A 127,276-nucleotide genomic window follows, 5' to 3' on the forward strand; every position below is an offset into this window, starting at 1 on the left:
ATATCTTTTTTCCACGAAATCATAAAAATATGTATGTCTTCATTCTTGAACATTTTCTTTCAAATACTTATTTATGGGTTGAATTAAAATAATTAAATATTAAACTGTTTGTTTTCAAATTTATATTATTTAAGCTAAATTGCACAAAATCTACTTGTGGTTTCATGAAATTGCGTCAAATCCCTTATACTTCTAAAATTACGTCAAACTCTCTCGTGATTTCATAAACTCTGCATCTAACCCCCTTGGCGATCCTTATTTAACGGTATTTGACCTAAATGTGTCCAAACTGTGAATAAATTTTAGAATATCAATTTTTAAACCTCTAACATTATAAATATATTCATTTTTCTTATATTTAGCCTCAAAAAATAGTAAATATACTAAAAAAGAGTTATTTTTCTCGAGTTTTAAGAATTTATTTTTACTATTTTTTAGGCTAAATATAAGAAAAATAAATATATTTGTAATTTTAGGGGTTTAGAAATTGAGATTCTAATATTTATGAGCAGTTTGGCCGCATTTAGGTTAAATACCGTTAAATAAGGACCGCAGATAGGGTTATACATAGAGTTTATAAAACCACGAAAAAGTTTAAGTCAATTTTAGAAGTATTAGAGATTTGGCGCAATTTCATTAAACCACAAGTGAATTTTGTGCAATTTAACCTATTTTTAAAATTAACTTCATCCTTTTTAGATATAGCATATTCATTGAACAAGCAGATGTTTGTTTCCTAAATAAGACTTTCTGAATTAGAAAATATAATAGAAATACTTAAATTTAATAAAATTGAACTTATTTAATTATTGTTTTTAACAAAAAATTTTACATTTATAAAATTTTGGACTTGATTTTACTATTTTAATTTTATTTTTTCTAAAAAATATCAAATCAAACATTTTTTTATTATATTAAAATAAAATTTAATTTTATATTCAAAATATTAAATTAATATATATTTATACCTAAAGGTCAATATATGTTTTCGGGTCATGTTCCTGTCGGGTTGAACTTTAGGTGTAAAAAAAATGTCAACTCGAATCCAAAATTTAACCCAAAACCCTAGACCCGAATACGACATGCTCAAATAGGTTATCCAATAACATTTCAAACAATGAAGAAATAACAAATAAAATTGCACAAAAATCGTAAATTCAATTGAACATAAGATATACTTATCCGGTTCAAGTGATGCAAAAGCCTCCCTCTAGAAGGTATCGACCCGGATTTATCTATTACTCCCTCCGTCCCACAATGAAAGTCTTGATTACTGTAGACAGGAGAATTTAGGATAAATATAATTAGTAAATAATTAAAAATATATTAGTGAAAATAATTAACTTATAATATAAATTATTATAGATTAAGATTAAGATTAAGATAACTAATTAGTTTAATTAAAATTAAAAAATATTAAATTAAAAAAATTAAAATGAGATTAAAATGCATAATCATTTTTCAAAAAATAAAAATGACATAAAATGTGAGACGAAAGGAAGGGAGTATAATTAAGGAAGACTTTCATAAAATTCATTCAATCTATAAACAAAAAGCACTTTAATGAGCAAAATAATCCAATGATTATCAAATATTGTGGTGAAGTCCTATTCAATGCCGCTTTTACAAGGCCTCAAATCTCATGTTCTTCATCTGCTTCTTTAGATGTTTCAATGGCAACAACTCCGCCCTCGTTGCACAAACTTTCTGTGAACTAAATTCTAGGATTACGTCAATAAGATTAAATCAACACTCATTGTTTCTACCTAAAAAAAAATCTCTTAACCTTAGAAATATTGTTCGATTGAAACTCACTTCAAAACCCACCAAAATGAATGAAAATCACTTCACGATTTCCCCAATTAATATAAGGTTTTTATCCTTTTTATCCCACAAGAATACACCAAAAATCACCCAAAACAAAGAAAAAACTTAGCTAAAAAATACAAAGAGTCATGTCATGGCTTTCTTTAAATGAAAAAAAAAAAAAAAAAAATGATCTTTCTTTCACATAGTCACACTCTTTCTATATATCTAATCAACAAATGAAAGTCATATGCTTAAAAAGTAAAAGTGTGTATGTATATACACAGGCACAAACGACAATAATTCCACTAATTAACAGGAGTTTCAAATACAAAATATTCCTAAAATCACCAAGAATCAATAGAAAGAAATATATATATATATAAAAAAAAATAGATTGAGTTTTTTTAGGTGATTTCAAAACAAACACGCTCTTGTTCCTAATTGAAATCAATGGCAACAATTAATCTAATTTTTGCGAAGAAAGCGATGACTTGTTCATTCTTGATCTTGGACTTGTTCTCTCACGGCACCCACTCTACATTCATTCATATTTATATATACATATATATAATATAACCTAGTTTTTTTTTTTTTTTTGTTTAATCTTAGACTTGATAATTGGACATAACTTCAAGTAACAAAATAATAAAGTCAAAAATAATTTAGTATCTTATACGTACACTTGGTAAGTATAAATTTAATTTTTGCAAGGACTTTAATAAATATTATATTTTAATAATTGTTGATGATAGTTTTGATATATAAAAGGACTATTTTATTCATATGATACGAAAAATTGTTGTGAAAATATTGATATGAATAAGTATAAATGTGAGGGTAATGTATAGCATGGTCTATATTCATTAGAAATGAGAAATGGATAATTTGTATTTGGATAACAAGAAATAATAAAATGTATACTTATCAAGTAGACGGAATAAATATAAATTAATGAGTCAATACTTTTACTTCCTACAAATTATATTTACAATACTTCACCTACAAAAATATACATGAAGCTAAGGTGAAATTTTCGCGAACTATGAAAACAATCCAACTAAAAAAGAATAAGAACTTGGTTAGTAGAAAAACATGGTCAAATGAAGAGAGAAATGGCTCAAGTTTTAGGTTTCGGTATTATTTTGAGACAATTTAAAGTTAATTTTATTATATAAGTTTAGTTGACTTTAATATATTGAGAAAATAAGGACAAAAACGAGAAAACAAATAAAAAAAGTACGGAACATAATGTTGTTAAATATAATAATAAATGATTAGTGAGATTTTTTCCGGAATAGAAAAAATTATTTCGAGAAAAAGAAAAAATGTTTCGTCTAGTAACAAAATTTGCTACGGATGACTATATAATAAAAAATAAACAAATTCAATGTAAAGCCACTCCACCTATCACCAATTGGTTTTAAGTTGGATGTCCGAATTCCTTTTTAACATGATATCAGAGTTATGGTGCCCGTATTGAGTTTGGATCCTGTATAGATTTTCAAGATTATTATCTCGAGGAAGTGTAGGGCCACTCAACATATCACCAATTGGTTTTAGGTTGGATGCCCGAATCACTTCTTAACACTCAAAGACACCATTCGCTCACAAGATATATTATGTCACAATAATGCCTCTAGTTAGGATACTTTATCATCAAAGATAAAATAATTTTCATTTTTACAACATAAATAGTAGTCCAATAAAACGGAAGGAGAGCATAAATGCATTGGAAATAATAAATATTACAGAAAAAAACACAGAGTGGATTAGATGTTGAATTAAGAAATTCAGTGATGCTGAATTTGATCTACATCATTAATTAATTAAATTATTTAATGAATTAAAATAATTAAATTAAAATGAAGAATTTGAATCAATTTCAACTTATGTTGAATTGTTTATCACTTCAGTATTTGATCCAAAGCCGAAAAAATATATATATATATATATGTATATATATGTTGCATAATAGCAAATGAGACACTTTGAATGGAAGGATGAAGGGAAGAATACGACTTTTTTGTTTTAATGTATAGAAATAAAAATATGTGACACATATTTATAAAATAGCAAATAAAATTATGAATGTCATAATGAAATTATCACATTATGGTCAAAACATAACCTATAATATTATGATCATATGGTAACATTCATATTCAAATTTAATTTAAATTAACTTAGAATAGATAAGTGGATTATCTATTAAGTATTCATTAAGTTTAATTCTTATAGATTAATTTAGATTGTAGATCAATATTTAATTAAGTAAAGTCTAATTTTATTTCGTCAAACTCCAAAATGCAAGCTCATGACCATGATCCAACTTAGCCCGTGTTCAAGACAAAGTCAAGTATGTTCAAGCTAGTTCGAAGTTTAATTTATTTACGGTGTCTTTGTTCGGGGGTTTGGATTTTAAGTTGGGATTTGACTAGTAAGAATTTTAAATTTGAATAGTTGTATGATATGATATAAATAGGTACTGATATGATGTTTTGAATGTAAAAATAATTTTTAGTATAATATAAAAAATAAAAAATAAGTGTTTGATTTGATTTTTTGGGGAAAAAAAATTGGATGAATAGTGCATTTGAGAGAAAATCCCCCAAACAAACACACCCTAGGCTTTCTTGTGTGTTTTGAGTTTTTTTCGTCTCTTTTCAAAATATGTTATTTTAGAATTTTTTAATTTGATTTTGGTTTGAATGGTCGTTTGAATGTGATCTTTTATAAAAAATATATATATATATTTATACTGAATCATAAAAACTTTAAAAATTGCTATACTCAACAATTATTTCAACTAAAAAAATATTTTTTTTCTATTTCATATAATTTGTTCATACTTTCTGTTTCAATCTGTTCCACATAATTTGTCAGTTTTTTTCTATTTCGGTCCGTGGGTTCCACGTAATTTGTCCATTTTTTCTATTTCGGTCCGTCCCGCATAATTTGTTCTTTTTTTAAAAAAAAATATATATATATAATTATATACTTTAATCATATTTTAAAATTCATCATTTATTATTTTTTATATTAATTAAACTATTTAGTCATCTTAATTTATAATTATATTAATCTGGATGGAAGGAGTTGTATTTATTTTCTTTACATTTTTCCTTTTTTTTATTATTTCACAATTCACAATAAAAGATACATTTTTAAAAAACAAAATATTATAAAATATTAAATAATTAAATTTCAAATCCAAAACACACAATAAGTTCAAACTGAAGACACCATCATTTATTTTTATTTTTTATTTTTTTATTTTTATATAAAAAGAACACCCCATGTAATTATATTTAGTTATTCTTTATTATATTCAAATGGCTAGATGTTATAAAAACCAGAAACAAGGACTGGAACAAAAATAATGATAATAAAAAGCTAGAAAAAATGAAAGGAACCATTTCTTATCAGTCCCAAAATTGTACTATGATGGAAAATAATATCACCCAATTATTGATTTATTTCATCCAACTATCCTCAATAATCGAAATCTGACTGTCTGCCACACATGGTTCGCCTAGTGTGACTTTCCCGTCGAGCCTGATTTGTAGGGTATTAGGTTCGATCGGGGGTTTACTCAGTGCACACTTTCGGATAACGGCTGCGGTTCTCACGTCATCAAAAAAAAAAAAAAAAAAAAAAATTACATAAAAAAAAAATACATAAATTTATCGTGACAATTGTGGTTTTGATAGAACTATTAATAATCTAGAGAAGTAAAAATAATAAAATGAACAGTTTGGGAGATGAGATCAATGTGACGACAAGTAAAATATTGTCCCTACAGAAATCCCATCAAATCAAACGTACGTATAATATTTTTTTCAATTTAAATTGCACATATGGACAACTATTTTAAATTTAATTCGAAATAGAACTAAAAAAATAATCGTGTTGAACTGCCATTTTTGTCATTTTCTTAATCAGAAGAAGTATATATATATATTTTTTTTTTTAAAAAAAAAAACATAATAAATAAATAAATAAATATTTAATTGGATAATATATAACCATCACCTCACATCTTATATTATTAGAATAGTTATAATAATTATCATTATTATAATATTGATGTGGGGATACTCAAATCATTCTAGAATTATTGGAATAATCACTGTTTTGCTATATATATACACAACTTGACCTCATAACTATTTTTGAATATTTATTTTAGCTTTGTTTACTTTATTTTGAATATTAAATTTTCACATTATGTAACCTATTACAAAAATAAATATATAAATTTATAATATATTATTTTCGATATTTATATTTTATACAAAACACTCTTTGTTTATTTTGAGTTTTTTTTTTTTTTTTGTATATTTTATATTATTCAAACTCATATGTTATGAAAGGGTTTTTGTTTTGTATTTGATTTTTAGTTTTTCACTACTCAAATTCTATGATTTTAAATAAAATATATATTTTTCTCTTATAAAATTAATTCAAATAAAAAAACTCAAACCTAAATACAAAGCAAATAAAAATGTTCTAAATTTTTTGTTGGTTTGGAAATAGTAAATGTTAGGCATAAAAGTTTGATGCGATATAAGTAAACGTTGGATGAGAGTTTTGAATAAAAAAAATGACTTTTTTGATATAATATTTTTAAATAAAACATAGGTGTTGAATATAATATAATTCAAGGACATAAAATTTTAATCAATAATGTCAAAAAATATTTGGAATATGTAAACAAAACAACCTCAACTTCTCCCTAAAATACATTGTATCTAACATTCATTTTTATTACAAATACTCTATCCGTTCGCCAGTCATATTTACATTTTGCGTCAATTTACTTAAAATTAAAAATATCCTTATATTTGTATAAATTTTTTTTATATATATAGAAATGTTCTTCTATTAGTATTATAAAAAATTAATGAAAGTATTTTTGTAATTTTTTATTAATTTGTACGACGTTTTGATATAATAATTAATATTCAAATAGCAACACGCAAAAAATAAATGGAACCCTTAAAACGGGAGGGAGGTAATATTACAACATTCAATAATTATTTTACTTTAAACTAAAATAATAAATTTATATATGTATATATATCCAAGTTATGGTTCTAGAAATTTATTATTAGGACTCTAACAAAGATATTTATTCCATGCATGAGTTGGTGTGTCCTAATAATTGTGTAGGGGCACCCCCTCACCCCACCTCTATAATATATAATATATACATAGTCTTCATTTTTTAAAATATATATAGTCTTGGTTTCTTAGACACATTAACCACTTGAAAAAAGACAAAAGGGAAACTAAGCATGAATGTTGACATCAACTTTGTTAAAAAGAAACAAGATGTATGTGTTAGGACAAATAGGCTTTTGGTTGTCATGAAAATGCATTCTTATTTTTTTATTGGTTTTTAAAGAAATCCTTTTTTGCTGGCATATATATGTGATATATATATATATATATATAATTATTGAACAATATATAATTAATATATACTTGTATGATATAATTCATTGTGTGCTCATTTTGTGTTTTTGAATGTAGGATCTTTTTTATATTAAGTATGCAAAATCATTTTGTACGAGTGCGTATACACTACAAAAAAAATATCAATTTTATAACAAAGTTTTTTTTTATCTCTAAATCTCCTTTTTCCGTTACTAAAGACATTAGAGACGGAATTAGAGAAGAAATTGCGTTAACTACACACACTTTAGGAACGGAATTCCGTTACTAATATACAATTTTTTTGTAGTGATATATATTTTATTTTTAAGCAATATTTATCGAGAATCATATTATAAAAAATATTGAATTAGCATGTTGCTTGTTTAACTACAAATTTAAAATAGTTGAATAAATTTTATACTGTGTATGATCTTACACGTCAAAATTCATTTGTTTTTATTTATCCTTAACAAATAAATATTTTTATGGATATTAAAGACTCTGTTTTTCTATAAAATTAATTTAAGTTATTTATAAATGAATAAATATAATTTTTTATTTGTTTTATTTATTTTTTATTTACAAGTATATATTTTACTAAAATATAATATTAAAAATATTTAAAAATACATATTTTAAATTTCTATTAATCATAATTATTAATTTATATTTTTAAAATATTAATAACACTATTCTTATAAAAAATAATAATATACTATTAAAATTTAATATTAATAACTTACTAATTTATATTAATTAAATAATCATGCACAGAATAAATAAATCATTTGTATAGATAAGCCTTATTATTACTCTCTCTGTCCCAGATACAGTGTCTGCTACATTATAAATAATGTATTTTAGGAAGGGTATAATTAGTATATAATTAAGAATATATTAGTGAAAATAATTATCCTATATTATAAATAATTATAATTAAGATTAAGATAACTAATTAGTTTAATTAAAATTAAAAAACTAAAATAAAAAAATTTAAAATGAGATTAAAGTGTGTAATCATTTTCCAAAAAATGAAAGTGACATGGTATGTGGGATGGACAGAAACAGCAATATAGATATGATATCTGGGACAGATGGAGTATTATTATTATTATAATTAGGTTCAGTGTAAGGACATATCACATCAGCTATGAGACTAGGTCAAATTGATTGATACAAAAGAAATTAAAAGTTAGAAAAGAATTTGTAACAAGAAATACTCCCTCCGTTCCATTCCATGAAATATTGGTGTATTACGGTGGACACGAGAATTTTGGTAAAATATAATTAGTAAGTAATTAAGAAGTATATTAGTAAAAAAATTATTATTTAGTAAAAAATAATTATAGATTAAGATTAAGATAACTAATTAATTTAATTAAAATAAAAAAAATTATAAAATTTAAAATGCGATTAAAGTGCATAATTATATTTTCAAAAATAAAAAAGACAAATTAGTGGAACGAACAAAAATAAAAAATAAGAATAAATTACGTGGAATGGATTATTTGTAAGAGAAATATATGGGAATTGAATAGTATTTGTCCGTCTGTTGACAGCTTATAGTGAAAGTGATATGTGCCGCTCTCGCTCTGCCCTTAAATAAATGACCAGACGACTTATGACTCTCTCTCCAACACACTCATTAATTAAATTAAATAATAAATTAACTTTAATGACGACCTAACCCAGCTTCTCATTCATTTGCTTAAATGATTGGTCGCCTCTCTCTCCCTCTCTCTTTTTATCTAGCCGCCTTTTAATAGTGTGTTTGTTTGGGAGATTTTTTAAAATTTTTATTATTTATAAAAAAAAAAAAAAAATTATTTTAAAAAAATATCAAATTAAATAATTATTTTTTTATATTCTTTCGGTTTTATAATAAAGTATTCATTTCTCTTTTTAGTAACTATACTATCTACCTAACGTTACAAATATCCTTATAATTTACAATATATTACACAAATGTCATTACCTTTGTATTACACATACTAATAAGGTTATTTTAGTCATTTCTATTTTGTTCTTACTAAATCTCAATATAATAATAATATTTCTAAAAACTACGTGTAAAAAATAAATGAATATCTAGTTATAGAACGGATGGAGTATTATATTAAAAATTAATTTTTAATTTACAGGGTATTAGATTCGGTCGGAAGTTTACTCTGTGTGCACGCTTCTTCGTATCTAATACTTTCTTCGGTTGAAAGAGTTAAAATTTTTATTTCATTATATTTAATATTAAAAATATTTTTATAATTTAAATTTTTTTTATACAAATATTATTGTATCCTAATAAAAATATATTTATTTTAATTTATATTTATATTTTGATATAATAATTAATATTTAAATATAATTATGAAAAAATTAAATATAACTCTTTTAATAAAAAGAAAAAGTGTATAAAAAATATCATAAACTAAAATTATTAAAAAACACAGCATGTATTTCATTTCAAGGGGCTTGAAAAGAAGAGAATGAATAGGGTAAGATAAGTTTTCAGTAATGTGAGAATATAAGTATTGTTGGTGTTTTTTTGGGTGTGTTTATTTGGGCGATTTGATTTGTTTTTCATTATTTACAATTTTTTTTTTTTTTTTATTTTGAGTGTCCCATTCAATTACTATTCCATTCGTTTCAAAAGTATAATTTTACTGCATTGTGCACGAGATTTAAGAAATATTATATTGGTAATTGGTAAAAAGTAAAGATAAATGACTTTTTTGCCCCTGTAAGTATATTAGTGTAAAAAGTAGTGGCAATTGTGTAATAATAATGAAAAAATAAGGATAGTTTACGGTGATATGATTATTTATAGAAATTAGACTATTATTTTGGATCGAACAAAAATGATAAACAAGTCTATTGTATTGAGACCGATAAAATAATGATGAAATATTATTCTTTATGAAAGACAAAACTTAACAAATTCATTAATAATTAAATCTCAATTAATTCAAATAAATCTATTTAAGATGTTTTTGTTTGATTTTTTTTTTTTTTTTTTTGAGTATTTTTATGTTAGTATGTAATAATATTTTATATTAAAATATTGACTTTTTATGTGTGTAAAATATATAGGGTAAACTGTTTTTTTAATTTCCGTAACTAAATCCCTTTATTATTTTAGTCTCGTAAATGGAGCCTATCACAAACTAGTCTAATAAGTGAAAAATTTTCGTTGTTTTAGTCTTCCGGTGCCGGAGACGTCCGCGTGGCTCGCCGAAGGCCATGTGTTCACCAGGTCAGCGACACCCGCCGGACACGTGGATTTTATTTTTTTATTTTTTTAATTTTTAATTTTATTTGCCTTTTTTTAATTTTTTTTATTTGGTCCAATTAAAAAAATAAAAAATAAATAAATAAATAAAATCCACGTGTCCGCCAAGTGTCGTTGATCTGGCGGACACGTGGCCTCCGGCGAACCACGCGGGCGTCTCCATCGCTGGAGGATTAAAACAACGAAAATTTTCTACTTATGAGACTAATTTGCGATAAACTCCACTTACGGAACTAAAATGATAAAAGTGTCCGATTACAAGACTAAAAAAACAGTTTACCCAAATATATATTATATATTATGTTAATGTGTGTTATATTGTATTTTTTATAATATTAATTGTGAAACATACTAGAAGTATTTTGTTGGGTGAACACATAAAAAAAAATTTTACTCATAATTTTTTCAACAATTTATTTTTAATTAGAGGTAAAAGAAAACTATCGAGTTTTTCTAAATATCATGCATATCATATTGGAAAGATACCAAAAATTTCAAACTTTTGACTAATTAAAAATTTTGAAACGATATGATATTATACTCAATTTTAAAATAGTAAATGATGTTTTATAAAATAAACAATTTATTTTTATTGAGAGTCATTCGAAATTGAATATCAATATTAAAAAAATTATAATAATAATAAAAGAAAAAAAAAGAAAACAATCAAACAAAAGTTTAAATTCTCTAGTTCAAATAAAAATATATATATATATATATATTCTCATTTTTCTATTCAAACGCACAAGTGTTTGCAAATTTATACATATTATTTTTTATTTTACAATTCAATATATTATTAATTATTTTATTAATGTATAAAAAATATTTCATGTAAATTTTAGTAAAAAAATCAGGGTAAAACTGTAAAAAAAAATCATATGTGAATTTACGAAATTGCACTGAATTTTCCGTACTTCCAAAATTTCCTTAAATTTCCTCATAATTTTATAAACTATGCGTCTAATCTTTTAATTTCAGCCGTTCTTATTGGTCTACATGCGTTCAAACTGCGAATAAATTTTAAATTTCTATTTTTAAACTCTGAAATTACAAATATATTAGTTCTTCTTATATTTAGCCTCAAGAAACAATAATAAAAAAAAATTCTAAAATCAGAAAAAAGTAAATATTGTATGTTTATATTGTTATTTGAGATTAAATATAAGAAGAATTAGTATATATGTGATTTTAATAGTTTAAAAATGGAAAAACGAATTCACAGTTTGAATACGTGTATGTCAAAATATCGTTAAATAAGAACAACGGATGGAATTAAACGCAGTTTTGGAAGTATAAAGAATTTGACGGCTTTTTATTATTAAACACAAAATGCTTGAATTTATATATTGTGATGGCCATAGTTGACATATTGGTTTTCGTATAGGATAGCCACTAATTTATAATATACCTTTTAGAATTAAATAAATAAAGGCATACAACTTGAAGTGAACTAAATAAAATAGTATTTTCTTAAAGTTAATTTTATTTTTTAGTTTTAGTTTGTTTAAATGATAATTTCATTTTATGTGAAAATATGTTGAAACTTTGGGCACAAATTTTAATATGGATACTACTTTTAATTATTTTTTTATTTTTTATAGTAAATAAATTTATAAAACGTAGTGTCATATTTTACTAAAGAAAAAGAAACCAAAATATTTTTAGATGACGGACCAGTGATAGATAAAGTAATTTGAATATAATATATTGTAAAAAGAAATAATATATATTTTAAAATAATTAAAATTAAATTTCGAATGAACACAATTATATTTAATTTTGTATTTTAATTTTGATTTTTGGTTCAATGAATTAAAGATGATATTTTGTCAAATAACAAAATATATAAATTTTTTTGGATCATTATATTTAATATTAAAAATATTTGTATATTTATATAATTTATTCCCTTTATATTATTGCATTTGTATTATAAGAAACTAATATGATATTTTTTATTTTTTTTGTTTAAGTAGTTATTAAAATGAGATATTTTATATTTTAGCTTCAAGTTTTGATTGATTCGATATGTGTATTTTAATTTTTTTTTAATGAAGCTATTTAAATAATACTGTATCTAACAAAAATGGTTTGCTTCAATTGTTCTTTTTTTATTTATTAAATATGAGAATATATTAAGGGTGTATTTTTATTTTTTTTTTAAGTTTAAGAAAAATTGTTTTGAATTTAATATTAAAATAATATTCATTATAATATTTCATAAGAGAAAAAAAATGTATTTTTTTAAAAGAAATAAATACATAATCTAAATAATAAAATTTGAGTATTTTTATTCTAATCGAATCTCAACTTATTAGTTGAATTTGTTTGTCCGCCGTAGATTTGGTCACAGTGATATCTTTTACTTTCTTGAAAATGAAAAGTTAAAACACAAAAATAACATGTATTTTTCGTGAGTCAAACAAGATGAGGGCTGCATTAGTTGAACAATAATTTTCAGTTTATCAAAATCAAGAATCAAGATATCAATATTTAAATAAATAAATAAATAAATTATGGCCATCTTAATCTTCTTGATTTCACAGCAGTGCAGTGCAGTGCACACGATTGCACGTCTTCTCTCACTACTACTACTACTACTACTACTACTACTACTACTACTTTCTCTCTCTTAAAAAAAACAATGAATGTGAAGCCAGCCATCCATTAATCCAGAAAGAAACCGTTGCTGATAATCGATAAAACCAACCCTTCTCCTCAAATTCAATTCAATGGTAACAATTAATATTTGGAGACGACAATATTGTAATAATAGAATAGATATCTGAAATCTCACTTGCCTTCCTTCTTCATTGGTTTCTCAATAGAATAGATATAGAATACTCTCTCTTTACTCTTTTTCTTTTTTATTCTTTTGCAGTGCCCCAGCCCAGCCAAGCCAAGCCTTGTAATATTCATTCTGGTCTGGATTCCCTTCCAAGTGCCAACCTTTCCTTATCAGCTTTCTGGTTATTTGCATTTGCACCACGTCTCTACCTTTTTTCTTAATTTCTCTGGGAGGGAGGTTGTTGACCTGCTTCTGCTGCTGCTTTGAAACACATTTAGGTAAATACATACATACATATTTACACTCTACCTCTATATACAATAATAAAATAATAATAATAATACTATCCATTTTCTTGGTGTGGGAGTATATTTATTTGTAATGTGTGTCAGGGGTATGTGCTTTCTTGAACTTTCTTTACTGGAGTAGGTTCTTTCGTTTCGGTTTCGTGTAATGCTGAAATTCTTGAATTCTTTGTGAGAGACTGTGATGGATCTTGAAACAGGGGTGGGTTATCAGAGCCAAGTTCATAAGGTGAGAAATTCAAAGGCTTCGATTCGATTCCATTCGATTAGGGTTTGTAAAAATTTGAAAATTGGATTTGTTGGTTTTGCAGAAGGAATGTTGGCGGACAATTTTCACGTTGGCTTATCAGAGCTTGGGGGTTGTCTATGGCGATTTGAGCACCTCCCCATTGTATGTTTACAAGAACACTTTCGCAGAAGACATCAAGCACTCTGATACGAATGAGGAGATTTATGGGGTTTTGTCGCTTGTGTTCTGGACTCTCACCTTAGTCCCTCTTCTCAAGTATGTCTTCGTTGTTCTTAGAGCAGATGACAATGGCGAAGGGGGCACATTCGCCCTCTATTCCCTCCTCTGCAGACACGCCAGAGTCAACTCCTTGCCCAGTTGCCAGCTGGCCGACGAGGATTTATCCAGTTACAAAACCTCCACCATACCTCCTGCAAATGGCGGTGCCTCCTCCAGGCTCAAATCCATTCTGGAAAAGCATCAAGTTCTGCAGAGATTCCTTCTCCTCTTGGCCTTGCTCGGCGCTTGTATGGTCATTGGCGATGGGATTCTCACCCCGGCCATCTCCGGTACCCTACCCTACCCTATTAAAGAAATTAAAAAAATTCAACTCATTCATGGCTGTTTCTATTTTTGCAGTGTTTTCTGCAGTTTCGGGCGTGGAGCTTGCGATGGAGAAGGAGCATCACAAATGTAAGTGATTTGAGGAATTAGGGATTTGATTTGATTGATCCATTTGATTGGTTGTTAATGAAGGGATGATCTGAATGTTGGGCAGACGTGGAAGTGCCGGTGGCGTGCGTGATACTAATGGCGTTGTTTGCTGTTCAGCACTACGGCACCCACAGGCTGGGATTCCTGTTCGCGCCGGTGGTCTTGACATGGCTCCTCTGCATCAGCGCTATCGGCGTCTACAACATCTTCCATTGGGATCCCCATGTCTACCGAGCTCTATCCCCTCTTTACATCTACAGATTCCTCAGAAAAACTCAGAGGGAAGGCTGGATGTCGTTGGGAGGAATCTTGCTCTGCATTACAGGTTTGTTTAGGTTAAGATTAAGATATGTCGACTTACTGCTTACTAATAATAGTTTTAGTTGTAGTTGTAGTAGTGTTGTTCTTACCAACATTATTCTATTTCTGCAACACAACACAGGCTTGCTTTGCTTCATTCTATTTTCCAGGTTCCGAAGCAATGTTTGCTGATCTCGGCCACTTCTCACAGTTGTCTATTAAGGTAGGATAACTCTGCTCTGTTGTTCTACTCGTTTCGCCATTGTTATTAATTTATGCGACTTATTACACATTTATTACATTCAGGTAGCGTTCACGGCCGTAGTTTATCCGGCGCTGATCCTCGCGTACATGGGCCAGGCTGCCTATCTTTCTCAGCACCACAATTTCGAAACCGACTACAATGTCGGATTTTACGTCTCTGTACCCAGTCAGTACTTGCTCGCTCTTCTCGGAATGTTTTAGAGCATTTCGTAAAACATAATAATGTTGTTTCTTCTTTCAGAAAAATTGAGATGGCCGGTGATGGTGATCGCAATCCTCGCCGCAGTCGTAGGAAGTCAAGCCGTGATCACGGGGACTTTCTCCATCATCAAGCAATGCTCGGCCCTCGGCTGCTTCCCGCGCATCAAAATTGTCCACACCTCGTCTAAATACCACGGCCAGATATACATCCCGGAGATCAACTGGGCTCTCATGATCCTCTGCTTATCTGTCCTTCTCGGTTTCAGAGACACCAGACGCCTCGGCAATGCCTCCGGTAATTCATCTATATAAACATTTCTAACAAGAAACAATATCTATCTATATATATATGTTAAATGACTTGATTGTGTTTGTGCATTTAGGTCTCGCCGTAATAACGGTGATGCTGGTGACGACATGTCTAATGTCGCTCGTGATGGTTGTGTGCTGGCGCCAGAACATAATCCTCGCGATCCTCTTCGTTGTGTTCTTTGGGGCAATCGAAGCGATGTATTTCTCAGCATCCCTGATCAAATTTCTCGAAGGCGCGTGGGTTCCCGTTGCTCTCTCGCTAACGTTCATGATGGTTATGTGCATTTGGCACTATGGGACCGTCAAGACCTACGAGTTCGATGTCCAAAACAAGGTCTCCGTCGACTGGCTCCTCGGACTCGGCCCCAGCCTCGGCATTGTGCGCGTCCGCGGCATCGGTCTCATACACACCGACCTCGTGACGGGAATACCCGCAATCTTCTCCCACTTCGTCACCAATCTCCCCGCCTTCCACCAAGTCCTCGTCTTCCTCTGCGTCAAGTCGGTCCCCGTCCCGCACGTCAGGCACGACGAGCGCTTCCTCGTCGGCCACATCGGGCCGCGGGAGTACCGCATATACCGATGCATCGTCCGCTACGGCTACCGCGACGCGCACAAGGACGATCTCCAATTCGAGAACGATTTGGTGTGCAGCATCGCCGAGTTCATACGGACCGAGGTGAACTGCGTCGATCGCAGCGGCCTGTCGCCGCAGAGCGAGGAAATGTTTGTTGTCGGGACGCCGTCGACCCATGCAGATGGGATTAAGGTGTGCAACGAGGACGGGATGAATCCGGACGCCCCTAGCACATCGGAAATACGGTCTCCAGCAGCGGCGGCGCGGAAACGGGTGCGGTTTGTGATCCCGGAGAAGGCGGAGATGGAGAAGGGGAAGAAGGAGGAGCTCCGGGAGCTGATGGAGGCACGTGAGGCGGGCGTGGCGTACATGTTGGGGCACTCGTATGTTAGGGCGAAGCAAGGGTCGAGCTTGGTGAAGAAAGTGGTCATCGATTTTGGGTATGATTTTTTGAGGAGGAATTGCAGGTCTCCGTCCTATGCTTGGACTCTGCCTCACGCTTCCACTCTTGAAGTGGGGATGGTGTACAGTATATAATAGTACATACTTACTATCGTATAAATATATATATATAATGTAGACTAGGCTGGCACACCATTATACATACTGTAACTCACTCAACTCAGCTCAGCTCAAATCTTTCTTGTATTAGTTTTGATGTGCTCTGCTCTGTAATTAGAATTAGAAGAAGATCGATCGTGTACATAAGAACGAGAAACACGAAGAAGACGACCACGGTGATGATGATGATATGATTGATGGGTATAGAATTCAACAATCTACGGTGCCGATCATTTCTGGGAATTCAATCCTCTAAAACTGCATACGGTATTTTTATTCGGAAACGCAGAATCGGAGACGGAAAGCAGAGCGGCAAACCAATTGGACTTGCACCTGGCCTTTTATTTTTATTTTCTTTTTCTATGGGCCCTTTTATTATTATTATTTTCTAATAATATGGAAATCTTGGCAGTGGCTACTCGTTAAGCACGTTCCGGATAAATTCCAAATTAAACATAATAATTTGCAAACTAAGTTCCATAAGACAAGTTACACTAGACGAACTATGTGTGTTAGGTAGACCTGAAGGGGTCAGGAGTCTGAATGTGATCATAATAGCCTGTAAACTAAACTGACAAGACAAATCACTAAACTGACAAGACAGATCACACTAACCTCACAGTCACGAGTTTATTTACACACCACAAAGTCATCCTTTACGCAATTTGGCCCTTTTATTCTTGTTTCCTATGGCTATAATACTAATAATAATTGTTCCAAACTAACCAAATCCAACAAACAATAAGGACAGAACCTCAACACTCCAATATGAACTCGATTAAGCACAGAGAGTTTGTAATCAGACCAGACAACGTAAACACACTGAAAGCAGTAAAATCAAAATACAAATACCAGTTGTTAACCAATTCGGTCATTAATGACTTACATTTGGGAGATTCCAACCCAGGCTCATCTCAACTATGAAATGAATAGTTCGTGCTTATAGTAATACACTCTACAATGTTTAGCACACATAAATTCCAAAAACTTTAAACTCTCAAATTTCGTGTTTGCCTCACATCACACACACTGTATCACTCACCGAGCCCTATTTTCTTCCTTATCAGAGCACAGCCACTCAGTACTTTTATCACACCATTATATTCAACAACCTCACCTTCCATCTCTCCTCGATTGTATATCTCACTTTGTTTATTGTAACAGAATTGCGAATCTATCACCGTTACACACAGATAGGAGACCAGTTTAAGTTTTTTTTTTTTTTTTCCTTAGTAACATATTGAATATTTTCATATTGGGCCACATTTAAGGCATCAAGCCTAACCTCAATTGGGCTTTACAGAATCACTGGTTAATTGACCTTCCTGCAGACAATCATCAGCCAAAACTAAAAATCATATTAACTATTAACAATAATAGCAATAACAATAATAATGGTATTCTTACGGTCATTCCTACAAAGTAAATAAACAATAAAAAAAAAACGAAAATAAATTTGAGTAACAATAAAAAAATAAAATAAATTTGAATGATAAAACTTTTTATTATATATATTATTTATATTTAATTAAAAAAACTTCTGAAATTTCGAGCCTTTATTATATGCATTATTTTTTTAATTAAAAAAATTATCTCAAAATCTAGTCTCTACTTTATAATACTTTATTTATATTTAATTAATTAAAAAGTTTTGAAATTTTCAAAATTTTATTATATAATATTTATATTTAATTAATTAAATAGTTTTGAAATTTTTAAAATTTGTTATATATAAATATTAATATTTTTAATAAAATAGGTTAAAAAATTACTGAAACTTTAGTATATATATTATTTATATTCAAATAATTAAATAATTTCAAAAATTTTAAACCTTTATATATATATATATTATTTTTTTAATAACATAAGTTCAAAAATTTTCGAACCTATTAAATAATTCAAAATTTTCCACCAAACAAACGGGCACAACACATTTTTCTTCTACTCCTCTTCCAGCGGTGTTGGCAGCAGCAGCTCCTCCTCCTTTTTCCTTATTTTCTTTTTTGGCGGCCGCAGGGCAGTGGAGGCGGGGGGGCGGCAGCAGCATCTGGTTTCCGGCAAAAACATTAGATATTTATTTATTTTTTTAAAAAAAACTTTAATAATTGTTTTGAAAATTTCGAGCCAAAAAAATGGTAACCCACGACGCCCTATATTGTCTGCAACGATTGGGGTCTCAAAAATTTCGAAATTATTTTAAATAGCTTTGAAATTTTCGAGACCACTCAAATGACAATAAGTTTTAATTTTCCAACACCAATCTGAAACAAATTTCGAGGCCATTTTTTGAGATCAATAGCATTTCTTTTTAATAGTGTTATTTATTATTATTATAAAATATCATTACTTTTATACAAATACGTCAAGAGTATTTTTATCTTTTTAATATCAATTTTATATCACTTTCACTATAATATTATTATTTTTTAAAATATGCCTGCAACCCCATCTAGCCTAACCCCAAAGAGCCTATTCGGACAGGAAAGAATATATACTAGTATTATTTATTATTTGTTGGTAATCTTTGATTTTATTTAGTATGTTATATATTATTAATTTAATATTATTTTATTTTAAGGTTGTCTTATCTCGAGAGTAAATCGACATTATGAACGTACGAAAAGATAGTTTGTCCACTTTATATTTTTGGATGAATTTTTTTTTTTAATTTTTTATATTAAGTATGTGGCATTGTATCAATTACATAAAAGATATTTCTTCCGTTGTTCAAAATCTATGCTTATTTTTTTTAATTGTCATCAAAAAATATTTTTGTTTTTTCTAAATAAAAGATCATTACACTTTTATATTTTTTTTACTATAAAAAAATAACAATTATTATTCAATTTTATTAAAATTCATGTTCGATTAAATGAGCACACATTTGCGTAACGAATGTAATAATATTTATATTGAAAAATTGATTTTTGCGAGTAAATAAAAAATATGTAAATATATTGAGTTAATATATTTATATATTGTGTTTTTAAAATAATATTTACGTAGAATTTGTCATTTAAAAACATAATATAAACAAATCCATTATGACCCACAGAAGCATGCTAATATTCCTAAGTGATTTCGGGTAGCTCTAAAGATGTAAAATCAAATATTATTTCCATCAATTTATAAAATATACATATTTCTATTTTAAACTATTCAATTACAAAGTAAATATTTTAAAAATACCTTATTTTTAAGAAAAAAAAAAACAATAATACTTAATTCCAAGAAAGAGTTTAGGGTGGAAGTGGAGGCCATTGGCCATGTTGGGCATAAGAATCTTTGTTCAGCTTCTTGATTATTGCATTGAAGGGGTTCACAGGTGAGTCGACTACAAGATTATACTTTAAGCCCACTTTGATTAGATTTTATGCACTACTCAAGTTCCAATTTGTTTCCTCTTTTCCTTCACCTCTGGGTTTTGTGGTCTTCATTGATATATTAGTTTGTGTTTTCTATTACCTGAACTTTCATTACTTTAATGTCGAAGGATGTTGGTGTACGAGCAAGTATGTAAAGAGACAGCAATGCATCTTGCTGAAAGTTCTACTCGGGACTGCAAAGGTGTAAAAATAGTTTTCTAACTGATGAGCACTTCGACTGTGAGTGTTTCCTTATTCTAAATCTGACCAAGTTAGATAATTTTTCTGTCGGATTTTCCAGGCTTGCTTATCTTCGTGAGTCTATAGAACCAAAAGTCGTCTGGTGGCTTGGTATTGGGGGTGACTCGTGACCACGAGATTATGGATTCAAATCTTTGACGTCTCTGAGTCTTACTTGTCACACATGATTCGCTTAGCGTGACTTGTCTTATCGGATTTAGTTTGTAGACTATCTGGTTTGGCCGGGTTACCCAGAGCGTACTCGAAGAGTAACGGGTACGGGTATAAAAGAAATATCGTCCATCGCGATATAAAATCCAGAAACATCTTGATTGATGACGAGTTCAATGCGAAAGTTTCCTACTTTGGCTTGGCTAATATTTTTTTATTTTTTTTGTTGCTTTCCGTGATAGTATTTTTATTTTTTATTTTTTATTTTAGAGTGTGTTTGTTTTGTGAAAATAATTTGAATAGATATTTTTTATGTGAGATAGAAAATATAAAAATAAGGAATGTAATATATTAATATTTTTAGAAAAATATGAAAAAAAAAACAAACTCTTAGTTATCATAAATTTTTTAAATATTGCATTATTTCCGAAATTATATATTAAGAAAACAATATTTTCTATTTTTTTTAAATAAATCTTATTAATAATTTTAAAATTATATATATTATTTATAGTTTTTCGGGGATGTTGGCGACAAAATTTTATAACATTAAATATAGTTATTTATAAGATTTGCCGCAGACTTCCTCAATAATATTTTTAAATAGATAATAAAATAAATTGTTTGATAGTTTTTAATTATTATAATTTAAATATTAATTTACAAAATAAAATGATTATAAGTTTATCATCCTAACATAACTTTAAAAATAGATATTATTATTTTTTAAATAACAAAGAAAATTAAATTAATAATAATTAGAGTGCATCAATTTAATCATTGAAAAAATAGTATATTTCATATTGTATTAAAAGTTATGTGATTTTACTTTTAATTTTTAAAACATCAATATAAATTAAATTCAACAATAATTTTACTTTTTTCAAAAAAAATCATTTTCAATTTTATATATATCTACAATATTCAATAATATATAGATTTTAAATTTACAGAAATTAACATATTTTTCCACTATAAATATGTTCAATAAATATGTATATTCTTAGATATATATATATATATAATTTATGTTGTTAATAATATATTTTAGACAATACTCTATTGTCTCTTTCGTTAACATTTTGCGTCATTTTATTTAATATTAAAAATATTTTTATATTTAAATTATTGATTCTTGGTTCTTTAGGTAAGTTATTTAATGTGGTTTTGCTTTTGACCATATATTGTATTTGAAATTTTTTTTAATTAGTGAATTCCTGCGGTCTCTGCTCATGGATGTAAAAATTTGTCCAGAATCACATAAATTTGTATCTCTTTAATTTTCACATATTTAGAATTTAAGATTTTTATCGTATTTTGTCTGTTGATATTAGAGCTTTAGTTTCGTCTGGGTTGTCAAATAGTGTAGTCATTTGATTTTGAATGCTTCTTACTCTATGGCGGCAAAATAGAAAATTGAAAAAAAAAAGAAGAAGGATGGCAAGAATAATTTTGTGATATTGGTTTGGCTTGGGATGTCGCAGTCATGGACGATTGGATTAGTTGTAGGAATTCCTAAGCCCTCGTTGATCTTGTGATTGAGAATTTGTGAATATTGTTGTGTTGAAAGTCTTTATGATATTGTGATGATTGAATTGTTGTGGTTATGTGGCGTGCTCCTTTAATAATAAAGGTGATACACGATGTTTGACAGATTAAATAGAATATTATTGGATCAGAGACCATAAGTACTCTAATCCTTGGGTTAGTTTTGTCTGAATTGTTCGGTAAAATTATTTGGATTATGGCGGGTTAAGACATCTGTGTCATTTAGAGTACATATACGAAGGTGGAGTTTTTTGGTATTCAAATTCAGAAATTGTTATGACTTAATTAATTTCATTATGTGATTGCCTTTAAATGAATATTGAAAAATGTGCCATTGTTGAATTCACTTGTTTGGAATTTGATAATTTTAAGTCAACACGAAAATTTATTATTTTATCGTTTGAAATCGAAAAGTTCGATCATTTCAAATCTAGATGGAGGTTTCTATAAGAAAATATCATTTATGTAACGAGATTTTTTTGTCATTAAATTCACTTTTTCCGTTACTAATGATATTAGAGACGGAATTCCGTTACATATATACTATTTTTTTTTTTTTTTGTAGTGTTTGTTATTTTCGACTTGAAATTAAGCCCATTAGTTTAAGTCTAAAATAAAGTTATGGTTAAACCCTTCATTATATGTATATATATTGATAGCTAAAAAAAAAAGAAAGGAGAAAAGTAAATAGATTTGTTAGAATCATCATGACCGCTAATGTAAATTTATATACTCTCTTTGTCCAAATACAATAGTTTTATTTATCATTTTTGTCTGTCTCAAAACAATATTCTTGTTTTCATAAATAATCATATAGCTATAAAACTACCCCTACGTTTTTATTTTTATTACACAATTGTCACTACTTTTTACACTAATACACTCACAAGGATGAAAAAATCTTTTATTCATACTTTTTACCAATTATCAATATAATATCAATATTCATTAAATTCCGTGTCCATTGCAACACTAATGACGTTGACAAAATTGGTGTTGTGTTGCTAATTCTTCTGGTCTACTCCACAAATAAGATTTGATTCTATCTCTAGTTTCAAATTAGATTTGGTTCTATTTTTGAGTGTTTTTTTAGTTATTGATTATTGGTTTTTGGGATGTGATTTTACTTTTGGCCATATATTGTATTTGGAACTATTTTTTGTATGTGAGTGTAAATATTTATTCTGAATTACGTAAATTTGTCTTATTGACTTTCGCATATTTAAAGTTAAAGATTTTGTCATATTTTATCGGTTAGACTGTCACAATAATACTTAGTTTTATTATACTCAAAATAATTTAAATCTTTAAAACACTCCTAGAATATTAAAAAAAGAAAAAGTTCAAATCAGAAGGGATTTTAGATAATTGGATGTGGGTTTGATATTTTGATGTATCTAAACCAATTAAGCATTTCAAATAAAAACGATTAGCTTGAGCCAAATTGACAAAAATAAATAAATAAATAAGAAATTGTATTATTGGGGTGGGCAGTAATATCTATCTGGAGCAGGAGTAGAGTAGAGTAGAGTAGAATAGGAGGCAAAATGGGGTTTTAGGACCAACCCAATTTAATAAAACTGACTGACAATCTAATCTTGTACCTTCACATCAAGTTTCGAATTTAATAGTCCCTCGTCCCAAATATCATCTCTGCTACACTGTATCTCTCTTGTATTTTAAGAGAGATGTAATTAGTAAATAATTAAAAATATATTAGTAAGATAACTAATTAGTTTAATTAAAATTAACTAAAATAAAATTAAAAAATTTAAAATGAAATTAAAGTGTATAATCATCTCTAAAAAAGAAAAGTGACATGATAGGAGGAATAAAAACGTGGACATATATATGGAACGGAGGGAATATTTTATTATTATTATTATTATTATTATTAAATTAACAATTACACAGCCTGAATTACCTGCTGCAAGTTCAAAGTTCATGTGAGTTGTGAATCAACTTCACATAATCCAAATACATACATACGTATGAGTCACAGTCACTACGTATTTTTATTAGAATTTTAAAATTCTATGGCGGGCCCGCACTCCAACTCATTCATTGTAAGATTTGGCTGTATTAGCAGCGGTATATAATATTACCTCAGTCTCGGATATTTTTTCCGATTTATTATAGACACGATAATTTAAAATAGAATATAATTAGAAAATAATTATAAATTAAAATTAAAATAACCGATTAATATAATTAAAATTAATTAAATTATAAATTAAAATTTTTAAAATACGATTAAAATTTATAATTTTTTTTCCAAAGTAATATACCAAGATTGAGGAGAAGAATAGAATAATAGAAATATATATATATATATATAAATAACACGTCAGCATGTGTACATCTCTACCAAATTGCAATAAATTTAATGAGGCGAATTTGGATTATCTAATGTGAGCATGTGGGATGGATACTCGTCTCATCTCATCTCATCTGCTGGATTATATTATCATTCAATTTCAATTTATATTATTAAATCAATCGAAATGGGGCCACCATGCTGCTACTTCACGTGTGTGCCGTCTATGCCTCTTCCAATTTTTCTACAACCATATATATATATATATACTTAATAATTTATTAAGGCAGCTTATTGTGAATTTGCAAGATATAAGGCTGTAGAATATAATAGAATGATGAATGTGTAGTGTACCTTATTATTATTGTTATTATTATTATTATTATTATAAAGGGAAAATCTGTATCTGCTATCTTTCGAATGCGCTTCGACTAAATTTTCGATTGAATTTAATCATTTATAAACTAAGTTCGATAAGACAAGTCAGACTAGGCGAATCATAGGTGACAGACAAGATCTAGAGAAGTCAAAATTATTACGAGTCCATCATCACAACACCAGACTATCATTTACGGGAATATATTAGTGTAACTTATTATTATTATTTTTTTTATCGGAAGTGTAACTTATTATTATTATTTTGATAATATGAGAACCCATAGTCGCTATCCGAAAGTGCAAACTGTGTAAATCTCCGGTCGAATTTAACACCTTACAAATTAAATCCGATAAAACAAGTCATACTAGGCGAATCCTGTGTGGCAAGTAAACGAATTGTAACTTATTATTGATATTGGAGCAGGTAGTGAAGAAACATATGCCTTAGATTACCTACCACGTATGATTCGCCTAGTGTGTCCTTAAAAAAAAAAAAAAAAAAAAAAAAAGAAAAAGGTAATAGTAGACAGATAAAAGAATATATTTTATTAAGGCACAAGGGAAGGGATTCTTCCGCTTTGCTGTGGTGGCAGTGGCGGATCTAGAATTTTGAATTTAGTATTAAATTAAAAAAAAAATAAAAAAATAAATACATTAAAAAAAGTTTATATTAGAAAATACGAAACTTCAAATTAACAATCTTATATATCAAAATAGTTACATGTGTTTACGACGAGATCCTCTATTTTGGTATCGTCTGATAATAGCATCTGTATTAACTTTCGTAAGCACATCTCTTTCTAGAAAAATAACGAAACAATCATTTAATAATTACTCTTTCATATTATTCCGTAATTTTTTCATGATGATAGTTATAGTTGAAAATAATCTTTCTACGATTACAGTTGCTATTTTTTCATTGTTTCGACAAGTTTCATAAAACGTTCATTTAGATTTTTCAAAGCTCAAGATATTTCATCACATTTGAACATCAATAATGAAATTACCTAATAATAACTTGAAAATCATTAATTTTGCTTCTGAAAATTTTATATGATATAATTATGCAAGTAGTTGCAATATTTTTTTACTAAAAGAGGAAAAAAAAACAAAAAATCAATCATTCTTTTAGTGGGCTTGTTGAAACCTTCACTAATTTATAAAATAAAAATAGAATTAATATTTAAGGATATAGTTGTAATTTTAGTGATAATTAATATTATTTTAATGGATCTTGTCTAATACTGCATCCGCCCCTGTATATATATGTATGTATATCCATAATTCATTCCGCACTGTCGATCTGTTTCTTTAGGTTTGATTTAAGAAGTTTTGGTTTAAAATTTGTATTTAAATAATATTTAATTAAATATTTTTGTAATTTTTTTTTGAAAAAAAAAATATAGAATTTAAAAATAATAGTAAAATTTAAAGAATTTTTGTTAAAGAGACACTTTTATTTCTGAAAATTTATATACATACATGGATGGGTGGCAATCAATCAATCAATCCATCTGCATGATCAATTCAAATCGATGAACCAAATGAACATCTCTCTCTACTAATCACAAATCCCTTAGTCATCACTCTACACTACTACACTAGTGTCTTGATCTTAACAATATTATTTCATCCTATTAAATTATGTAGATTTAGTTGGATACGAGACTAAAATGTAATACTCCCTCCGTCTTGATACAAAATTGTTGTTTACCTTTTGCATTTAATTTTTTAATATTAGTATTATAATGAGTTACAGTAAAAAAGATGAAAATACCCCTGTTAGCCTGTGTAATATAAAAGTAATCACATTTGTGTAATATAATGTAAGTTGGAAGGGTATTTATTATGTAGACAGTACAATTACTAAATTATGAAATAGTAATCTTTGTTTTGAGACGGACGAAAATAAAAAATAACAACCTTTCAATGGGACGGAGGGAGTAATTTTTTAACGTTAAAATAAAATAGTTAATAAATAAACAAGAATATTATAAAAAAATATTAAATAATTAATTAAAAAAGCAGTGAGCAAATAGAAAATATAATAACAAAATTGATTATTATTTATTAAAATAAAATTAATAAATTGTGGACCTATAAATTATTTATTATAAATAAATTATACATAAATTCAAAAAAAAATAAATAATAATAATATAATTTTGATCATAAAGAAAATAACATTCACTATTTTGTGACAGTAATCCAACAGTAGTTATTTTTTGTTTTGGCAAAAAGAAAGCAAAAGCACCACATTTTAAAAAAGATGCACTGAATTGAATAGAATCAAATCAAAGAAGGTTTTGGAAGAATTTATGCCTCTAAGCTACCTTCCATGCCCTGCCCTACCATCACACAAAAATTAATCAGCTCTCTTGTGTTCATTGCCACAGTAAAATAAAATAAAATAAAAAGAGAACATGGGCTCCTCCTGCATAATCATACTAATAATAATTATAATAATAAGGTGGAGATCAATTACACTCAATCTTGGCCCCATTTCATATCATGCATATATGAATGTGTGTGTCTCTGTGAGACTCAAGTCAACTTGAATAAACAGGCAGGCAGGCAGGCTTACTTGCTCATCAATGTATATAATTAATTATTTATTATCATCACAAGAGTGTGTGTCTGTCTTCCTACCACTTTTTACAGATCCCACCATTATCAATTGTTAAATTTCATTTCTTGAAAAGAATTTGCCTTACGAATCATCATCATCATCATCATCATCATCACTTCTTGCTGCACTTCACCAAAAGGCAGAGGGCATTTTAGTAATTGCAGCACTGAAATGTATGGCACTGGCACAGCTCCAGAGGTAGAGGTTTGTGTATTCAAACTAAGTGCTGAAATCAAATCAGTTTTTGAATTAAAGAGTGTAGTAAAGGGAAAAAGCAGCAGCAGAAGATTATGTTGTAGTTTCATTTCTTACAACTTGAGTTGCACAAAAAGAACCCAAAAGAAAAAAACAAGTGAAAAAACATAAAAGAAATCAAAAGCACAACAAAACAAGCAAAGAAAGGATCTCTAAATGTTGAATGGTCTGATTGATGATCACAAAAAGAAGGCACTGTTCATACCCTACACTAGGCTGTTGTTCTTGCTGTTGTATCTCTCTCTCTCTCTCTCTCTCTCTCTCTCTCTCTCTAATTTACAGTGTTTTCAAGGCAAGTGAACATTGATGGAATTGGAATAATGTGCAGCTGTGGATCCAGGGAATTTACCTTTCTTGGACCACAGCCATATTTTCGACACAGAAAAGCTTTCACCTTTAGCTCCGTTAATTTTCTTGCAATCAGCATCACCAGCAGCATCACCAACAACACCACCTGGGAAATTCCCAATTTGCCCCCACGATCTCCCTTTACTCACAGACCGTACATCACTCCCACCACCACCACCAGGGCACAATGCAACTTGCAGCTGGTCTGAATCAGCCACCACATACTGAAACGAACCCATGGAATAGCACCTCCTGGCATCCAGATTGCTGTTGCTGCTCTCTCCAACTTCACTTTCTTCATTCCCATTCGTGTTCTTGAATTTCCCAAGCCTCACAGAAAACACCCTTTTCTCATTCACAGCAGCAGCAGCACTGCTGCTGTTGATGTTGTTGGTATCATCTTCACTGAGCTTCACCCCAACAAAACCACCTGGATTTCCTGACCCCCCATCCTCAGATTCCTTAGAATCTCCGAAGTAAAAAACCGGGTTCTCAAAGGAGAATCCCTGGGACAAAATCACAGCCCTGCAAAGCGGGCATGTCGAATTTGAGAGCAGCCATGTGTCGATGCAGTCAATGTGGAAGGCATGGCTGCAAATGGGGAGCAATCTCAGCTTGTCCTGCTCTGAAAATTCACACAAACACACTGCACAATCGAAGGGCTCCTTCAACCCCACAATATCCTTGTACATAAAAACTGGGAGGGCATCAATGCAGGCCTGATCCAGACCAGAGTCATGGAGGTGGAAGAGCTGCTGCAGCTGCCTCTGGAAAGCACCTGAAGTGGACATTTCAGGGTAGCCATGGGAATGGGACTGTGGAAAGTACCTCTGCTTCAATAGGAACCTTATGAGCAAGTGCAGCAGCGCAGCAAGGAAGAAGACTACAGCTAAGACCACTATGATGAAGAGGATCACAGGGCTTATTCTGCTCCCAAAGGCTGATTGGATCCAAGACATCTTATTATTTGATTTGATTTTTTATTTTTTTTGTTTGGCTACATCTGATGGATCAAATCATCAAACACGGGTTTCTTGCTTTCAATAGGTGTGGGGTGGGGGGTTGAAGTGGGGAGAGATTCTTACCTAATAAAAGATGGCATAGAAATCACAGATGTTGTGAGGAGGCAGAAAGAAAGAGCCCTCCCAGCCCCTCTTCATATTCTTGGTGGCATGAATGCTAACAAACCTTAAAGATATGGTGGACCAAACAGCTCTGCGCATGCTTTTGACAGGATTTAGTTCACCTACCTACCCATCCTCTGAAACCATCAATTTTCATGAAATTTGTAGTCTATCTATCTATCTATCAGAGAAGAAGTAGAAGTAGGAAGGGATGCAAGCAAGAATCAAGAAAGTGGGAAAGGGGAGGGATTTATACACTGACACACTTCCTTTTCTTTCCATTTTTCTTTTCTGTTTTGAATTCTTTATTAAAAGGGTTGCCAAATGCTTGCTAAGTCAAGGCCCAAAGGGGCAAAGAACATCTCTTAAAAGCTACAGCAGAACCCTGCATGAGTTGGGTTGGGTTGCTACTTGCAACAATATGTTGAAAGGTATTAAATTAAATTAAATACTTCTAATACGAAATACTTTTCTGGGCTCTTGATACAACATAGATGAAAAGGCTATTAATAGTTATTGTTTGCTTTTTCTAGATTTTTTGGGTTAATAATTTGCATCTAGTTATAGCCAGCCAGTATTTTATTTGCACTAAACCTGGTGTATATTTGTGGATTCACAGTTTTAGGTTGCCTGATTTCCAAGAGATTAGGGTAATAGAATGAGTTGCCCTCAACCACCAACTCATTACAGTATAATCGCTTTTTTGGGAGGACCACCTTATCTTATTACTAAAAGGAAAAACCAAATTAGAGATTATGATGAAAAAGGGGAACCTTTATTTCAATGGCTATAATGAAAATTATTTGTTCTTATTTGGGTTTGAGAGCTCTCCATGCTTTTCTAGTGTCTGAACCCACTAAATCAAAATTACTACATTATAATTTCTTAATGGGCTCAGTAAGATGTCTCAAATATTTTTTGGGACAGGAATTCAGCCCAGGTGATTTATTACGTACTATTTTAAAATCATTCTAAAATGCCAAGATTACTAACTAGCATGTATATGCATAGGTATGAATCCAAGACCGTAGCCCAAATATGATGTCCGAAACCCTGTAACTGTAGTTTATATGTATGTATTTGTGCATATATATATATATAATATTATACATATGTATAGATAGCTATGTGGATATATATTCAATCCAACATAAAGTAAAGTTGGAATGCAAAAAGGAGGAAGGAGGTGGAAAGTGTTGAAAAATGGGTTGTTGCTTGGATTTGATTTTGATTAATATTGATTACAAATGATCCGAACAAGCAACAAATTTTGATGACAAACGCGATTCAATTTGAATTAAGCCCAATCAAATAAAAAGGTGGCCGAAATGTTAATCTTATTCAACTTGATTAATAATGTGTTACTGTGGAAGATGAAGAATCTTTAAGCTAATCCTCATTGTCAAAGTGTATGAAATTGGTTGTAATTTGCTGTAACAACAATGAGTGAATGAAGATAGTGTGAGAGTGAGATTCACATTCCTTTGTGTGTAAAGTTTTTTAGATTGATATATTTGTAAGTGAGAAGATATGACCGAAGCGTGTGGAACATTATGCTAGTCTCCAAGGAAAACAACGAGAGATTGTTGAATATTGAGAGACTAAGAATAGGGTGGATACGTTTTGGGTCGAAGGAACATCAAGAAACGAATGTGTTGATTTCTTGAGGTATGTAACTTGATTGTATACATATGTCCTTGTACTTTAATAGTTTACGATAGTGAATCACGTCTGGGTTGAAACTCCTCAAATATAGGTTGTTGACAACCGAATTGAGTTATCAATTTTGTTAAGTGTTTTCTGTTCTTGTCGCCACTGGTACGTGTATTTGTTATCTTATATCAGAGTGAACCATTAGTCTTGTGTCGTGAGAATCTTCTATTTTTCGTTTTTAGTGCTGAAATATTGTTGATGTTTGGTTTTAATTAATTTTGGGGCCAACAAAATGTTTCCATTAATTAGTACTGTGGATTCACATATGGCAACCATACATATACATATTATGAATGTAGCTACTATGTATAATTAGAGCTGACAATTAGTCGATTTGTGTTGGGTTCGTATCGGGTTGAATACTTTAAACTGGTTAAATAACTCAATCCTAATCTGACCCGTTTATTATCGTGTCGGGTTCGTGTTGACCTGTTTATTGTCTTATTGGGTTCGTATTGAACCGTCTTACCCGTATACATAATTAAATTGAATCCTTAATCAAATTCAATAATTCTTTTGTCATTTGTCGTGTTATGTTAATTTTGTTGTTTCTAGTGTAACGCGCACATTGAATTAGGTCGAATTATTTAAAATTGAACTTAAGGTTAAATTAATATGTTAACTAATTATTAAATTATAATTAATTTATATACATAATAAATATATGAATTAATATTAATATATTATAATCGGATTGTCGTTCGAAATCGAGTTGAAAGCCTTAACTTTAACCCGACCCGTTTATTATCGTGTCGGATTCGTGTCAACTCATACACATAATCGAATTGAAATTCTTGACCCAAATCCATTTAATTTGTGTCGTGTCAGGTCTACGACATATACATAGCTTCTCATTGGACTTGGAGTTGAAAAATGTTTGGTTAAAATTTTATTGAAAAAAAAATTATGAAAAAAGATATAGTGAATGAAATATAGTACATCATTGTGTTAATTTACATTTGCTATTTTATGTATGATTTGAAGTTACTTGACCGGTATATTTTTATATTCTTACTAATATTTCTATTACTATAATCGGTAATAACTTAGTTAATAATTTCGTTAAATTATTATTTTATTAAAATAGTTGTCAGTAATTTTCATCATATATGTATACTAGAGGGGAGCCATGCTCAGTAATTGTGATTAAATCTTATTGAATTATTAAAATTAATTATTTTTATAATTATATAATATTTTAATATGAAAATTGTTTGAATAAATTAAAATATTTTATATGATCAATTTTTAATATTCTAAATATTAGATATTGATAGATTTTATCGATTAAATAAATATATTACAAAAATGATGTCTATATATAATATAAATGGTGTCTACTCATTTTTATAAATAATTTTAAAATTATAGTTTAGTTGAAATTTATATTGACCAAATATTTAAAATGTTTGAACAAAGTTAAAGTTAAATTTTATTAACTTGCCACTGTCATTTTAATATAATTAAATTATAAAATATTTTTCCAGTTTGGAATAATTACATTATATTTTTATCCGTTAAACTCATGTATAATTTATTTATAATTAAAAAAATTATGCACTCATAATTGTATTATCCTTTTTTAACTTGTTTGAGGGTTTGGATTTGAGTTGAGATTTGAATAGTAAAAATTTTGAATTTGAATAGTTGCATGATATGATATAAATATGTGTTGATGTGATGTTTTGAATGTATAATTGATTTTTAATATAATATAAAAAATAAAAAATAGGTATTTGATTTGATATTTTTGGGGAAAAAATAAGATGAATAGTAGATTTAAAATCCAATCCCCCAAACAAACACACTCGAAATGTTTTTTCCAAAAAAATATCAAAATATATACTACCTCCTTCCATTTACAATGTTAATTTCTATTTTTTACAAGTTAATATTTGAATATTAATTATTATATAAAAACGTAGTATTTATAATGTTAACTAAAATGAATGTAAATGTAAATATAAACTTATTAAGTGGATAAAGAGAGTATTTATTTAATATAATACTCCCTCCGTCCCGGCAAAGATGACCCATTTTATTTGTCTATTTCACTTTATTTATCTTTTTATATTTGGAAAATAAAATTATAAATTTTTATTATATTATAAATTTTATTATTTATTAATATTTTTTAATCTTAATTATATTATTTAATTATCCTAATTTTAATTTATAATTATTTATTATAAAATAATTATTTTTACTAATATATTTTTTAATTACTTACTAATTATATTTCATTTAAATTAAAAAGAGGGTAATAAATATAATTATAGTATTTTTTATTCTTAAAGTTGAAAATAATATTAAAAAATATTTAATTTATATTTAATATTAATTAGTTATTAATTATATTTTAAAATAAAATTTATATATTTCATTAAAAATAATAAAAATATATACATAAAATATTTATAATAATTTAAAAACTTAAAATATTACATTTTATAAAAGTAAATATAAGATATTATATTTTTTTATTATATATAAAGTATTATAATATATTAAAGATATATTTAAAAAATATATGTTATACCCCATCCGTTCCGTTAGAAGGTTACCGTTTATTTTTTGCACGTAAATTTTTTAATATTAATATTATATTAAGTTGTAGTATAAAGGACAAAAATACCGCTATTAGCATTGTGTAATATAAAAGTAATGACATTTGTGTAATATAATGTAAGTTTGAAGGATATTTATTATGTTAGGTAGGTAGTACAATTACTAAATTAGAAAATAATAACTTTGTTTTGGGATGAAATGAAAAATGACAATATTTCATGACACGAAGGAATTATAAAATTTGTATTAAATAAATCAATAAATTTGTGAGTGAAAGAGAGGAAAATTTTAAAAATATTATTTTAGGTTCTACAATATGAGAAAAGAACTTAGGGTGTGTTTGTTTAGGGGATTGGATTTTAAATTCGCTATTTATCCCATTTATCTGCCAAAAAATCAAATTAAATATCGATTTTTTATTTTTTATATTATACTAAAAATCAATTCTACATTTAAAACATCACATCAACACCTATTTATATCATCATACAACTATATAAATTCAATTTTTTTACTATTCAAATCCAAACTCAAAATCCAAACCCCCCAAACAAACACACTCTTAATGGATTTTTTAAATTTTCTTAAGTTGATATCGCGTGATGTGGCATCAAGAGAAATATAAGAACTGTTCTTATATCATTTGCATTGTGAATGGTCTAATCATATTTATTATGTTAGGTAGGTAGTACAATTGTTTTAAAAAAAAATAGTACACTTATGTTTTAGACCAATAGAAATAAAAAATGAAACTCTTTTTATAAGATGAAGTAAGTATCAAAATTCAATATTATTTACTAATTAATTATTACTATCTCAAATATTATGTCATTAATAACAAATATCAATTATTCCAAAATAAAAATAATAATATAATTGATTTAATTTAAATATTAGTAATCAATCCACATAAAAAAATAAAATAAATAATCTCTGAATTCAAACAAAAATTATATATTACTAAAATTATTACACATATATTATTAAATTATTAAACATGAACTCGACATAAAAAATAAAAAATTAATAATAAAACGAGAATGGAATAATACACCATTTAAATTGCATATATTATTATATTATTATTACAGGTGGAAAACAGAAAAAACAAAGAGGACAACGTGTTCGACACAGTTTCGTCGCTAAATATTATATATATACGGTATTTTAAATTTTGGTTAGAAAATACCTTTAGTAATTAAACCATACAAATCATATTATCTTAGTATAATATTATAGGAGACAATTTTCTCTTGGGCATTACCCATGAGTCTTTATGATATAATGATTTTTTTTTTCAATTTTTATTGATGATATTATTATTTGGTTAATTATACTAAAATAACTAACTCCTAATTTACTTTCCCTATTAGTCTTTATCTACAATTTTTTTTCTTTCAACTATCTGTTTATTGTTTTTTAACTCCGGATTTATAAATGAAAACTGAAATTTGAAGTACAAGGTTTAAAAATTAAAATTTATCATTCTTCATTAATTTTTTATTTTTTGTTTTTATTTTTTTTCTGTGACAATTGATGTCAAACCTCTTTTAAGTGCCATCGTTGACATGAATGCCAACTTAAACCACCATAGTTGAGCACCGACATCACACATCGAAGCCACATGAATTCAATTGTTATTTATACTTAAAAAATATATGCCAACGCTGATATGAATGTCGACTTAAACCACCATAGTTGAGCAACGACATCACAAATCGAAGCCACATGAATTCAATTGTAATTTATACTTCAAAAATACTATTTTATGGTGTGAAGGTTTATACTTTTTGAATTTATGTAAAATACTTTTTTTTTACGGTGCCTTTAGTACTTTACATTTTATGTATAATTATATATTTGATAGTGATTTATCATTCTAGACGAAAGTCTTCCAATCTGATTGTGATGGAACTGTAAATTAAATGTTACTTTTATTATTAATAATAATAATATTATATTGCAAGAATATAATTATCATAATAAATTCGATATCACAATAATTTTATCAAAATAAATTTGATAAATAATTTATCAAAAAAGATTTGATAACCATAATTATTTTATTGAAATAAATTCGATAATCAATTTATCAAAATAAATTTGATAATCACATCAAATCAAGGTAGAACCTCTTTCCGTAAGAACAAATACGTCCCGGTAATGTCTCCGGTTCATGACACAACGTTCTCAAAGATAAAACGACATTTGTCTCCGAATTAGGTAGCACCCCAATATTTCGGAGCTCTGGCGAACTAAAATGAGGCGAACTAATACCGTATCCGGAGGCAACTGCGGAAAAGTATTCCGGAAACACCAACTAGAAAGCTTGTCGGAAATATGTTGATGCCGGAAAGTTTAGAAAGATGTAGGGAGGATGAGAAGAGCTAGAATGGTTGTGTTTAGAAATGGACGATGTGGCTGCTTTTTATAGGCACTCGTACATGGGGTACTTTCAATTCTTATCCGAAAACCATCGTCCAGGAGTAATTGTATAAAACGTCAACATTCCTTTTCCATTTGAATTTCCATTTGAATGTTTGAAATGCATGTACGTTTATACAATTTGAGTATATGACATTTAATGCTCATCCAAGGATATGCATATACGTGGATGCATCATGATTATGAATTAAAAATGTATTTATTCATGTATGCATGCATGCATACAATCATCATTATTGAGCTATATTTATGAGCAAAAATTATTTTTGGTCTCATTCAATATCATGATTATTAATTTTGATCATATCAAAAAACATTTAGCAATTTTGGTCTCACTCAAATGAAAATTTATCAATTTTAGTCTCAAAATGGTTGACTGGGACTGAACACGGCTGTGTTGGCTTGAACACGACTGTGTTGGACGACTCAGAAGGTGACTGGGCGTCCTAGGCAGTCAACATGGCCGTGTTCCTTCCCGTGTTTTGAACACAGTCATGTTTCTGCCCATGTTCTCAACACAGCTATGTTCTAGGCCATATTCCTGCCCATGTTCTCAACACAGCCATGTTTTATGCCATGTTCCTGTCTATGTTCTCAACACAGCCATATTTAAGGCCATGTTCACGACCATGTTTTCAATATAATTATATTGTAGGTCATATTTATTATTATTTTCACTTTTTGGTTAAAATTATTTGATATATATATTTATAATTCAACAAAAAATATTTTTTACAATTATTTCATAATATAAAAAATAATCAATTTTTAATATTTTAAAAATATATAAAAACAATAATATATTAATATATATTTTTAATAATACTCGAATAATAAATTTTATTTATAATTTATAGAAATAATTAATTTAAAATAATATTTTAAAAGTTTTACTATAAATTTTTTAAAAAATATATATAATGATGATTATGAAATATATATTAATATATTATTATTTTTATATATTTTTGAACTATTAAAAATTGATTATTTTTTATATTATGAAATAATTGTAAAAAATATTTTTGTTGAATTATAAATATATATATCAAATAATTTTAACCAAAAAGTGAAAATAATAATAAATATGACCTACAATATGATTATATGAAAACATGGTGGTGAACATATTCTAGAATATGGTTGAGAATATGGACAGGAACATGGCCTAGACATGTGCTGTGAACATGAACAGGAACATGGGCAGGAACATGACTGTGTTCAAAATACGGATAGGAACACTACCGTGTTCAGAAGTGCAGGGTAATCAACACGGCCGTGTTGAGACCAACACGGCCGTGTGGTCTGCTTGGGACGCCCAGTCACCTTCTGAGTCATCCAACACGCCCATGTTCAAGTCAACACGGCCGTGCTCAGTCCCAATCAACCATCTTAGGACTAAAATTGATAAATTTTCATTTGAGTGGGACCAAAATTGATAATTGTTTTTGAATGAGACCAAAATTGATAATTATAATATTGAATGAGACCAAAAATGATTTTTACTCTATATTTATTTACAATTTCAATTTCTTGGGCTTATGGTTCGAATAAGCTCCGGAGCAATATAGACTTTGTCAAGTCTAAAATTTATTACGCCTAACCCGCAACTCACAACCATAATGGTCCTGGCGAGCGGTGCGCGTCTGTCGCTCACCGGAATTCATATGGCTCATATAGCCCATATGCATTTCACCTCACCTTATAATCGATTTTAAAAATTATGAATTTAATTTATAATTGAAATTCCATCAATTAAAATAAATTATCAATTAACCGATTATCCAACAATCCCCCATATGAGTTAAATGCCCATAATTAGAATAAGGCACAGCTCAATTCCAGAGACATTGACACGTCAGATAGGTAGCTTGTGGCTTTGAACATTCTTTAGTCAATATTATTGTATGTACTAGTGGCCTAGCTGACACAATGCTTCGAACTATTCAACCTTTGTGTATATTTTAGTCAATAATATTGACATGCTGCTATCTCAACCTCATTTTGTTTTCACGTTCTGATCCGTTTTGGCCACGGATCACATCTTTGGATTCATAAGTGTTTCATTTGAAGTGGCCCTCACTGCATACTTATATAGGTAATTCTATCTTAAAGTATCCATCTCTACTTTTAGGGTCAGTAAGCGTCAGTAACTCAACCTCACTACTTTGTACATTGTAACACTCATAGCTATTTAGGGATGGTAGTCGAGTGTTCGTGCCGAACTATTACAAATTAGTTTTCCCATTGAACAAAGATTTGGGATCTCCAAGTGATTTGGTTGAGTTACCACTGTAATTGTCTCTTAATTTTGTAGATTTCAAATCGATTCCCTTTAACAAATTATACATTCGATCACGATTTAGCATTTTGGTTAACGGATCCGCAAGATTCTATATTAACATATAAGACTTATAACCCCACTAGTGATTAATTGTCTCACAATATTATGTTTGCATTGGATATGTCCGGATAGACCATTGTAAATTTCATTCTTAGCCTTTGCTTTTGCAGTTTGGCTATGCATTTTTTTTTTCGAAAAATGGATCGAGCTTTACAAGTTTATTTCATGGACTTTCACGAAATTGTTCCACATTTGGTCATAAAGATATATCCGCTTGTAGACAACGAATATTCCGTGTCAGATATCCCGTTAATATCACAGTCCCCTTCAAGTATTAGAGGATATCTCGTGTAGTGTATGCCAAAAGTCGAGAGTATATTTTAAATAGCTCAAGACTCTTACTAGCTTTACACGGTCTACCGCTTTCTTTGCGACTTGTTTGGAAGATAGTACTTCCATTTTAGCAAGGCACCCCCACACTTTTAAAAATTTGTATGAAAGTTTCTTGCATTTCCACAATTTATAAGAAGTTTTATCCCTACCATTGAGCGAATTTTTATTCAGAATATAATTTGCCCACAATTTTTGGGTAATACTAAATAAATCAACAAGGTATTCATGCTATCCATAACGCCATTCAATTATGGTGTGTATGATATCGTAGTGTGCAGACTTATGTCACATACAAAGCTACACATCTGTCTATCAAATCATTTTGAACTACCTTAATATTACTTTTAAGGCATTATTGTTTATTTCTTTCCCCTTAACAGGTAAAAAATAACAATATTTATGTATATAAGTGATAAATATTTTTTTCCACTTCAAGTTCGCACATCTTTTGAATCACACGTATTAGTGTGAATTAAATCCAATGGATTCGTTTACTTATTTATTTATTTTTACTGAAGAAAAATATTAGTCATTTTTGTCTCCACCCAAACTTCACTCTTAGTTTAAGTGTTTACTTCTTTAGTAAAATTGAAATTTCCTAATATTTTTATAACATTTTGACTACCATGTCATTTTTTACAATGCCATAAATTGGAATACTCAATCAAATACGAGGAAGGAAAAACATTATTATTATTGAGTGCTCGACGCACTGTCATTACATTTAGCTTGACCATTCCATTAGAAAGATACTCTCTAGCTAAGAACATCTCATTTTTTGATAAAATTAATTTATCTGCTACGAAGACTAGTTTAAAACCATGTCTCATTAGTAGCAATCCCGAGATGAGGTTCTTACGGATGTCTGGCATATGTAGAACATCTTTCAGGGTCAATTCTTTCCCAGAAGTCATTTTCAGCACCACCATTCTCACTCCTTTAACTTCGGAAGAGGCATGGTTGCCCATGTGTAATTTCCTTCATTCAGATTCTTTGTAAATCGAGAAACTCGCCTTGTCGGAACAGACATGGAAAGTGACACCGGTATCAATGAACCATGCCTTCGAATTTTCAACTTGATTGGTCTCGTACACAATAGCTACAAGATCATCATTGTTGAGATCACGAGCAGTCCTGTGAGACGTCTAGACTACGTGGGAACTTTGATTAGGTTTCTTCTTTTTAGGCAGTCTACAGTCCTTCGCTGTGTGACCTGCTTTGAACTAAGACGTTTTACTTTTATTTTATTGAGTTGGACAAGCATATTTCTTTGAAGGCTCTCCGACCAAATTAGCTTTGGCGAGCTCTCCGCCTTTAGCTTTGTATTGTTTCATGTTGTCCTCTTCGATACGGATTCGGACAATAAGATCTTCAAGCCCTACCTGCTTTAGCTTGTGTTTGAAATTGCTACAACTTAGGGAAAGTTTTTCTATCATCACGCTAGTGATAAATTTCTCTGGTAGCTCCATGTCCTCTTCGACTACAGAATGGACGATATTTTAAAATTCTTCCACATGTTCAACAAGAGACCGGCCATTTACCATTTTGTAATCCATGAACTGGGCCACGAAAAACATTTTTGACCTGATATTTTTGGACTTTTATTTTTTTATCCAAGGTTTACCAAAATCCTTTAGTAGTCTTTATTTTACAATAAACATTGTATATAGAGCTAGAAAACTACCGAGTATGGTGTTACGTGCATGTAATCACTATGATGCGTAGTTGGCATGCGTCTGATAGTCAACATTTGGCTCCGGTTCGATTGGGCCCTCCTGTAGCATGAGCAGTGCAAATCCTATATATATTAAAAAAAACATATTCTCTTGCCACTATTTGAAGTCCACCCTTGTGAACGGTTGGTGAACCGGCACTTGGAGCATCATTCGCGGGGCATATCCCGGAGCTGCTGACTGAGCCGCAAACGCTGTATTTTGCACTGCAAAAGTTACAGAGGGTGCAACAACAAATCCGGGGAATTTTCGGAAGTCTCCGAGAGAAAAGCCTGCGAATACGGGAGTTGGTCCAATGTACGCCGGTGTGGGGCCAAAACCAGGAATCCCAACTGTAGCAGCACTTGACATTGTGTTATTCACAATATCCTCAGTCGACAGCGTTGGGAGGTCGACTCCGGCCAATGACACGATCGGATTTCCGGAAGCATCCATGATGTCGCATTCGTGATCGTCGATCGCCATTCTTTCAATATATCTAAAAAATATTTGTTTTTACGATTGTTCGTTTTATTAATAATATTATTATATTCAAGAATATAATTATCGAAATGAATTCGATATCACAATAATTTTATCAAAATAAATTTGATAATCACGTCGAGTCGAGGTACAACCTTTTTCCATAATAATAAATACGCCCCGGTAGTTTCCGTAAGGGATGGCTTGGTGGTGCAGGGGTTGGACTTGTGACCGTGAGGTCATGGGTTTAAACCCTCGACGCCTTAGGTTACCTGTCGCCTCAGGTCACCTGTTACACATAGTTCGCCTAGTGTAACTTTCCCATCGGGCTTGGTTTGCAGGGTATTATGTTCGGCCGGGGGTTTACCCAGTGCGCACTTTTGGGTAGTGGCTGCGGGTTTCCACGTCATCCCCAAAAAAAAAAACCACCCCGGTAGTACCTTTGGTTCGTGGCGCAACGTACCCAAAGATAAAATGACATTCGTGGCCGAATTAGGTGACACCCTAATATTTTGGAGCTCCGGTGAACTAATACCGTATTGGGAGAGAACTACGGAAAAGTATTCCGGGAACACCAACCGGAAAGCTTGTCGGAAAGTATACAGAGATGTATGGAGGATGAGAAGAGCTAGAATGGTTGTGTGTTTAGAAATGTACACGAGGGGCTCTCAATTCTTATCCGGAACCCGTCGTCCAGGAGTAATTGTATAAAACGTCAATATTAATTTTCCATTTGAATGTTTGAAATGCATGTACGTTTATACAATTTGAGTAATGACATTTAATGCTCATCCAAGGATATGCATACACGTGGATGCATCATGATTATGAATTAGAAATGCATTTATTCACGTATGCATGCATGCATACAATCAACATTATTGAGCTATATTTATTTACAATTTTAATTTCTTGGGCTTAGGGTTCGAATAAGCTCCGGAGCAATATAGTCTTTGTCAAGTCTATAATTTATTACGCCCAAGTCTCAACTCATGACTAATAATGGTTCAGGCGAGCGGCGCGTGCCTGTTGCTCACCGACATTCATATGTCTCACACAACCCATATGCATTTCAGCTCATTTCAGCTCACTTTATAATCTGTTTAACAAATTTATGAATTTAATTTATAACTTAAATTCCATCGATTAAGATAAATAATCGATTAACTGATTATCCAACATTATATCGTGTGTTCTTTGTTTATATCATACTTCTTATACTAGCTTAATTAGTGTTCGATTCTTAAAACTCTAACAAGTAGTATCAGAGTGAATTTTTCACTAAGATTTTTAGTTTAAATTTTAGGGTACAAGACATGGTAATATCAAATTTATGGTTACTTAGGAAGGTGTTTAAGTTTCTAAATCACTGTTAATGGATGAAATTATTATCCACTTTGGAAGCTCTGTATGAAGATTTTTATACAAACATTAGATGAGAATGCATGAACATCATTGAAGATGATGACATCGCACTATAAATATTACACAAGGTATTGTGAAAATCAAGCCAAAGGAAAAATAGACAAGGGATGAAAAAACAACTGAACAAGCTAATTCAAGAGCTATGAATGTTATATTCTCTAGATTTGATGATAGTCAATTCAAACTTCTATATAATTGTGAAGTGGCTAGAGATGCATGGTTTCTACTACAAATTATCGTCACATATGAGATGGTCCAGGTGAATGGGGATGAAAATATTGAAGACTTCAATGGCAGGATACAAAATGTGATTAACAGAGCATATATGCTTGGAAAATCCTACATTTAAGAAAACATAGTTAGGAAAGTCTTTGGATCTCTACCTTATCATTTTTCTCCGTGGAAGAAGTTAAAAATCTTGACACACTAAGGTTGGATGAATTGATAGCCACTCTTAAGGCCTACGTGTTAGCCATTTTCAAGATAAAAAAAGACAAATGAATTGCTTTTAAATATGATGAAGAAAAAAAAAGGAAAGAAATTAACGGTTTTGATGATGAAGATATAACATGGTGAAAAAATTCAAATAATTCCTTAAAAAAACTTGATAAGAAAAAGTCCGAAATGAAGATATAACATGGTGAAAAAATTCAAAAAATTCCTTAAAAAAACTTGATAAGAAAAAGTCCGAAATGAAGATATAACATGGTGAAAAAAATTCAAAAACTTCCTAAAAAAACTTGATAAGAAGAAGTTCAAAAAAAATGAGACTACTATTCAAACCAACATGCGAACAAATAAAAAAACAAACAAAAATCCTGAGTGCAAAGCGTAATACTACGACTTTGGGAATTACCTGGAGCGATGAAAAATCTAATATTGAACATGAAGAGGTTTCCAAGACTATAACGGTTAATACAAAGAATTGTGCGATTGACACAAATACGTTTAGTAGTGAAGAAGAATATGACACAATTAAGTTAACAGTCTTGAAATTAATGAAGCATATAGAGAGGCGTGTAGTAGTTACATAATATTGGAGAAATAAAAGAAGACGATCTACAAAGAATTGAAAAATGATCGAAGAAAAATTAACGAGATGTAAAAGAAACTCTAATTCATACTTTTGTATTCTTTTCGCAACTTATTTTGAAATAATTCAAACTCTTAAAATATTTTATGTGACTTATTTAGAGACAACTTTTGTTCTCGAAACATATTTTGTGACTCATTTCGAGATAATATATACTTTCGAATTATTTTTTGTGATTCATTTCAAGATAATTCATGTTCTTATTTTGAGACAGTATCTACTCTCGAAATAAATTTTGCAACTTATTTTGAGACAATAAATACTCTCGAATTATTTTTGTAACTTATTTTGAGACAATTCGAACTCTCAAAATATATTTTGCAACTTATACTGAGATAATTCAAATCTTAAAATATTTTGTATCATTTATTTCGAGATAATTTTACTCTCGGCACTTATTGTGTGACTCGTTTCGAGCTAATTCATGTTATCAAAATATATTTTGCGACTTATTTCGAGACAATTCAAACTCTCAAAATATTATTTTTGTAACTTATTTCGAGATAATGTATACTCTCGAATTATTTTTGGGACTCATTTCGAGACAATTCATATTCTCGAGATAATGTATACTCTCGAATTATTTTCGGGACTCATTTCGAGACAATTCATATTCTCGAGATATTTTTTTCTAGTTATTTAGAGACAATTTTTATTCTCGAAACATATTTTGTGACTCATTTCGAGATAATATACACTCTCGAATTATTTTTTGTGATTCATTTCGACATAATTCATGTTCTTATTTTGAGACAGTTTCTACTCTCAAAATAAATCTTGCAACTTATTTCGAGACAATAAATACTCTCGAATTATTTTTGTAACTCATTTTGAGACAATTCAAACTCTCAAAATATTTTTTGCAACTTATATTGAGATAATTCAAATATTAGAATATTTTATATCATTTATTTAGAGATAATTAGTGACTCGTTTCGAGCTAATTCATGTTATTAGAATATATTTTTCGACTTATTTCGGGACAATTCAAATTCTCGAAATATTTTTTTGTAACTTATTTTGAGATAATGTATACTCTCGAATTATTTTCGGGACTCATTTCGAGACAATTCATACTCTCGAGATATTTTTTGTTATTTATTTGGAAACAATTTAGATCTTAAAATATTTTTTGTGACTTATTTCAATACAAACTTTACTCTTGGAACATATTTTTATATTTTGCTACTTGTTTCGAGACAACATATATTCACAGATTGTTTTCGTGACTAGTTTCAAGCCAATTAATACTCTTGAAATATTTTTTCGCGACAATTTAAACTCTCGGAATAATTTTCGTAACTTATTTTGAAACAATTTCTTCTTTTGCTGGTGTTTCGAGATATAATACATTGTCACAAAATAACTTTTGAAGTTATGTTGGAGACAACATATTGTTTTCGTGACTTGTTTCAAGCCAATTAATACTCTTGAAATATTTTTAAAATATTTTTTCGCGACAATATTAAACTCTCGGAAAATTATCGTCGTAACTTATTTTTAAATATTTTCTTCTCTCGCCGGTGTTTCGAGACAAAATAACTTTTAAGGTTATGATCGAAAAAATTTATCATAGTGATGTGTCATGGATTGAAAAAAAATTATCATAGTGATATGTCAAACCATGGTTATTTTTATGACAGCGGATGTATGTGAAAAACAAATTCAATATATTTGTCAGAAGTGGAATTTGAACACACGCCCTCTCACGAAGACCAAAACTTGAGTCTGGCGCCTTAGACCACTCGGCCATCCTGACTGTAATGCCTACATGTAACAAATATATATATTTATTTGTTTTGACCAAGCATAGAATATCAGTTTAATCTCATCAGCCTGATGATGGCGTAAATACAAATATGATGGATCAGATCTTGCTAAGTTAGAAGCCTGCATTCAAGGAAAGAAAAAAAGGCAATCTACAAAGAATTGAAAACTGAACGAAGAAAAACTAATGAGATGTAAAAGAAACTCAAAAGTTGCAAAGATCATTACACCGAAGAAATTATGCAATTGAAAGAAAATTTATCGGAATTTGTGAGGATCAATAAGAAAAAGAAGAAAAATTTTCTTGAGTTGAAAATGGATAAAGAAAATTTGAGATTGTGAAATATGGAATGACAGAAAAATACCGATTAGCTAAAAAGAGAGATTAAGCATTTGAAAAACAAAAAGAGGCCGAATAGAGAATCAAAAGAAGAATTTCATCGTGTTCTGCCGCCGTTTACCGGGGTTTTCATTCAAAGCAACTAACACTTCTCCTTCCGACCTTCCAGCACCGGGCAGGTGTCAGACTCTATACATCGTGTTACCACTTAGCAGAGTCCTGTGTTTTTAATAAATAGTCGTTCTTTCTTTGCTTTAAAAGAGAGAAGAGCGGCAACAGAAAAAGTGTTTTCAATCTCCTTCACAAAGAAAAAGCAATGCTTGATGAAATTTCATCTATTGGAAAGCCTTATGGAGATAGAACAGGTTTGGGATCAGCACAAGGAAGCTGCAACTATTTAAAAGATGATGATCTATTGAAACCAAGTTCACCGTTGAGAGGACTCATGTTTGTAAAGATGGTGATTTGTTGAAAAATAAAATTGAAAGGACTGTTGCTTCTGAGATTTGTGCTTACTGAAGAAAGAATTAATAGAATGAAGAATCACAATAAAATTTCTTGTTTCTATTGCCATAAAAAGGGACATAAAGTTAGACATTGCCTTCAAGCTAAACAATAAAGTTCGTTAACAGAGGAATGAGGCAGTTTCATGAATGGAGCAACAAAAAAATAGATCGAAAATCAAACAAATTTGGATACTCAAACATTTCTTGAAAGAGCTTGATGTGTTGAGAGAACATTCTAAAGCTCTAGAACGAAAAAGTAAAAACTCGCTTGTTCAATGGTGTGTTCGAATGAATGGGCTAACTATGCTCCAAATATTGTTCCAACGGTGAACAAACAAGTGGTTCTTCTTCTTTAAATAATACTCCTTTCAGCTCCAAAGTATTTTTTTTACTATTTTATTTTTTCTATTATAATAAAAGCATCAAACATTAATATTAAAATACATTTAATTTTTACCTAAATTACAAACATATCATTACACATACACGAAAATGTCAAAATTATTTTATATATTTTCACTAACCAATAAAATAATATTAATTTTCAGTCTACTACAAAACTTAAATGGGTATATTGGAATGGAATAAAAAGAGTACACAACTTAGGAAATATGTTAAAATCTATTAGTATTCAAACCTCAAATAATAGCAAAAATAATTATAACAGCACGGGTGCACTTATAACAGGGAGAGTAAAATATATAGCCTACAATCTTTGAAAGAGCAAGGTTGTTTTCAAAGTACATTACGAGGTCCGTTTGTGTTCTTTTGTGGATTTTACAGGAGGTTTTTATTATTCAAATTTTTTTTTTTTTTAAATAACATCAAATCAAACAATTATTTTTTTTATATTATACAACAAATTTATTTTACATTTAAAATATCATATCATCATCTATTTATATCATATCAAATAATTATTCAAATTCAACTTTTTACTATTAAAAAATCCAAACCCCAAAACCCAAACCCACAAACAAACACACAAATTTGTTCACAGAAGGGAATTTCTTATTCTACAAGGCATAAAGAATTACAGCTTTGTATGATCAAGTTACTACGAGGAATTAGAAAGTATTGTCCAATTTTCATTAAACAATCAAGAAAATAGAAAAGCTTAAGGAATTACAGCTTTGTGAGATCAAAGTGACTTCATATCCCAACAACATAATCTACACAGTCCTCCATTAGCAACAAGATACATATAATTTGATCTTCTTTGAGATCAATCTTAAATACATGTGTGTATCAAATATATATATATATATATGAACTCTTTTAATAATAAAAACACTAATACTATTTATTTAATTAAGTTGGGTATAATGAAAGAGCTAGCAAGACTGCAATGGAAGTAGTAGTAGTAGTAGTGATTAATTAGGGGATATGAAAAAAGTGTGGGGAAAGGGTGGTTTGCAGAACATTAATCTGAAGCAAGAGAAGAGATATGTAATCTGCAGTTTTAAGCAGAAGGGTTTGGGCTTTCAGAGCTTCACCTCCTGGAATCATTCTCTGCAGTTTCTTCACCTTCATACAGATGATCCATCGCCTTCGGCTTTCTTCTCTTCTTTTTCTTCTTCTCAACATCGACGCCTTCCTGATGCTGCTGCTGCTGCTTCCCATCTAAAACACTAGTTATTTCCTCCTTATGATCTCCTAATGGAAAATGGATATATGAAGTTATGCAATATTTTGGAGGAATATATATATATGGAAGGTTGAGGATTGGAGTTGGAGGGGCCAATGGACATAAGTGTGTTTTGGGACTTGGCAATTGTTTACTACCTTCGTCCCACATGTTTTGTCTTGTGTATTGTGGATACTAGATTTTACAAATGACATAATTAATATAATTTTAAAAAATAAATATTAGTAAATTTAATTATAATACAATACTAGATTAAAATTAAGATAACTAATTAGTGTCTAATTAAGATTAAAAAAAATTATAAATTAAGAAATTTAAATGTGATAAAATGTGTAAATCTTTAAAAAGAAAAAAAAGGATAAGATATAAAACGTGAAACGCACTAAAATGACAACAAGAACAAAAGATGTGAGACGAAGGAGTATTATTTATTTACTCTCTTCGCCTCACATAATTTGTTTCACTTTTTCTATTTTCGTCCCTCCTACATAATTGTTTTTTTTGGAAGAAATATAATTATACATTTTAATCATATTTTAAAATTTATAATTTATAATTTTTTTATATTTTAAGTAAACTATTTAATCATCTTATTTTAATCTATAATTATTTTTATTAAATTGTAATTACTTTTATTAATATACTTTTTAATTACTTACTAATTAAATAATACCTAAAACTTCATACTTCAGCTAAAGTGAACAAATTAGTTGGAACGAAGGAGTATTCATTATTTTGTGTTTGTTTTTTGTGCCCCAACTAAGATGATCAAATTAACTAGGAGAGGAGTATTTATTATTTTGTGTTTGCTTTTATGTATGTTAAGCTTGCTTTCTTATTGTACATTAGAGACAGGATGGGCCATATAGTCTAGAAATATTTGTCCCATGAGAAGTAAACATGGATGTTGTGATGATCTTAGCTTTCATTAATAATGAATATATATACATATATATATATATCACTACAAGAAAAAAATTATTTTTTAACAAAATTTTTTTGTCTCTAAATCTACTTATTTTCATTACTAATGACATTAGAGACGGAATTAGGAATGAAATTACGTTAGCTACGTGAACTTTAGGGACGAAATTCCGTTACAAATATATTATTTTTTTGTAGTGTATATACAAATTAAAACCTAATATTTTAGAAAATATGCTTTTGCAAATGATTTAAGAGGTATTGCAACAATGCAATAACAAAAAAAGTACTGTGTATGAGTATTTATGCAAAAAAAAAAAAAAAAAGAAAAAAAGGATTAGGTGTGTTTCTTTTATGAGATTAGAATAATTTTAGTTTGAATTTGATATAAAATAATACATGATAGGATATTTGTGAGAGATTTTTTTTTTTTTGAAAAATATAAAATCCAAATAGTAGAAATTTGACATATAATGTAAAAAAATACACCCCAAAATTTATATTTGACATATAATTAAAGAGGACTACCATTTAAAAGTAACTAGAAAGTTGCTGACGGGATATTATATACATTAAATGCAATACATTCTATAGACAACAAACTTTTTCTTTGATGTATGAGTTTGTGGAGGGAAGTTTCTATGTACGCATTCATCTTCGAAAGAGTGAATCTTGTACGTACTTAAAATTTTCTTGGATGATTTCTTCCAAGGAAGTACTCATCTATCTCATATGAAGTAAGATGACTTTATTTTAACTAGTATATATTGATAGTCTGTTGTGGTGATATAATGCATTTACTGTTGATAGACTTTTTACCGATATATATTGATTGGAGATCGATCAATGAACAAACTAGTTAAGGAAAAGAAAAAAAAAACATGTAGTATTTTTTTTTTTATAATTATTACATCAATACATATTGTCATTGTGACTACACAACTACACCATCTTGGACAGATTCAATGTTACAAACTTGATAAATTTGATCATAAGCCACCATACTACATCAACTTACCTATCCTTATGAAGGCTTTATTTACAATATATTTGCAGGCTTGGATATATAATACAATACTTACTTTCTATACTTTTTGCATGTTTTAATTTATGGTGATTTTATGAATAATCCTCCCTACGTCTCTTAACAGACTATTTATTTTTTCTTTTCGATTTGTTCCATAAAAAAATATTCATTTCATTTTTTAAGTAATTGTACTACCAAGCTAACATTATAAATACCATTACAACTTACAATATATTATAGAAATGTCATTATCTTTATATAATATAATATTAATAAGGTTATTTTAGTCTACTTTATTCCTACTATATCACAATATAATACTAATATTTCTAAAACTCCGTGCAAAAAGCAAACGGATACATAGATATGGGATAGAGTGAGTATAATTTTAATAAATTTTACAATATTTATGATTATATTTTTACTTTAAATTTTTTAATAAACAATATATATTTGTATAAAACATAAAATTGTATGATAATTGTAAAAAATTATGTAAATTTTTTGAGATATTACAAAATTAGAAATAATAATAATAATAATAATAAAATATATATATTAGTAATTATAATATATTATTAGTTTTTTTTTATAGGCGGTTACAACTAGAGTGTTGTTATGACTGATTAGTATCATTCTTAGTATTCTTAACTCTTACCCCCTCTTTTTCATATAAAATGTTTATATTCTCCATTTTCGTCAATCTCACATAATTTGTCATTTTATTTTTTGGAAATATAATTATACACTTTAATCACATTTTAAATTCTATAATTTATAATTTTTTAATCTTAATTAAATTATTTAGTCATCTTAATCTTAATTTATAATTATTTTATCATATCATAATCATTTTTACTAATATATTTCTTAATTACTTATTATATATTTTTTAAAATTTTGTGTTTACAGTAAAATAGACAAATTTTATGGGAGAAAGAGAGTATATGATAATCTATAATTTATATTTAATCATTAGATTAATGTTGATGTGACACAAATGCTATGATAAGGTAAACATTCTACGATTAATTTCATTATATACCATATATTAACATAAATCAATATATTGTATAAACGGTCATTGTACCGTAAGTAATTTCATTATATACCATATATTAACATAAATCAATATATTGTATAAACGGTCATTGTACCGTAATAAAACACATAGCATATATTATTTTAATTCAAGTTTTGTGTTGTATGCACTATTATCCTATAATAATTAGGGCTTATGAGTACTGTATTGATTATTCCTAACTATCATTTTTTTTTTTTGCATAACAAATTAAATTTTCAAGTTTGTCCAATTTTAAATTTAAGTTTGAGGATGAGAATATAGAAACAGAATTAGAGAAAACTAGATTTCTTTATGCACAAGATAATAGGAAGAATCACAATTAGTTAATGGAAGTGAATAAAAAACCAAAAAACTGATATGCAACTAACTCTACTTATAAGCGTTTTCTCTATCTATAAAACGAGTTTCTAAAGAATTAATATAAAATGTATAATGGTTAAGGTGTTTCTTTGTATTTTTCAGAGAACAATACTAAAAGTTAGCTTGAATTGAAATCAATGTGAAATCATATGAATAAATATTTGAATTGGTATTTTGAATGAAATATTGGTTGTTTATATATAATATTGAATGAAAATGAATTTTAATCAAACAATTTTCAAGGGAAAAAAAAAAATAAAAGCAGACCAAATTCAAAGATAAAAGAAACGTTTGGCGCAAACCCAAGTAAATTCATACGAACTCTATTCAAAGTAGACACTATCATAATAGCGTTGAATTGGTCTTGTTCCAACAGCATCCGGTTCGTTAGTAGGATGGTTTAGGAGGCATCGTGCATTGATTGTTAGACTTCCGTCTATAGAGCTTATTATATTCAGAGCTAGGTTATTTCTTTCTTATTTTCATTTTACTGGCCTCTATGGAAAACCGATAAGTTAGCTGTTAGTATCTCTTTTCAAAATAAATAATAATAATAAATTTGGTAGAGAAGTGCATGATAATTCATAAGTGCATTATTTAATCTATTAGGCAAAATTAAAGGGTGAATTAATTTAGCCCACGGAAGTCCTTTCATGACTAAACCATCAATGCATTGTCAATTATTTTCCATTACAATGAATCGATATTATGGCTGGTAGTGTAGCAAAATCTTCTTCAGCTCTACGTGTCCGACATAATTTCATTTGGGTATGATATGATCTGATCTAATCAATTATTATTATATAATTTTTGGCTCTTATATAAGTTGCATGATTAGATATGTCCATTGACCATTGATCATGTCAAGATGAACTTAAAGGCCAACTAACATACATTTCTGGATTTAATTCTATCAGTTTCATATATATATATATATATATATATACAGCTCTTCCTCCATGCCCTATGATCACATTTTTGGAAGCAATTAATTATTAATTATTCACTTATATGAAGAATCAAGACAAAAACAGTAAATTGTAATGAAGAACATGCATGCATGATCTTGCTTGCACCATATCTTATGATTCATTGAACATTTCATGTTATAATTACACACCAAATTAAATCACTTGCCATGACTTCTGGGTAACCATGCTTACATGGAATGTCTCCCTCATTAATCCCCGATTTCGAAACTTTTGGAATTAGGGTTTAGGACACTCTATTCATTAAAAAGTGTGTTTCCATTGCTAATTTAAATTTCTGGGTCATCATCTATTAAAAAGTACTAACAAGTTTTCTATTTATAAGCTTTGACGAAAAAATTAATTATATATGCGCACAAGACTTAATATATCAATGGCCTCCTAAAGAACTCGTGTGTATATATATATATATATAGGGCCGTTTCGAACTTTTTTGGGGCACTGAGTAAAAATTAATTATAGGCTCTATAAACATATGATTAAAATTTATTTTAAAAATAATATTACTGATTGACGTCGATTGTACAAGATGTTGAATGTGACATCTGGGCAGCGTCGATTTGAGGAAAAAAGATGAAAAACGGACCGTTTGGAGGTTCGAAAAGCAAGGACTGGGGGAGGGTGAAAGAGAGAAAAGAGAGAGGGTGGGACGGGTTTGGTTTAAGTGGGTGGGCACAGTGCGACAGGGTGTGAGGTAGAAAAATATAGACGACAGAGTTTGGTAATAATATAGGCCTAAACAGTTGCTTACTTTGCTCCTGCTAAGAGCCGTCCATGTATATATATATCCGTTGTTAAGGTCGAGCACGTGTACGGGTTTTCCTTGTCGATAAAATGGTGACAAGTTGTAATTAAGATGTAAAGGATAATGCAGGGTGGGAAAGGGTTCATAGCCATATAGGCGATCGATGTCGATGGGATCAATGGATAATTACGTACAGGAAAGTGATATATATGTGAGATGAGAGGGATATATGCATGAACAATCAATTAATACATGTTGAATACCAACAAAGGGTCCCCTACATATAACATACATTCTTCAAAAACATTACAGCCCAATCCCACGTGATCCAGCAGCCTCAGCTTTATACACACACATCTATTACTTATCTTATTACATCATTATGTTAGACTAAATATCATCACTAGATTACTAATAACCCAAGCCTAACTACTAATAGAGCGGTTCAAATCTTTTGTTCCATTTCCTCTGTGCCATCTATTTCATCCAATCAAATAAATCACCTATAATAAAAAATAATAATATCTATTAATTAATTCACTAAAATTAGTATTTATTTAATTAATTCATTCAAATTACTATTATACCCTTACAAAAATATCTGGGTTTTTTTTTTTTGTTTTTTTCTTTTAGTAATACAATTTTCTTCTTTTTTTTTTTTTATATTTAGATATTGTCTTCCGTTGTTTTTCTTGTTCGCTGTCATAGAAGATTTTTGTCCATTGCCTCCTGCTACCTTTCTTGTTCAATGTCATTGGAGATTTTTCCGGTGCCGGAGTTGACGTCTACCTCTTCATTCTCAGTACTATTTTATTCTCACTTAGATTCTCTATATATAGTTGATTTTTTTCCTTCTAATCAAGTCAAACGGACCGGAAATATTTTGAATTGAATCCAACAAAGAATAAAAAAAAATCTCAAATTAATTACAACTTCGACTTCCAAAAAAAAAAAAAGTGATTGCTTTTGTAGGAGGTCACTTGTTGCCTGCCTGCTCCATGCTTCTTTTTATTTTTCATATTGATATTAGATTAATTGATTTTATTTTTTTTAATAGGATCCTCTTACAATTGTATTATATGTTAGACACAAATTTGTCAGATGCAAATGAAAAAAAAAAAAAAAAAATCAGGTATATTATCTTTTTATATCTATAATTATTATATTTTTTATTTTGACTGAAATGCTTAGATAAATTATTCTAAATAAAATTTAATATTTGTTGTAGAAAATTCTTGTTGCCAATGAAAAAAGTAATGGTCACATAATTATAGGTGGTTCACGTTATGAAAGTTTTAATTTGATTCATTGTATAAATTCATTTCAAAAGAACAGATTCCCCAAATAAGTATGAAATTTGACAATAAAAGTTTGGTTGGAGATATATATTCTGCATTTGGTAAGAAAATTGGGTTTGGTGTTAGAAAAAACACATTTTATAAGAAAATAAAAAAATTTGTTGAAAGAATATTTTATTGTTGTGCTACAGATAAAAAAAAAAAAAAAAACCGATAAGCGAGATATTTATGTGAAAAAATTGCATGCTGAACTAGATTAGGGTATTTGGCAAAAATAAAAATACATTTGAATAAAAATTAAAAGTATGAGATTGTAAAATTTATTTCAGAGTATAATAATTACTTATCTAGCACTGATAAAACTCATTTATTTAGATCATATACAAAAATAATTGAATCTCGTATTATTGAAATTGAAATAGCAGATAATGTAGATAGTGCACCAGCATTATCTCATGATTATATAATCAAGTAAGCAATTGGTCTTGATAATTTAGGATTTATTTTACAAAATTATAGAAATTATTTGCGTTCAAAGAGAACTTAGGATATGAAAAATGGAAATATGGGGTGCGTACTTGAATATAAACGAGAGATGCATGTAAAAGATTCGAATTCTTTTCACTTAATTCAAGTTGATGAGATGATGCAATAACTAATATATTTTGGACAGATGGAAAAATAAAAGTTGATTATATTGTGGAGATGTGATATCTTTTGATACAACTTTATGGGACGAATTTTCAAAACCGTCCTCTTTCATTAAAATTAATCCACTTGGGTGCGACACATATATTAAGAAAAATTGAATATTTTATTGAAAAAAAAATAGGTAATTGGGAGTATTTTTGAAAATATAGTTAGAAATTAATGTAAATTAAGAGATAACAAGCTAGTGATATTTGTTGTAAATAATTATTGAATCTATGGTAATAATTATATGTTGATTTGTTGACTTTGCAAAAATTAGTAATAGTATAAATTTAGCAGACGAACTAATAAGAAAAGTGCCGGACATTATTAGTTTTTTTTGTGCACTTTTAAATAATGAAACTACTGCAATATTTAAATTATTATTTGATGTATTTTCTTGTAACATATAAGGTAAAAAGCCAAACTATTTGACTAATGAAGATGCAGTAATGACCAAAGTCTTAGCTCCTACATGGCCAGAGAAACACCACAAGTTATGTATTTGATATATATATATATATATCAAATTGCTGCTAAGATTTAGGTGGGATATTTGACAAATTCAAAGTTTTTCACATACTTTGTAATATTTTCTATTTTAGTCCCTCTTACATGCCTTGCAATATTTTTGAAAAAAAGGAAATTAATATGCTTATTCTCGTTACACTAGTAGACATTGTTAAATAGTACCATCATCTGTCCTACATACTTTGTAATATTTTCTATTTTAGTCCCTATTACCTGCAACATTTTCGAAAAAAAAGAAAATTAATACGTTTATTCTCATTACACAATTTAAATACAAATAAAAAATAAAAAAATAATACATTTTTTCTCTAATCACATCACATAATTTCTATTTTATTTTATCCTTCTAAATTCTCATGTTGGAATCAAAATGTTGCTTCTTATATCGGACAGAGAGAGTATGATAATTTGACATTAATACCCACAAAAATGTGTAACCTCTTTTATAAATTTTACTGCTATAAGTAATTTGTAATTTAGTAGAAAAAATTGTTAAATAGTATACGAGAATTTGGCCCTAATACCTAAAAATATGCAACATCTTTTGCAAATTTTACTGTCATTCGTACTTTTTAATTTAATAGACATTGTTAAATAGTAGTCCCATCTGTCCCACGTGCTTTGTAATATTTTCTATTTTTTGTCTTCTTTATATGCTCTGAAATATGCCGATCTCTCCTTCATTTTCTCCAAGAACCACCAGGCCGGCTGGCCTCTCACCGATGAGAGCGCCGGCGGCGTAGATGCCGGCGTTAGCCGATGCGGGGTTGGTCTCCTACGGAAAGGGCAATGCGGTGCTAGGGCTTCAAGGGAGGAAGGATTGGTTAAATTTTTTAATAAATAAATGGGAGAAATAAAAATTGAATTTCGAGAGTGAGTTAAAAAGAGTCACTGAGATGTGAACTTTTTATTACCATCAATTTGACAGGCTGATAGTATGTGACACGTCCGACTGAAATGTTTCATTTGAAGACAAGAACCATTATTCTTGCTATTACATTATTCAAAGAAAAAAATATATATTTTTTTGTCACATCACATTATTTTATTTTATTTATGACGGAGAGAATATATAGAAATTTGGTATTAATATCCTATGTAATTTTTTTTTATAAATTTTATTCTAAGGTAATTTATAATTTAGTAGACATGGTTAAATAGCATACAAAAATTAGACATTAATACCCAAAAATATGTAATTTCTTTTATAAATTTTACTGACACATCGTTTCTAATTTAGTAAAATGTGAAAAGGTAACTCAATCATTCACCCCTAAATTATCTTAAGATCAAACAAAATAACCTTATTTCAGAAGCGCTTCTCACAAAGTGTCGACGGCTTCCCCTCTTTTCTTAGAAAAATAATCATAAATCATCGCGACGGCTTTAAAATTGAGAGGGATTTTTCGAGTTGGCATCGCTCCGACCTGGTCCAGGCAAAGCGGCTTCGATGAACATTTTTCCCCTCCTCCCCTCATTCTTCTTTTTCTCTCCTTCCCCTCCGTTCACTTCTTCGGCATCCTCGAGCGAAGCTGTAAAATCCCACGTTTGAACCCTCAATCGACGTGAGTGGCCGTCCTATGCTGGCTTTGCCTCCATCATCCTCGTACTTTGGTTCCCGGCTTTGACATCGTCCCCTTGACATTTCTTCTTCTGCAGCTTCGTCCGAGGATTTGTAAGTTTAATTCTTGCACTAATTTTGATATATTTATTGTTATCAATGTTAATTTCATTTTTTTTTAATATTGATTTCTAGGGTTAGAGTTGTTTTCTATTATCAGTTTCACTGCATATTATTTGTTGTTATGTTTGGTTAGCCTTTTTGTATATGTTGTTATGCAGCTATTTCAATTTTAATTCATGGCCAATTGCTAGTTCTTTGTTGTTGTATTGATCCAATCTTTATTCATTAGGTGTTTCTATCAGATTTACGAAATACCGATGTTAAAAGTAAGAACCTGTGTGTCCTTGACTTGTAGAGTACAAAATTCATATCTAATTATAATTCATATACGGATGGATGGTTTTAGTTTTGGTTTGAATTGCAGAGTTCTAATGGATGGATGGATAAACCATAATGTTTGATTGAGCTCTGTTTGATGTGTGGGAAAGCAACTCTGATTTATTTATAAAGATATGCAAATTCAAGCTGTTTTATATAAATTGATTGTTTTATGCAATTCAAATTGGTTTATTTATTTATGCAAGTCAAACGGCCAATAGATTGAGAAAATCTTTGCCGATGTTTATATGAAGAACATTATTATTTTTATGTAAATTTTTGCGTAGTAACAAAAAATTTAGCCAATTGAGGAGTTTGATGTGCATATTTATGTGTATATATATATATATATATGTGATGTTTAGGGAGTTTGGTATTTATGTATATTTAGCCATTTCAGGGAGTTTGGTGTGCATATGTATCTATATATATTATGTTTCCCATTTTCTCAGTGTTCAACGAGGTTGGACTATTGTAACCAATATATTGGAGTGCTATATAGTGTTTCTTCTTATTTAATAGTTATTCTTTGGTAGGTTTTGAAATATGAAAAGCTAAAAGACTTGGCTGCTGCTGCTTTGGCTTACAAGTGCATGGAAGTTGTGGTTGCTCTAATGGTAAATTGGAGTAAATTTCGGGATCAGTGTTATGTTTGAAGCAATGACAGGGAAGCGAAGCTTCGGCTAAGCCATTATCTGAAGTAAGAGAGCTGATTTTGTTCCACAACGACACCTTTTTTGACCTTCAACAACCAGTTTTTCTCTTTCATTGGGAGATTCTTTAGTTCGGTTGATTGATTGGCGCTGGTGTTCTTTTGTGGTCCTAGAACTTCCGGTTCTTTGACCTTGATTCAATCGACAAGGCGGTTCGAAGTGAGGAATTGGACTGTATTTTCTTTTTGTTTCCATGCTAACCTTGAATTCTCATAATTTCTGAACTTGTTAGCAACAATGTTTCTCCATAGGTTTCCATTTTGATCCGTTCATTTTATTAGATTATATTACTATTGTTTTTGCTCATCAAGTACTTGATCGAATCTTGGGCAATTGTGTTGTTCTTATCTTGTTGTAGCCATTTTATTCTAATTGTATTCCATCGAAGCTTCCTTTGCTGTGTGAACTGTATACTTTCTTGGATTTAAGTTTTGACATGTTTCCTTTCAAACTGTGGGAATTGGTTGGTTCTGTCTGATGCCTTCTCACTAATCTAAATTAGTATATAATAATAATAATAATAATAAGGGAAAAAATAATTTTGGTGCAAATATAATTCAAATTTATCAATTTTGGTTCCAATATAAAAAGTTCATCAATGTTAATCCAATTATAAATAATTTCAATCAATTTTGGTTCTACCATTAAAAAAATAACGGAAATTAGTGACGTGGACGTAACAAGGTTGATGTGACAGCTGATGTATAGTGTAAATTATACACGCCAATGTTTTCACACAACTATGTTTAATTCTACGTGGCCGTGTACTTTATGTTTTGGTCTAAAATTTTAATTTTTTTTGTATATATATATATATATTTAAAAATAATATTTTGAATTTAGAATAGTTGATATAGTTAAATAGAAAAAATCAATAGTAATCCTAATATAATTAAAATATATCAATTTTAATTAAATTATAAAAATTTATCGAGAATGTTCTTTTGGAAGATTTTGCTTAAAATTCTACTATTTACCAAAAATTTTACCCTTAAAAATATTCAATTACATAATTATTTTTTATTTTTGTATATTATAGCACATTTCAATACAATCGTATACGTCTAATTGTTTGAAATTATATTGAAATGTAATATAAATTTTTAATATAGATATAAATATAAAAATAAAAAATAATTGTCTAATTGGATGTTTGTAAAAGAAATTTTTTTTATGAATAGTTTAATTTTAGAAAATTTTTTTCAAAAACACATATCATATAAAGTTTAATATTTGAATTAAAATTGATACATTTTAATTATATTAGAATTACTATTGAGTTTTTCTATTTTAACTATATCAACTGTTCTAAATTCAAAATATTTTTTAAAAAAATATAACAAAAATATAAAATTTTATTTCAAAACAGAAACTTACACGACCACGTAGAATTAAACACTGCTATGTGAAAACATAGTTGTTTATAATTGTACACTGAATTATACACAGCGTGTGCCAACATGATCATATATAATTGTACATGACCGTGTAGTTTTAAAGTCAGTTGTCACGTCAGTCACACTACGTCCACATCAACAATTTTTATTACTTTTTTCAATTTGATACCAAAATTGATTCAAATTGTTTATAATTGAACTAAAATTGTTGATTTTTTTTTATATTATAACTAAAATTGATAAATTTTAATTATATCGGACCAAAATTGATTTTTTCTCTAATAATAATAATAGGATTGTCCAATCGGGCCGTACATTCTTGGCATTATATATTTTGATCGACCATTATTACTATTGTTCCTCTCTATCTTTACATTTGTATATATTTATAAACGCAGAAATATTTTTGTACCAAAAATTTATGAATTCTTTTTACATATTTGTAACGCAATAATATTTTATATTTTTAAATAGATTAAAATTTAAAAATTATCTTGTAAATATACATAAAAGTAGAATTTTAATTATATGAAATTTAATTTAGTATTGTATCATTTTAATATTTATGTAATGATTGTTTTAATTTATCATTTTATAATTTTTGTATTTGACATAATATTTGTTCTTTCATTTAACTTGTAAAATAATGGTTAATAATATATAATTATTTATTTATATTATAAACATATTATTAAGTAATAATAAATAATTGTGTAAATAATAAAAGTTGGGTGTGAGTTATAAATATACAAATTTATTTAAATTAACATATAAATTAGAATGTTTAGATAATATTTTTTTTGGAGTAAAAAATACAGTTTAGATTTGAAATAAAAATACTGTACACTGCATTTTTAAGTTAAAACTGTGTAAATAGAGTTTGGGTCAGAGATGACTAAGGCATGCAACAATAATCACTTAGGTCATCTCCAACCGGACAAATCTATTTATGCAAGTACAACTTTAAAAATGCAGTTGTTACAATAATTTTATTGCAACCTATAGCTCTATTTTAATTCCAAAAAGAATATTATCTAAATATTTTATTTTATATGTTATTTTAAACAAATTTTTTATATTTACAATTCACACCCACTTTTTATTATTATTTACATATTTCTTTTAATTATTCTTACTTAATAATACATTTATAATATAAATAACTAATATTTTATTGTTAAAGAAAATAATTTTTAAAAATTAAATAAAAAACAAACAAATATTATATTAAATACAAAAAATTACAAAATGCTAAATTTAAAAAAAATATTACATTAACTACAAAAATTATACAATGCTAAATTAAAACAACATTATATTAAATACGAAAGTTACATATGCGATTAATTATCCGAATTACTATAATCCTCTCATATATGTTCAATCAACTCATTACGAAGTGATATGTGAACTTCTCTATCTATAAGTTGCATGTATTGCTGAAAAAATTATTCACATTGAGCATGTTAGCCTCTTTCCAACTCAACTTCAATAGGCGGTATTTCGATCCGCTCAATAATTTGAACACTTAGATCGTGTTCCTCTTACTTACCATATTATGTATGATGATACAAGTAGTCATCATATCATGCAAAATATATTTTTGCCAAAAATGACTAGGTCCGGACAAAATTCCGCAACGCGACTGTAGAACATCAAATGCACGTTCAATGTCTTTTATACGACTCCTGCTTTTGTGCAAAAAGTTTCTTATTCGAATCTCTTGGATCATGAATTGTTTGCATAATCATTGACCACTTCAGATAAATACCATCAGCTAAATAATAACAAGTATTATATTGTTTCCCTTGGATAACATTGCTTATCAGAGGAGAAATTCCACTAGTGAAATCTGAAAATAAATGTGAATTCTCCAAAACGTTGAAATCATTGTTGATTTTTGGTAAACAACAATATGCATGTCAGATCCAAATATTATAATCTACCAATGCTTCTAGAATAATAGTTGGTGAACCGCTTCGACCTGCATATGCATCTTTCCAAGTAATTGAACAATTTTTTCATTCTCAATGCATACAATCTAAACTACCCAACATACTTGAAAAACCACGAGATTCGCCAATTTGAAGTAGTTTCGCAATATCATTAACATTCGGTAATCTAAGATATTGTTCAGAAAAAACTTCCACTACAACATGATAAAATTATTTTACAGTCTCAGTGACCGTTGATTTGCCTATTTTAACATATTCGTCAGTTGCATCTACAGTTGTACCATATGTTAACACGCGAAATACAGACGTTGTTTTTTGATAAGACGACAATCCAGGATGACCAAGTCCATTATATTGTTGTTGAAAATATAAATCATGTTGTTTAATTGCATCAACAATACAAACAAAGAAACTTCGAGACATTAAATTACGAGCATCTTCTTCACGATTACTATTAACAACTTTATGACCTGACATAGACACTCGACGGATTGGTTGCTATGAATTGGAAAAATGATCGAAACAAATATTATTTCGCTCGATAACTGAGATGTCTACCTTGACACATGCACTTCTAAGTATTTTCTAGGATGTGTTGGCCGATTCCATCGTCTTCCAACTAAGATGTTGATGAAGAACTTTGAGCAACCACATTCGAAGGCCTTCCCATGTTGAATTCATTTCTACACTAGATAAATATTTTGTATTTGGTTGAAGTATGTAATATATGCCAAAAAGGTGATAATTTATTTATGATGTATAAGCACAACGTTAGGTGGATCTAATGGCTCTCATTTGATCCATCGTGTTAGGTGAATCAAACAGCTCTCATTTAATCCATCGTGTTATGTAGATCGAACAGTTCTAATTTAATCCATCGTGTTAGGTGAATCCAATAGCTCTCGTTTGATTGGCCGTCTTAGGTAGATCGAATGACTCATTTTAATCCAATGTGTTAGGTTAATTGAACGGCTCTCATTTAATCCATCAAAATGTTTTTATTTGTCCAAACTATAATTATCGCACTTCTGATAATGTTGAAGGCTAAAATCCAGGATTTGGTGGTATTCAATTGGAACTGCTGCAGGTTGTATCGGAGGAACTGTAACTGCTATAGGTAGCATCGCAGAAAAAGTATGCCCAAATTTGGTATCGGCGCATATATTATTTAGTGTTGGATGTCTATTGTTGATGAATTTAAATTTGGCACTGGACTTTTTCTTGACTCCTCACATCGAATGACATTCATTTCATTATGAATGACCGAACGGAAGATCAGTTAGTTGGTATGACACTTTGTACATAAAATCCTGAAGCCAAATTGCAATGTCAAAGAAAATTATTGATGGATGAAGACAGTCGCCACCTGAAGAAAAGTAGTATTATCCTCCACTCATGAATTTTCGTCTTTTTGTTGTGAACTATCTTGGAAAGACAGCCCCTACAAGCCGTCCGGAAAATTATTGTTGTTTTCTCTTTATTCTTCATACTGAATTCTCGGATAGCAATTTCACACCCCTAGTCCTATTGGGTGTGTCAATTATGTTGGTCTGGAAATAAATTTCATCCTTGAAATTCTCGTTCTGTAAGATACAATGAGTTCCTAGGTTATTCGATGTGAGGTGTCGGTGATACGCAACTATTCTTTTCAAAACAAGAACAATAGTAAATTTCAATTAGAGGAAACCACACAGAGATAAGTTGTATTAAATTGATAATGTTAATTACAAGAACATTACAAACTATTCTAAAGGAGAACCAAGAAAATAAAAATAATAAGAACCAAGAAAATAAGAAGAAGAAGAAGAAATAATATTGGTATGATGGTCAGATGTCTCTTCCAATGTGATTCAACGTTGGTGGGTAAAAAGAAACTCATGGGCTGGAACACATACACATAAGAGGCCAACTCCTCCGAATCTAATGGCAACGGAAATAAGAAATCACAAGAGGTTTGCACTTCGAAAACACGTGGTATTATTCTATGGTTATAACTCTTGTGTGTGTCATAGATACTTGTCTATGATTGACCAAGATCAAACATAAAACAAACAGCACACAAGATTTGTTAACTCAGTTCAGTGTAACTACCTACATCTGAGGGATTTCAATCCAGGAGACGTCCTTTAAAGCTATCACCAGGTATACAAGGGACTCAATGACTTAACAACCACGGACCCAAAACTAGGGATTAAACCGCAGTTCTAATCCTAGCATACTACAAGTCTAACTGAAAGTTAGCGAGTACAGGTTGATCTTCTTCTCCTAGTGGAAATCCATTTCCCCCTTCTTCAGATGAGCTTCAAATCTCCGTGAAAACTCAGATTCTTTTTCAGATCAAGGAGTAATGAAAACGAAAAGATGGAGAAAAAGTACAATCTTTCTCGATTCAAAGACACTTTTCACTCTGTTTTCACTCTTCTCACAAGACAGTTTCACAGTCTACTAATACAAACAAACACACTGCTTCAATGCAGTGTTTGACTAACCAATATTGAGATATCAAATGCACCACCATAAACTTGCAACATTGTTTTGTCTTATCCTGAACATTCTGTTATGTTTGACAATCTATGTCAAGATAAAACATGTGCAAAAGGACACAAACATACTATACAAAAAGTCTTCGACAATAGTATGATGCATTCCATATTTAAATTGTCCTTGAATTCCGATACCTTGAAAAATTAGTACATATGTCAAAACAAGAAATGATACTTACGAACTGAATCAACCATAGTATTTAATGTCCACGTATTGCTCATTAATCATTATTTAATCATTTTTGTAATGGCCAATTAATTATCATCAATTTTTCCTCTTGCCATTGTCGCCAAACCGTTCCCTCACTCGTCTAAACTGTGAGCTAATTTTTATTTTTATTTTTTATATTTTGGCATTTAAATTACAAACAACCCAACGTGCGCTTTAAACATCAGCTCAATCTCTTTCCAATCCGTCTCGCCATCTTGCCTAATTCATTGTAAATTCTCGTCGTCCCGCCAATATATTTTTCATGCACCAATAAACTTGAATATGATATTTTATAACATCAAATAATTTTATTTTATTTTTTATATAGAAATTCTGAAAATTGTATAACTGAAAAAAAAAAATAAATAAATAAAAAAAAAGAAAAATCAAAGTAATCCAACACTAATAAACTATTCACTGTTTCTTTAGCAATCTACCTATGAGAAAAATGGAAATGATTCTACTTTATTTAATGTAATTCTGAAATCAATTAAATTATTCCAAAGGCCAAATCTAACCGTGTAAGTTGGAAGATTGTGAGGCACACGTAATTTCTCTAGCAATTTATTTTATAGGTTTTTGTAGACCCCGAATAGATATGAGCCACAAATGCAAAATCGCAGGCCCATTTATAATATTAATAACAATTATTATAATAGTAGTAGAATCATGACGATATTGGTTAAGGTTGGATAAAGGAAATTAAATCCACGGTGGACAAATAATCTGAGACCATGTAGATATTTCTGATTAAAAAAAGCACTTGGCTATTACATCCAAGAGAATACTCCAGGTGCCGAAACCAGATGAATCTGGACCGTTGATGTTGTGGGGTCAGAAAATTGAAGGGCGCAGATTTATCTGGTGTTGGAAGTCCAGGAGTAGTTGAGAATGAAATGATATAAATGGTCTTTATTGTGTATGCATGGGGCACCCTACGATTTGCCAGTTCCCTTATAAGTATCTCCACATGCACACCAAGGGTTAACCTCTATTTATATTTTACTCCCTTTTTAATTTTACTATTATATCCCTAATAAATATATATATACACATTTTATATCTATAGAGAGAAAGAGAAAGAGAGAGATGGAAGGTGGTGGCCGGAAGGTGGCGGTGATTAGAGAGGTGGCGGCGTGGGCGGCGATGGTGGTGGTGGAGGGATGTATTATTGGACTGACCATAATGGCTAACAGTGCAATGGCCAAAGGGATAAGCCCTTTTGTGTTTGTAGTCTATGTTAATGCTCTTGGATCTCTCATCTTACTCCCCTTCTCTTTCCAGATCTTCCATAAAAATAGGTAATTATTTATTAATTGATTATATATATAGATGTGCAAATGCAATGAGGAGAAGTAATATAGTATAATATTGATTTGGTAGTTCAGGTCAGAAGAGGGTTCTGCAGTGCTGAGATGGGCTTTTGTGGAGAGAGTGTTCGTTCTTGGTTTAATAGGGTGGGTTAGTCTCAGTCTCCTCCTTCACAGGGGTTTTATACTTTTACAGTTTTACTTACATAGATGTATATATATATATATGTATATACAGGGTGTGCATAGCTCAGAATCTTGCATTTGTAGGGCTGAGTTACAGCTCTCCCATAGTGGCCTGTGGCATGGCCAATCAGATCCCTGCTTTTACCTTCATTCTTGGAATCCTCCTCGGGTTTGTTTCTTTGTTTACACCATTAATAATTCTTACACACACATGATACAGGGTAATAATGATTGATATTAATCAAAGTTGGTATATATGTGCTTAGACCCGTTAACAACCCGAGCCAAGCCAAACTTTAAGTGTTCGTTAATGTCCGGGAACAAGGCTCGTGTTCATTCGTTAAGCTTTCGAGTTCGTTCGTAGTGTTCGAGCTCGGCTCGTTAAGAATTTTTGTTGTTTGAACTCATGTTCGTGTTCGGCTCGTTCGAGCTCATTTGTCTCATTTTTTTTAATTTATATATAACTTTACAAAAAATTAAAATTATTTTATTTATATATTTTAATTTACTATTTCATTTATTTATAAATTATAATTTTATATGTATATATAATATTTATAATAAATATATTATTTAAACGAACATTCGCGAACAAAGTTCGGGCTCGTTCATTAACCAAACGAGCCTGTTTATATTGTTCAGCTCGACTCGTTAACGTTCGTAAACGAGCTTTAACTGAGCTGAGGTCACTTGGTTTAACAACTTTATACGTGCTTCACTATCCCACTTGCACCAGTGAGAGGCAGAGCTAGCCATGTATCGAATATGTGGTTGCCCGTGTACGGGTATATAAATGTAGTTATTTTAGACTCTCTTATATCTTTTGTAATATTTTTAAACTAAGAAATAACATACTATATTTTATTTTATTACATCACTTAAATAAAAAATAAATATATATATATTTTTTCTTTTATCATATTATATAATTCACATTTTATTCCACCTATTTAAATTTTTGTGTAGAAATTAAAATATTGCACCTTACTTGCATTGCACAAAGGGAGTAGTGCATACTAGTGATTTTATTTTATTTTCCATGATTGGTGGTATGTTGTGACACCACAAACTGCAGTTGGCATTGGCAACATTGATTATGGGATTCCCTACAGTTGTGGGCCCTATATATCGATGATAATTATACCCCCTGTTTATTTTATAATTTTGAAAATTTACCATTATTTTAATTTTTTCAATAATATCATATTAGATTTTTTTTTTTTTTTTTTTTTTTTTTTTTACGAAATATCATACTATTAAACATTACTAAATTTTTACTATTCTTACTATTATTATTATTTTTTTTTTATTTCAGAACTTTCTTATTTATACTGCTGCATATAAAAATTCCTTTAATTTGGACTTTTGAATGATTGTGAGTGATTCTTGAAGTTGAAGACACCAATCTGCATTTAGCTCTTTGACGAGGTGTCCAAAATGCAAAATAATCTGCTGACGTTATACATAATTTAATCCACCTTTCGCCATCACCCGTTTTTACATTATATTGTATGTTTGCGTACAATAGCATATAACAACATCAGTTGTATATATTATATATTGTACTAGATAAATATAAATATATTGCAATCAATAATATATTATTTTATATAAATTAGCAACTGGGGATTGTAAACACAATGATCGAAGTTAGGTTGGTTGCATGTCCTCCCATGCAGTCTGATATCTCAAGAATTGCAGAAACCTCCATGAATTATTAATTTGTTGTAGCTTTGATGCAATGATGAATCAGAACAACAAGATTCGAGTGGAGCAGATCGAGCAGCCAGGCAAGATTAATAGGGAGCTTGGTATCATTAATGGGGGCCATTTGCATCACCTTCTACAAAGGCCCTGCTGTCAGAACCACCCACCACTCACTATCCCTATCCCTTTCTCGCCCCCCGCTGTTGATCTTCTCTTCCCCAAATCAGACCAATTGGGTTCTTGGCTGCACTCTATTGGCAGCTTCTTCATTCACTTTAGTCATCTGGAATTTCGTCCAGGTATTATATCTATATCTATATTAATATTTCAAATTAAATGGAGTATATATATATTATGTAATAATCAAACAAGGTTTTTGAATTATTTCTGGAGTCAGGTGGGGACTGTCAAACTATGCCCACAAGTGATGAAAATAGTCTCCTTTTATACCCTATTTGGGACAATCCAATCAGCTGCAGTTGGTGTGTTCTTAGAGAGGGATCCCACTGCTTGGAAGCTGGGCCTTAACTTCCAACTTCTTGTCATCGTTCTCACAGTAACACTACTATATATCCAATTTACTTTCATGTTCTTCTCACAATCATAATCATGCATACACGATATATATATATATATAAATAAAAGTTTGAAACTTGGTAACAGGCAATCTTCAGCAGCCTGATCCGAAGCAATGTGCAGCTATGGTGCAGCAAAGTAAAAGGCCCTCATTTCGTGGCCATTTTCAAGCCAGTTGGGATTCCTTATGCAAGCACCTTCGGCTGTTTGCTCTTTTCAGATACTTTCCATTATGGAAGGTCTTTTACGATATTCCTTAATTCATTTAAGATTTTTTAAGTAGTATTTTTTATTATTAGAAAAACTATTTTTTAGTTTCTTAATTGAACTTTTTATTATTTTAGTCCTCTATCCAGAGCTTATCGCAAACTAGTTTTATAAGTGAAAAAAAAATTTTAGTTTAAGGTGTGGCTCGCCGGAAGGCACGCATCGGCTACACTTAGTAGACATATGAATTTTTTATTTTTTTAAAAAATTTGTATATATATATTTGTATTTGATCCAATTTTTTTTTTTTTAAAAAAAATAAGATAATATATAAATTTAAAAAGTTTTAAAAAAAAATTTCACGCGTGGCCTCCGGCAAAGCACACAGGCATCTCCCGTGCCGGATGACTAAAAGTGCGAAATTTTTTCACACAAAACTAGTTTGCAATAGACTTTAGGACTAAAATTATAGAACGGTCAAATTACGAACTAAAATAACATTTTTTTTTTTTATATTTCACTTATTGTCGCGCTCTACGAGTCAAGACATATATTGTAGACAACAATAAGTGAGATATTAGATTACTTTCATATAGAGTCCGTTTAAAGTGAACAAAATAATATAAAGTCACTTAAAAAATTAAATTCATATTTTCTATTAGTTTTATTAATAATTATTTTATTGAATGCATGTGTGTGTAGCATGTTGGGGGCTTTTATATGTGGAATTGGATATTATACCGTGCTATGGGGACAAATTAAAGATGAAGAAACAAGCAAGTTAGGCCATGGAAGCAAGTCTTGCTCTTCCTCAAATGATGATCTGAAGAAGGTTCCTCTCCTGCAAGAAGCTTTTGATCAAGTATGAGGCCTGTTCTGTTCGAGAAGTAAATAGCTAGCAATGCTAAATAAAAAGAATTGCATTTTATTGTAATTAGGTAAATCAGGGTCGGGTTTTTGGACCCTCCATTTCAACCAAAGAAATGGCATAGTGTACAAAGTGTACCTACATTCATATATATATATATTATGGTGGTGTTTGTTCAATTTATTAATACATGCAAAAATTCTACATATAAATTAACTATTAACTATGTTAATAACACAATAATATATACAACCTCCGTCTCAATTTGATTTTAGCACGAGATTTTAGGTGAGTAGCATTATGTAAGATAGTTTAAATATTAAGTGATGTGATTGAAATAGAAATATATTATTATACTGTTTGAAAATATTGCATGGTGTTTGAGATGGAGAAAGTACTATACAATTAATTAAACTATAAATATACAATACACAGTATAAAATAGAACCGATAAGACAAATTGATACTTATGCGGCATATGCTCTCAGTTATATATTTTCATGCTATACTTGCATTATATTTTTATGTACTAGTTGAGACAATTAACAATAATTTTGAAAGGAAAGACAAAAAACACAATCTTTCCTTTCCTTTCCATTCCATCAACTAAGTTGCCCTATTGTTCTTGATCATTTGCAACAAAATCTCATTCCAAGTATCAATAGGGCCAGGCAAGCACCAATGCACACAATCATTTTGTACCCGATCCGAAACGCCGTTCTTAAAGGGGAATGGAATCATGTACGGTCCGGGGTGGCCGTCAGGCCGGAGCAAAGACAACTCGGTGACATCTAAGGCCTTAAACCTAACCCTACCTTCCTTAAACATCTGCTGTGCTTCATCCACTTTGTCCACTCCAATTCTCCTCATTTCTGCATTAGCCCCTTGAAGAACTTCCTCCCCAGCCTTGTATGGCTTTGTCTTCGAACAAGACCCTAATTTGTCCCAATCCCCTTCGAAATGTGCAGGCGGAAATGTTGTCAGAAACACATCCAGGGAGTGCTCGATGGACCTTCTTCTCTGCACTATTGCCTGGAAAGCTGTCTTCAATGCTTTCCCATAAACATCGTAGAATCCGATCTCGGTGCAGTTGTCGAGGATATGGCAACCTAGTACTTGATCCTCGTAGTGGAAAACTGCCGACAGCAAGTACCACTGTCCCGACGCCATAACCAGCATGTCGAAGCTAGACAAATCTCCAGCCCATCTCTCGTCCACCTTGTCTAAATACAGCGTGTTGAAGTTCTGCCGATCGGGGGAATGCTCTATCCCTTTTACAAGAAATGGCGACCAGTAGATCGAAACGTTGATGTTGTGTGAAGGGAGATGCCATTTTCTGAACCTGTTGTCGTCTCCGCCGGAAAAGGTCAGATTCGGCTTCGACACGGTGGCTATCAGGCAAAGCAATGATTCGAGCTGATTCCTTGCCAGGGAATCTCCGACAAAGGCGACGTGCTTGTCTTTCATTAGATTAAGGAATGTGTTTGGATCGAACCTGGGGAGATCGCATTCTTGAGGCTTCCATTTCCAGTGGAGATATTCCCGATCAGGCCTGCCGAAAACGACGCAGTTTTGGCCTTGTTTGATTGTGCCGCAGGTTGTCCCGTTGTATAAAGGCTCCAGATTCGTCGGCACCCATTCTCCCTTGCTGTAATCGCACGTTGTTGTCTTGTTAGAATCCAAACCCCCTGCGGGAAACGTTACGATAATCTTCTGATCTGAATCTGATCATGGAAACGGAAATCTTGAAACCCTAAATTGTTTGCATACCTTGGCTTGGGGCATCAACAAAGGGATAGGGATAGGGATAGGGATCGATTTGGGAAACGGAATTGGAATTGTACAAACTGTTAATGTTAATGCTCTGATTGTAATAAAAATGGCTGATGATGACGAGGGCTACAATTAGGGCACACAGAAGATAAGACCAGGTGAATTTCTTCTTTCTGCCATTGGATAGGTTGTAAAGATCTGAAGATGATCCCATCGCAGATATAAATACATACATACATTACATATAGATAAAAATATATATGTATATATCGATTATATCTGGTGGTAAAAAACACGATCTTGGCGTCTGTCTGTTTGTCTACCTGTCTGAATAAGAATAGAAAAGTGTAAAAAGGAGAGATGCCTCCATTGGAATATCCTTCAATTTCCTTGAAAAAGGGTGTAGAGGGTCTTCTCGAGAATCATATCCCAATTTATTTGGTTGGCCAACTAAATTTAATTTGTTTTGTTGGCTGTAATTATTGGTGCTGATATTCTGGCGGGTTTGATTCATGCATTTAACGCTATTTATATTATATTTTTCAACGGTAAATCAGTGCAATAGCGGGATGTTAATTAATTAATATCCAATTGATTCAATGTTTATCGCTAATACTGGTTGGTCAAGGTAAAAAGCAATAACCAAATAATTATAACTTCAAATAATATATTAATGATTATTATAATCTTAATTAAAAAATAAATTTATTACATGTGTTTTTATTTGATGTTGTCATGTGGCCAAAAACTTGGTCACTAATTTCATCGTAGGATGCCTATATATGGATGCATTTCATCAATAAAATGCCTATATGTGTATATATATTATATTCACACAACTTCTATATATATATATAAATATATATATACACGCGTACAACTTAAACATTATATATTTTATATATTTCATAAAAATTTAATCATTATTTATAATAACAAAATATTTTGTTAATTTGTTGTATTTTTTTTTTTATCTTTCATCTTACATTTTCCAATAAATAGAAAAAAAAGGTAAACCGTTTGAGCTACACTCCCTCCACAATATGGAAGGCTTTGGTTGCATACAAGATTCTACGACAATCCTTTTACGTGGCAGCATCCGTCCTAAATTTTTGCTAGACTACTTCAAAATTTTGATTTTTTTTATTTATCCAAATTCAAAAATAAAAACCAAGTACTTAATAAATTAATCCGGCAAACCAACTAAAATCGAACGTTAAAATAAGAACCAAAGTTCCATAAGCAATAACACAAAATTCGCACTTCATACAAATATTTTGTGGAACAAAACTCAAAATATAAATATAATGAAACCAAATTAAGTACTTCAACATACAGGAGACATACCGGAACTCGTATCAGAGTCTTATTTGTTAAAACAGACGTCGATCCTTTCGAGTTGCTCTATAATCATCATAGAAAAAACCCTCTATCCGTTTCTACCATGCCTCCATGACGGTCATAGTCTAGACCATCCGGCGTGCATGGCTTTTAAACAATGTCCGCTCTGGGGGACCATCTATGACAACAACTTAAGTACAAATATTCTCTTCTTCTTGTTTAATGCACCAAGGAAAGGCATGTCTCATCTCATCTATACTTTGTATCACTGAATTGAGTCATCCCTTCCGTGATGACTCTTATGTCTTCGTAAAAAGTATAGTTTAACTGAAATTAATATGTAATTAAAAAACTTGACATCTTTAGTGAAGTTTTGAGGACCGAGCGTGACCCGCTTATATGTAATACCTCTGTAGTTCGGCTTGTGCTAAACCAATTCTCGTGTATGGATGAACCGGTGCTAGGTCATTCGAGATTGAATAGAGGTTAAATTGATTGAATAGATTATTTATGTCAATAATATGCACATTTTTTTTAGCTTTACTGAAAGAATTCTAGAGTTAAGTGTCCTAACCTAGAGTGATTTGGGGAGAGTGACCCTTGGAAAGTCTCACAGAGTGCGCGTGAGTAAGGACATAAGTGCGCTGGAATGACGTGTGTTGACTTGTAGGGCTAGTCTAATTTAGACACGCCCGGTCAGCATAGCTTGCGGGCCGGGGTGTCACAGTTGGTATCAGAGTTGATCTACGATAGCCTACAGTCTTTGACTGGATTGTTGAGGGGCCTACCAGTTGACGGATCCTTGGTGTGCAATGCGGATGAGTGGGGGAGAATATAATACCTCCGAAGTTGAGCCGGTGCTAGGTCAGCTTTCATGTATAGATTAGCCCGTTCTAAGCCATTCGAAGTTGAATAGAAATTAAATGAATTGAATACGCGCATAAGTGATGACAGAAGCGTGCTGGCAACAGAAGCATGCTGGCAGGACTCGTATTGACTTGTGGGGCAAATCTATGATCCTGACATGCAAGACTTTGTATGACTTGCAGGCCGAGATGTCACACGATATGATGGACTTAGGTTGGGCATTAGGATTTCTAGCACGTCAGTTTTCCTTTTAAGTCTCCGATCTCTTCTAGGCGCCTTCACTAATCCACGTCTCCCTTTAGATCTTCAACACAAGGGGAGATGGTTGTGCACGGTTACCGTATTAATTTTCAATTACAAACTTTAACTAGCGTAGTTAAATTACGTAAAGACACTTTCCTTGTGTGCACGCCTCTATCTTGATGCGGCTGTCTTCGTTGGGTCTTGCAAAGTGTTTTGCCCGCTAATTCTTGTCCCCATTTCTCTAAGTATATAAATATTGTTTTTGAAAAAGTAAAATAATAAATTTTCTTTCTAACTTGATGTGTTGCCTTGGACAGTCCCAAGTGAAGCTAGTGCCGCTACTCCTGCCGATGTCGACACACCTACAAAGAAATTTGTAATTTATTTCTACAAAAAAAGTTGTTAAATCAACAAATAAATGGTTCAAATTCTCTAAGTTTACGTACCGGCCTCGCCCCCACTCCATTGATGTGTCTGCATTATGCATTCCTCCTGCTCAGCCTATTGTAGTAATCTAGCTAGATGATTGATCAAGTTGACGTAGTTGCTTCCGATGCACCAACTTCTTTTTGTCTTGAGACATTTGCATTATATATAGCACATATAATTAATAAGAAAATATCAATAAATAAAAAATGTATTAGAAGGTGCATGGATGACCTAATCCTCAGGAAAATTATTGCTAGAACTCTCCGATGTAAGTTGATTATGTTCGGATAATGAAGATGTTTCAAAACAATTTTCATCATCATTTGTTTTTTTTTTTTATTTGATTGAGGCGTTTATTGGTATCTCAGTCCCGCCATTTACCGATACTAAATAATATTGTTCCCCGGTCATAGATGTTTCAATAATGCAAGTTTCCAGCACTACATCCCGGAAGGTTTTTGTTTCTGCCGGACTTTCTAACTTATCGTCACCCACATCAATCTAATCTTGTGGTTTGACTCGGCATACCACCCATCAATCGGCTTTATCCCTCTTTAATTATACTCGGGAATGAAAGATAACATACTTATGTTGCTTGCGTGACAAATATGAATGGTTCATAATTATGGAGTTTTTTTTTCTTCTTGTTGACCTCTACCATACTATATCTTTCACACTTCTCAATTCCGAACTCCATCTTTAAAATTTCTTGGATATGACCGTAGTATTCTAAACCGCCACTATCTACCCATACTTCGTTGTTACATGTAGCTTTCTTTGAACTGTATTTTTTAGTGTGGAAATGGTAAATATTGATTAAGTACATGTTTTCATGGTCACCTTCACCAACGGGACCGTAGGAGATGTCCTTGAAAATTTTTGGATGTTATTTCATTCTATAACCTACCATGTATGTCAGATTACATTACACATATTGTTTGAGAAACAGAGAAATAAACATAAAGATGTTATTTCTGAGTATAAAAAATACTAATATTTAAAATATGTATAATATATTTTGTCAGCATAATAAATGAACATAATTATATAATTTTATGTTTTTCATACTCCAAACCTATGTGTGATCTTTGCGATTTTTATACTCTTATACTCACTTATAAGTATTGTCCTAATTATTTTTTATAATTTTTTAAAATAAATTTAATTAAATTTATTACACAATTTATAAAATTATTACTAGTTTTAATATAATTGAAAATATTAAATATTAAAAATTTATTTTAGATTTATTTTAATTAATTCAAATATTAAAATTATAAACTTTCATACACATATTAGATTTATTAAATAATATTTTTACAAATTTATAAAATTTAAATTTAATTGATAAATATGATAATAACTATTAATACAAAATAGAATTTAAAAACATAAAAGATTACATCTATAAACACTCATAAGAAATAATATACATATTTAGAAAAATATAAAATAGTATATATAAACACCAAGTAATAAGAAATTATAAACCTTAACTATTAGGTGAAAGTTTTTATTTCAAATTATTGAAAAAGTTTAAATCAATTAATAATTTTTTATAAACAAATCAAAGAAAATAATAATTAAAAAATGCAAAAAAATAGGAAAAAGCAAAAAGGTATATAATAGAAATAGTAAATAATAATATTTTATATTAAAATATTAATTTCCCTTAGGTCCGAAGCCAAAATCTAAAGACTTTTGACACTCGTGAGTCCACTCTCACGAACTAAACCATATCTATGTTTGAATTTACAATATGATATTTTTATGTTTAATATGTGCTATTGTTATACTTATTAATTTTTGTATTTTTCTGATTTAATTTTTTCGTAATGCCTTTATAATAATAATAATAATAATAATAATAATAATAATAATAATAATTGTGCTTATTAAATATAAAAACAATGTTTATTTGATGTGTATTCTATAATTTTTCATGTTCCTCTAAATTCAAAGTACTTTTCAAATTATTTTGGTGTGTTCTATTCAAGAGTATATGTTTTTTATATAGTAAAATAATTATAAATTAATATTAATATTCTCAATTTTTATTTAAATTATAAATATACCATTACATATATAAATAATCTATAGATAAAATCAAATAGTAAAAATATAAAATTTATACTAACTAAATTGTTACGGAAATTCCAAGAAATCAAGATGAGATAATAATGACAAAAGAACACAAGAATTTGGTAACCCAGTTCGATCACGATAATTTACGTCTGGGGGCGTTGCCTAGCCAGGAATTTTACTATAAAGTACGCAGACACATGTTAAAGTGAGAATACATTGATATTTATAGCCTAAGCCTTTGACAATAATATCCAAATCATATCTCTAAAATCTAAAATATAATATCCAAATCATATCCCTAGATTTTAAGATATAATCAGGCTTCATATCCCAACAATTTCCCACTTGAAGACTGATTTCATCTTCCACTTCAACATACCTCATCCAATCTCCACTCCTCACCATTCGGTGTTCTGATTCGAATCATTCATTTACCTACAATTTTCAGTGTCTCATCATCTCTAATATAGACAACACCAAAATTACCTGTGGTATAGGATTCCATGATTCTCGAATCACTGCATGAGTGGAATGACGCTCGACCAAAATCCATGACTCCATTGGACTGCTGACGCTCAGAATCAGCGCATCGGATATCTCATCCGTTGCGTTTGCTGAACCCTGATCCTTCTCCGGCGCCTTGAACTGTCGTTTCAAGTGCCCCTTGCAGTTCCAATATACCACCTGACTTGCATCTTCCTTGTCCTTATTCTTCGGCTTCAACTTTGACCATTCTTGATCTTCACCTTTTCCTTTTGCCTCAAATCTAAATTCAGTCGAGACATTCTCCCAAAGGGTTAGTCGAACCGCACTCATCGTCTTCCTGTCGATCTTCTTGTATTCGGCTTCATCCATGTCTTCGAATTTCTCCTTCAATACTGCATCTAGATCTTTACCATAAATGTAATCTTCTATCTGCATATTTCAGAAATCGAAGTTCATACCATTGAATACCTTGACAACATGACGATCACCCATCTTGACTCCCACAAACAAACCTAAGGTTCACTTGATATGAGAGCACATCGGATATTCCGCTGCGTTTGCCGAAACCCTTATCCTTCCCTACCAACCTTGCACCGCCTATCACAAAGGGACTCGCTGCCTGACCTACCAGTCGGGACCGACCCAATACCGCCAGGAGACTTTCGACACAAGGCACCTCCGCAGGTTACAAGGGATTCCCACAACGATCCAACGTCCGATTCCTCTCAATCCACCTTATCAACAAACTAGGCTCCGATACCACTTGTTACGGAAATTCTCAAGAAATCAAGATGAGACAACAAAGACAAAAGAACACAAGAATTTGGTAACCCAGTTCGATCACGATGATCTACGTTTGGGGGCGCTGCCAAGCCAGGAATTTTACTATAAAGTACGCAGGCACATGTTAAAGTGAGAATACATGGATATTTATAGCCTAAGCCTTTGACAATAATATCCAAATCATATCTCTAAAATCTAAAATATAATATCCAAATCATATCCCTAGATTTTAGGATATAACCAGGCTTCATATCCCAACAAAGTGCACTGAAAATTGTAGGTAAAGGAATGATTCAAATCAGAACACCGAATGGTGAGGAGTAGAGATTGGATGAGGTATGTTGAAGTGGAAGATGAAATCAGTCTTCAAGTGGGAGATTGTTGGGATATGAAGCCTGATTATATCCTAAAATCTAGGGATATGATTTGGATATTATATTTTAGATTTTAGAAATATGATTTGGATATTATTGTCAAAGGCTTAGGCTATAAATATCCATGTATTCTCACTTTAACATGTGCCTGCGTACTTTATAGTAAAATTCCTGGCTTGGCAACGTCCCCAGACGTAGATCATCGTGATCAAACTGGGTTACCAAATTCTTGTGTTCTTTTGTCATTATTATCTCACCTTGATTTCCTGAGAATTTCCGTAACAAGTGGTATCAGAGCCTGGTTCGTTGGTAAGCTGGACTGGGAGGCATCGGATATTGATTGTGGCTGTGGGAATCCTTGTGACCTGCGGAGGTGCCTTGTGTCGAAAGTCTCCTGGCGGTGTTGGGTCGGTCCCGACTGGTAGGTCAGGCAGCGAGTCCCTTTGTGATAGGCGGTGCAAGGTTGGCAGGGAAGGATAAGGGTTTCGGCAAACGCAGCGGAGGAGATATCCGATGTGCTCTCATATCAAGTGAACCTTGGTTTGTTTGTGGGAGTCAAGATGGGTGATCGTCATGTTGTCAAGGTATTTGATGGTATGAACTTCGATTTCTGAAATATGCAGATAGAAGATTACATGTATGGTAAAGATCTAGATGCGGTATTGAAGGAGAAATTCGAAGACATGGATGAAGCCGAATACAAGAAGATCGACAGGAAGACGATGAGTGCGGTTTGACTAACCCTTTGGGAGAATGTCTCGACTGAATTTAGATTTAAGGCAAAAGGAAAGGGTGAAGATCAAGAATGGTCAAAGTTGAAGCCGAATAATAACGACAAGGAAGATGCAAGTCAGGTGGTATATTGGAATTGCAAGGGGCACTTGAAACGACAGTGCAGGGCGCCGGAGAAGGATCAGGGTTCAGCAAACGCAACGGAGGAGATATCCGATGCGCTGATTCTGAGCGTCAGCAGTCCAATGGAGTCATGGATTTTGGTCGAGCGTCATTCCACTCATGCAGTGATTCGAGAATCATGGAATCCTATACCACAGGTAATTTTGGTGTTGTCTATCTTGGAGATGATGAGACACTGAAAATTGTAGGTAAATGAATGATTCGAATCAGAACACCGAATGGTGAGGAGTGGAGATTGGATGAGGTATGTTGAAGTGAAGATGAAATCAGTCTTCAAGTGGGAGATTGTTGGGATATGAAGCCTGATTATATCCTAAAATCTAGGGATATGATTTGGATATTATATTTTAGATTTTAGAGATATGATTTGGATATTATTGTCAAAGGCTAAGGCTATAAATATCCATGTATTCTCACTTTAACATGTGTCTGCGTACTTTATAGTAAAATTTCTGGCTTGGCAGCGCCCCCAGACGTAGATCATCGTGATCGAACTGAGTTACCAAATTCTTGTGTTCTTTTGTCTTTGTTGTCTCATCTTGATTTCCTGAGAATTTCCATAACATAAATAAATATCAATACTTTTTAATTTACTATAAAACTTTAAAAAAATACTTTTGAGTGGGAAGGGAAAGAGTATTTATTTTGACTCTTCAAATATTTTTTGCATTCTGATCTTGATTTTATTTATATGTTTATTTTAGGTAAAAAATTATATAAATTAAAATAAGCTGATATATTGAATGATAATAAAAATAAATAAAAAATATTAATATACAAATAGAATTATGTTAAATATTTCAATATTATTAATAATTATAAAAAATATATTTATTAAAATTTGTCATATGAATTTTCAATTGAATATGAAGATCAAAATTCCTCATATCTCAACATGGAAGATGAAAATTCAAAATTTTCTTTCTTAAAGTAAATTATAACAAATAACAGAAACTAATGCATTAAAAATGAGTATGACTGATGTTATGGGGGAAATAAAGTTGAAGTATAATGAAAATAAAAATAACGAAAATGAAGATGAAAATTATACTCCCTTCGTCCCACTTAAATAGTCTATTTTTGCTTAGGCAGAGAGTTTTAGATATGGGGTAATTAGTAAGTAATTAAAAAATATATTAGTAAAAATAATTATGGATTAAGATTAAAATAACTAAATAGTTTACTTAAAATAATAAAAAAATATATATATAAATTATGAATTTTAAAATATGGTTAAAATATATAATTATATTTTTTTAAAAAAAATGACAAATTATATGAGACAGATGAAACTTGGACAAATTAAGAGAGAGAGAGAGTAATAATGGTGAATAATAATATGTTGTTTTATACTAATGTCTTTTTGTACTTTTATTTGAATAGTTTGAATATATTTCTACAAGTGTGTTTTTAATACTCCCTTCGTCCCATTGAAAGGTTACCATTTTCTATTTTCGTCCGTCCCAAAACAAGATTACTATTTTCTAATTTAGTAATTGTACTATATACTTCACATAATAAATATCCTTTCAACTTATAATATATTACACAAATGTCATTACATTTATATTACACTATACTAATAGGGGTATTTTTGTCTTTTTTACTACAATCCAATCTAATACTAATATTCAAAAATCTACGTACAAAAAGCAAACGTCACCCTTGTTGCGGGACGGAGGGAGTATAATAAATTATATAAATCAATAATAAAAAATAAAAAAATTAATCTAGAATCATATAAGTGAAAATAAATTATAAAAACTGAAAAATAGCAATATAATCTATGGATAAGATCAATATCTAAATCTACTATATCTAAAATTGATATCTAAAATATTTCAATATCTCCTCTCAAAGTAAGTGGTGTAACAAAAATCAACTTGAGTTTGCAAAGATATATCGAAGTTGATGCAATCGTAATCATCCATCATGCTAGAATCAGAAGCAGTGCCCTAAATTAAATTAAAGTCATAAAAACTCTCACCAAGGCGGAAAATACAGAATTTGAAAATACGGAACTCTCACCAGAGCCAGAAAATATGAAACTCTAACCGGAGCCAAAAAACACAGAACCGGAAATACGGAACTCTCACAAGAGCCGGAAAACACGAAACTGAAAAATACGAAATTCTTACAATAGCCAGAAAATATAGAACTGGAAAATACAAAAATCTCTCAAAAGCCTGGGAAACATAGAACTCTCACCGGAGCCGAGAAAACGACGAGACTTTCAACACAATCAGAAGCAACACTTTGTATTGAACCATGACAAACGATCAAATGCCGAACTCGGATGCAAACTTGAAAATTAAATTTAACTGACAATCAATTCCAGATGGATTTCAAAATCAGAAGACCTCCGGTGGCACCATAAAATAAAAAAATAAAAAAACAAAAAACAAAAGAATATCAAATTTGGGAAACCTCGGGTACATCCTAGAGTGATGTACCTAGAAAAACGGGAGTTAGTAGGTTATATCTACAACAAGAAAAAAGTAGATTCTGATACCATGTGAAATAAATTATAGAAAACAGAAAATTGCATTATTTTTTATCATTAATAAAGGGTCATATATATATATATATATATAGACAACATAAAACAGACTTGATAGACTTAAATGTAAAATGTAAGTAAATAAATATATAGATAAGATTAAATCTAAATCTAAATTTATTAAATTTAAAACTAAATATATAAAATATCTCAATACTATCAAATCAATATAAATATACAAATAATCCAATCAAATTTATCTAAATCAATTAATAAAATTCACCAAACTCTACATGAATTCGATGGACTTAGATTTTTTTTTTTTTTTTGCAGCCCATTTTGAGATAAGTTATACTTTTGGAATATTTTTTGTGATTTAATTTAAGACAATTTCGAAATATTTTTCGCAATTTATTTCAAGATAATTCAGACTCTCGCAGTATTTTTTATGACTTATTTAAGACAATTCAAACTCTCAAAGTATATTTTACGACTTATTTCGAAATAATTCAAACTCTCGAATTATTTTTCGATACTTACTTCGAGACAATGTAAATTCTCGAAGTATTTTTTGTGACTTATTTCGAGACAATTCAAACTCTTGAAATATTTTTGCAACTTATTTCGAGACAATTCATGCTCTAGGAATCGTGACGGATTTTGAGAGGATATATTTTTACAAATTTATTTTGTGATTCATTTCTAAACAATTCATCCACTTTGAATATTAGTGACTTATTTTGAGATAATTCAAACTCTCAAAGCATTTTCGTGACTTATTTTCTAGACAATTCAAATTCTCGAACTATTTTTCCGACTTATTTAGGGACAATTCAAATTCTCGGAGTATATTTTGCGACATATTTTGAAATAATTCAAAGTCTCGGAGTGTTTTTGTGACTTTTTTCGAGACGATTCAGGTTCTCAAACTCTCGGGAGTATTTTGACAACTTTTTTTTAGACAATTTCTACCTCGGTATTTAGAGACAAATATGCAACAATATATTGTCATTAAATAATTTTCGAGATTATGATCGAGATAAGTTATTGCGCAAAGTGATATCTCAAATCATATTTGAGACACTAATTTGTCTCAAAAAAAAGATTCTATAAAACAAGATTGTGTTAAAAATAAAAAATAAAATTCCTGATAATTTTCTGAGATAAATTAACATATTTATATATGGTAATGTTTGTTCAACCATCTCAATTCATGGATCGACATCGTTCAGTCCAATGAATGATCTTCCCAGTCGAGCAAACCTGGGAGTAGACAGAATGCATTAATAACCTAATCCATTACATCATCTTCTAGAATTTGAAATATTTAATAATATTGGGCTCTCAACAAATGTTAGAATAGCAAATGTGCGGTCACGAACTCTCATGTTGGCAATCAATTAAATGTATAATGATTATTGGTGTCCCTAAATTTGGGCATTATATATAAATATATATATATATATATATGTATTGCATGGATAGACACCAACGAAGCATTACAAATCATCTCCATTCATTATTATTATTATTATTATTATTGTAATAATATTTTGGAAGTAAATAATATCGAACAGCATTACCAACACCTCACATGGCTGGCTGGCTGGCTGGCTGGCTGGCCATGCATGCCTTCCAACAATGATTGTTTTATATGTTTAGACATGTTCAAATCGAATTGATAATTTTAATTTGCTCGCCGAATTAATAACTAATCGTGACCTGGCCAGTAATTTTACGAGCCGGCAACGCCGGAACAAAATTGTCACCAATTAATTAATTAAAAATAACATGTGGCAAAACAAACTTTTTATTTTTAGCAGTAGTTGCACGAACTTAATCGGTCCATTAAATTAACAAGCTAAGGGTCGACTATTATTTTAATTAATTACTATTAATTGTTTATTGTGGATCATATATATATATATATATATTATTACATATGATATTCAGGCATGAACTTGACACGTGTGCCGATAACATGCCGGCCCCCGCTCCCACCCCAGGGTTAGAATTTAGAAGATCCTGGACTTTCAACACCAGAGAAAGCAGCCACACGGGTGGAGCAGAGCTCCATGGACCTCGCAAGACTTGTCGTCTCTTTGGATTGCTTACGCCATCTCATCACTAGTAGTAATAATACAGACAAACTCTCCAACCATACATAAATAATGAAAAATTAGCACTCAAGTTTTTTCTTGTCATCGTCCAATTCGATCCATTATTCTTCATAATCGTCATCTTCGAATTGAAAAGGAGGCCTGGGAGATGGGGAACTGCCAGTGCCAGTGCGAGGCTGTGGATGCTCAAGCTGCAGCAGCAATGGTGATAGTGATACAGCACCCAAACGGGAAACAGGAGACGATGAATTCTCCGGTCACCGCCGCGGAGGTGATGCGACGGAACTCCGGCCACTATGTGTCTCTTATAATCCCCAACCACCAACGGACCACCGTACGCCTCAAGCTTCTCCGGCCACCAGAAACCCTAATTCTTGGCCGGGCTTATCGCCTCATCACCACTCAAGGTCACGTGACGTCAAGTGACTTGTCTCTCGTTCATTCATTCTTCATTTTTCATTCTTCTTGCTTAATTTAATTAGTATATGTCTATTAATTATTGATGATATTCTGTGTATTCTTTCATTTTGCAGAGGTGATCAAAGTGCTGAGGGCAAAGAAAAATGCAGCCACACTCAGAAAACATGATGATGATGATGATGATCATGATGTGTCTGAATCAGATGAAGTTTTGCATCGAGAAGGAAACGACAACGAGTTTAATCTTCAGGTTACAAATCTGAAATATGTCTTTATTAAAAATATACTTTTGGGGACGATTTCTGAAAAGAAAAGAAAAAAAAAAAAAAAATTCATTAACAGATGGCAATTTTTTCAGGACATAAGAAAACTTGATGGACATCATCGTCATCATCAGCAGCAGCAGCAGAGATCAAGATTGAAAAACTTCAGGTCGAATTCATGGAAGCCATCTTTGCTCAGCATTTCAGAGGCTTGAGGTTGATGTTTATATCTATATATATCTCTCTCTATATATATATATATATATTCTAAGAATGGAGGATTATTGTGCAGACCCACCCACCCCCAGCTACCAATTCCGATCGAAATCATGACCTGCAAATAATAATATTTAATTCGTTATTTTGTATAGCTAATAAATAGATAGCCATTAATATATATATCTATATTGTCATAATCAATTTTTTTCTACTCTTCCGCAGTTCAATTTTGTTTCTATAGATAGATAGATAGATACAGATTGATGTGTGTGGGTATAAAGGAAAAGCTGCAGCTTCAAAGAAGTGATGGAAGTAATTAATCTAAGCAGGCTTAAAAGACAAAATTCAAACAAGTGTTCTAAGATGTAATTATAAGCCAATTAAACCAAATTATAACAATATTCTTCTTCTTCAATTTATAAAATATAATTAAAGGTGCCTTTGACAATGAGTTCATACTTATTAGTTGCTTTGATTTAATTAGTAATTTATATTAAAATTATTTGTATACAATTTTTAACTATTCATTACAATTAAAATATTATTATATTTTAAACTTCACATAAAAAATAAATTTATACTTTTAAGACGGACGGAGGTAGTAATATATTTTTTAATTAACAACTCAATCTATATGATCATTTCTAGCAACTTGTGGAACTTCTTTAGTTAATCTAACACCCGTTGGAACTTGAGAAGTATGGACGACAACCAATCTATCACTCGATTAAGTAGGTTGAGCTTTATAGTGATATCTTTCAAAATGAGTATCTTGAAATTATCACTCTTACTAATCAAGTCATTCTCGAGAAATTTAGTATTTCTTGATTCCACAATTCTAGTGCTATGAGATGGATAATAAAATTTGTATCCTTTGGACTTTTCAACATATCCAATGAAATACCCACTAAAAATCCTAAATTTAGCTTCTTTTCTTGTAGATTGTAAATTCTCACTTCAAATGGGCATCCTCGAAACACGTAAATGTCGCAAAATCGGTTTCCAACCTTGAATAATTCAAATGTGTCTTTGAAATAGCCATGGTTGGTACCCGGTTTAATATATAGGTGGTCATCTTCAGTGTCTCAATCCACAAAAATTGAGGAAGTTTTACATTACTCTTCATACTTCTTATTATGTCCTTTAATGTTCGATTTTTTTGTTCTGAAACATCATTTTGGTCCGGAAAGCCAAGGATAGTGTATTGAGCAACAATCCTATTTTCTTGAAGGAACCTCATAAATAGACCGGCAGTTTATCCATTTTCGGTGTATTTGTCATAATACTCACCACCTCTATCAGATCTCACGACCTTAATTTGTTTTTCGCATTATTTCTCCACTTCAGTCTTAAAATTTTTAAAGGTTTCTAATGCTTCATCCAGCAAGTAGAGATACATATATCTTGAATAATCATCGATAAAGGTAATAAAGTATTTCGGACTACTTGTATCTATGTCTCGACAACAAAAGTCTGTATGAATAACTTTCAAAATGATTCAAATTCTTTTGTGCACCATTTATGGACTTGTTAGTTTGCTTGTCTATAATGCAATTTATATAAGTTTCGAAATCAGTGAAATTCAGGGTACTAAGTATCTCTTCATTCATTAATCTCTTTACTCTATCAATTGAGATACGTCTCAATCGACGATGCCACAACATAGAGGAGTTTTCATCATAACATATCGTTTCATACCAGTAGTGACATGCATTGAATTATAAGTAGTGTTATTTTGCAATTTAATTGAACAAATACCATAATTTATTTCACCACAACCAACGGTTCTACATTCAAAATCCAAAATAAAAGTAAAATCCATTAAGTGAAACAAAAAACCCAAACATAATATTCTAGATACAGAAATCAAATTCTTGAAAAATTTAGGAACATAAAAAGTCTTTTTCAATGTCAAAACAAAACCACTATTCAGCAGTAAACTGCGCATTCCAATAGCTTCCACAGGTGAATGCATCCGACTGTCTGAATATATGAACTATTCACTTCTCATGAGTTTCCTTAGGCTTTTTCATACCATGCAAGGTATTGGAAACATGAATGGTAAAATCAGAATCAATCCACTATGTGTTATAGTTAATATTAACTATATTAGATTCATAACAGACAAATGTGGAAATGATACTTTTCCTTTTTAGTCAGATTTTGAAATTAATGCAGTCTTTCTTCATATGCCATTTCTTTTTACAAAAAAAAACATGTAGACTCATTCTTTATAACCCGCTCAGTTGGCATAGGTCTTTTACCCTTAACATCATGTTTTATTTTCTTGTCATGAACTATCAGGTTCATTTTCTCACATTCCTCCAATAATAGTCGTTCCTCTTGGACACGCATTGTCATCAACTCGTTAATAGAGCATTTATCCTTATATGTGTTGTAGAAGATTTTGAATGGACCGTATTGATGAGGCAGAGTGTACAAAAGGGTATAGACAAGAAAAGACTCAGACATGGTCACCTCCAAGGTTTTCAGCTACGTCGTAATGTCCCATATCCGCATTGTGTGCTCGCGCACACCCCTCACACCCGTGAATTTCACGGTGGAGAACTGAATAATCAGCATGCTAGAAAGAGCTTTAACAGACTTGATGAATTTTTCGTCAATGGCCTTCAAAAGCTCTCTGATATTAGTATGTTGATCGACAGATGCACGAATACCGGCAGATATCTTGGTCTTTATGAGTGTTATGGAAAGACGGTTAGATCTCATCATCGCTCATAAAGATCCACCTCATCTGCCTTGTTGAATTCAGTAATATCTGGCGGCTCTTCTTTCTGGATAGCATAATCAATATCCATCTAGCCTAGATCGAGGAGAATTCTCTCCTTTCAGATTTTGTAGTTATCATCAGTTAATTTGGGAATATCACACTTAATATCAGATAAATTCATAGGGTTAACCCCTGCAAAATTAAATATATACGCATATCAATAAATGAGACAAATAAATTACATGTTCTACCGATGTAAACATACTAAAATATGAATCTAAAGCCCGTCTGTGACCTAAAGTTTTGCTCAATTATACCATCTGCAATCTAATGATAAAACTATCAAATTGTATTTTTTTTTTTAATTTATGTGGGTAGATTAAGAAATATAATTTAATATTTTCTTTCAATTAACCATATAAATATAATGAGACTCTCGTGGATAGATCTCATCACATTATATATGATAATTAAATTCAATGTTTATAATATGATTTTAAATAAATTCATAAACAAGATTTAATAAATTGGGGATGTTGTGAATATTCCATAATTAATTAAAATTTAAACAAATCACATACATCATATTATAACGCAGAATCTCAAAGTTGCATACGTAAATATATTTATGGCAAAACGAACATATGCAGGCATAATAGAATCAGACAAACTGATGAATCAAACAACATTCAATATTTAAATTTCCTTTCAAATAATGTAATATAATATGATAGTGTTCAGTGCACATAATCAATTAAAGAAATACATGCAGTAAGCTCACAACAATCTATCACTAGTCACAACTAGCATTTTAAGTATTCTAAATAAATAATTATTGCAGCTAAGAATTTGTTATACAAATCAATTGATGCTTGATTATCAAACACAGATCCAAGCCATATATATATATATATATATAATTAGATTAGGCTTATTACAACAACATACTTCAATCAAATTAGAAGTGCAAATACTTTTTAAAGCAAAATTATGCACACTTGTTTACCCATATTGAAATTGCATTCATAAAAATCTACAAAAATTTGTCATTATTTCCAATAAATATAAATTTTATTTATTGAACTAGGTCACATAAAGCAAATTACAGGCAATTCAACGATGGTGTAAGTACTAAACACATTGATTTAATAAAGAAGAATTGTGCATGACATTATTCATAAATTGGTTGCAGACCTTCTATATAAAATTAAATCTTGCACGGGAATGCATTAAATTAATCATTATTACACAAATAAATTAAATTTGAATCTGAACGCATCATCGAATAGAGAAACTAAATCACTTTAAATCAATCGCACATTGAACGGATTAAAAAAATGTATTCCAGATGAGATCGAGAAACTTTTTCAAAAAATAGATGTTTTTCTGAAATTAATTTTCCCAAATAATTTCGAAATCGAAATTCTAAGTTTTCTCAAATGCAAATCTGATCTTGATAAAAAAAAATATAGTAAGAAGAGAATTCAAAGCAACGTAATGGCAAAATCACTCTATAACAAATGTTAGAAATAATTAAATTTTTACATATCGATTTAAACATTAAACTATACATGCGTAAATAGAATAAATCAGCGGAGCAAATACAATAATTAAATTAACCTCAATGAATTGCTTTATAAACAAATTAGAACTTCGGATCTCCTTCTTCGAGAAAAAAACAATAAGTTGAACTTCAAAAAGATATTGTCAAACCCTTACTCTCAAATACCATTGGTGTATTCTTAATTTTTGAGAATAGTGTAAATCGTATGTTGTCAAACGGTTTCTCAAATGCCGCTTCTCACGTGTTGATGGACTTAATAGGAGAGAAAAGACCACAATTTATAGATAGTTTAGATAATCAAATTAATTAAAAAATAATCCAATGGATATATAAATTATATATTAAACTTAAATTTGCTTAATTAATTAATTATGCTTATTAAACTAACAGTAAGAGTATACAAATAGACTTAACTTGGCCCAACATGTTAGTTTAATTAATTAATTAATCATATTTGAATTTTGATTATTTTTGAATTATCTTATATAATTAAACTAACCTAAAATTGTGGCCACTTTTCTCCCATTAAGTCTATCACATTCAAAATATACGTGAGAAGTAGCAGAAAAATCGTGATGGACGGTTTTTCTTTTAATTATAAATACTCTCACATACGGGTTACTAAACATACTCTCAGAAAATTAGAATACACCATCGCTATTTGAGAGCCAGGGTTTGGCAACATCATCCTAGGGTTCCACGATCTGGCACTATCTTCGGAGGTTTCCAAAGTTTGGCAACATCCTCCCAAGGGGTCCAAAGTCTGACAACACCGTCTTCCCACGGTTCCAATCCACGTTTTGCTTGGAGAAGAGAATATCGAGAATAAATCTAATTTTTAGCAATGGCAGGAAGTTTGTTTAAATTTCGCTTCCGCCAACATATTTGATTATATGTTTATTTTCTTACATTTGGTATCAGAGCGATTTTTGCCTCTACCTTGCTTAGAATTTTCTTCTCCTCAAATTCTTGATCAAGATTCGCTTTAAATTCTTATTTGAAAATATTTTGGTTTTCTATTTTCAACAATTGTTTTGCGATATTTTCTTGATCAAAATCCGATCCTGCGATTTGAGAAAATTTCATTCTGTCTTTGAGGAAAATTTTAAATTTTATTTTGAAATTAATTTATGCAAAATATTAAATTTTTGAATTTTCCTTGCGTTTCGATGGAGTGTTCAGATTCTTCTGTAATATTTTATGTGCACTTCATATATGTGTCGACTTGTATGCGCAATTAATTATTCGAGGAAGCTTTTCGGTGTTGAATATATGAGATGATATTTATCTGCAATCGAAATCATATTTGTATGGTTTTGTTATCGATTGTGGTGTTTTTTATACAATCGAGTTGCGGCGCATACATGTTAATTAATTTAATAAAATCAAACATGTACCTATGCGCATTAATGTATCTGCATTCAGTCCAAATTTCTAATGATATCATCCGGAATCATATATACATATTATTTGCAAATATGGATTAATTGCAAGTGAAATCACTCCAAATCCATTCATGAAAATCAATTATGCAAACATACATATTATATTTGTTTTGTTTTATTTATTTATTTGTATATATAGCAGCTAATTGTATTTTGAATAAGGATGAATCATGCTGCGTTGGTTTATTTATTATTATTATACTTAATATTACTGTAATGATAAGGCATGCTGAATTATTATTATTATTATTATTTTGCATATATCTGCACTACATTCTTGATTGGAGCATGCCGATGGTATAAATCTGATTTATTTATGTGAACTTCAGTTTATATATTCATGATGTTTGTGATTTATTTTAAATTTTATTTAATTGCAAGAATAGCCACAACATCCTCGATTAATTAAAATTTTATTCATGATTTATTTGAAATCACATTAATGGACATCAATTGTGATTATCATGTACGATATGATGAGATCTACCCACAGGAGTCTCGTTATATTTGTACGAGTAATTAGGATAGAATATCGAGTTGTATTTCTTAATCTACCCACAGGAATTGAGAAAAGGAACACAATTTGATAGTTTTATTGTAAAGTTTTTGATGAAATCTAATTGAGTAAAACTTTAGCCCACAGGCAAGTTTTATGTCTCTAGATTCATGTTTTAACGTGTTTACATTGGTAGAACATGTAACTTATTTGTCTCGATTATTGATGAGCATGTATGTTTAATTTTGCAGCATTTAATCCTATGAATTTCTCTGACATTAAATATGATATTCCTGAATTGACTGGTGATAATTATAAGATCTGGAAGGAGAGGATTCTCCTTCATTTAGGCTGGATGGACATTGATTATGCTATACGGAAAGACGAGCCGCCAGTTATTACTGAAACCAGCGAGCCAGATGATGTGGATCTTTATGAGCGATGGGAGAGATCTAACCGTCTTTCCATGATGCTCATAAAGACTAAGATCTCTGCTGGTATCCGTGCGTCTGTCGATCAGCATGATAATGTTAGAGAGCTTTTGAGGGCTATTGATGAACAATTCGTCAAGTCTGATAAGGCTCTTGCCAGCACACTGATCATTCAGTTCTCCACCATGAGGTTCACGGGTGTGAGGGGTGTGCGCGAGCACATAATGCGCATGCGGGACATTGCGGCGCAGCTGAAAAGCTTAGAGGTGACCATGTCTGAGACCTTTCTTGTCCATTACATATTGTGCACTTTACCTCATCAGTACGGTCCATTTAAGATATCCTATAACACACATAAAGATAAATGGTCCATTAATGAATTGATGACCATGTGTGTTCAAGAGGAGGAGAGACTACTGATGGAGGAAGGTGAGAAAGTAAACCTAACGGTCCATGGCAAAAAGAGAAAGCATGACACAAAGGGGAAAGGACCTGTGCCAGCTGAGCGGGTTATAAAGAAGGAGTCTACGTGTTTTTTCTGTAAAAAGAAAGGACACATGAAGAAGGACTGCATTAAGTTCAAAACCTGGCTCGAAAAGAAAGGTATCCCTTCTGCATTTGTCTGTTATGATCCAATATGGTTAATATTAATTATAACACATGGTGGATTGATTATGGTTCTACAATCCATGTTTCCAATACCTTGCAGGGTATGGAAAGCCTAAGGAAACCAATGGGAAGTGAACAGTTCATCTATTCCGGTAGTCGGATGCGTTCGCCTGTGGAAGCCATTGGGACGTGCAGTTTAGTGCTGAGTAGTGGTTTTGTTTTGAAGTTGGAAAAGACTTTTTATGTTCCTAGTTTTTCCAAAAATTTAATTTCTGTATCGAGACTATCATGTTTGGGTTTTTCATTTCACTTTATGGATTCTAGTTTCGTTTTGGATTTTGAATCTAGAACCGTTGATTGTGGTGAAATTAATGATGGTCTTTATTCGATCAAATTGAAAAACGACACTACTTTTGATTCACTGCATGTCACGGCTGGTTTAAAGCGATGTGTTATGAATGAGAACTCATATATGTTGTGGCATCGTCGATTGGGACATATCTCAATCGACAGAATTAAGAGATTAGTGAATGAAGGGATACTTGGTACCCTAGATTACACTGATTTTGAGACTTGTGTTAGTTGCATTAAAGGCAAGCAAGCTAACAAGTCCATAAAGGGTGCACAAAGGAGTTCGAATCTTTTGGAAATTATTCATACAGACATTTGTTGTCCAGACATGAATGCAAGTAATCCGAGATACTTCATCACCTTTATTGACGATTGTTCACGGTATATGTATCTTTACTTACTTCATTCTAAGGATGAAGCTTTAGAAGCCTTTAAAGTTTTCAAGGCTGAAGTAGAGAAACAATGTGGAAAACAGATCAAAATCGTCAGATCTGATAGAGGTGGTGAGTACTATGGCAGATACACAGAAAATGGACAAGCTGCCGGTCCATTTGCTAGATTTCTTCAAGAGAATGGGATTGTTGCCCAATACACTATGCCTGGTTCTCCGGACCAAAATGGTGTTTCAGAACGAAGAAATCGAACATTAATGGACATGGTGAGGAGTATGAGGAGTAATGTGAAACTTCCTCACTTCTTGTGGACAGAAGCGCTAAAGACGGCTGCGTATGTATTGAATCGGGTACCAACCAAGGCTGTCTCAAAGACACCTTTTGAATTATTCAAGGGTTGGAAGCCGAGTTTGCGACATATACGTGTTTGGGGATGCCCGTCTGAGGTGAGAATTTATAATCCACAAGAAAAGAAGCTAGATCCGAGGACTATTAGTGGGTATTTCATTGGATATGCCGAAAAGTCTAAAGGATATAGATTCTATTGTCCGTCTCATAGCACTAGAATTGTGGAATCGAGAAATGCGAAATTTCTCGAGAATGACTTGGTTAGTGGGAGTGATCATATTCCAGATACTCATTCTGAAACAGATCACTATAAAGATCAACCTACTAAGCTGAGTGATAGATTGATTGTCTTTCACGCTCCTCAAGTTCCAACGCGTGTTAGACGATTAACTAATGAAGTTCCACAAACTGATGAAAATGATCACGTACATCAAGTTGTTAATGAAGAACATCAAGAAAATGTTGAACAACATGCTGTTGAATCAGTTGGTCAGTAAGTTCTTCGTGATAATGATGAAACAACATTAAGAAGATCTACACGAGTCAGAAAGTCAGCTATTTCTAGTGACTTTATGGTGTATCTTCAAGAATCAGATTACGATATAAAAGCCGCAAATGATCCTGAAACATTTTCACAAGCCATGAATTCTAAAGAATCCGATTTATGGCATAGTGCTATGAAAGACGAGATGGACTCTATGGCATCAAACAAGGTATGGGATCTTGTCGAGTTGCCTGATGGTGTAAAAGCCATTGGATGCAGATGGGTCTTCAAAACCAAAATAGACTCTGATGGCAACATCGAAAGACATAAAGCAAGACTTGTTGCTAAGGGATTCACTCAAAGGGAAGGAATCGATTACACCGAGACATTTTCTCCGGTATCTAAGAAAGATTCCCTCCGTGTGATCATGGCATTAGTAGCTCAGTTTGATTTTGAGTTACATCAGATGGATGTGAAAACAGCATTCCTGAATGGTGATCTAGAGGAAAAGGTTTATATGAAACAACCTGAAGGATTTACCTCTAGTGGTGGAGAAAATTTAGTTTGTAAGCTTAATAAATCCATATATGGATTGAAGCAAGCCTCCCGTCAGTAGTATTTGAAATTTCATGATGTTATCTCTTCATTCGGCTTTGAAGAAAACGTCATGGATCACTGTATATACCAGAAGGTTAGTGGGAGTCATATTTGCTTCCTTGTGTTGTACGTGGATGACATTTTGCTTGCAACTAATGATAAATGGATGTTACATGAGGTGAAACAATTTCTCTCAAGGAACTTTGATATGAAAGATATGGGAGAGGCATCTTATGTCATTGGCATTAAGATCCATAGAGATAGAAATCGAGGCATTTTGGGTTTGTCTCAAGAAGCCTATATCAAGAAAGTTCTAGAAAGATTTAATATGAAAGATTGTTCACCAAGTGTAGCTCCCATTGTGAAGGGTGACAGGCTCGATTTGAGTCAATGTCCGAAAAATGACTTTGAAAGGGAACACATGAGCAATATCCCTTATGCTTCAGCAGTAGGAAGTCTTATGTATGCTCAAGTTTGCACCAGGCCTGACATAGCATATGCTGTTGGAGTATTAGGGAGATATCAGAGTAATCCAGGTGTTGACCACTGGAAAGCTGCAAAGAAAGTGATGAGGTACCTTCAAGGTACGAAGGATTTTATGCTCACATATAGACAAACTGATGTGCTGGAAGTCATTGGCTACTCCGATTCGGACTACGCTGGCTGCATTGACACTCGGAAATCCACATCGGGTTATGTGTTCATGTTGGCTGGTGGAGCCATCTCTTGGAGAAGTGCAAAGCAGTCTATCACTGCTACTTCCACTATGGAGGCTGAGTTTGTTTCATGTTTCGAGGCTAGCTCGCATGGTGTATGGTTGAAGAGTTTCATATCCGAGCTCAGAGTCGTTGACTCTATTTCCAGACCGATTAAGTTGTACTGTGACAACTCTGCTGCGGTATTTATGGCTAAAAAAAATAAGAGTGGGAGTCGAAGTAAACACATCGACATCAAATATTTAGCCTTAAGAGAACGTGTCAAGGAAAATAAAGTGGTCATTGAACACGTTAGTACAGAGTTGATGCTTGCTGATCCCCTGACTAAGGGCATGCCACTAAAGAGTTTCAGGGATCACGTAGCAAGTATGGGACTTGATTCTACAATGTAGTTTATTTGCACACATTGTTATTTGAGACTCTTATTCAGTTTGATGTTTTCTCGCTTTATTGTGCACATATTTATTTATTATTGAGAAAACTCGCTTATGTTTAACCCGGAATAAATATAAGATTTATTCATTAAGTTGTTAATTTAGTTTGAGATGCTTGACATATCGTGATACATGGAAGGTAACATTCGTTTATAGAAGACCTACCGCCATGATTCGTATGTAAGGTTTTTCGTTATGTTGTGATAGTTTGAGTGGGCCAAGTGGGAGAATGTTAGTTTAATTAATTAATTAATCATATTTGAATTTTGATTATTTTTGAATTATCTTATATAATTAAACTAACCTAAAATTGTGGCCCACTTTTCTCCCATTAAGTCTATCACATTCAAAATATACGTGAGAAGTAGCAGAAAAATCGTGATGGACGGTTTTTCTTTTAATTATAAATACTCTCACATACGGGTTACTAAACCTACTCTCAGAAAATTAGAATACACCATCGCTATTTGAGAGCCAGGGTTTGGCAACATCATCCTAGCGTTCCACGATCTGGCACTATCTTCGGAGGTTTCCAAAGTTTGGCAACATCCTCCCAAGGGGTCCAAAGTCTGACAACACCGTCTTCCCACGGTTCCAATCCACGTTTTGCTTGGAGAAGAGAATATCGAGAATAAATCTAATTTTTAGCAATGGCAGGAGGTTTGTTTAAATTTCGCTTCCGCCAACATATTTGATTATATGTTTATTTTCTTACACAACAAGCTCCCATACTTGACAGTAATCATAACCACATTACATTTATTTATTTATTTATTTATTTATTATTATTAATATTATTATTATTTTGTCCATTAATTTCATCTTACAGTTTGCATTTAGATATGTTATTTTGAAAATAAATAAATAAATAATAAATATTTGATGTAATTGTCGGAGTTGACTAAAAAAAAGAGAGAAAAATGAACTTGTGAAATTATTTGTAGCCAATCAATACGTAGGATTCAAAAAGACGTTTTGTGCACTGAACTTATGTGGGTTTTTTTATGTTATACTCTTTTCGTACTATATACAATACATAGTTATTGTAAACACGTGGGACAAATAGAGTAGCAAATTTAAGAATAAGTTAAATGTGGTTTACTATTATTACTATAAATTCACTATCCTTTGATAATGTGATACTAATGTTCATTTTGAATATTCGGTTCCGCACATAACCAATACAATTACATTATTTTATCTCATAAAATATTATAATAAACTACTATTTAAATTAAAACTAATTAAAAGACTCAAATTAAAATCAAACAAATATTTGTACATTCCAAATCCAACAACATATTTTTATTTAATATAAGATGTGTTGAAGCCCATAACTCGTAACAAAAGCTATTACATGCATTATTCATATGTCACAAGTGTATAAAAATATTTTGTAGGTGCGGTGAGTGATTGATAATGCGGAAAAAGATGGAGATCTTTTATGAAACAAATGACTGCTTAAATAAAAGAAAATTTTATAAATATTGACGTGAGTACAATATGTTGATGGTCATTGCAAATGTGTTAGATCCTATATTTAAATTTTATGATGTTGAAATATATTTTTCGATAAAATACAAGCGTGAAGAAGTTGTTGCCTATTATGTGAACAAAAAACTACATGCTTCACTACATCAACTATATAATGATTATGTGATCTTAAGTGTTAGTTATAATTTATTGGTTTTGACCAAAGTATGAGTCTTGTACAAACAAAAGAATAATTTGTGTATCAAAATCCGAGTTAGATAGATATCTCGAGGACAATATTTATATTCCAAAAAAAATGTATTCATTTTGTATCTTAGAGTAATGGAGGAATCACAATATGAAATATAAAGTTTTATGATAAATGGTTGCCAATATAGTTCAAATTTCAATCTCAATGGTAGCTCCATAGTCTAAATTAATGTTGAAGGTAAAATTATTGGTAAATATAATTCAAGATTAAATGAAAAATCCATTGAGGCATTCATTCGTGGAGGAAAATGGCTTCAATGTAAATACAACTTAAAAAAGAAAAAGTTCAAAGGTTAGTTTTATTATTAGATGTTTTTCTTTATATTATTCATCATCTGTGATTACAACGTATTTTTGCTAATAAAATATTTTTCTCATTCGATGGTGAATGAATGTTTTACAAAGATGAGTTTATATATTTAAATATGCTTCTTTAATAACTTTATTCTAGTGCATTTCAAATTTATAATTTATTATTTTGAAATTATTCGGATTATTATAATTTTTTGTACTATTTTGTTGTAGGAGATATTTTTAGAAAAAAAAAAAATTCTTTGTTTCTTGCGGGTGCAAATAAATTACTTCTAAAAATTTTTTTAAAAAAATATTATGTACTTATATTACCGATTATATAAGAAATATCTATATGTTTTTATTCCAAAATAATCCAATTCATAAACCAAATAAATATTCTTTAATGTTTTGTTTACAGAATATATTACTCTATATGTTGAGTTGGTAAAATGTCTAGCATTATTCCTTGTACTAATCAATATTTTTTTTTTTGGCTGGCAAATCACTTAAATCTATGGAATTTATTATGATTGTTTCAAAAATTGAGCTGTTCTTTTTTCCATTTTTTTTCTAATGGTTTTGTTGAACATTTTCTTATGAATTTTGAATTTTGTTTGAACTTACATTCTAGCATAAGTAAAAATTTTGTTTTAACCTAGTGGTTCTTTTGAAAGTGATAATGTTTATTTAAAAATTTATTTTGGTTTGCAGTTTGATATTATAGTAATTGTAGATTCTTTTAGATTAATACCTCTATTGAATATAAGTCGGAGAATTTTGGGATATTAATACTTTGTCATTTCTAGACTATTCTTATATATTTTTGTTTTTCTAGAGTTATTGGATGTTATTTTTCTAGTGTCTCTTGTATGTATATAAATTCGGTAGGATTGTCCACAACTCTCATATGGTTTCGAAATTTAGTGTAAATTCCTTCTATACTTTAAAAATTGCATGGTGTACTCTTATATTTTAAAAAATAATGCATGAAACCCCATATAAAAAAATGTAGATGGGAAAACATACGTAGATGGGAAAACATCTTCTAATCACACAATAAATGTAAAAAAGGTTTCATACAACATTTTTTTAAGTATAAGAGGACGTCGTGCAATTCCAAATGACCTTGGAAATATTACTAATTCAGTAAATTTATACTTTAACAATTTTAGTGATGTATGGCGTGAAAGTCAGGTCAATAACAATAGTTTGAAGCAAGCTGTTCATTTTTGTTTTCTAATTCTATTATGTATTGATTTATCCTTTTTTTTTTAACTTACACACCCACACTCACACACAAAAACACCTTACGCAATTCGAACCCGTAACCTCAAGCATGTAAGAGAGGGAAAGCTCAATCGCTTGAGTTACACCCCCTCCACAATGGTCTATTAGCTTTCTTTACAGACTCAGTTGTTAATAATGATTTCTTTTGTTTTTTACGATGAACAGTAATACAATATTTTTTCCAAAATATTAATATTATGTTTTGTATTTTTATAGGGTAAATTGAAACTATTAGTTTTGTCATTGAAAATATGGACTCTTTTAACTTATTTTAATACATATAATAATTGTATCTAAGTTTTTATTACTCTATCTGTTATAATTTATTCTGATTTTTCTTTTTTGGTTATCATCTTAAAAAAGACCACCTTTTCTACTATTTATTTATCTGTAAAAAACCATTTATATTTTTAGCTATTTTTTAAAAAAACTTGTGTCCGATCAAATAAACAGGTATTTTTATGACGGAAAGAATATTAGTAATGAATTTGCAAGAGAAAAATTATTATGTAAACTTTTAAATAAGCTTGTGGGTCATGCTTTTAACTTTTTCTTTTTTTTTAAAGTTTACTGAATTTTCTATAACAGTTCTAATTTATTTAGCCAAAATCTTATTTGACCTAACTTGAACTATTCACACACCTACTCCTGAACGGCTAAACAACATTCCATAAAGTCATTTGTCTCTAGGTAAGTTTCCATTCTTATAGCTCACAAATAATTAATTGAAAGAGATGGGCTCTTACTTTGAGTTAGATTTCACTCAGCTTACTTCATAGATCTCTTAAGAAGAACCACTCTTATACTAATAGTTTGTTGTTTTAATTTGAGAGTGAAGAACACAAAAAGGTTGAGAGAAAGATAAAGATAATTCTACTAAGATAGCTTGGCAAAGACTTGGCGACACCTCGAAGATGCCATGACACTGTCTAGGGTAGCTTATAATATTTTGAATTATCAACCACGTACGTTATCAACCTAATTCCTGAACCCAATAGAATCTTAACTTGTCATTTCTCTCTCTCTCCTGCTCTCTCGTGGTCTCATTGCTATGGTCCGATCACTCTGTCCAGCGTCTCCATTATTTTGCTTCATCCCACCCCTTTGTTCCACCGCGAGTGTTTTTATTCATATATTCAAACTACTTAGGTTTTATTCTTTTGAGTTTTATCACGAATTTTTATTATTCATATTCTTTATTTTCTTCAAAACTATCACATCAAATAGTTATTTTTTTTTAATATTATACTATAAATTTATTTTATATTCAAAATATCACATCAATCTCTATTTATATCACATCAAATAATTATTCAAATTCTTAAAAAATCTAGACCCAAAAACTAAAACCCACAAACAAAAGACACCCTTATTTTTATTTTTTTTTAATGTGTTTTAGTGATACAAAACCATATTCCACTCTATTAGTGCTATTTTTTATTTTTTTTTACTATTCCAGTATTAGTGTATTTATTATATAGTTATTTATTTTTAATTTTTAAATTTAATTTTTTATTCTTGTTTGTCTAGTTAGAATTTAATACTTATAACACATAATACATATATAATTTATACAGAGTGTAACATATTAGCCATTTTATTGCCATGGTGGTTCTCATGAGCCGGGCCGAAAAAGGGCACCGAAACAACCTTGATCCTTTGACTTTCATCTAGATCGTCACAAAATTAATAGATATGCATATCACATATGTATGCAAAATATAATCTATCATTATTCAAAGTCAAACCTTTGGAAACAATGTCGAGATGTCCTGCCAGTAATGGAGTTTAATTTGTGATCATCTTTCTAAAAAAATTGGTTTGAGTAGTGTATAATTACCTAGATGAATAATATTGTCATTTCACTCATACATTATTAAAAATATATCCTCGTTTTCCCAAGTCTAACTTGTGAGTTCTATGAACTGTTTTCTAAATGCCACTAAGCATTGGAAAGTTTACTGAAAGGAATAAATTATCCCAAGTATTATGATGACATGATCACATTCACAAGCCATTTAGGAAGGAATATTTTTAATTAGCCATTTCTTGTTTTGATTTTTCTTCTCTTCATTCTGGAACAGATTAGAAAGCAGATATCTGTCTATGTCTCAAGGTTGTACACTTGTGTCTGTCAGTCAGTCAGTCAACAAACAGGACCAGACAACCAGTACAAATTAGTTCCAAAAGTTATTCCCAGTTTCTTTTCCTGATTAAGACAGGTTAAATAATAACGACGATGAACATCATATAAACTGATCAGACACTACTACTACTACTACTACTACTTGTATGGGTTTTTATTATTTTTATGATCATGGTACATATATATATGAAGATAATTCTTCTTTCTGCCAAAACTAGAAAAGAGCTTTACCACTAACTAATCTTCTTATAGGGAATTGTTTGTGAAATACAAAAGATTTTAAATAATTTTAACTGCAAACTCAAAAGGCCCTTTTTGGCATTGTTCAATACATGCAGCTGCATTATATTAGAGTTAATTAATTAATGTAATGTCGTCCTCTGGATCTGCTCAAACTTTCTTCTTCCCTAACTTGTTGCAGAGAATCTGACTGTACTGAGTTCTTGCACAACAGTATTAAGTATATCTAGCTATCTAACATGCAGTCAAAAGCATTTGAACATTAACATGCATTAGTGTAAAGTAGAATTGAGGAATATTATCATATTTTCAAAAACCACTTATAGGTATCTTAATCCAATGTTCAGCTCATTATTCAGCATGAGAAACTATTAAGTATTTATTATATAGAGGATGCTGTAATGCACAATATAATCTACCTGGTCAAAGAAAATGCTTGGCTGGTTCTATACATCTTGAAACCTGAATAAAATGAGATTCGAAATGCCTGTCCAAGCAGGTAAGCTACAGGGAAGTTTTGTCAGAGCTAAGTTAAAGTTTTTCTTAATTGTGGACCATGGCATTCATCATCAATCACAAGTAACAAAAATAATATATACATATATATATATATGGGTAAACTATTTTTTTAGTTCCGTAACTGGACTCCCTTATCATTTTAGTCCCGTAGAGCCTGTCGCAAACTAGTCCTATAATTGAAAAAATTTCGTTGTTTTAGTCCTCCGGCGCCGGAGACGCCCGCGTGGCTCGCCGGAGGTGACGTGTCCGCCTGGCGCTGACCCGGAAGACACGTGGATTTTTTTATTTATTTTTTATTTTTGTAAATTTTTTGTAAAACTTATTTTAAATTTATTTTTAATTTTATTTATATATTTTTAATTTTTTAATTTGATTTAATTTTAAAAAAAATAAATAAATTAATTAAAAAAATCCACGTGTCCGCCAGGTGTCGCTGATCTGGTGGGACACCTGGCGGACACGTCACCTCCGGCGAGCCACGCGGGCGTTTCCGGCGCCAGAGGACTAAAACAGCAAAAAATTTTCATTTATAGGGCTAGTTTGCGACAAGCTCCACTTACGGGACTAAAATGATAAGGGGGTCCAATTACGGGTGTATATATATATATCGAACAAAGCCAAGTTAATGGACTGACTGTTTTATACTCCTACTGAGTAAGCCTTTGCTTGTTAATAGTGTACATACATCACAATACATTGAAGAAAGGTATGTGTCAACTTTATTGGATGATATTATAATACATAATACTCTTCCAATTTCAAATATGGTGCAATATTTATTTCACTGAAAAATTTAAGTGAATAGTATTAAATAGGATAATTTAAAAATTAATTTATGTAAAAAAAATATATAATTTTTTTTTATGTGAATGCCATGATGGGATCAAGTGTTGTATATTAATTAAATATATTTAATTATTTCTATTTTACAAATGTTCTACACCTATTTGGGACAGACCCAAAAGGTAAAAATTGCATAATATTTGTGACAGCCAGAATATAACTAATTAGTATATCACATCTACTTTATATACTTAGATTAAATACAGGATAATAATAAATTTTTAGTACAAATATTACTTAGAAATAAGTTAATCTCATCTATTTAGAAATGATTAATTATGTCTAATTAGTGTACTATTACATCATATTTTGATCAATTTTGTGTTTTAATATCTATGTTTCTTTACCCAAAATTTTTCAAATTTTACTATTTGGACTATGCGTTTTCCGAAAAAAATACATTTTTTCCTCTAAAAAAATATCCCATCAAACGTTATTTTAATACCAAACTTAAACCAAAATTTTACCATAATTATCAAAAGAAACATGCATCAGCTAGAGCTATAAAGTTCATTGGTATACGACACTGTCCCTAATTAAATAATTAAACTAACAAAATATGTTTTGAAGGAAAGCTCTTGAGTGTGTCCATATATATAAAATAAAAAATAATTATATTACTCCTTACGTCTCACTTCTAAAAAAAAATTATACATTTTAATTTTATTTTTAAAAAATTTAATTTATAATTTTTTTAATTTTAATTATACTAATCATTTAATTTAATATTAATCTATAATTATTTTTATTATAAAATAATTATTTTCACTAATAATTTATAATTATTTATTAATTATATCTTCTAAAGTGAAATTGACAAAATATCAAGACTGAAATATTATAATACTATCTTCTAAAGTGAAACTGACAAAATATCAAAACTGAAATATTATAATACTAATAATAGAATAAGTGCCACGTTTCAGAAGGAATATAATAATAATAATAATAATAATAATAATAATAATGCAAGTGTGAAGTCGACATCTAACAGTTGCAAGGATTGTGTACAAAAAAAATAAAGTAGCCCCCCCTAGCCCTAGCCCTAGCCCGGGAACAGCTTATTGCACCAACCAACCAGTAGTAGTGTAGCGTAGTGTAGTGTGTAATAATGGAGACTTGGAACGTTAGGTCAAGAAGATGAGCCAGAGGTCGTGGGGGCTGTGCTGTTCTGTGGGATGTTAAATGTCTGAAATCTAGGAAGACTGACTACACAGGTGACTTACAGATATATGTATATATCTATATATATGGATTGGTCATCTACACATTAACATCAGTATTGGTCTAACATTCATGGACTTACAACCCATCTATTTATTCTTATTATTATTATTGCTCTTGCTCGAGGGACCAACTTCAGTCTTTTCATCGCCAATCACCTTTCAAAAACTGTCTTATAACCCAAATAATAATAATTATAATACACAATAACAACAACAACTTACAGATTTCTATTTACTCATCATAACTCTACAAATGTTTTTTCCATTCAGAGAGCCAATTTCCAGACAAATGATAAGCAATAATTCTATCATATGCAGCAACAGTGAGTTCAAATAATTAAATAAATAAATATGAAAGAAAGCATAGCATAGCATAGAAATTACCAAAAGATAAGGAAAAATAAAACAGAAGCACACAGGCAAACACTATATATATATAGAGAGAGAGAGAGAGAGAGAGATATGAGCTAATGCAGACATAATCATAACTCAAAATCCAGAAAGGTCTTCATGGAGCCAATGTACCTTATTAGACCTGTGTTCTCTTTCTTTGGAGCTAATATATGTCCATTTGTTAGCTTCTAGTGTGCATTAATGGTGGTGGCCTATATGGAGAGAACATTGCCTTGTGCACCATCAACAGCTCAAATTGTACAAGATTATTGATTTCACTAGCCCCCTTCGGATCCCACCACTCCTTCATGTTATTTAATGCTCCATTCCATTCCAGCACTCTTTTCACACTTGATATATAGATATCAATCACACCCAACCCAAAAAGCTATTCGACTATAGTAGCAAGTACCAGAACCCACTTAATTCCCTCCCATGGAACTCAGCGGGAGCCATTCTTGAATAGCAATGCCCACCAAGAATGGTCACAATTATATGCCACTGATACCCTCTTAAGGAAAAAAAAAACAACCATTGAGGATACTAGCTTGATGACTAATTAAATTCGGACCATTATCATTTTCTTTTGGTTGCTCTTTCTTTGAAGATCCCTAAAGTTCATCATCTACCTAAGTTTCTTCACTTAATCTCTTCCTTTTAAATGAGGAAGAGGAGGAAGAGAATAAGGATTCACTTGATTCAGTCATCTCAAGGAGCTGCGGGTATATCTTTAGATGCCTCTTTTGCCTAATAGAGGACGTGGTTTTTCGAATCAATTGCTGACAGTTCATAATACTTTCCTGCAGAATAAATCATGTTCTATCCAAGTTGGGAATTCCTCTGTTGTTTAACAAATAACATAAGCAGCATTATGATGAGGTTTGCTTACCTTATGAAGTCCATCACACCATGATTCAGCTTGTTGAGAAGTAATGGAAGAGAACTTTGGCAGATCACTTACTGCATGAAGTAATATTGCAGCACCAATGGTAGATGGCCTATGCTCAAGCAAGCAGATCTCTGTCAACAGAGAGACATAATTATATTATACATATATAAATATATATATGATTAGATGATTGTGAGTAAGTGTGTTGATAACTAGAAGAATGCGAGCTTGTTCTAGAACCTTGGATAGCTGAGAGGAGAATATCTTTCGCCTTTGATGTAAAAAAGTCTGTAAAAGTTCCAGTCGGATCGATCTTGAGCGCAAAAAATTGAAGATAACAAAAAGGAGAAATGGATTGAAGCCTCCAATCAAGAACCTTTAGAACCAGCAGTTCCATCCGCAGGACTGTTTTGGGTTCAAATATAAATTTTGCACCCTCAACCTGTTTAATAGATAAACAGAGCTTCAATGAAAGAATCGATTATAAATGTTGATTCAATGTTTATAGAATAGTAAAGATTACCTGAAACTCCAGAAGAGAAGGAACAAGGGGCTCCTCCATCTTAGCAGCTAATGACAAGCATGCAACCGATAATAGTTGCTCTGACCATCCATTCATTTTCTACAATTATATATAATCTTACATTAATCAGATATATATATATATAATCAAGATCTAAAAACCTCTCACATATTAAAATATCTCTTAATCCATCTTTATTTTTTATCACCGATATTCAATGACATTTTAAATAAGACTTTATAAAACTTTCTTGATTCTTGTGCTAAAGCTAAAACGATGTATAATTATCTCTATGTAAAGAACTAAAACAAGGATCTACGGATACATCGATGGATTCTGTGTCCCTAAAGAAATGACGATGTATACCAACTGAAGAACATGCGCTCCGAGGTTGATAATGACCAAACAAAAAACAAATGGATCTTCTATTCCCAACTTTAATAAAGAGATAAACTTGCTCGTGTGCAATTGAACACTTGCTTTCACTGTAGGAACACAACATGTACACTATAATGGACTTTAAATTATTGAAGTGAGTGTGAAGACTTTCCTCAATAACTACAAAGATTCCGCAAAATTATATTGCATGTGGACTTGAAAATCGTGGCTACATGCTCATAAATAAACACTAGATGTGATGAATTTCGTAACTTATGGTAGTGTCCAGCATGATTCACTGTATTAGTAAATAGACATTTATATATAGGCACTTGATTGCTACGTAGGATATGCCACCAAAAATCCACCATAATCGCTCCAAATTGAGCATTAAAAAACGTCATTATCAAATTTTCTGAAAAGTCAATCTTCCAAAATGATTTTTTGAAATGACTGAATTGAAATCAGTGCATTACAGTCAACTTAAATTAGTGGGGCTTTTTTTTGTCCTTATTGGTGTCTTGATCCGGCATTTAGTGATGCATTCCATAAAAGTAGTGTTTACGGAGACTAATGGAAGTATAAACGCCAGGGAATCATGACGGTGACGGAAGTCTTACCGGCAACTGATAGGAGTGAAGGAAACGATCAAAATAGTTGACGGATAGATACGCCGTTATGGGCTGGAAACCGTAATGTCTCTGCACCTGCACAGAACCGTAAATCAATCAATCAAATCTTTCAGAAGCAAAAATGCGCCGTTGAGTCTATAGTGCGCCAGAATCAATTCACTGTTTCATTCGCCGTTTCGAGAACTTCTCTGCTGAGTTCATGAGAAGACTGTTACTCTACCACCGACGAGACTCGCAAAACCGATTACAAATTTACAATTCTCCGACACAAGATTTCAGAAGTTAATTCTATTTTGTCTAATTAATGGCGTCAGGAACGATCTTGTTTGCAATCTAATTGATTTTTTTTTTTTCAATTTTCTGAAGCATATTGATGTGAAGCTCGAAAAAGAGGACATACCTTGAGAATCCAGGCTACAGATTCCGTTCTAACGGAGGCATCAATATTATGATGAGTCGACGGAGAACAAAATCCTGCTAAATCTCTCTCGTCTACCAATAGTCCGGCAATGGACTCCTCAAGCTCAAAGTCCTGCGTCTTGGATTCAATTTCAGAGGAATACTCCAGCGAGAAACCTCCCCCACCGGAGAAAATACTGTTGGAGTCCTCGCAGCAGAGAAGATCGGAGAAGCAGTCAGAGTCAGGGCATGAAACTGACATGACGAATTGGAGGCGCGAAGATCAGTCGTCGTCACCCTCTCCCATCCCGACCATTTTGAAAGAAGTTTGTCTTGAAATGTCGGAGGGAGTCTCCGCCGGGAAACGCGGGGAGCGTTACAGAGAGAGAGGTAGGTCACTGTAGAAGGTTTTGTTCAGTTTTAGATTCACTCCTCAACTCTGCTCTGTGCTTTCAGATGTATAAATACTGATGAACAGCCACATACCCCACCCCTCTTATTTTTTTGCTTTTACTTATTTATTTATGCCTCGCACCATTTTAAATTTTATACAATTATAATATCTCTTAGTTCATATTTTCTATTTTCTTTTTTCTTTTCCATATTTTTTAATTTTTTTAAATATGATTATATATTTTAAATATTTAGTTATTTTTATTATATAATAATTATTTTTATTAATATTTTTTTTTACTTACTTACTGCTTACTATATTTTATACTCTCTCCAGTCTCGACACAAAGTACTATTTTTATTATTTTTGTTTATCTCACTCTAAAATATTTTTTTTCTATTTTAGTAAAAGTAATTGTTAGTATCAAAATACACTTTAATTTTTACTTAAATTACAAATATATCATTACACATACAATTACTTTTTACACAAATTCAAAGGGTAAAAATGTCAGAACATCTCACATATCTCTATTGACTAATAAAATACTATTATTTTTTAATTTATCATAAAATTCCCGAAAGCCTGAGGAGTATAAATTATCGTATCTACAATCACCAGGACAATTTATCCCCGACACGGAGGGATAATTATAACTATATAAATAACCATTTGGATTTGTATAAAAAAAAATTGTTATCTTGTACCAGGTGTGTTTGTTTGGGGATTGAATTTTAAATTTATTATCTATCTCATTTTTTTCTCCAAAAATATCAAATAAAACATCTATTTTTTATTTTTTATATTATACTAAAAATCAATTTTACATTTAAAACATCATATCAACACCTATTTATATCACATCATACAATTATTCAAATTCAAAATTTTTATTATTTAAATCCCAACTCAAAATCCAAACAAAAAACTGTCCACAGTGTAGAGAAGAGGTGAGAGGATAGTGCTATATAAATAAAGGAAGAGAGAAAGGGGTATTGTATTGGTATTGGACTATTGGTAGGTGACTGTGGTATTGACATATGAACAGAAAGAGAGATACCGGAAGCAACTCACACAAATAAATAATAAAATAAAATAAATTAATTAATTTATTTCTCTCTCATTCCCATGTAATATGGGTGTATTACTGTAGACATGGAAATTTAGGTAAAATATAATTAGTAAGTAATTAAAAAATGTATTAGTAAAAAATACGATAGATTAAGATTAAGATAACTAAATAGTTTAATTAAGATTAAAAAAATTAAATTTTAAATTTTAAAATATGATTAAAGTGTATAATTAATTTTTCAAAAAAAAAAAAAAAATTACGTGGGACGAACAAAAATAGAAAATAAAGACAAATTATATGAGTAGGGAAAAAGTGAATAATAAAGAGGTTCAATTCAAACACTACCTCCCCAACATTTGAGTTATTGACTGACTGACTGAGTGAGTATCAATCAGATCTCCAACTCCAAGGATGATTAACAACAGATTGTCTTCAGTACACACACAAGTTGAACCAACAGGAATGAATGGATGATCATAATCCAAACTAAGTGTGAATTTAGTTATAAGTCTGATTGACTATGACCTCTAATGTACTTCAATCCCTTTCTTTTCTTTCAACTGAAATGACAAGACTACTTTACAGCAGCAGCAGCAACAACAACAACAACATAATAATAATAATAATAATAATAAAAGAAAGAAAGAAAACTATTGAAGCCCAGGAAAGAACTATTTTTTTTGGTAGAACTATTGAGGATGTAAATGAAAATGAAGGCTTGATTGGTCATTATGCTTTAAGAATATACTTTTATATAGTATCATATATTTAAAGTTATTACATTGACTATTTAATCTCACAAATCACATGCAATACATCTCTTTATTAGGCAAAATATATATATATATTGTGCGTAATGAAAACATACATTATTTATATTTTATGTATGAGTACAGTCGGGCTGCTCCCAAATCAGCACTATAACCATAATTTAAAATTTATTTTTTATTCAATTTTTTTCTATTTTGAAATAATTCAAATTTACTAAAACATATTAAAATTCAAGCAAGCAAGCATACCCTGATTGGGATGTGTTCTATAAACACTATTTATAACATTTTGCATGATAAAAAAATTAAAATCAAACTCATTAAACCTGATAGCACAGGACGAGATTATCCATAGTTCAGACAAGAAACCATTTTAACACATGGAAAACAATTGTCCTACAAAAATGTAACAGAAGCAAGAGGGTAGTGATTGAAATATGAAAGATGAAAGGGTAAGGGTGCCCAGAAGAGTGCTCAAACAACACAGACAATACGTTCAAACTCTATTAAGGACAAGTTGTTACTTTCGTCGACAGAGAAGCTACCACTCCCAACTTCAACTCGTCCAGATCTGTCCACCGCCACCCTCATCGATCCTTTGAACATGTCGATTTTTGCATTTCCAAGTATCAGAGTGTTGCCCTTCTTTGCCAACTCCACTGAACAAATAAATAAATATAAAATATGCACATCAATCAATAATAACCTAGGGTGGTAATATTAGGAATATATTCATTCTACAATGACCAGGAAATCAAACAGGCCCTAGATGCTTGCTTAATTGACATAATATTGCCAGAAATGCATCTTGGTTTTGATGTTTCATAACCATTTGAAGAGGTTAATCTTGAACAAATGAAACATACAATGTCAAAGAAACCATCAGCTCAATACTGAAAGCAAGTTAGCTCCAACACCACATCCTAATGAATCATTCATCTTAAAAAAAAGTTAAACCATTTCATTGATTAGGAAGCAGCGGCTCTCGAGACTATTCAGCAAGGGACGTGGAAAAGATAAAGACAATATTACTCATAATCCACCCAAGTTTGAAATTTTTGCACTATTCTTCCTCGTGATTTAGAAATATTGCATTTTTAGGAGTTTTTGTGCAACATTTTTGAAAATACGAAGGAGTCTTGCTTTTCAAATTAAGAAATTATGTGCAATTATCACTATAGCCTTATATATTGAAACCATTACTTTTCTCCCCATAAAGTAATACAGAATATCTAGTTGGAAAGCAAAGAATTCCAGAATCAACATCCACATTCACCTATCAGAGAAAAATAGTATACGACAAGATGATATCTAAATTGAAAATTTCTATCTTGTTATCCATGCGAAAAACTCTTTTTCGTTTGATATGAGAACATGATCACACACAATTTATACATAAAAGTGAGAGGGCAATAGATACTTAATGAATTGCCTTCTTGAAACCCAACAAACACCAACATAATATCTCCATAGAGCATAGTAATAAAAGACAATGACAAGCATTCTAGTTTCTTATGCAATTTGGTGGAAAGCACTAGCATTTCGGTTAACATAAAATCATGCCAATTGAATCATACTACATGCAGATTGTATATACTTTAAAACAAGAAAACTCATTGCAGGCAGAGAATTTAAGAAATAACTTTTTAACCTTGATCATTTCTTGCTGTAAAAATGATCATTCCCGTCTCATCCCCAACTAAGCATTCAGCAAACCGCCCCTGACTTCGACCTCTCTGCACTACCGTCTTTGCATCGATAACCTTAACACTTAAATTAAATCCAGTATCTGAAGGGCGCAGCTGGTTGACCTTGGTGAATTGGCTCTTCTGATCAGCCATATCCTGTATAAAGTTTTAGGACTCTTAAATACATCACACATACCTCAGAATGAACAACTCACATAAGTGATCAAACTTGACAAACATATAACTAAGATCGACAAAAATAAACCAGAAGTAATAAGGCGCCTCCAAAAAATTGTGAAGATTTCAGATTATTTCTAGTTCTAGTTGACAGCCTTCACTTCAAATCAATTACAATACAGATTTAGCGCGTTTAACACCTCTCATCATTCATTTTCTACTTAATCAGAAATTTCAACGGACAATTCAATGAGCATCTAAATCCAGCGCACGAAAATGCAATCATAGACCGCACGCATTGATTCAACCCTCACAGCGGGTAATTAGTAATAGAAAAACGCGCAATCGCCACCACAAAATTCAATCCTTTCCGGATTCAGAATGCAGAAAGACTGCGATGTAATTCAAGAAGTAAACGCAGATCTATCTCCCACGCAGATCGTAAAAACAGCGAAACAATTATCAAAGCAAACAAATCAAAATCAGTAAAAGGTGAAGAGCTTTTTCAAACAGTAAGCACAAGAATTGGACAGCAGCGAACCTGAATATACGCAGAGAAAATCGCGACAATTAATTTTCTGAAACAGAGGAGCTTGGGGAATCGAAAGAGTCGAAGATGTCGAACGACTACATAGAATGACAAGGGCTTTGTGGTAAATGCATATCTTCTTAGGGCGCACTGTAAACACCTAGGCCCTCGTCGCACATGAATATTCCACTGTCTCGGATTTCGCACGATTTCGCAACATGATATGCTCATATGCAAGAACGGGCGGATTAATCGGGTCGTGCATTTTGTGGATCCTGTTTAAACCGAATTGAACTTTAAATTTTAATTGTTCTTTTTCTAAAATAAAAATAAAAATGAAATAAAAATCGAATTAAAGTTTTTTAGAATTAGATAAATCGAATCAAATCATTGGTTTAAAACCAAATAAATTTTATTTATAATTAAATACAAATATTCAAAATTATAATATATAGTAATATTAATTATTAATATATTATTTTAATTATTTTTTAAAATTTTGGATTTTTCGGTTAGTTGAATTTGAGAATTGAAAATCATAATCGAATTGAAATACAAATTTATAAATTCGATTTTGAACGGAACCAAATCAATTAATCGAATAGTGTAAACCAAAAAAAAAAAAAAATTGATTTTTCTTTGTTTGAACCTATCACTGCTCATGTGTGAATGTTATTGTTGAAACGTGATTTGGATTTAGTGGTCTACCCGATTCGAAATCAAAGCGAAATGGTTGTTTCAATTAGCAAGGTTTCTTTTGAGTTTATCATAATTAATAACAAATATACTTATGATGTAGGGTGTTTTGGGGTGCTTATAAATAGATAGTTATGATTCCTAGTCGTATGACATGACTGTAACTCTCTCTGAATCAGTATACTAAAATCTCTCTGGTTCCTACCCGTGGAAGTAAGTTGAGACACCGTCATCGAACCACGTAAAACATCTGTGTTCTTTATTTGATTTCTTTCTCGTTTTCTCATAACAAGTGATATCAGAGTCATATCTCATTGATTGATGATGTCCTCGTATAAGTTTGATCTGGAGAAGTTTAATGGGTCGAATGACTTCACGCTCAGGAAGGTCAAGATGAGGACACTTCTGGTTGAACAAGGATGTGCGGTTGCATTGGAGGGAGAAGACAAGTTTCCTAAAGACACGAAAGAGAAGATAAATAAGGAGATTTTGACAATGGCTCATTTTGCGATCTTATTGTCAGTTACTGATGAGGTGTTACGGGAGGTTGTAGATCAGACAACGACTTTTGGGTTATGGAATAAACTGTGTGAGAAGTACCAAAGCAACTCTCTTACGAACAGGCTATATCAGAAGCAACGTTTTTACACCCTCCGGATGTCTGAAAGTACTCAGGTAAATGATCACCTTGATACCTTTAACCGTATCATTCTTGAACTTCAAGGGGTTGAGGTTAAAGTAGATGATGAATATCAAGCTCTAATTTTACTGTGTTTACTATCTGGTTCATATGAGAATTTTGTAGATACTATATTATATGGTAGAACTACAATTTATATTAATGATGTGAAAGATGCCCTTATGTCGAGAGAATTGAAAATAAAGGTTTCTTTGGAAAAGGGTTTTGATTCAGGTCTGTGTGTAGGTAGGGGAAGACCACAGGAGAGGGGTAACGGGAATGGGAGGTTACGTTCAAAATCAAAATCCTCTAGCAAAGTTAAGTGTTATCTTTGCAAGGAGAATGGACACGTTAAAAGGAATTGTCCACAAAAGAAGAGAAATACAAAAGTTGATTCTAGTAACAGTGGCAGCAGTGCTACTGTGGTACAAGACAGTTCTGATGATGGGGACTTTGGTGAAGTTCTGACAGCGTATAGTGCCAATACTGCTGATTCCTGGATTATGGATACCGGTGCTTCTCACGATATGACGTTCTCTCGTGATCTATTCACTTCTTTTAAAGAATGGAATGGAACTGTGAAGTTAGGTGATGATGGGTTTCTAGCCATAAAGGGGAACATGATAGTGCAGATAAAATTGTATGATGATACTGTCAAGAAATTTGACTGTTGGTATGTTCCTGAATAAAAGGATTTGATTTCTCTTGGCACCTTAGCCAATAATGGTTTAAAATATCATGGTGAAGGTGAGTGGGTGAAAGTCCTGAAAGGTGCTCTGGTAACGATGAAGAGAAAACTGCAGTATGAAATTTATTTTCTACAGGGCAGTTCAGTGATGGGAACGTCTGCGGTATCCCAGTCTTTGGATAAACATGATGACAGGACAAATTTGTAGCACCGTCGATTAGGTCATATGAGTGAGCTAGGGTTGTCTGTGTTGAGCAAGCAGGGTTTATTTGGTGGGGATGTGATAGGTAAAATTCAATTATGTGAGACTTGTGTAAAAGGGAAGCAACGCAAGGTGAGGTTTAGTACCGGTCATCACACTTCAAAAGAAATTCTGGAGTATGTTCATTCAGATCTATGGGGTCCCTCTACGGTGAAATCGTAGGGCGGGTGTTCTTACTTTGTCACTTTCATAGATGATTATTCGAGAAAAGTCTGGTTGTACTTTTTGAAGACTAAAAATGTGGTGTTTGGGAAGTTCAAGGAGTGGAAGATCATGGTTGAAAAACGAACGGGTAAACAGGTTAAGACTCTAAGAATTGATAATGAGTTGGAGTTCTGCAATGCTCTATTTGATGATTTATGCAAAAAAGAAGGTATAGTGGGGCACCACACTATACGACACACACCACAACAAAATGGAGTTACAGAGCGAATGAACCAAACTCTCATGGCGCGTGCTAGGTGTATGCGCATATTTGCTGGCTTATCTAAGCAATTTTGGGCTGAAGTAGTTAACACTGCTAGCTATCTGGTTAATAGATCTCCATCAACTACAATTGACTTAAAGACTCCTTAAGAGGTATGGTCCGGTAAACCCTTTGATTATTCTAATCTGAGAATATTTGGATGCCCTGCATACGCTTATGTGAATGATTGTAAGCTAGAGCCGAGGGTGGTAAAATGAATATTTCTAGGGTATGCAACATGAGTAAAAGCTTATCGACTGTGGTGTACAGAAGGTAAAAATCCTGGTAAATTTTTTATTAGCAGAGATGAAACTTTTGATAAATCTGCTATGCTTGATAAGAGTAGAGGTTGTGAAAGTATTGCAGGTACAAAAGATTGTGGTGCTGACCAAATGGTGGAGTTTGAGACTCCTGACAGAGTTGTGTTAGAGGAAGAACAACAGGATAATACTATTGATCAATCTGATTAACCAGATCAGTCAAAACCTCAAGGGAAACCGGTTGAGGGGGGAAGCTGATGACGTTGGTACTGGGGTTGAAGATTCCATAGCAGTAAGAAAGGGAAAGAGAAATATTCAGAAACCAGCTAGGTTTGCAGGATATGTCAATACATGTGATATGAATTATGTGGCTTATGCACTAGCAGTTGGTGATGATCTTGGCTCTGATGAGCCAAAGACATATAAAGAAGTTGTGGCGAGTAAAGATGCAGAAACCTGGATTATGGCAATGAATGAAGAGATGCAGTTTCTTGAAAAGAACAAAACTTGGGATCTTGTTGCATTACTAAAAGGGGTGAAGCCAGTGGGATGCAAGTGGGTCTTTAAAAGAAATGAGGAAATTCCTGGTGTTGAACCTGCTAGGTTCAAGGCGAGACTGGTGGCAAAAGGATTCTCACAGAAGGAATGAATCGATTACCATGAAGTCTTTTCTCCTGTGGTGAAATACAAAACCATTCGGGTTCTTTTGGCAATAGTGGGTGCTTTTGATCTGGAGTTGGAGCTGATGTAAAAACAACATTTCTTCGTAGTAATCTAGAATAACATATTTATATGTCTCAACTGGAGAGGTTCTACAGTTCTAAAGGGGACCAAGTATGCTTATTAAAGAAATCTCGGTATGGCTTAAAGCAGTCTCCGAGGCAATGGTACAAGATATTTGACTATTTCATGGTGTCTAATGGTTGTACTCGTAATCAGTTTGATAACTGTGTTTACTTGAAGAAAGTTTCTACTGATTCATTTGTGTATCTCTTGTTGTATGTGGATGATATGTTAATTGCAGCTAAAAATGACTGTAATTAATGACTTGAAGGCTCTACTAAAGGGTGAGTTTGAGATGAAGGATTTGGGTGCGGCAAAGAAAATACTTGGTATGAAAATCTGGCATGATAGAGAAGCAGGACGGCTGTGGATTTCTCGAGAAAAGTATATTGATAAAGTATTACAGGAATTCTCTGTTGATTAGACCAAACCGGTAAGTACCCATTTGGAGGCACACTTTAAACTTATCGAAGCACTATACCGACTACAGATGAAGATGTTAACTACATGAAGACGGTTCCATATTCAAGTGCAGTTGGAAGTCTTGTGTATGCGATGGTATGTACAAGACCGGATCTCGCTTATGCGGTAAGTGTGGTGAGCAGGTTTATGGCTAATCCGGGTAAAGCTCACTGGAGAGCTATAAAGTGGATCTTGCGATATTTGAAAGGAGAGTCTCATATTTGTCTGGTATATGATGATAAAGGCCATGATGATGGTCTTGTTGGCTATGCAGACTTTGATTACGGGGGTGACTTGGTGAAACGAAGATCACTAACTTACTTTATCTTCATTCTGTTTGGATGTACAATCAGTTGAAAGTCTACTTTACAACCTACGATTGCACTATCGACGACTAAGGCGGAATACATGTCAATGACTGAATGTATTAAGGAGGGTATTTGGTTACATGGTCTGGTGCAGAGTTTGGGTCTGAAGGTGGAGAAACCGGTGTTATTCTGTGATAGTCAAAGTGCTTTGAGTTTGGCTAAAAATTCAGTGTATCATGAGAGAACCAAACATATTGATGTAAGGTTGAATTTTATCTATGATATTTTAGAAGAGGACAGGTTTTCTATTCAGAAAATAGCTACATAACACAATCCACAAAGGTGCTACCGACGGAGAAGTTCGAGCATTGCTTGAACTTGGTGAATATTCGCATGAGGTAAAGCCCTATCGAGGCATCTGGCAGGAAGGAGACGACTGGGAGATACTGACAAACCTTTGGCGGTTGGAGAAACTCCAAGTCAAGGTGGAGATTGTTGAAACGTGACTTGGATTTAGCGGTCTACCGACTCGAAACCAAAGGGAAAGAGTTGTTTCAATTGGCAGGGAACCTTTTGGGCTTATCCTAATTAATAGCAAATAGGTTTAGGATGTAGGGTGTTTTGGATTGCTTATAAATAGATAGCTATGGTTCATAGTCGTATGATATGACTGTAACTCTCTCTGAATTAATATAATAAAATCTCTTTGGTTCCTGCCCGTGGACGTAGGTTGACACACCGTCATCGAACCACATAAAATATTTGTATTCTTTATTTATTTTTTTCTCGTTTTCTCATAACAGTTATCCATGAGTGGATGTGAAAGAGTAATAATATTTCATTAATTACTAAAGGATTTAAATTTGAGATTATATTAATAAAGTAGTACACCTAGCTAACTGTATAATTTTATTATTATTATTTTTTTATGACATGGACTTGCCAGCCGCTAAACATTAATTAATTAATGCATCCAACAGTTCTTTCCATTTTTTTATCATAAAATAGATATTTTACGGTATGTTTCTTTAGTTAAATTTCCCTAAATTTTATTATTTAGACTCTATATTTTTTGAAAAAATTATACTTTTTCATCTTATAAAACATTTTATCAAATATTATTTTCATATCAAATTAAAACTATTTTTTTTTTCAAACTCGTCAAAGAAAGGTTCGGTGCCTTGCCTATCCCAAAAAGTGTTTAGGCATATATATATATATATATATATATATATGAGATGAATACATAACAACTATACACACACATAATGAGATATAAAAACTGTTTATAGAAATAAGATTTGGGAATTCACAAGATTAGATTAATACAATAACATGAAAACCAAAGGAATAAACATGTATATGTTTACAGGCGATCACTCGTGATCAAGTACAAGATAAACAATAAAGATGCATGTAATAAACGAAGAATTGATTAACAATGAATGAATTAATAAATTAAGGTACTGGGATGGAATGGAAGTAGCTAGTGCTTATTGTTGGTTGTCTTGGTGTACTTGTGTTTGATCCATTGGAATCCTGCCTTCACCTTGGAGACTGTTGCAGCCTTCGTCTTCTCCATCTTGGAATTGCTACCATCAGTTTTCTGGTTGGAATAGCTATTGTAGAGTGGCTCGGGATCCCACTGATCTGCCCACGACGTCTCGTAAGAGCTGTTCGATGCCATACCCAGATCAAGATCAACTATTGTTTGAGAAACTATCAGCTAATTAACTAACTGGATATAGATCAAATCAAATTAGATCGATGGAAGAGATATGTGTATATATATATAAATATATATATGTATGTATGTGTGAATCAAATAAAGGTAGCTGAGGTAGATAGGTTTAAGAAGCTTCTTCTTCCATTTATTCGTTGATCACACCGTGGAAAGGAAAGAATATAATACTTTCTTACTCGGGTTGGGTTTGGTTGGGTTGTCTGCCGCCCTTCCATGACCACTTAATTAATTACTTTATTATGCACGCGCCTTCCACAAAGGCGGCTATTATATATATATACACACACGCGCGTCGTGTGTGCTCCTTTTAATATAAAAATAGAGGATGATTACGGTGTTGATTTTTCACATCAGTACGCGTTATATTTACAAATATCATACATTAATATTATACACAGTATATATTGTAATAAATATATATGCTCTTTTTTAATAATTACAAGTGTGTTTTATAAAGTATGTCATGTGCTAAAATCAATTGTTGTGTATGCGGTATAAAACTATAGAATATGTTATTAGTTTATGTGTTGTATTTGTATTATATTAACATATACAATGTGTTTGTTTGTAGTAGTAATATTGTGTATTGTTAAAAAACTATAGCATGTTTTTTTTTTTATTTATATAATATATTTGTATTATATTTACATATATAGTTTGTTGTTTATAGTAATGCTATGTGTTGTTTAATAGCTCACGATGTATTATCCAGCATATTAATTTTTTTGCCGCTGCCATAAAAATAAATAGAGATCGATCTTTTCAATTTGTTTGTTCAATCACTTTCCATTTTAGTAAGAACCGGAAATTGAATCGGAGCTCTTTAAAACATGACACTTGTAGAATGATTTTTCGAAAGTTTTTAATAATTTTGAAAAAAAAAATTAAAATAGTAAAAAGTTGATAGGATGCTCGGTATATATGCAATTTATTAAAGAAAATCATGAAATATATTCCCCCATCTCCTTTCAAACAATAGATTTGTTGCAGTATCGGTTGGCGAAAGTTGTGAAGAAAATTACACACCTTATAAGTTTCAAGTGAACTCCATTAGTACGAGGCCTTTTGGAGAATATCCAAAAATAAATCCGTACGGACTCAGCCCAAAGCGGAGAATATCGTTCAACCAATTAATTAATGGGTGCAATAAGCACCTTAATTACCTTGTTGCAGCATCATTCGAATCCTGCCAAAGTCTTATCACATTATATATTATAATTAATGTGTACGTGCGATTTTTATTTCAACTAATTAATATTCTTGGTCAAATTAAAAGGAAACTCTTCATGACGACGACACTCATATAAATCTATACAATGAATATATCTAGAAGAAGAAGAAATTCTAATGGGGAACTATATGCTATAATATCTTCTAGATGGAAATAATTTCCTGTTTGTAATCGTTATCCTCAAAGTAGAATTCCAACACGGTCACCGTGCTGAAACTTTTGGTGTAAACTTATATTACTATGTTTATAAAATTTGTTTGACATGTTTCCTTATTAACATTACCAAAAATAAATAAATATATATATATATACAAGTATATATTTTGTAGTATTCATTAATTTTTTTTTTTAAAAAAAAAAAAGATAAATTGCATAATATACTTTGTATGTTAGTAAAAATGCTTGAAATTTATTTATGTATATTAAAATATCAACAAAATATTGTTTTTATCCTGATATGATGTTTGATTGTAAATAGGTATAGAAGTTTTATACAAATAAAAAAAAATTAAATATCTTAAATACTCTTTTCAACAAAAAATTATAGATAATTAATCTATATTTCATTTAATAGTTTTTCCGAAAAAATTAGATAACAGTTTATCTCCAAAAAATAAAAATTTATTAAATTGATGGCTAGTAAATTATTTATTTAAATTTTCAAAAATACATCTATATCATTTTTGAGCAAAAATTATTTTTTTTTTTATCTCGTTCATTATCATAATTATCAATTTTGGTACAATTGATTTTTATTTATTTATTTTTATCAATTTTGGTCTCACTCAAATAAAAATATATTAATTCTAGTCCCATAAAAGTTGATTGGGATTGAACTCGGCCGTTTTGGCTTGAACACAACCGGATTGGGATTGAACTCGGCTGTTTTGGCTTGAACACAACCGTGTTGGATAACTCATATGGGTGACTGGGCATCTCATACAGCCAACACGGTCATGTTTCTGTCCGTGTTCCGATCACAATCATGTTTATACACATATTCTCAATACAGTCATATTGTAGATCATGTTCACGACCATATTCTAACACGGTCATGTTGTAGGTCATGTTCACCCCTGTTTGCAATATAGTCATATTTATTATTATTTTCATTTATTTGTTAAATTATTTGATATATATTAATAATTCAACAAAAATATTTTTTTAATTATTTTATAATATAAGAAAAATAATCAATTTTTAATATATTAAAAAAAATAATTGCAAAAAATTTAAAAATAATAATATATTAATAGATATTTTTAATAATCGTAATTTTATATAGTTTAATAATTATAGTTTATATAGTAATATAAACTATAATTATTTTATATTTCTAAAATTATAAATTAAATTTATTTTAAAATTTTATTATAAATTTTAAAAAATATATAAAATTATGATTATTAAAAATATATATTAATATATTATTATTTTTATAATTTTTTTGCAATTATTATTAAAATATCAAAAATTGATTACTTTTTTTATAATGAAATAATTGCAAACAAATATTGTGTTGAAGAATAAATATATATCAAATAATTTTAATAAATAAGTGAAAATAATAATAAATATGACCTATAATATGACTATAACATAACTATGTTGAGAACAGAGTCGTGAATATAACCTAAAACATGGTTGTGTTGAGAATAGAGTCATGAATATGGATAGGAATATGATTGTGTTATGAACACGGGCATGAATACGACCATTTTCACAAGTGTAGGGTATCTAGGACGTCCGATTACCCTTCTAAGTCATCCAACACGTCCGTGTTCAAGCCAACACGGCCGTGTTTAGTCCCAGACAATCATTATGGGACTAAAATTGATCATTTTCTTTGAGTTAGACCAAAAGTAATAAAAAAATTTCAATTTGACCAAAATTGGTAATTATGCTATTGAATGAGACCAAAAATGATTTTTGCTCTTATTATTATTAGGCAAAATTGTCCAAAATCCCTTGTAGTTTCGAAACTTGATAGTTAGAAATCGCATGCGTTTTATATTCATATCATATGCGATATTTGGGTGATTTTGATTGGATTCTACCTAATTTATATGCGAATTGTTTATTTGTTGTGTGCAGAGGGCAAATATTAAATTTTGTATAATTGGCAGAAAAAAGAAATAAAATTAATTAAACGCCCAAAAGCCCATCTACAAAATAATTAGGGCAAAAATCAAATAAGAAGGAAAAAGACACGCCTATTTTGGCAAGAGAGGACTGCTAGGGCAGAAACGCACAGAAGCAGGAGACTGACAGATTCATAGATCGCGCATGAGCAAATCGACAGAGAAGATTTCCCCTCCCACTATGACTTCATCTTTCTCTTTTGTTATTTGTTATTTGATTATGGAGTAGATACTTTTCTGGTTTGAGGGATGATAATGTTTTGGTTCTTTTGTTTTGGAGATTCTTGATTTTCTTTATAAAAATTCTTTTTTATTATCAATATTTATCTAATTCTGATAATAGCGTTTGTGATTGTTAGATTGATTGAGTATTTTGGTACCGATATTTAAATTAGTCTGATAATCTAAAGTCAATTCAGGTAGGATCTCCGTAATTGTATTCGCACTTGAATAGGTGACAACCGGGTTGAATAGTTCATTCCCGGGGATTAGACAATCAAATATAATTGCTCCTCCTAGGTAGTAATTGTTTTGAATTGGGTTTTTCTAGATTAGAATGCGGTTAGGCAACATCCTTATGGGCGCACCTAGGTTTATTTGCTTAATTAGGGGTAGTTAACTGTCGTACCTTAATTACCTACACTGTAAAGAAAAATTGGTTATCAGAGCTTGTTGATAACTATAACCAATTTAATTGATACTTTAATAAGAATTAACTTTATTGAATTAATGATAAAACATAAGTGTCATAACTGCATCATCTTTTGAGCCAGACATCCCCTTGGTAGTCAGTTCCCTCTTAATTTAATTGTTTTGTTATTTTATTTTCATTAAATAATAAAAGAAAAATCCTCATTTATTTACTGCATTAGAATACGAAAAAGTGAATCACACAATCCCTGTGGAGACGATCTCTTCCTCTGTATTACATTAAATTGTGATTACAGATTAGGTGAAATATTTGATTGACTGCGCGACAGGTCAAAACTCTGTAAATTCTCCATTTACTTTAAAAATTGTATGGCGTCATTTTATACTTTAAAAAATGTTGCATTAAATGACATTGTAGTTTTAAATTTTAGCGTAAATCTCCACTTTACTTTAAAAATTTGCATTGCACCCCCTTATACTTTCAAAAATATTGCATCAAATCCTATGTCATGAAAAACATACATATAGGAAATCATCTTCTCATCACATAAGGAAATTCTCATGATGGTGAAGTTTCATGCAACGTTTTTTAAAAGTATAAGGGGGTGTTATGCAATTTTTATAGTATAGAGAAATTTTATTAGGCTAAATCGCATAAAACTCACATGTTGTTTCAGGAAATTGTATAAAATCTCCCATACTTTTAAAATTACGTCAAACTTCTTCATGGTTTCATAAACTCTACGTTTAACCCCCTCGTCCCTCCTTATTTAACGTTGTTTGATCTGCACGCGTCCAAAATCCTTGAAATTATAAATATAGTCATAATTCTTATTATTTAACCTCAATAAACAGTAAATATACTTAGAAATAGTTATTTTTATCTGATTTTAAAAGTTCTTTTTACTGTTATGTAAGGCTAAATATAAGATGAATGAAAATATTTATAACTTTAGGGGTTTAGAAATGAATATTCTGAAATTCATTCACAATTTTAGCGCGTGTAAGTAAAAAAATGATAAATAAGGATGGACAATGGGGTTTGACGCAGAGTTTATAAAACTATGAGGGAATTTAGCGCAATTTTGAAAGTATGGAGGATTTTGCGCAATTTTGTGAAACCGCAAATGAGTTTTATGCAATTTAGCCTTATTATTATTATTATTATTATTATTATTATTATTATTATTATTATTATTATTTTTTGTCAACGTCATATTATCTTATTCTTTTTTCAATTGGTATCAAAGCCAATACCATGAACAAAGTCATTCAATTGTATGTCCCTATTCTTGATGAAAAAAATTACAATTGATGAAATGCTCAAATGAGAGTTTTGTTTGATTATCATGATTTATTAGTAGTTAAATTCAATGGCTAGAAAATGTTCATGAGGCAATTTGGACTGTTCGTAATGAGAATAAAAGAAGAATAAGAGGCTCTGCACTTTATTCACCAATAAATGAATGATAACATATTGAGCAAATCGAAAGTGTTTCTACATCACATTAAACTTGATATTGATTGCATCTTACAAGGATGATGAAAAAATTAAGAGAGTACACCTTCTAGACTTTAAGACGCTAATATAAGTTGTTGGAGATGCAATCTACCAAGACAATTGATGCATATGTCAATTGTATCTTTGCATTGACCAACAATACAAAAGTTAATGGCGAAGCAATTTCAGCACAAGAAAAGGTGGAGATGATTCTCAAAACTCTGACTTCAAAATTCAAGCTTATGATTAATGCTATTGAATAGGCTCATGACATGAAAAAATTGGCCGTAAAGCCATTGTCTACTTCATTAAAGGCATATTAACAAAGAGTGAACAGTAACAAGGTTGAGAAGTCTGCTGAAGTAACACATCAAGCACAAACTTCATTTGATTCGAATCGAAAATTTGAAAATGTTAAGAATATAGATCAAGGGAAATGTCGAAATCATATAAATCATGGATAGCAAGACTTTCATTCCACCCAAAATAATTTACTGGAAAGTTATTGGAATAATAATTCTTAGTCATCCAGAGGCCGAGGCCTTGGATGGAAAAGAGGATAACATGATAAATCACATGTAGAATTTTATAATTTCCACAAGAGAGACCATTATACCAATGAATAAAAGTTTAAGAGTGACAATCAATCTGTAAATTATGTGCAAGAAAAAGAAAATCAATATCAAATTTAAAGGGGTCATGCCATTATGATGGTCTTTACACCAGCTGAGATGACAAGAACTTAAACTTGATTTTTGGATACAGGATGCACAAATAAGACAATAGTGAAACTTGGCAATGGTAGAAGTGTTCTCATAACTGCAAAGGACAATATTCTCATCGTATTGAAAAATAACGATCACAAGTACACTTTTATGTACTTAGTTAGAATAGTAATTTATTAAGTGTGGGTAAATTAATCGAGAAGCAGTATCTGCTTAATATCTCGCTTAAGATCTTTGAAAATCTTCTTTCTATTTCTTATAAACAAGGTACTTCAATTCTCGAAAAATTTTTTGGTGATGGGTTTGTCTTATATAGGTTTGTCTTATATTGACCATCCTGCTTAGTTGTGTGAGTCTTATGTAGTTGAAAAGAATCACATATTACCATTTTTGGAAAATTCATGGAGTGTTCGACATCCTTTTGAGCTTGTTCATATTAATGTGTTTGATTTTATGAACATAACGTCACTAGATGGTAGTAATTATTTTCTCGCATTTATTGACGACTTTTCTAGGAAAGATTGGGTTTATATTTTGAAAAACAAGTTTGAGGTTTTCAATTGCTTCAAGATTTTTTAAGCTATTGTTGAAAAAAATAAAGTCAATATGAACTCAATATGGTACGGAGTGATGGTGGTGGAAAGTATACTTCTAATGTGTTCAAAAATTTCTATAAAAAGCAAGTAGTACATATAACATCCCAGATAATACCTTTGAAGTGTCACACGTCAACACTAGAACAATATTACATATATGCATGACGTGTCTCAATGTTAAAGCTAAAACATAATAAAAACTAGTATAAAAGTTTTCTTTGCAAGTCGTAAAATATATTTACCAACATTCACAAGTATTTCAAAAATATATAATCGTAGAAAGTCTTTACATGTATTAAAAATTCTCAATACATCTCAAAAGTAGGAAGTGTGTGTAATCATAAGTTTTGGACAATGTCTAATTTAAAAACTCATGCATGTTCGATGAAATTTTCATCCCTATGATACATCAAGTAGACGAAGGTGCATAAATCAATTATGCATGGAAAAAATTAGTAACATAAGCTAAAGATAAGCAAGAAATTAAATATGCAGTGCATAAAATAAAGTACTAACAATAAACAGTTGTCAAGCAACAAAAACAACTAGCCAAAATCTACGGCTCAATCAATACATACCAATCAACAACTAAATCTATGATTCATACAATTTATTAATTGCTTTGTCAATCAATGACTAAATCTATCCAAATTCATGGGTCACACAATTTAACAATCGTCTTTTCAATCAATGGCTAAATCTAGCTGAATCCACAGCTTACACAATTCATCAATCGACTTTTCAATCAATGCAAAAGTTCAGCCAAATCTATAGCTCACACAATTTATTATTTGACTTGTTAATCAACGACTAAGTCTAGCCAAATACATGGTTTATACCATTCATCAATTGACTTATCAATCAATTGTCAAGTCTAGCTAAATCTACAGCTCTCACAATTCAACCGACTACATTCTATCGTGTAGACAACACATTCATTCATCAACTATTAACAATTATTTGTCCATTAACGGCATGAATAACTTAATAAATGTTTTATCATATACATTATATATCAATAAGTTTCTATTAACAATTAGTATTATCATATCATAACAAATTCATCACATATCATATACGAAGACAATCATAATGGCTATTCAATTCAGACACTTAGTCAAATGATCTATTCATTTCAAGCATGTGTAATTTAACCATTTACATCACTTATAAGAAGCTAACCAACTTAACTACCACTAACTCATGGAACTTGGTTTGATCAAATTGCACCTATCCATCAAATATGATCAATCAACTTACTCAAATTTAGCGCAAATCTTATAAAATTCACCATAAATTCATCGTCGGCCCAAATATTATAAAACTAGTGCTAAATCAAAACTAACATTCCTAACTTTCCTTTCAAATCTGAAAATTTCATTAATCATTTGAATAATATCCAAAATATCCTCTTAACTTACACAGTCCTTTCAATTCAAGAAAACATAACGGTTTTATTGCAAAAATTACTAAAAATCTAATTTACATTCAAATGAGACAAATGTGGCCTCTCATTAAAGCTAATACATATACTCATATTCTCAATTAAACAAAAGCACAAAAACAAGTTTCAGAAAGAGTAGAAATAAACAAACAAAGTGTATAATTTTAGAAAAATATATAGAATTATTTTATACTCAAATAGGACAAATTTGATCTCTAAGAAAAGAAAAAACGACATGAAAAAATAACATAATAATTATATTGAATATACTTTCTATATTCATTTATCAAGTAATAATAATAATAATAATAATAATAATAATAATAATAATAATAATAATAATAATAATAATAATAATCAACAACAATTATTGAGCAATAATAATAAAGTTTTTGTTACTAAAAATATAGGCAAAATTGTTTATATCTCTCATGTGGTTTAGAAACATGGCACCTTTCTCCCATATACTTTAGAAACTGCGTAGCACTTCCTTGTGTTTTCAGAAATCTTGCACTCTCCCATTTCATCATTTCGACCTCACGGTGTTATATTTTTCACCTCATGGACCGTTATACCTCTTAATTAAATAAGTATGACCTAATTCTTCTCTCTCATCACTCACTCTTCCTTCTCCCACCGACAAGTATCCCCCGCGACCACCCCACCCCCCTCCCGACACCGTTCGCAGCAACAGAAGGCAACGACCACCACTTCCCCGGCGACCACCACTACGAATGCGTGGCATCAATTTAAGAATGGATAATCAACCTTATTTCTCCAATCACCAAACTTTCTTCAATCAAAAGGGATAGTGTCGAACCCAAAGTTTTGTAAGTCACAATTCCAGTTTTCTTCTTGGTCTCCATTGGCGATGACATCGGGTTGAGAAGTTCCCCAATTTACTATATAAGAGGAATTGGTATTCAAATAGATAATTTGTTGTTCCTTTTATACATTTTCATTGGTGTCCCCACAAACACAAAGGTTCAGATAGGAAATTAGTCGATTATGTAATTTGAAGTGTTTTTCTTGTTGGACTGTTGTTGGGTATTGTACCATTTTGGTGTGGATCACTCTTATTTTCTTTTGTATATTTTATGTCAGCTAGCTTGTCGAAGTTTCGATTATTGGAGAATAATTTGGTTTGCCCCACGTGCAGGTTGTCATTAGGATTTTTCCGATTTTCATTGTATTTGTTTGTATATTTCCAATTAGGGAGGAAAAAACTCTCAACACAAAGGAAAACAACCAACAACATCATTCCGGAGGGCGTCCCTTGCATCACTCTTGAAAAATGTTCGATTCTCCAAAACGTCACGCACTCATCGGGTGGTGGCTCATAATTGTGTAATGGAGTTAGTGTTTGCACTACATGAAGACTGATGACATTGATTAGAGTGTAGAATTTGTGTTTTAGGATTATTCTAAGTTGTCGTACTAGACTGCACGCACTGTTATTGTTGTATTGATTTTGGATGATTTGCTTTTAGTCGTTGGTTCAATACGGCATGGCTGATGCAGGGTATTACTATCGTATTAGAGAACGTTTGTAGTCGAACCATGATGGAACTTTGTATTTGTAGTCGAACTGTGATGGAACTTTGTATTAGACCTACACGGGATATGTTTGAGCAGGCTGCTCTTGTTGATACGTTATCAAATTTTGTATTACATCTACATGAAATATGTTCAAGCAACATGCTCTTGTTGGAATGTTAATATGATAGGAATACCACGAGCAATATTACACCATATATCATACAAAAAATCAAAGAGCAACACTACACCATCTAACGTACAAGAACCCAGACAGCCACAATATTCATCTAAAACACCATACCTCCGACATGCAACACTCAACAATCTAAACCGCAATTTTTAACAACATGATAACAATGACAACAACAAAGACAATCTGAATGTTTTTCAAACTTCGTCGCACCACCTTCCAGTTGGAAACTATATTTCTATTGACCACCCTAATCTTCTTCAATTCATCAACTAAAAAAAAAAGAGTCGACGTCAGCTTCTGCATGCATTTTGCGGTCCTGGCTACTTTTGTTGAAAGTTCTAGCCAACGGAAAAAATCACAAGTCCCTATTCGATAGTTGTAGAACAATCTATCTTCAGTCTCTTTCGATGGACCAAGCACACG

General features: G+C 30.9%; 8 protein-coding genes, 2 long non-coding RNA genes and 1 other non-coding gene across 13 annotated transcripts; 6 read left to right on the forward strand and 5 right to left on the reverse strand.

Moving 5' to 3' along the window:
• The first annotated feature begins 13,116 nt into the window (after positions 1–13,116).
• On the forward strand, positions 13,117–17,005 carry LOC127263783 (potassium transporter 6-like). 3 transcript variants are annotated; one of them, XM_051293002.1, is made up of 10 exons: positions 13,117–13,272; positions 13,419–13,603; positions 13,718–13,859; positions 13,942–14,428; positions 14,499–14,552; positions 14,638–14,898; positions 15,044–15,096; positions 15,180–15,303; positions 15,379–15,633; positions 15,722–17,005. In XM_051293002.1, exons 3-10 carry the CDS (start codon positions 13,815–13,817, stop codon positions 16,762–16,764), a joined length of 2,322 nt encoding a protein of 773 aa, XP_051148959.1. In that variant the 5' UTR covers positions 13,117–13,272; positions 13,419–13,603; positions 13,718–13,814; the 3' UTR covers positions 16,765–17,005. The 3 variants fall into 3 exon arrangements, with proteins under 3 accessions (XP_051148959.1, XP_051148961.1, XP_051148960.1); XM_051293004.1 differs by having other exon boundaries at positions 13,755–13,859; XM_051293003.1 differs by lacking the exon at positions 13,117–13,272 and having other exon boundaries at positions 13,289–13,603.
• Positions 17,006–20,012: 3,007 nt separating this feature from the next.
• LOC127264166 (uncharacterized) lies at positions 20,013–20,712 on the forward strand. The gene is made up of 3 exons (XR_007841633.1): positions 20,013–20,116; positions 20,285–20,358; positions 20,458–20,712. It is a non-coding gene; the product is annotated as an uncharacterized LOC127264166 (long non-coding RNA).
• Positions 20,713–27,300: 6,588 nt separating this feature from the next.
• Positions 27,301–29,553, reverse strand: LOC127264217 (RING-H2 finger protein ATL47-like). Its single transcript, XM_051293674.1, has 2 exons — positions 28,044–29,553; positions 27,301–27,665 (listed from the first exon to the last, which is right to left on the reverse strand). Exons 1-2 carry the CDS (start codon positions 28,999–29,001, stop codon positions 27,484–27,486), a joined length of 1,140 nt encoding a protein of 379 aa, XP_051149631.1. The 5' UTR covers positions 29,002–29,553; the 3' UTR covers positions 27,301–27,483.
• Positions 29,554–45,017: 15,464 nt separating this feature from the next.
• On the reverse strand, positions 45,018–45,101 carry TRNAL-CAA (transfer RNA leucine (anticodon CAA)). The gene has a single exon. It is a non-coding gene; the product is annotated as a tRNA-Leu (tRNA).
• An 11,499-nt stretch (positions 45,102–56,600) lies between these two features.
• Positions 56,601–58,306, forward strand: LOC127263781 (uncharacterized). Its single transcript, XR_007841555.1, has 2 exons — positions 56,601–56,926; positions 57,790–58,306. It is a non-coding gene; the product is annotated as an uncharacterized LOC127263781 (long non-coding RNA).
• A 6,802-nt stretch (positions 58,307–65,108) lies between these two features.
• Positions 65,109–69,109, forward strand: LOC127263468 (WAT1-related protein At1g70260-like). The gene is made up of 7 exons (XM_051292506.1): positions 65,109–65,373; positions 65,461–65,529; positions 65,621–65,737; positions 67,322–67,574; positions 67,673–67,831; positions 67,939–68,090; positions 68,761–69,109. Exons 1-7 carry the CDS (start codon positions 65,162–65,164, stop codon positions 68,924–68,926), a joined length of 1,128 nt encoding a protein of 375 aa, XP_051148463.1. The 5' UTR covers positions 65,109–65,161; the 3' UTR covers positions 68,927–69,109.
• A 423-nt stretch (positions 69,110–69,532) lies between these two features.
• On the reverse strand, positions 69,533–70,913 carry LOC127263978 (xyloglucan O-acetyltransferase 1). Its single transcript, XM_051293302.1, has 2 exons — positions 70,697–70,913; positions 69,533–70,650 (listed from the first exon to the last, which is right to left on the reverse strand). The coding sequence occupies exons 1-2, from the start codon at positions 70,911–70,913 to the stop codon at positions 69,533–69,535; spliced, it is 1,335 nt and encodes a 444-aa protein (XP_051149259.1).
• A 12,005-nt stretch (positions 70,914–82,918) lies between these two features.
• On the forward strand, positions 82,919–83,907 carry LOC127264055 (uncharacterized). The gene is made up of 3 exons (XM_051293400.1): positions 82,919–83,249; positions 83,376–83,512; positions 83,621–83,907. Exons 1-3 carry the CDS (start codon positions 82,991–82,993, stop codon positions 83,738–83,740), a joined length of 516 nt encoding a protein of 171 aa, XP_051149357.1. The 5' UTR covers positions 82,919–82,990; the 3' UTR covers positions 83,741–83,907.
• Positions 83,908–90,242: 6,335 nt separating this feature from the next.
• Positions 90,243–90,844, forward strand: LOC127263979 (uncharacterized). Its single transcript, XM_051293303.1, has 2 exons — positions 90,243–90,733; positions 90,814–90,844. Exons 1-2 carry the CDS (start codon positions 90,243–90,245, stop codon positions 90,842–90,844), a joined length of 522 nt encoding a protein of 173 aa, XP_051149260.1.
• A 12,818-nt stretch (positions 90,845–103,662) lies between these two features.
• Positions 103,663–106,304, reverse strand: LOC127263370 (cyclin-D1-1-like). The gene is made up of 6 exons (XM_051292358.1): positions 105,856–106,304; positions 105,444–105,530; positions 104,446–104,544; positions 104,163–104,364; positions 103,923–104,053; positions 103,663–103,833 (listed from the first exon to the last, which is right to left on the reverse strand). Exons 1-6 carry the CDS (start codon positions 106,114–106,116, stop codon positions 103,663–103,665), a joined length of 951 nt encoding a protein of 316 aa, XP_051148315.1. The 5' UTR covers positions 106,117–106,304.
• A 2,138-nt stretch (positions 106,305–108,442) lies between these two features.
• On the reverse strand, positions 108,443–110,742 carry LOC127263327 (uncharacterized protein At4g28440-like). The gene is made up of 3 exons (XM_051292303.1): positions 110,497–110,742; positions 109,742–109,934; positions 108,443–108,749 (listed from the first exon to the last, which is right to left on the reverse strand). The coding sequence occupies exons 1-3, from the start codon at positions 110,713–110,715 to the stop codon at positions 108,565–108,567; spliced, it is 597 nt and encodes a 198-aa protein (XP_051148260.1). The 5' UTR covers positions 110,716–110,742; the 3' UTR covers positions 108,443–108,564.
• Between the last annotated feature and the right edge of the window lie 16,534 nt (positions 110,743–127,276).

Source organism: Andrographis paniculata, unplaced genomic scaffold, assembly GCF_009805555.1.
Source record: "Andrographis paniculata isolate CXL003 unplaced genomic scaffold, ASM980555v1 Contig69END, whole genome shotgun sequence".
Lineage (NCBI taxonomy): Eukaryota > Viridiplantae > Streptophyta > Magnoliopsida > Lamiales > Acanthaceae > Andrographis > Andrographis paniculata.

Bases quoted from the DNA above. Each gene is read 5' to 3' on its own strand.
- LOC127263370 (XM_051292358.1), bottom strand. From the start codon at position 106,116: ATGTCAGTTTCATGCCCTGACTCTGACTGCTTCTCCGATCTTCTCTGC. The intron at 104,545-105,443 runs GTAAGACTTCCG...ATATAATTGTAG, and splicing joins TTCACTCCTATCAGTTGCCG to AAAATGAATGGATGGTCAGA. The intron at 104,054-104,162 runs GTTCTAGAACAA...CTCTGTTGACAG, and splicing joins TCTCCTCTCAGCTATCCAAG to AGATCTGCTTGCTTGAGCAT.
- LOC127263327 (XM_051292303.1), bottom strand. From the start codon at position 110,715: ATGAGCATATCATGTTGCGAAATCGTGCGAAATCCGAGACAGTGGAAT. The intron at 109,935-110,496 runs GTTCGCTGCTGT...AACTTTATACAG, and splicing joins TTTTCTCTGCGTATATTCAG to GATATGGCTGATCAGAAGAG. The intron at 108,750-109,741 runs GTTAAAAAGTTA...TTATTTGTTCAG, and splicing joins TACAGCAAGAAATGATCAAG to TGGAGTTGGCAAAGAAGGGC.
- LOC127263783 (XM_051293002.1), top strand. From the start codon at position 13,815: ATGGATCTTGAAACAGGGGTGGGTTATCAGAGCCAAGTTCATAAG. The intron at 13,860-13,941 runs GTGAGAAATTCA...TTGGTTTTGCAG, and splicing joins ATCAGAGCCAAGTTCATAAG to AAGGAATGTTGGCGGACAAT. The intron at 14,429-14,498 runs GTACCCTACCCT...CTATTTTTGCAG, and splicing joins TCTCACCCCGGCCATCTCCG to TGTTTTCTGCAGTTTCGGGC.
- LOC127263978 (XM_051293302.1), bottom strand. From the start codon at position 70,913: ATGGGATCATCTTCAGATCTTTACAACCTATCCAATGGCAGAAAGAAG. The intron at 70,651-70,696 runs GTATGCAAACAA...TTCCATGATCAG, and splicing joins TGTTGATGCCCCAAGCCAAG to ATTCAGATCAGAAGATTATC.
- LOC127264055 (XM_051293400.1), top strand. From the start codon at position 82,991: ATGGGGAACTGCCAGTGCCAGTGCGAGGCTGTGGATGCTCAAGCTGCA. The intron at 83,250-83,375 runs GTCACGTGACGT...TTCATTTTGCAG, and splicing joins TCGCCTCATCACCACTCAAG to AGGTGATCAAAGTGCTGAGG. The intron at 83,513-83,620 runs GTTACAAATCTG...CAATTTTTTCAG, and splicing joins ACAACGAGTTTAATCTTCAG to GACATAAGAAAACTTGATGG.
- LOC127263468 (XM_051292506.1), top strand. From the start codon at position 65,162: ATGGAAGGTGGTGGCCGGAAGGTGGCGGTGATTAGAGAGGTGGCGGCG. The intron at 67,575-67,672 runs GTATTATATCTA...TTCTGGAGTCAG, and splicing joins TCATCTGGAATTTCGTCCAG to GTGGGGACTGTCAAACTATG. The intron at 67,832-67,938 runs GTAACACTACTA...ACTTGGTAACAG, and splicing joins TTCTTGTCATCGTTCTCACA to GCAATCTTCAGCAGCCTGAT.
- LOC127263979 (XM_051293303.1), top strand. From the start codon at position 90,243: ATGAATTTCTCTGACATTAAATATGATATTCCTGAATTGACTGGTGAT. The intron at 90,734-90,813 runs GTACGGTCCATT...TGTGTGTTCAAG, and splicing joins TTGTGCACTTTACCTCATCA to AGGAGGAGAGACTACTGATG.
- LOC127264217 (XM_051293674.1), bottom strand. From the start codon at position 29,001: ATGTCTTGGATCCAATCAGCCTTTGGGAGCAGAATAAGCCCTGTGATC. The intron at 27,666-28,043 runs GTAAATTCCCTG...ATTTGATTTCAG, and splicing joins ATGGCTGTGGTCCAAGAAAG to CACTTAGTTTGAATACACAA.